The sequence below is a fragment of the Kwoniella dejecticola genome, chromosome 7 (assembly GCF_000512565.2).
Source record: "Kwoniella dejecticola CBS 10117 chromosome 7, complete sequence".
In the NCBI taxonomy this organism is placed as follows: domain Eukaryota; kingdom Fungi; phylum Basidiomycota; class Tremellomycetes; order Tremellales; family Cryptococcaceae; genus Kwoniella; species Kwoniella dejecticola.
In genome coordinates, this window is record NC_089307.1 from 1492015 (window position 1) to 1626417 (window position 134403).

The 134403-nt window shown below is 48.3% G+C and overlaps 42 protein-coding genes and 1 non-coding gene across 43 annotated transcripts; 25 read left to right on the top strand and 18 right to left on the bottom strand.

Moving 5' to 3' along the window:
* Positions 1-2808: 2808 nt before the first annotated feature.
* On the top strand, positions 2809-5740 carry I303_106182 (uncharacterized protein; the record flags this gene model as incomplete). Its single annotated transcript, XM_065969324.1, has 15 exons — positions 2809-2945; positions 3024-3129; positions 3217-3245; positions 3316-3458; positions 3521-3582; positions 3648-3763; positions 3828-3911; positions 3969-4026; positions 4102-4146; positions 4209-4621; positions 4693-4752; positions 4807-4912; positions 4987-5373; positions 5460-5525; positions 5600-5740. The coding sequence occupies 15 exons, from the start codon at positions 2809-2811 to the stop codon at positions 5738-5740; spliced, it is 1953 nt and encodes a 650-aa protein (XP_065825396.1).
* Positions 5741-6122: 382 nt separating this feature from the next.
* Positions 6123-7348, bottom strand: I303_106183 (uncharacterized protein; the record flags this gene model as incomplete). The annotated part of the gene is made up of 3 exons (XM_018409485.1): positions 6123-6760; positions 6948-7098; positions 7241-7348. The coding sequence occupies 3 exons, from the start codon at positions 7346-7348 to the stop codon at positions 6123-6125; spliced, it is 897 nt and encodes a 298-aa protein (XP_018261758.1).
* A 1342-nt stretch (positions 7349-8690) lies between these two features.
* I303_106184 (uncharacterized protein) lies at positions 8691-9773 on the bottom strand (the record flags this gene model as incomplete). The annotated part of the gene is made up of 1 exon (XM_018409486.1): positions 8691-9773. One exon carries the CDS (start codon positions 9771-9773, stop codon positions 8691-8693), a length of 1083 nt encoding a protein of 360 aa, XP_018261759.1.
* A 443-nt stretch (positions 9774-10216) lies between these two features.
* I303_106185 lies at positions 10217-10331 on the top strand. Its single transcript, XR_001936513.2, has one exon. It is a non-coding gene; the product is annotated as a 5S ribosomal RNA (ribosomal RNA).
* A 355-nt stretch (positions 10332-10686) lies between these two features.
* Positions 10687-13734, bottom strand: I303_106186 (uncharacterized protein; the record flags this gene model as incomplete). The annotated part of the gene is made up of 6 exons (XM_065969325.1): positions 10687-11102; positions 11178-11479; positions 11534-12620; positions 12682-13115; positions 13175-13450; positions 13514-13734. 6 exons carry the CDS (start codon positions 13732-13734, stop codon positions 10687-10689), a joined length of 2736 nt encoding a protein of 911 aa, XP_065825397.1.
* Positions 13735-14096: 362 nt separating this feature from the next.
* On the top strand, positions 14097-17396 carry I303_106187 (uncharacterized protein; the record flags this gene model as incomplete). The annotated part of the gene is made up of 13 exons (XM_018409488.1): positions 14097-14386; positions 14457-14893; positions 14964-15194; positions 15265-15689; positions 15747-15770; positions 15832-15891; positions 15948-15999; positions 16061-16151; positions 16202-16232; positions 16283-16346; positions 16416-16485; positions 16548-16997; positions 17069-17396. 13 exons carry the CDS (start codon positions 14097-14099, stop codon positions 17394-17396), a joined length of 2553 nt encoding a protein of 850 aa, XP_018261761.1.
* Positions 17397-18826: 1430 nt separating this feature from the next.
* I303_106188 (uncharacterized protein) lies at positions 18827-19864 on the top strand (the record flags this gene model as incomplete). Its single annotated transcript, XM_018409489.1, has 6 exons — positions 18827-18862; positions 18936-19070; positions 19232-19369; positions 19468-19563; positions 19647-19665; positions 19764-19864. 6 exons carry the CDS (start codon positions 18827-18829, stop codon positions 19862-19864), a joined length of 525 nt encoding a protein of 174 aa, XP_018261762.1.
* Positions 19865-21486: 1622 nt separating this feature from the next.
* On the top strand, positions 21487-22570 carry I303_106189 (uncharacterized protein; the record flags this gene model as incomplete). The annotated part of the gene is made up of 6 exons (XM_018409490.1): positions 21487-21648; positions 21744-21878; positions 22011-22148; positions 22229-22324; positions 22410-22428; positions 22497-22570. The coding sequence occupies 6 exons, from the start codon at positions 21487-21489 to the stop codon at positions 22568-22570; spliced, it is 624 nt and encodes a 207-aa protein (XP_018261763.1).
* A 404-nt stretch (positions 22571-22974) lies between these two features.
* On the top strand, positions 22975-25902 carry I303_106190 (uncharacterized protein; the record flags this gene model as incomplete). The annotated part of the gene is made up of 12 exons (XM_065969326.1): positions 22975-23107; positions 23197-23467; positions 23522-23650; positions 23713-24681; positions 24770-24840; positions 24908-24946; positions 25022-25082; positions 25147-25189; positions 25253-25320; positions 25432-25451; positions 25532-25624; positions 25745-25902. 12 exons carry the CDS (start codon positions 22975-22977, stop codon positions 25900-25902), a joined length of 2055 nt encoding a protein of 684 aa, XP_065825398.1.
* Positions 25903-26204: 302 nt separating this feature from the next.
* I303_106191 (aspartyl/glutamyl-tRNA(Asn/Gln) amidotransferase, B subunit) lies at positions 26205-28594 on the bottom strand (the record flags this gene model as incomplete). Its single annotated transcript, XM_018409492.1, has 11 exons — positions 26205-26667; positions 26766-26962; positions 27062-27240; positions 27329-27440; positions 27498-27582; positions 27650-27747; positions 27806-27903; positions 27977-28055; positions 28125-28187; positions 28258-28334; positions 28402-28594. The coding sequence occupies 11 exons, from the start codon at positions 28592-28594 to the stop codon at positions 26205-26207; spliced, it is 1644 nt and encodes a 547-aa protein (XP_018261765.1).
* A 1453-nt stretch (positions 28595-30047) lies between these two features.
* I303_106192 (uncharacterized protein) lies at positions 30048-31589 on the top strand (the record flags this gene model as incomplete). The annotated part of the gene is made up of 4 exons (XM_018409493.1): positions 30048-30414; positions 30640-30877; positions 30979-31392; positions 31523-31589. The coding sequence occupies 4 exons, from the start codon at positions 30048-30050 to the stop codon at positions 31587-31589; spliced, it is 1086 nt and encodes a 361-aa protein (XP_018261766.1).
* A 680-nt stretch (positions 31590-32269) lies between these two features.
* Positions 32270-35200, bottom strand: I303_106193 (uncharacterized protein; the record flags this gene model as incomplete). The annotated part of the gene is made up of 2 exons (XM_018409494.1): positions 32270-35081; positions 35136-35200. 2 exons carry the CDS (start codon positions 35198-35200, stop codon positions 32270-32272), a joined length of 2877 nt encoding a protein of 958 aa, XP_018261767.1.
* Positions 35201-37128: 1928 nt separating this feature from the next.
* On the top strand, positions 37129-37899 carry I303_106194 (uncharacterized protein; the record flags this gene model as incomplete). Its single annotated transcript, XM_018409495.1, has 2 exons — positions 37129-37515; positions 37597-37899. 2 exons carry the CDS (start codon positions 37129-37131, stop codon positions 37897-37899), a joined length of 690 nt encoding a protein of 229 aa, XP_018261768.1.
* Positions 37900-38988: 1089 nt separating this feature from the next.
* Positions 38989-40784, top strand: I303_106195 (GDP-mannose transporter 2; the record flags this gene model as incomplete). The annotated part of the gene is made up of 8 exons (XM_018409496.1): positions 38989-39232; positions 39310-39405; positions 39467-39535; positions 39599-39713; positions 39818-40100; positions 40185-40330; positions 40400-40537; positions 40613-40784. The coding sequence occupies 8 exons, from the start codon at positions 38989-38991 to the stop codon at positions 40782-40784; spliced, it is 1263 nt and encodes a 420-aa protein (XP_018261769.1).
* A 779-nt stretch (positions 40785-41563) lies between these two features.
* On the bottom strand, positions 41564-43581 carry I303_106196 (uncharacterized protein; the record flags this gene model as incomplete). Its single annotated transcript, XM_065969327.1, has 5 exons — positions 41564-42060; positions 42121-42315; positions 42374-42874; positions 42987-43304; positions 43389-43581. 5 exons carry the CDS (start codon positions 43579-43581, stop codon positions 41564-41566), a joined length of 1704 nt encoding a protein of 567 aa, XP_065825399.1.
* A 378-nt stretch (positions 43582-43959) lies between these two features.
* I303_106197 (ribosomal protein S21) lies at positions 43960-44856 on the top strand (the record flags this gene model as incomplete). The annotated part of the gene is made up of 2 exons (XM_018409498.1): positions 43960-44565; positions 44809-44856. 2 exons carry the CDS (start codon positions 43960-43962, stop codon positions 44854-44856), a joined length of 654 nt encoding a protein of 217 aa, XP_018261771.1.
* Positions 44857-45186: 330 nt separating this feature from the next.
* Positions 45187-47144, bottom strand: I303_106198 (uncharacterized protein; the record flags this gene model as incomplete). The annotated part of the gene is made up of 3 exons (XM_018409499.1): positions 45187-46440; positions 46493-46624; positions 46686-47144. The coding sequence occupies 3 exons, from the start codon at positions 47142-47144 to the stop codon at positions 45187-45189; spliced, it is 1845 nt and encodes a 614-aa protein (XP_018261772.1).
* A 385-nt stretch (positions 47145-47529) lies between these two features.
* I303_106199 (uncharacterized protein) lies at positions 47530-48446 on the top strand (the record flags this gene model as incomplete). The annotated part of the gene is made up of 4 exons (XM_018409500.1): positions 47530-47656; positions 47771-47841; positions 47909-48104; positions 48214-48446. 4 exons carry the CDS (start codon positions 47530-47532, stop codon positions 48444-48446), a joined length of 627 nt encoding a protein of 208 aa, XP_018261773.1.
* A 669-nt stretch (positions 48447-49115) lies between these two features.
* I303_106200 (uncharacterized protein) lies at positions 49116-49887 on the top strand (the record flags this gene model as incomplete). The annotated part of the gene is made up of 3 exons (XM_018409501.1): positions 49116-49343; positions 49556-49696; positions 49867-49887. The coding sequence occupies 3 exons, from the start codon at positions 49116-49118 to the stop codon at positions 49885-49887; spliced, it is 390 nt and encodes a 129-aa protein (XP_018261774.1).
* Positions 49888-51113: 1226 nt separating this feature from the next.
* I303_106201 (uncharacterized protein) lies at positions 51114-52945 on the top strand (the record flags this gene model as incomplete). Its single annotated transcript, XM_018409502.1, has 4 exons — positions 51114-51645; positions 51715-52346; positions 52426-52693; positions 52791-52945. 4 exons carry the CDS (start codon positions 51114-51116, stop codon positions 52943-52945), a joined length of 1587 nt encoding a protein of 528 aa, XP_018261775.1.
* A 497-nt stretch (positions 52946-53442) lies between these two features.
* Positions 53443-54215, bottom strand: I303_106202 (ribonucleoprotein-associated protein; the record flags this gene model as incomplete). The annotated part of the gene is made up of 4 exons (XM_018409503.1): positions 53443-53469; positions 53637-53883; positions 54034-54083; positions 54156-54215. The coding sequence occupies 4 exons, from the start codon at positions 54213-54215 to the stop codon at positions 53443-53445; spliced, it is 384 nt and encodes a 127-aa protein (XP_018261776.1).
* Positions 54216-54807: 592 nt separating this feature from the next.
* Positions 54808-57505, top strand: I303_106203 (uncharacterized protein; the record flags this gene model as incomplete). The annotated part of the gene is made up of 8 exons (XM_018409504.1): positions 54808-54972; positions 55052-55491; positions 55567-55710; positions 55764-55874; positions 55930-56171; positions 56301-56397; positions 56445-56515; positions 56727-57505. The coding sequence occupies 8 exons, from the start codon at positions 54808-54810 to the stop codon at positions 57503-57505; spliced, it is 2049 nt and encodes a 682-aa protein (XP_018261777.1).
* Positions 57506-61162: 3657 nt separating this feature from the next.
* On the bottom strand, positions 61163-62099 carry I303_106204 (uncharacterized protein; the record flags this gene model as incomplete). The annotated part of the gene is made up of 4 exons (XM_065969328.1): positions 61163-61318; positions 61377-61532; positions 61592-61677; positions 61976-62099. 4 exons carry the CDS (start codon positions 62097-62099, stop codon positions 61163-61165), a joined length of 522 nt encoding a protein of 173 aa, XP_065825400.1.
* Positions 62100-65101: 3002 nt separating this feature from the next.
* I303_106205 (uncharacterized protein) lies at positions 65102-68325 on the bottom strand (the record flags this gene model as incomplete). Its single annotated transcript, XM_018409506.1, has 8 exons — positions 65102-65837; positions 65899-66173; positions 66222-66879; positions 66930-67318; positions 67382-67467; positions 67759-67809; positions 67867-67916; positions 68012-68325. 8 exons carry the CDS (start codon positions 68323-68325, stop codon positions 65102-65104), a joined length of 2559 nt encoding a protein of 852 aa, XP_018261779.1.
* A 291-nt stretch (positions 68326-68616) lies between these two features.
* On the top strand, positions 68617-69847 carry I303_106206 (uncharacterized protein; the record flags this gene model as incomplete). Its single annotated transcript, XM_065969329.1, has 7 exons — positions 68617-68635; positions 68731-68961; positions 69024-69183; positions 69249-69373; positions 69423-69488; positions 69544-69677; positions 69740-69847. The coding sequence occupies 7 exons, from the start codon at positions 68617-68619 to the stop codon at positions 69845-69847; spliced, it is 843 nt and encodes a 280-aa protein (XP_065825401.1).
* A 382-nt stretch (positions 69848-70229) lies between these two features.
* I303_106207 (uncharacterized protein) lies at positions 70230-73846 on the top strand (the record flags this gene model as incomplete). Its single annotated transcript, XM_018409508.1, has 5 exons — positions 70230-70344; positions 70402-70590; positions 70660-73010; positions 73087-73335; positions 73403-73846. The coding sequence occupies 5 exons, from the start codon at positions 70230-70232 to the stop codon at positions 73844-73846; spliced, it is 3348 nt and encodes a 1115-aa protein (XP_018261781.1).
* Positions 73847-74121: 275 nt separating this feature from the next.
* On the bottom strand, positions 74122-76148 carry I303_106208 (uncharacterized protein; the record flags this gene model as incomplete). Its single annotated transcript, XM_018409509.1, has 6 exons — positions 74122-74184; positions 74326-74744; positions 74898-75007; positions 75159-75286; positions 75361-75418; positions 75484-76148. 6 exons carry the CDS (start codon positions 76146-76148, stop codon positions 74122-74124), a joined length of 1443 nt encoding a protein of 480 aa, XP_018261782.1.
* Positions 76149-76520: 372 nt separating this feature from the next.
* Positions 76521-80052, top strand: I303_106209 (uncharacterized protein; the record flags this gene model as incomplete). Its single annotated transcript, XM_018409510.1, has 6 exons — positions 76521-76607; positions 76674-76938; positions 77023-77687; positions 77740-77835; positions 77887-78030; positions 78097-80052. The coding sequence occupies 6 exons, from the start codon at positions 76521-76523 to the stop codon at positions 80050-80052; spliced, it is 3213 nt and encodes a 1070-aa protein (XP_018261783.1).
* Positions 80053-80488: 436 nt separating this feature from the next.
* Positions 80489-84858, bottom strand: I303_106210 (uncharacterized protein; the record flags this gene model as incomplete). The annotated part of the gene is made up of 11 exons (XM_018409511.1): positions 80489-80504; positions 80614-80785; positions 80888-80911; positions 80999-81107; positions 81225-81452; positions 81547-81700; positions 81797-83301; positions 83369-84406; positions 84469-84559; positions 84621-84773; positions 84842-84858. 11 exons carry the CDS (start codon positions 84856-84858, stop codon positions 80489-80491), a joined length of 3507 nt encoding a protein of 1168 aa, XP_018261784.1.
* Positions 84859-85447: 589 nt separating this feature from the next.
* I303_106211 (uncharacterized protein) lies at positions 85448-86157 on the bottom strand (the record flags this gene model as incomplete). The annotated part of the gene is made up of 3 exons (XM_018409512.1): positions 85448-85810; positions 85878-85929; positions 85997-86157. 3 exons carry the CDS (start codon positions 86155-86157, stop codon positions 85448-85450), a joined length of 576 nt encoding a protein of 191 aa, XP_018261785.1.
* A 366-nt stretch (positions 86158-86523) lies between these two features.
* On the top strand, positions 86524-88503 carry I303_106212 (uncharacterized protein; the record flags this gene model as incomplete). The annotated part of the gene is made up of 9 exons (XM_065969330.1): positions 86524-86537; positions 86642-86706; positions 86771-86781; positions 86867-87012; positions 87070-87087; positions 87148-87415; positions 87495-87968; positions 88163-88296; positions 88365-88503. 9 exons carry the CDS (start codon positions 86524-86526, stop codon positions 88501-88503), a joined length of 1269 nt encoding a protein of 422 aa, XP_065825402.1.
* Positions 88504-89674: 1171 nt separating this feature from the next.
* On the bottom strand, positions 89675-91946 carry I303_106213 (uncharacterized protein; the record flags this gene model as incomplete). The annotated part of the gene is made up of 8 exons (XM_018409514.2): positions 89675-89832; positions 90025-90132; positions 90263-90610; positions 90694-90803; positions 90865-90950; positions 91024-91365; positions 91483-91646; positions 91721-91946. The coding sequence occupies 8 exons, from the start codon at positions 91944-91946 to the stop codon at positions 89675-89677; spliced, it is 1542 nt and encodes a 513-aa protein (XP_018261787.2).
* Positions 91947-92447: 501 nt separating this feature from the next.
* Positions 92448-96792, top strand: I303_106214 (uncharacterized protein; the record flags this gene model as incomplete). Its single annotated transcript, XM_065969331.1, has 9 exons — positions 92448-92734; positions 92818-93126; positions 93198-93569; positions 93631-94511; positions 94569-94744; positions 94806-95045; positions 95108-95560; positions 95654-95938; positions 96064-96792. 9 exons carry the CDS (start codon positions 92448-92450, stop codon positions 96790-96792), a joined length of 3732 nt encoding a protein of 1243 aa, XP_065825403.1.
* Positions 96793-97649: 857 nt separating this feature from the next.
* Positions 97650-99054, bottom strand: I303_106215 (uncharacterized protein; the record flags this gene model as incomplete). Its single annotated transcript, XM_018409516.1, has 2 exons — positions 97650-98642; positions 98794-99054. The coding sequence occupies 2 exons, from the start codon at positions 99052-99054 to the stop codon at positions 97650-97652; spliced, it is 1254 nt and encodes a 417-aa protein (XP_018261789.1).
* A 2361-nt stretch (positions 99055-101415) lies between these two features.
* Positions 101416-103126, top strand: I303_106216 (uncharacterized protein; the record flags this gene model as incomplete). The annotated part of the gene is made up of 4 exons (XM_018409517.2): positions 101416-101713; positions 101871-101930; positions 102044-102220; positions 102294-103126. The coding sequence occupies 4 exons, from the start codon at positions 101416-101418 to the stop codon at positions 103124-103126; spliced, it is 1368 nt and encodes a 455-aa protein (XP_018261790.2).
* Positions 103127-103349: 223 nt separating this feature from the next.
* I303_106217 (DNA repair protein) lies at positions 103350-104785 on the bottom strand (the record flags this gene model as incomplete). The annotated part of the gene is made up of 6 exons (XM_018409518.1): positions 103350-103512; positions 103600-103832; positions 103943-104026; positions 104088-104158; positions 104240-104396; positions 104486-104785. 6 exons carry the CDS (start codon positions 104783-104785, stop codon positions 103350-103352), a joined length of 1008 nt encoding a protein of 335 aa, XP_018261791.1.
* A 320-nt stretch (positions 104786-105105) lies between these two features.
* Positions 105106-106505, top strand: I303_106218 (uncharacterized protein; the record flags this gene model as incomplete). Its single annotated transcript, XM_018409519.1, has 8 exons — positions 105106-105112; positions 105180-105211; positions 105271-105304; positions 105366-105428; positions 105528-105664; positions 105783-105917; positions 106037-106211; positions 106315-106505. The coding sequence occupies 8 exons, from the start codon at positions 105106-105108 to the stop codon at positions 106503-106505; spliced, it is 774 nt and encodes a 257-aa protein (XP_018261792.1).
* A 269-nt stretch (positions 106506-106774) lies between these two features.
* I303_106219 (uncharacterized protein) lies at positions 106775-107587 on the bottom strand (the record flags this gene model as incomplete). Its single annotated transcript, XM_018409520.1, has 4 exons — positions 106775-106879; positions 106943-107123; positions 107263-107320; positions 107404-107587. The coding sequence occupies 4 exons, from the start codon at positions 107585-107587 to the stop codon at positions 106775-106777; spliced, it is 528 nt and encodes a 175-aa protein (XP_018261793.1).
* Positions 107588-108061: 474 nt separating this feature from the next.
* I303_106220 (uncharacterized protein) lies at positions 108062-111024 on the top strand (the record flags this gene model as incomplete). The annotated part of the gene is made up of 6 exons (XM_018409521.1): positions 108062-108148; positions 108199-108256; positions 108318-108664; positions 108733-109121; positions 109178-110418; positions 110498-111024. The coding sequence occupies 6 exons, from the start codon at positions 108062-108064 to the stop codon at positions 111022-111024; spliced, it is 2649 nt and encodes an 882-aa protein (XP_018261794.1).
* A 7574-nt stretch (positions 111025-118598) lies between these two features.
* On the top strand, positions 118599-120081 carry I303_106221 (uncharacterized protein; the record flags this gene model as incomplete). Its single annotated transcript, XM_018409522.1, has 3 exons — positions 118599-118880; positions 118946-119744; positions 119840-120081. 3 exons carry the CDS (start codon positions 118599-118601, stop codon positions 120079-120081), a joined length of 1323 nt encoding a protein of 440 aa, XP_018261795.1.
* A 1404-nt stretch (positions 120082-121485) lies between these two features.
* On the top strand, positions 121486-127661 carry I303_106222 (uncharacterized protein; the record flags this gene model as incomplete). Its single annotated transcript, XM_065969332.1, has 15 exons — positions 121486-123303; positions 123357-124514; positions 124570-124856; positions 124913-125065; positions 125129-125292; positions 125354-125564; positions 125627-125747; positions 125804-125953; positions 126023-126124; positions 126204-126346; positions 126427-126511; positions 126695-126758; positions 126813-127030; positions 127123-127561; positions 127642-127661. 15 exons carry the CDS (start codon positions 121486-121488, stop codon positions 127659-127661), a joined length of 5133 nt encoding a protein of 1710 aa, XP_065825404.1.
* Positions 127662-128107: 446 nt separating this feature from the next.
* I303_106223 (uncharacterized protein) lies at positions 128108-129722 on the bottom strand (the record flags this gene model as incomplete). Its single annotated transcript, XM_018409524.1, has 5 exons — positions 128108-128386; positions 128575-128949; positions 129079-129155; positions 129240-129536; positions 129647-129722. The coding sequence occupies 5 exons, from the start codon at positions 129720-129722 to the stop codon at positions 128108-128110; spliced, it is 1104 nt and encodes a 367-aa protein (XP_018261797.1).
* A 1859-nt stretch (positions 129723-131581) lies between these two features.
* I303_106224 (uncharacterized protein) lies at positions 131582-133769 on the top strand (the record flags this gene model as incomplete). Its single annotated transcript, XM_065969333.1, has 10 exons — positions 131582-131629; positions 131699-131762; positions 131836-131980; positions 132050-132198; positions 132276-132420; positions 132501-132734; positions 132844-133030; positions 133106-133216; positions 133315-133410; positions 133491-133769. 10 exons carry the CDS (start codon positions 131582-131584, stop codon positions 133767-133769), a joined length of 1458 nt encoding a protein of 485 aa, XP_065825405.1.
* Between the last annotated feature and the right edge of the window lie 634 nt (positions 133770-134403).

Consider the following 134403-nt stretch of genomic DNA (forward strand, 5'->3'; position numbering starts at 1 on the left):
TGAAATATGTTATGTACTGATCCAAATCAATACTGAATTTAATGCTGTGCTGATGGAAACGCGACCGAGCTCGGTTTTCGTGGGAATCACTGTAAAATGTGCGGATTGATCGGAGAATTACACGCCCCAGATCCCTATCATTTGTGGGAATTTTCGAAAGTTGAAACGCCAGGTTCAGGTGGCTTCATCATCTGTTTATCCTTCTTCTCCATGTGCATTTGGATGGAGACTTGACCATGAAACGGAATTGTCCCGAAATCAGAAACGATTAAGAACGACTATGTGAAACCACCAAACCGACCACAGCTTCTATCAGCCAGTTTCGTGCATTCGATAGCTGCTTGCGAAGTCAACGCCCTTCGAGATCAACTGCCATACTGCGAAAGCTCGGTGTCCCGATCCCTATTTGGCTGACGTTACGCTTTGATCGTCAGGGAAAGGAACCGACCTGATCTACGAACATGGAGATAAACACTAGCATTAATGTTCCCCGAGCTAAAACTGACACGGACTTGTTTTCTGTCCTTGGGACAATATAATCTCTTGCCATCGAGATTTAGGGAATTTCCTGATTTGACGGAAAGGGAGCCGAACTTCTTCAATCATCAAACACTGCAATTACTGCAATGCTTCTTTTCTTCCACCTTCTTTGACTTACTCAAATGTGTCACAAGGCAGTAACGACCTCTTCTTGACCATCCTCCTCATCTTCATTACTCATCCAACTCTTCTACATTAGTTCCTTCCCCCTTCTCAACTCTATTCTCAACACTCAACACTCGAAGATAGATTGACCACCTCCTACATTTGTCGAAATATCGGCTGCGGCTGCGACAACTCATTAGGACTCCACATCGATACACCAAAGGATAGAGGCCTTCTATAAGTAGCATCAGGCATCAATAAGAGTATCTTACTAGCATACTAGCAGCTCAGCGATCGCAGTCAGATCTCGGACCTTGATCTGTGCGGTCTCCTCGAGAACGACGAGCAAACAACAGCGGCAAGACCTTCACAACGGCTAGTGGACGCAGTCAGACCCGCGGCGTTGGGGTCGTTTTTGGGACTCGAGACTTGTTATCGAAAGGACGTTGTCTTCTCCGCAATCCAGCAACAAGAACTGAACCACATCTGGAAAGATAACCCGCCCGTCAGTCGCGGTCGGAAGCCAGACGACACCTCTCGAAGCTAGTATACGCAGTCGTACCTGCGGACACGGATCAACGACCGAAAGGAAGGCTTCTGTCCTGCTCAGTATCTCAGCTCAGGAAGAAAGTACAGCACTGCTTGTCGGATGGATCCGGTCAGATCAACAATATCTCGAAAGCGGAAAAGTATATAAGTAAAAGGACACCTCAATAATCTATCCCATTGGCAACATCACACATCCTTTATTGATCTCGCTCCTTTCACTTTCCCACCAACCAGTCAAACGATCAACCCCAGACGGCGAATCCGTACCCGTAATTCTCTCCGCAATTTCCATTTTCTCACACTGCCATCAAGCCAAAGGAAGCTCAACCACCGAGATTTCTCACGAACCTCTATTCTACCTGTTCTACCGAGGTATCGGATTCCAGTATCCTTCGACTTCAAAAATCAAAAAGCAGGGATTGCGCAGTACATGGCGAGCAAGAGCCGTCGGTCAGCCTGCTTGGACTACTCCTCTGTGAGTGATAAAGTTCTGCTCTCATTCTTCGACATCGCGATGCCATATTCTGTTTCACGCATCTCCTGCGCGCATCTCCTTCGCTGTCTGACCTATAATACAGTCGGAAAGACGAGACTCGCTCAATTGCCATTGTGGTTTTCTTGTACCAGTCAACGACAGAGCAGCTTGGGACACTTCATTTTGATATCTCTCTCTCCTTCCCATCACCTGGCCTCAACCCACTAATTTACGACGATCTTTCAAACGACTTTCGCTTCCCGCTAAAGTGATTCCAAGCCCTTAGTGTTTTAGGTCAATCACTTGACAGACATCTAGACTCTGATTATCAACCTAAAGTAGCCGGCAGCCGCTAAATCCAATCACCAATTAGCGCTTATCGCCCAGATAGCTTAGACTGTAAATCAAGTCAAAATATCTAATCGGGAAAGCCTCGAATTCGAAGAACGCTGCTCTGTACTTCTCATCTTGTCGCTGTGAGTGAGAGTCTAATCCCGTCACTACTCCTTTGTCCCTTTCTTTTCTCACATCTCACTTCGAGCCAAGATCAAGCCTTAGCAACCTGGATTACACCTCCTGTACCCGCCTACTTTGTCTTTGTTTTCGTATGGGGATATGAGCGGCTCTCAACCGAAAATCAGCTCAAAGGAAAGGTCACCGAACTTTCCGAACTTGCGTTTGATCTTCATCATCCATTCTACCTAAATTCCGATGAAAGGATCGGGTACCCTCCCTCCTGTGATTTCGAGCCCTTTTTCGTGTTTGGTCTTGGTCGGACTTCATATATAAAACCCTTCACTGATCTTATCTTGTCATACTGTCACACATGTACCGTCATCCGCAGCAGTTCGAGGCATTTCTTTGGATTTTCGTTCCTTCGTTTTGACTTTACCTTCTTTCGAATTTACTTTACTTTACTCAACTCGACTTACTCAATCTGACCATTCTTTCTGAATATCATTCTAATCTTATCGAACTATAATTCACACATAGGTCATTTAATATACAGACATCACAGCTCTAATCCGCCAATCCTATCTACTCGCATTCCGTCGACTTTGGAAACCCACGTCAACTCACCCTATCTTCATCGACAACGACAACGGTCAATCTAAGCTCCCTTACAGCGACTGACCAGTATGCGAAATTTCATCAGTCTGCTCGGGCTATTATCCTCGATACCACATATGGTGTTAGCGCAATCCAGCGCGGACAGCGCGTTCAGCGGTGATCTTGGAGAAGCGATTACCTCTTACCTCGGTGAGAGTTATGCAGAGTAAGTTTGCAGATTGATTGGCTGTCTGGTGGTCAATCTCCGTGCATCGTGTATTTATCTGATGATATGATGTTTCAGAATATCTGGATCAGCTACGAGCGATGATCCGTTGCCTTCGCAATACGCCATTTCCAACAAAAAGACCTTCATACTGTCCAACGATTTTGTGATCACGAATGAACCTGTAAGCCTTCGTGCCGTAATCTGCTCTACTTGAATGACAACGTCAAGATATTCTGAGGGCTGATTAGGAAATTTTCCGCCTTCGCAGCAAGTCAGAGAATATGATTTTGAGATCAAGTGAGTCGCTTGACTCTGCCGCTTTTGTCGGTCATGAAAACACTGTGTCTGACAGCCTCTCTGGCTGTAGAGCTGTGACCGCGAACCCCGATGGATACGAACGACAGATCTATACCGTCAACGGAGAATTTCCTGCTCCCCTGATCGAATGCAATACGGGAGATACGATTCGTGTCCATGTGAAAAATAGTTTGGATATCCCCCAAACTATCCGTAAGCTTTTGGTCTTTATATGACTTGCCAATGTCGTGGCTGATGACAGCGGGATACGCCAGATTGGCATGGTATCTCCCAAAATGGCACGAACTTGATGGACGGTGTTCCTGGAGTCACTCAGGTGAGCATTTCAGCACCAAACCCGTTGTTCTACCTTGCTGAACGCCTTTCATCGGTGCTCAACAGTGCCCTATACCACCCGGCCAAAGTTTCACATACGAGTTCCCGATTGTGGAACAATATGGTACTTATTGGTATCATTCGCATTTCGCCAATACAATGGCCGACGGCATTGCCGGGCCGTGAGTGGTACAACTTATCATCGACTTCATGAGCCTGGGCGTGTGGGCTGACGACAACAATCAGTTTCATCATACATTCCCCGGATGACCCATTGCAGCGAGGTCGAGATTACCATAACGAAAGGGTACTTCTGATACAGGACTGGATGTCAGTGGTTCTCGCTTAGTCTTGCAGTACCATGGCTAATGTCTCAATGACCACTAGGCACGACCAATCGACCGATATCGTAGCTGCTCTCAAGTCACCAGAAGGATACAGAGGTGTAAGTCCGCTTTACCTCTACTTCCAATTCCTTCAGCATGTTGATGAAAGCTGAGGGCGCTATCCGATCTTTCAGTCTCCGGGTGCGCCTAAAGGCGATTCCATCCTGATCAATGATGTTGTAAGTGTCCACGTATTCATGCGTCCATGCGACGTATAGAGACTGACGCCTGAACAATACAGGGTCATTGCTCTCAAGATGACCCAAACTGGCCGGAACACTTAGAATGTGTTCCACCACCTCGAGCCGAAGTACCTGTGATAGCGAACGAAACCACCAGATTCCGAATAATCAACACCGGCGCTCATTCCATGTTAAGAGTGTCATTTGATCAACACGAGATGGAGGTGGTCGAGGTCGACACCGATCCCGTATACGGCCACCTGATCCATGAGATCCCTGTCGCGCCTGCCCAGAGGTATTCGGTCCTTCTAAATGCCACCCAAGGTCAAGCTGGAAACAAGTTCAAATTGAGGGTGAATGTCGCTGCTGGTTGTATGGACAAGGTTCAGCAGGATACTTGGGCCGTTCTGAGGTACACTAACAACAATGAGGAGTACGATGATCAAGGCGAAGAACCTGAAGATCATCCTTGGTGAGTTGCCGGAACCACGCGAAAGTTGTAGGAACAGTACCTGATATTCTTTAAATGATCTGACATATTAGGGATGATCTCGCCGCTTTCGATTCTCCGTGCCGCGACTTAGACGATCAATACGAATTGCAGTGAGCCACAGATGCCCGGAGATGCCATTCCAAGCTCATTTGTGTATCCCTCAGTCCCCGAGTAGCCATCGATGCCTTCACCAAGCCATTACAAACGCTCTCGCTCTCAAGTAAATTCGGTACATTTTTAGGGACCGAGGGTCAGAATATCACCGGATTCGTGAGTCGGCGTCCGCCATTCCCGCTTGCCACTTTCCGATCAAAAGCTGATTCGTTCGGAATAATGTTTTACAGGCATTTAACAATATCTCGTTCCAGAACAAACAATGGGACCCGATCTTACCCCAAATCATCGATAACGGGAATTACACCAACGAAAACGTAGCTCAAGTCACATTCGATCAAGACGGCTATGTCGACTTGATCCTCAACAACCTTGATGGGGGGATCGACCACCCTTATCATCTTCATGGAAACGAGTTCCAGCTGATCAAGAGAGGCGATGGGAATTTGACGGTTGAAGAAGCTCAAGCTATGGATCTGACCAATATCACGAACCCGCTCAGAAGAGATACGATCTTCATACCTGGTAATGCGTATGCCATCTTGAGGATACGGACAGATAATCCTGGTGTGTGGGCTTTGCATTGTCATATTGGTTGGCACTTGGCAGTCGGAAAGGTGAGATGGATGGTATAGTCCATTATCTCATCATCTGAGACATCATTGAACGTCTACTTATCATTGATATTCCCATTGTACATCAGCTCGCTACGGTCATCGTGCGACCACAAGATATGCAGAAATTCGATCAGCCCGAAGATTGGAAAGGGGTGAGTCTAGTAACACCATCATAATCATCGTCCTCACCTGTATCTAGTGTATACTGACGCGAGTGATCTTTCAGCTTTGCGCAGGGCAAAACTCGACTGAAGAAGGTCCCGCAAGACGAGCTGTCGCTCCCACTTCTGCCCCAATTAACCATCTGCACAGGTTGAGAGAGGTAAGGAATCGAATCATCACCAGGACGGGAGCAAGGGATTTCTGAAGATTTGGAAGTCGACTTGACATAGTTTTGAACGAATGATACGATACGTTCAATGGGATATGGACTGTCTGAATCCAAAGGAATAGATAGGGCAGGTATAATCAAGATATAATCGGAATGGGTTGCCATACTTTGATATTCACGGACACTATTTTGTACAATACGGTCAAACAGCATACAGGACATTGCATAGACAGTACTCATACATGGCATTCATCGTTATGGACATCCTAGCATGATTAGAAAGAGTTTCCCCCATTGGTAGCGAAAACAGCGCGAGACCAGTAAATGCATTCACATATACGATACATCTCAACGGCGTCATCATCAAGACATACGAGATTATTTTGTTTTACACGGGTTCGAAGGCGTGCTTCAGACCTTACTTCTGGAAATAAGTTCCGGTTTTGATATCATCCAATAAACCCTTCTCTTTCGGTGTCCAGCCCGTGATCTGTTTCGTGATCTCGTTCTTCGCATCGCAATCGTAATTGAGAAGCATCGACATCCATCCGAAGTGGCCCTTGACCTCCTCTCCATTCTCCTTCGAATTCAAAGCCTTAGTCTCTAAACCTAAACCGTTTCCAACGGATTTAGCGATCTCCGAGAATGGAACTCCAGGCTCGGCAACACCGTGCAACACCGTTCCTCCAGGTAGATCCTTCTCGATAGCTAATCTGTATAATACAGCGGCATCTTTGACATGGCACCCGGGCCATCTGATGGGTTTATCTTCGACATAAGCTGAGTATCCGGATTTCTTGGCGAAACCAATGACGATAGGGACGAATCCGTAATCGCCATCCCCGTGAACTGATGGGGCTAATCTGACGACGATTGGTCGGACGCCCTTCTCGGTGAATGAAAAGGCGATCTCTTCTCCTTGTTTACGAGGTCCACCAAGCGAAGATTCTTTCTCGGTTTGAGCACCGGGAAGACCTAGTGCTCCGGAGGTGCCGACGAAGGGCTTATTGGTGCCTTCCAATGCGGAGGCGAGGGCTTTGATAGCTTCGAAATCGACTAGGAACGGATAGAGGGACCTGGTCAGCCGAAAAGGTTCTGTGGCGTCGGAGCACCAAGAGATAGTATGGACATGGGAGTCATGGAGACTTGTGAGAGTAGATGTATGGGATGGCTCAGAAGGTTGAGGTGCTCAAAAGCGAAGGACTATGGGGAGAAGGTGGCATGATCTGTGCGCTGAACTCACTTTGGGCCGGTTTACCTCCGTAGTCTGAGAAATCATGGATATAAGCCAAGTGGATCACCGCATCTGCTTCTTTGGCGGAGGAGTGAAGGACATCGGTATCTTCAAGACCACCTCTAACAACTTTGACGCCTTGTCTCTCGAGAGCGGCGGCCTACGTGCATTCACAATGAAGACAAATCAGCAACAGCTCACGGGTACCTATGGGGAAGAGCGGGACAGTTCACCGTTCTAGTGTTGACGAACGTAGGATGAGGGGATACAGATTATGGGGATGTTCTCTGAAGGGAACTCACCGAGCTATCCGACCTCGCTATAGCAGTGACTTCATGCCCATGGCTCTGGAGCTCAGGTACGACGTGTCGTCCTACCCATCCTGTAGCGCCGGTGACGAAGACTTTCATTGTTGATGTTCTCAATGATGTATTCGGGTGATGTTATTATTGTCCGGGATGTTTTTGTTGACAAGACTGGTGACGGACTAAGGGATTGGGATGATTTGGTTTGAATTGGAAGAGAAACATCCTGATCATCCCTCAGATGTCACGGCCTTTATATGTCTGACAATTCGTCTGTTGGGAACCATTCTGATGGGTATCGAGAGACATCGGTGCCCGAGTGTACCTTTGTCAATACTGATAATGTGTATGAGGCGTAAATCAGGTGCCCGTCTCCCTCTCTCCCATGCACACCTACCTATTGACAACATCATCTCCATGGCTTGGCGGAGATCAAGGCGGATATCCGATCGCCGAGGTTGACGTCTTGGCGATACCAAGTCCCACCGTAGAAGAGATTCCCAAAATAGCTCGGGGGAATTTACGTGATTTTGACCGCCGGTCTCGTCATTCGCACTCGGCCGCCACGTTCTTGGCGATCGACAATTCGTCGGCGGCGGTGATAAGTTTGATGACAGATTACATTCTGGTGCAAATGACTTGATTATGCTATCATAGGCTTGGGCACATAGTCAACATCCCATGCCTTCGTGGGTTGAATTGAAGAATTTGCGTCATATCGTCGGACGATGTAATGAGGACTGCGAATTGATACAGCGACAACTTCGGCGATCACGAAATCAGCCGACAAGCCCTCCGTAGCTAATCGAACCGAGATCTCTTGAGCGATACCTCCTCGACATGGAGACATCAGACGATGACGACCAGATCATATGCATAACTGAGACTGAAACACAAGACATCCTTCTGGCGCGAAACTCACTCTGTGCGACTGTTGGAGCTAAACTCCACCTTACTACATTATGACCAGCATCCGCCGGGGTTGCTTCATTCGGAGTTCTCCTGACTACCTGAGCACTGAGATGATAGACAAAGGTGCATATCTTCCCATGCTGCAAAGATTCATGAGGTCGCATTGTCCACCCACCTTCAGAGTGCTGGTCACTCCGCTGTATGGCGCGACATTCCGACATATTCGGCACTTCAACTTCTGCCTCTAAATGCCTGCCTTATGATCGTGAATTCTCTCCGAGCGTCCAGGGGATTTGCACTTCACGTATGGGATTGAGGGTTCCCATCTGTGCATAGTTGAATAACAAGGCAAAGTCCGATCACGAGGCGGACAGAAGCCCGAGATGAATCTGGAGACAATATCCACAGACTATGTCAGTATCGAGTAGTGTCTGCATGCTAGTATCATGTGGAATGATGATCATAGATACGTGTAAAACTCCAGTGGTGCATTGTTCACGTCGTCTAATATGATCCAGGCTCCGCCACGCCCATCTCAGTATTGGCCATTGCCTGTGCTCCATTGATATCCGGTCCAAGCATTGTGGTTCTGAGACTGAGATCCATCTGGGGCGTACTCAGTGGTACTCGGGACATCGTATGGCAGCTGAGCTTGACTGGACGTATCACTGTCTGGTAAATTGATCAAGTCCATCCTAATTTCAATCGTGGCATCGTAATTCTTCTTCTGAAGGGGGCTCCAGACTGAGCCGTTGATAACGGTCGTGTACGCATTCGCCATCGATCTTAGTTTTAGGGGCTTCTCGTTGGGATTGACGGTGTGTTGCTCTTTGAAAAGAGTAAAGCAGTCAGTTTCCCTTTTCTTAGCAAGCTTGCTGTCCTCACTCGGGTTCTCGGGCTGATCTGTGACCGTCCAATTCTGGAAACAAGGATTTCGAGCATTTTCGAAATCTGACCCGGTGTGAACTGTGATTTGGGCAGACCAACGGGCTTCGTGTGTATCGTTCGGATACGCTGCTGGAACTCCCTTGACATGTTCGTACTGGCCCCAGGTCAGACCGTCGGAGACCACTCGCCATCCCAAGCCGCTCGAGGTACCATGTATCTTGTAGGCTTGTTTGAGCCTACTTGCTCCCTTCTCACAGAAGCTAGGGATTACCTTGGCAGCTCTGAACGAATTCAAATTGAGACCTCTGATTTGGCGATCATCCCGAGCCGTAGCGGCACTTGATGTCCCGTGGTGATGGTAATGTCCGAGGGTCGTGCCTCGGTATGCCTGGTCATATGTCCGTTGATGTTGTCTTGACACAGATGCCACATTATCCTCCACATTAGCGGCGAGTCTCCACAAGTCCGAGTCCGGTAGGTGTCCGAGCGAATGAGCTGCTGTTCCGTCAGAGACATTCGACGAAGGGTCGAAAACCTGCGATGAATGGGCGTGTTGGAACTGTTCCTCTTGATGCCATCCATAGGGTTGCTGACTGTAGCCCCCCGAAGAAGCCGGAGCCATATCATACCAATGCTCTTGGTTGTGACCTTCCGCATGACCTTCCTCCCGCGGGGGTTCATGGTAGTAAGAGTATGGACTGTGATGAGAAGGGTGGTTGGGGTCAGCCATGTTGTGAGTGTGTGGACGGTGAAGCTGGGGTATGTGTGGTGTTCTGCTATTCTTGCGATATCATCTCCATGTCGGGCGCTTTTGTAGTATCGATCATGAACCGGAGTGTGTGGGTGCCACCTTTTACGACTTAGGGTGAAAGGAGAAATCCTTTCGGAGAACGCTTATCGGTTGCTTCTGCGTTTCAGCTAGTCTAAATTCGTCATAAGCAGGTTTACGCTGCTTTGTGTATTTTCGGTAGCCAGGCCATGGTTGCACTGCACACCTCAACATGACTCCAGCGCATTTGTCCTTGTGTTAGCTACCATGTAAGCTATGACGATGGGAGTCTCCAGCTAGATCGTCATCCCAAGTTGCCACCAGAAAAGCACTTGTCGTTTGCCTGAGAAGTAAGATCTCATTCGACACTCAACCAATATCCCGCATTGCGAGGACCGACTATCTACGATCATAGAATCTATAAAACACCACATCCCGTCCGTTCTGTGAAGTTAAGCTGGATATCGCTCGATCAGTACCAAGGCTGGGGACAACTTGGGAATCTCGGGTGTCGTAGTTTATTCTTATGCTTCTGCCATCCCTCAGACAATATAGTGAGATAGACCAAACAAACAGCACAGCAGATGAGAGTGCACAAGGCGTTCGTTCCATGTTGTTTTGTCATTGAGGACGGAAATCAATCTGGTATCGATTGAACGACTGTGAGGATATCCTGGTATATCACGGCTTCGATAATGACGTCCTGAAATCGTGAGAAAGAGATGAGATGATGATGGACAGCATCAGACGGCATCAAAACATCGCCTTGCCCATTCAGGCTGCACTGAGATTACAGTTGGGTTTCGCATTTCAAGCAGGTCGCTCAAGTATGTTGCAGATATTTCCTGATGCCCACTTGAGATTCCTGGATCCGCTAGATCGACCGTCCTCCACCTTCGCTCGCTTCAGATAGCCTGATCATCTCCAATACCCTATTCAGCTCATCTTCTTCTTGCCTTTGATACGCCTCGACCTGTCTAATCGCTTCTCTCGTCTCCGCATCCATTTCCATCTCTTCGACATTATAGCTGTCGGTGACGGGCGTGGATGAGTTCCTGCTCGAAGCATCCCAGCTGATTTCAGCAGTTTCTTCTTCTTCATGCTGTGATGGATCGACTCGATCTTGATCTTCCATAGAAAGCAGCAACGCATACTGCAAAGCATCTTCCCCGTCCAGTCCCATATCTTCCATAGCTTGCACTTCTCGGGCTTCATGCCTCGAAGTCACCTTTGTAGGTGTTTCAAGATCCGAGTTGTCGTCAACCGCAGCTCGATGTATAGCTTTCATATCTACCATTGACATCAAACGTTAGCCATGTGCCCATGCAAGGCTCCTCGAAGAATGGATAAAATGCGCGGATTTACCTAGACCTCTCGAAGAGCCCTTGCCGTCACCTCTCGGACCACTCGTCCGCCTCCATCCACTCTCTTTCCCGCCCGTCCGTCCTTTTCCAGATCCAGCACGCCAAGCAAACACTTTTCTCCCTATCGAAGCTACTACCAAGTCATTCTCCAAGATCACCTTGTTAACGGTGTAATACCTTGCGTCAGGTTCTTCGGAAGCAGCGACGAGCAATTCGCCGGGCGATAAGCGAGATGCATGGAATGTGCGCAGCAGGCTTGGAGATGTTGGAAGGGGATCATAGATCTTGATGTATCCATCGTAGCTGTATTGTTGGTCAGCTTGTTGACGTCCGATGCATCGCAGATGGCAGACTTACCTTCCGACTGCAACTATGCCGCAAGAATAATCCAAAGCAGTCACTTTGCCATTCATCGCTTCCCATGACCTGATCGGGAAGGGCTCAGATTCTCCACCATCTGAGTCCCACGGCCATATATGTATATAGCCCGTCTCGTCACCCGCCATGACAAATTTACCGTACCCCATCTCGGCGCCAGATTGGGGAGACAAGAAGGGGTTGGTCTCCTCGTTCATGGGAGAGATCGGTTCAGGCGTTTCTCCCGGAGCGATCATACGCGCTGAAAGCGTTCCTTTGGGTGATGGCGATGAAATGGGATTTGTAGGTTGAAATGAAGTATGAATGGTTGATATCGAGCTTCCAGTCGGTGTGCTGTACGTTGTGGTACTCACATTGCCGTCCGGGGTGACGTCGTATCGAGCTAAAGAAGGTGATCTTCGATGATGTATCAGAATACTCGCTGTCACTTGATCCGCTATCACTTTGGCATCAAGATGTAGGCTTTTCACACCGCCCTCCAATTCTTGCGAGCCGACATCCAAACGGATTTCCACCGGTTGCGAGGAAGCGCTGAACCAGACCCGCAAGTCTCCGTCGTGTGTCACTCCACAGGCAATATCGTGATGAGGGCGAAATCGAGCGAAGATGATCGGATCAGCCCTGCCGTTCTGCCGTCTCTTCGAAGCGTCTGATCGATTTTCTAAGGGCGCACCGATTACCTGGGACGAAAAAACGCACTCGATCTTGGCTGGAACGGCATCATTCGGTGTTCGCTTCCCCGATCGCGCAGCCGAACCAGGATAGAATTTCCATAATTTCACTTTTCCATCGTCGCCTGCTGTGATCCATTGGGTGTTCTCTACCTCTTCACTTTGCGGCGCCCAAATATCTGTTACTTCTCCGGAATGAGAATCGACTACCTCAGAGCTGACGTTGACGGAAGATGCCCTGCCCCCGTGTGTGGAGTGATGTCTAGATTGCATGGTTGTATGTACGCATGATCCGGTTTTGAGGCCCCATAGAATGTAAGATTGGGTCCGCTTGGGCATGTAAAGGCAGGATGGTTCCGCAAATGGATCAAGATGAGGTCGAAGATGAAAGTTGGCTAAGAAAAACAGCGTATTGGCATTCAGTCCACGTAACGCTGAGGATGCGGTACAGCTTACCATCTCTGCCTGGACCCCAGAATCCTTTTGACACTTTCCCGCTTATAGGATCACTCCTCACAACACCACCAAATACTAACGACGCACTAAGCACGTGGGGCGGGGGTCGAGTAGTCGCAGCCAGCAAAGCTTCGTATTTCTGGCGATGCGTCATCTTCGCCGGTGTTGGTGTCGACGACGAGGCTTCGACCGTGGTACTCGAGCTGGAGGCCTCCGGGTTACCCATGCACGGGTCGAGGCCTTGCGGAGTTGACGGTGTCGTTGGCTTAAGTATCGGGGATTTGCCTTTGATATTTGGGGTTTGATGATTTTTGCCGACAACCAAGCTCTTGGTTGGAGCAGGTACGAAAGCTGGATATGACAAGGACAGAGAGTGGATAAGGCCCGCTGGAGGTGTATGAACGACCATGCTGGCTTTTGAGTCGGTCCAGCGGCTACATAGAGCATCATCATCAGCAAATTGACATTGATGGTGAAAGCGGTTCTGGCTCACGATAGCATGGATTCCCTGCTGAGAGCTTCCTTCTTCCATCCTCTTCCACCAGTATTCAGACATCCTTGTACAAGTACTTTGACATGCTGTTTAGCCTGAATACTTCTAGATGCCCCATCGTAAAGGAATCGGTTGATGTAGCTTTGTCGCCATATCGACTCATCCTCCAGCTCTTCGTACAAGTCCCTACAGGTCTGGGCGAGCTTGGTGAGATCTTTGGGAGGTAAACGAGTCAAAAGTGTATGTATCACATCCTCGGGAAGGTTGAGTAAAGGACTGTAACAGGTTGCAAATGTTGTTATGACGAGACACACGTTCATTATTGATGAATTGGCTTACCATTCCCCCTCTCCGATTAAAGTGAGATCTCTAGCCCTTTTGCCCTTCCATCTTGTCAATTTCCTACCCTTTGACTGAGGCGTCTTCCTTGGCGGGAGCCGCAAAGGTGTCGTAGGCAATAAGTCGAGCTCATCGTGTATGTGGACACCCTCTGGATTTACTTGATCGATAGGTCGCGAGCTGGATGTGAATATCTGGTCTTGTACGGGAGTAGAGGGCATATAGGTATATGAAAGAGGAGATTGAGGGGCGAGGAGACTCTGAGATGAGTCTGATATGGGTATTTGGGTATATCACAGATGTTATTTGTCACACTATTGTTTCTTGAAGAACATGGGATCATCATCTTTACCTCCTTCTATGAAACCGCCGGTGAATGTTGTAAGGCGGTGATCGGGGGTCTTTTTGTATTACGTAACTGGGTTAACTTTCGGGTTAACGCGTCGGACGACTGTCAATAATGTCGATCTCCTGCTTGTATGACAGATATTGCTGTCTAATTTCAGCTCGTCATATCACACTTCTCTCCGCACCTCATCTCGTCCCACCACCAGCAGCGACAGCGGGTCAATAATCTTCTACGATGCTTGTTACGAATAACGCAGACAACCTATCCAACGATCCTGAGGTGGAAGTCTGTCCTCTTTGTCCCTCCACCGGTCCCCCTCAACCCCCCTCGACTCAAGTGACTGGCGAGGTAGATCTAGTCTGGATAGCCTGCACAAAATGCTCGACATGGTATCATTCGGTCTGTCTCTTCCTGGCAGATGAAAAGATCAGATCGACTATACCGCCGTCCATTGTTGAAGAGGCGGAGACTAATCGTAAAGATGAGGGCGCTTGGTTCAACTGGACACAGTGGATCGATAAATGGTAAAGCATCCGCTTGGAATTCTTATTGGTGAGACCAAGAGCTGATGTTGTGGACTCATGCTCCTCTCAGGTATTGCTTGACCTGCATTTCAAGAGCATCTTCCCCCTCGAACCCCAGACCACCTCGCCGTCCTCTCGCCGCTACGCTCAAAAAGGGTATATCGTTGTCCGATTCCCAGCTTAAGCGATCGGCTAGCTCAGCATCTCTTGCTGGCCCAACAAAACAGAACAAAAGAGCTCGCATGAGTGCGCCCAGTGCGACGGATGATGCGACTTTTGGTGTCCGACAGTCGACCCAATCGCTGGACGAGGGTGAAATCCAGTCCAATGGGGATGACATCAAGCAGGAGCGGAATGGCTCAGTGGAAGCAGGACCCGAAGGAAGACCAAAGAGAAATCTGAAGCAGCTAGACTACAACAATCTCAACAACTCGATAGCCACACCAACGAATCAATGGTTAGACCTGATTGCAAATCCTGCTAAATATGGAAGAGTTATACGGGACGGTGAGTGGGACTCATAAGCATGACCTCATGCAATCTCGCTTGCTTACCGACAAATTCCCTGCCCTCGTAGCGAATTATCAGTCTGTACCTAGCGATCTGTTGTCTCGATCATGGCTAGATGGAACGGCACCGGACCCGCATTATCCGCCGACCCTATTCTATGGTGAACATAGAGAACCGATAATTGTGAAACCTGAGAACGGAGGATTCAGCGGGCTAGGCGGACAAGTGCCGGGTAAAGACCTGACTGTGCAGGACGTAGCTAGGCTTGTGGGACCAAAGCGGATGGTAGATGTCATAGGTCAGTACAACAGTTCCCCACTATGTCCGGCCAAATTTGGTCTGCTGAGCTGACCGACAAAGCGAATTAGACGTTTCTTCTCAGCAATCCTCGCAATGGACATTGCAGAAATGGGCAAATTACCTTTTACCGCCATCAAATCCCGTCAGCACACCTTCGTTGTCCCGAAGGAAGGTGTACAATATCATTTCCTTGGAAATATCCGACACGGAACTGGCGAAAAAGGTCAAGCCTCCCAAAATAGTACGCGAGATAGATTGGGTAGACAATTTCTGGAACTTCAGTCTCAATGGTGGGAAGGGTGGGAAGGGCAAGGTTAAAGATAAAGACAGAGTTACTCCAGTCAACACGCCGACGCCAGCTGAGAATTCTATTGCCGAAGACGAGGGGTCAGCGAATGGGGATGTCAAGGAGCATGGCGAGGCTACCGAGACCTCACTGGATCCGAAGGGAGAAGCGAAGATGCCATACCCCAAAGTACAATTATACTGCTTGGTGAGCTCAGTGCGGGCCAAAACTCCATGATGGAGGGGGCTAATTTTGCTTGTCCAGATGGGAATGAAAGGCGCGTGGACGGTAAGTCGACAAGACTATTCACACAAATTTCGGGCTGACGATCATCAAACGTGCGAAACAGGATTGGCATGTCGACTTCGCAGCTAGTTCAGTATATTATACCATACATACCGGTTCCAAGGTGAGACCTACCTTCTTAGTCCATTGAACGGATTCAGCTCATCTCTTTCTCGACAGGTCTTCTACTTCATACGGCCTACTACGGAAAATCTTAAAGCATATGCAGAATGTAAGCTAATATATCCTCATTAAATCCGGAATGCGGAGCTGATATAAGGTTGATGGAGCAGGGTCCGGATCTTATGAGAAGCAGCAAGATACGTGGCTGCCCGATATGTGTGATGAGGTCAGGAAAGTGGTTCTGAAAGCTGGTGATACTATGTGAGTACTTGGATTTGATGCGCAGGCATTGTACTGATTAAAAAGAAAAGGATAATACCGGCTGGATATATACATGCTGTAGTAGGTCATTCATCGAGGTTGTACAAGTCTCTCTGCTGACCTGCGCACAGTATACACCGATGGACTCCATCGTGTTCGGAGGCAATTTCTTGCATTCGTATGACGTAGAAACGCGTGAGCTGTTCGCGTCCAATGGGACAAGGGTCATTGTGATGATAGTAACTAATTGACCTTACTCCGCAGAATTGCGACTGCGGCAAATCGAAATTGACACCAAAGTACCGCAACGATTCAGGTTCCCAATGTTTGAGAGGTGAGATTGGAGTCCGCTTACTCGGAGGATTATAGACCTGCACTGATCGAATTTGCTGGTAGATTATGCTGGTTCGTCGCAGATCGCTATATAACCCAGTTGCGCCAGTATCAAGCGTACAGACCTCGAGCAATAACGAATCCCACCAAACCGCTTCATGACAGAGTCCTATCCCAGCTAGTTCACTTGACAAATTTTCTGTTGAACCAGATCGCTATCTTGCATAATCCTGAGAAAGAGGAACGTTCGAAAAAATTGGTGTGGGATAGAATACCGCACGAAGTCATCAAAGATCCAGAAGCACTAGCTAGAGAATTGCAATGGCGTATAAGAAAAGAGAAGGGGTCAGAGGAGGATGTTGATCTACATCTACAGACGAACGGAAGATCTGATGGACTGAAGAGTGACGACGGCCAGAAAGAGTTGGAACGGGAATTGAAGCGCAAGAAGGCGAAGTTAGGTAGAGTCTTCGATAAGAAAGGAGGTAGTAGGACATGGATGTTTGATCCGCCGTGAGTGAATCCCAGCTTGATGTGTCGATAGTAGAAGACGATTCGCAGCTGACGTATCTGTGAGTATGTAGGGAATGGGAAGAGTCGATCACTTCCCCTCGGATCGAGACGAGCAAGATCAAGATACATCGGCCGAGTTCGGGTACAAGTGGAAGTCTACTTGCCGGCAACACCGAAGGGCAGGGCGAGGGAGATGACGAAGCTGAACAGACCGTATCTACGATCAAGCAATTGCGCACTAGGATCAGGGAGGTCGAAGGTGGTGCGTTGGTGAAAGAGGAACAAGAGATGGTGTTCGTAGAGAAGAAAATTGTATGGGGGATGCAGTCTGCCAACGGGGATGGGCAAGGGAATGGGGATGCAGGCGAAGCGAAGATGGCTGTGGAAATCAAGATATAATCTCATCCAGTGGGGCAAGAATGATCATTAATAGGTATGGGGTATTTTTTATTGTTGTGATCAGTCCGAGGATCATCAGTGTATGTATGTACGCATTGCACCACACACAGTATCATCAAGGTAAGATTCCAAAATTGCAATTAGCTGACAAAGCGAACGAGCGATGATCTGATCTTTCTCCTGATTTGATCAGCTGACATACTACGGTAAAGTACTAAAACGACGACTTGTCACTGGGTAGAAGACTACAGTGACTCAAGACAACTTCGCATCGGTAGCGATAAGACCTCAACGACTTGAGTAGGTCGATCAGGTACGATCGATCTCATTACGCAAGGCACGATGTAAGATCCTTGGAACACAGGGACCATAGATCGAAAGCTCTCGGCAGGATGGTCTTGTGGATATCTTTGACGTATGCCTTCCATCTTATCTCGGACGTTTTGAGAGAATGGCTGATCATCCACTATCAGGTAGCGAGGAATATTCAAATATGATCACCCCATAGTTTAGCGCTGACCAATCGATCGACTCTGCTGCGACGCATCGCATCATCAGCACGAGCAAGATCACGATCATCTGTCTCTTTCCCCGAATAGGCCAGCGCAGGTGACTGACTCGTCATGGTCAACACTGATCGTCAACGATGATCATCAATCACCGTATACTAGCCAATCACCCTCCATATCATTCACTATCCATCATATGGTCAGTGCTGCTCAGTGACTTGTCGTAAGACGGTTCTCTGATGATCTCGCAGCCGCTTCAACACCTGGATGTGAGTGATGTTGATCGACGATCGTCCGTGCGAGGTTATTGATGCACGTATCTTATTTTTACCGTATTGACCGCGAACAACGCTAAAATTGTCTGTCTGACTATAGTAAAACTTCTCAAGGTGCGTACTCAGCGCACAGATTTTGAGAAGTAGACTAACCATTTCAAGAACAACGCTCGGACTCAAAGAAACTGCTAGAACATCGGGAATCGATAAGATTTGTGGGAGGAATGTTGATATATAACTTCAACCCTCTTCAAGGATACATCCTCTCCTCCTTTTGACATTCATTATACTCCGACCGCTGTCAGACTGGATTTCTATTGATTTATATTATATCATCATCATATAAGATAGATTATTCAATCAACTCTCAATTTATACTATCGATCAATCGCGATTTCTTCCTTGTCGCTCGGTCATCAGCATATCGAATAGACATTCTTCGCATCATAATCAGCAACATCCGAATAATAATCTCAAACCTATTGAAATCAAAGCTCACAGTCTTCTCCATCACCAATCAGATACGATGCTACCAACCATCAATCTACTACCTTTCATCATCGCTCTCTTCACTCTCCTGAATCTAAATCATGTTCGAGGCGATGATCTATTCATAGGGTGTGGCGATGAGCTCACTTTTATCGAGATGACATTTACGACTCCGTACAAAAGTGTATGCTATGTGAGTCGTCCTGAATGTGTATGGTGGATTCAAATCGGTCAGATCATTCAGGCTGATGCAAGGACTGTCACAGAAAATGTGTAAAGACCATTCATACACTTATTACACCCACAAGCAAGACCAGGGGATATGCGATTGTTACATCTATCCGCCACCCGCTGCAGAGTATATGCCTGGTGGTCCTGATGAATGTGAAGGTTTGCTACAGGTGAGTATGGCTCTTCTGCACGTACATCCACATCTACTGTATATCATACGTCCACCATCCTGATTTACTGGATGCATTCTCTCGCCACATACACTCTCACGAGCATTGTGACTTGAGTTATCAGTTTTGTAGCTGACTCAGGATTTATGTCTGGGCCACAGTACAACATCGTGAAAACCAATTGGCAATTCGAAAAATGTCTTTCACCGCCTGAAACAGAAATGATCGAGACCCCTTCAGACTCTTTCAAAGCATGTATGGACGGGTGTGGCGCTCACGAAGTCGCAATTGCACGACCTGTAAGGTAAATCCCGTCCGACCAATCAAACAGCTCTGGATGAGTCACGATGACGATGAATGATTGATGAATTCTATAATCGGTCATATAATACTGCAGACCAATATCTACCCTGGCCAGACCAACTGTATCTGCACTTCCAAGGATCAGCTAGATAACTTGATCGAATCAGAGTGTGGGTACGATCAGTATTACGTGAGTTTCTCACCGCAACGATCTGGTTGCCTTGGAGAGCTGACTTACGATTTGTGTCCGTGTATTCGTGTGAAATTGCGCAGGCATACACCCACACACCAAGTGAGTGAGATCTTTAAGGTCCTTATCAACGTGCTGCTGCGAACGTATCATCAAGAGGTTGACCATGAGCCTGACTTCGTATGGTACCCGTACTGCAGCGCCCGTACCATCTAGTAAAAGAGCAAGAAGGGCGTCGACGATAGCTCAAAGACAAGCTTTCCATCCTTCTACGCCATATCGAGCAAGAGCCAAACTGTAGCTCTGATATCACCTCTTCAAGCCAAAATCGAAATGTCGAGGGTCAGTCGACCCCCCGAATCTCCATTGTATCCTGCTACTCTCTTATCTGTTTTTTGCCACCAAACGTCATTTGCACATTTCAGTATGTTCAGCCTCCCATACCCAAAACAATGCTGACCCTGATCAGTTGACACTGCCCATTTCTCACCGGTTTATGGATACTTTTTGTCTTGAATCGGTACCAGCGGCGTATCAGGTTCATCTGTACTCGTAAAGATCAGGTAGATCAAAACCATGTAACCAACGAATAAAGCAACTTCATTATCATCAATTCAATCTATAAATGCACTATTCAGGGCCCATCCATCAGTGCAGTGAAGAAACATCATGAAGTAAGATACAAATCGTTTTCTGCAATTCGCCGATGTGATGTTGATGGTCGGGAGTCGGTGGTTGGTATCCGATCGGTCTTTTGACTGGAGACCGGAATAAACGGAAACTCGCAATACTCACACATCAGTGCAACGTGTTGATCAATGGATGGCTCAAATAAGCTCTTGACTTCGACGAGGGCATGAAGGGTGCAGATAGGGCGTGCGAAGAAGAAGCAGCAGAAGAAGAAGAAGAAGCTTCCTGCTGATCCCGGTTCATTCTTCTCTTCTGTTGCTTCTTAAGGGCGTTTTGCAGATCAAAATGCACAGTTTATGCATCGAGCTTCTCTTTTCTTTCCGAGGAATGACTGTCTGATGACGTAATGGTGGAATATCGCATGCATCGCCCTCTGGTTTTTCGCTAGAGCTGTGTTAGTAAAGCATGTTGTGATAGTGATTGACATGCAAATGGCATGTCCTGTACTATGTCAATTTTTTTCTCATGCCGATGAGACGACGCATCGTGCTGATAAGTAGCATAGCCCATCATCGGAATGGGGAGATAGGCGTGATGAAAGCGTAACGATGATGTTGATGGTGGTAGAGATAACGCAGATCTTTCCATTCCAAATGGTTTGAACACGCCTTCGCCTTCCGCCGAATCGCTCATTCTGAGAGGGAAGATCGACATCAAAGGATCGTCATTCCTCATTCCTCGTTACTTCCTTACAACGCCACATCGTTATTTCGGTTATGTTCGCTGGGTTTCAACACGACACCGCCTTCTTCGCTTCAGTACAGAATAATGAGTAATAATCAACGATCAGAAGACAGCTCGCCGATGATGATGATGATGATGATGATGATGATGAACGATCGGAAAGAAGCTTGACCTATCCAGCGCCTTGATTCTCACGACTTCACGACTTCTTCGTGTTGGATGCGCTTCCATGCGTCGTGGGGATGAAGGTGAGGCGGGAGTATCGCATCGCCTTCGGAGCGCTGTATCGATCTTCTTCGTTATCGCTTCTAGGTTCTTCGTTCCCTTCAACACGAAGATGGGAAGATCAGAAAAAGATATAAAAAGGTGATATATGTTGTTCCCTTCAACGTTATCATCCTGACCCACCAGACTTGGCCATTTATCCCTGATAGCCATCATTCAAACTCACTCAATTGACTCACCAAATCACCATACCTCGTACCGTCAATCACCTGTCTGAACTCCGACTTCTAGTCCACACCTGATTACAAAGTAGACTCATCCATCATGCTGGCCTCCTTCAGGTATAGCACCCTATTCCTCCTCGCTATCATGATCGTCTTGACCTGTGTCCGATCACATAATTTGTTCATCGGTTGCGGAGACGGATTGGGAGATATAGAATACACGGGTGAAACTGTTTCGTCCCCGAATAAAGATAATTGTTATGTGAGTATGAGTCCACCTGGGATCAAAGTCGATGGACCGTACGGTATACAGGAAGATCACTGATGCTGCGTTACGTTCTTGGGCGATCCCGGTAGAACGTCTGCACGGTCAAAAACTACAATTATTACACTTACAAAGCGCCCTCGAAACAATGTGTATGTTATCTCTATCCGCCCCCTGCTGCCGAATATATGCCTGGAGGACCTGGGTCTTGCGGTGGTAATATGCAGGTGAGTAAACAACCAAGTCATTCTTACACAAATGGCACTGCGTCGGTACTTCTCTCCTAGTGCTTTAGACATCGTCGTCCTTGCTATGACCAAGGAATCCGCTGACATGTTGTTGAATATTCCATATCTCAGTACAACTTGATCAAGTCCAGCTGGAGATTCTCGAAATGTTACGCTTCTCCACCCGATGGGCTGCTCGAAACTCCCACCGACTCCTTCAAGGCATGCATGGATAGTTGTAAGCCTAATGAAACTGCTCTGGCCAAACCTGTAAGCTAGTCTATTTCCATCCAACAACAGAAGGCAAAGTCAGATACTGAAGGGCGTTGTGTTCCACCGCATTCTGCTAGACCGAAATCTACCCAGGTCAGACTAACTGCATTTGTACCTCTAAAGCGAAATTGAATGGGCTGGGCGTAGTGCAGTGCGGATATCAAAGGTATTATGTGAGTTTGCCGAGCACTCATTCATCCATTCGAGGGTTAAAGCGAGATGAACGGAGTGCTGATTATCCGGACCGCATCCATGTAGGCTTATCAGCATCAACCCAGTCAGTATACGCACTGTTTCGATTCATAAGGTATCTATCCGAGCCGCGCTGATATGACGTGGCTGAAGATACTCGACGAGACTCAAGAGCCATCGCTATAGCTGGGAGACATGCTGAAGAGTCGGAATCAAACTCGAAATAAGCAGGAGCGTTGGAGAACAATGAATGAAATGGGTACCAATTATTGGATCAGGAACTACTTCAGTATAATCCGTCTGCGCTTCGTTCAATAGGTGGACAATGGTTTGATCATTATAATCTGGTAGCAGGATATGGATAATGGATGAGAATGATTGTTTAATTTACTCTGCGAAGAGATAGATGCAAACATGGACCCCTCCTTCCCCTCGTGTTTGGTTTGAGTGAGGGCGGAATCAAATTGGTGCTCAAGTGGTCGAGGACGCGACTGGTTTTACCATCCCGGAGGTCAGAGTAAACAATTAAATCAGCTGAAGTTCACATCCACTTGCGTCTTTGGCCTATGCTTATGCTTAGATGCCGCTATAGTGCTTGTTCTACATCCAGAGAGAAAAGAGGGCACACAAGATGATCAAGACTCCTTATAGCAGCAGGAGAAGAATTATTATCGATTCTCCAGATTCCGATGAAGGACTTGAAGAAGTCAACAGGGCATACCTCATGAGAACGACGACAGATAGTGTCTCTCCTCCTGTACCAGGTGAGTGATCACGCTAACCTCGATCCGATACGTCCTCCAGAGAATGAGAGAGAAAAGCGCTGATGCTATAGGTTTGTTTGCGATTGCAGGACCATCCGTACCACGAAAGCATTTTCCAAAGACGCCTTTGACGCCAAGTAGAAGAACCAACTTTGCGCCGACTCCTCTGAAGAAGCTCGATTTCTCAAGTAGTATAGTCAAGACGCCGGGGCGAAAGCTGCAAGGTCTGCGGCTGCTCAAGAGCAGTACAGAAGATCGACGTGACCAGTCTAGTCCGCCCGCAGATTTGTTTGAACACTGCGAGACCGGTGGACACCAGGACGAAAGGGGAGCTATATCGGATGGACTCCTTATGGAGTTGTGAGTGGTTCGACCAACGCCGATGCCGCCGCCTCGCTGATCGATCATTCCTAGAGGTGGTCTGCGTCTCGAAGACGAGCACAACGCCGATTTCATCGGGGACAGCAAGGAGGCAAATATCGTGAATGACATCGATGATGATATAGACGAAGACGAAGAGGACGTAGATGGTATATTGCAGTTGTGAGCTCGATTCCTTGCCTTCCTCTCTAAGTAAGACTGTGTCCAACAATGATGTATGAAAGCTCTCCAGCCTCAGCACACTCATTGGACCAGCATAATTCCACTTGTATTAGGACAAGCCACTCCCCCATCATCGCCGTTGACATGCCGACGCCCATCGAGGTGTTATCCGATTCTGACGGATCAGTAATTTGGAATCCCACCCCAAGGCGTACTCCGGGGAAACGGATCGTCCTCTCAGACTCGGAGCCAGACTCAGAACCAGAGGCACATCCGCCTACGAGTCCATCATCTCCTTCTATCACACGAAAACATGTAGCTCGAGAACCATCTGCATCGCCATCGGACCAACATGTCAGACCGCAAGGCAAGCCCAAGCGTAAACCTGCTGTCCTTCGCTTCATAGAGGATCAAGCACTGGACCTTGAGGAGGATGAAATGTACGACGAAGAAGACGATACGCTGGGCTCACTGAGGGATTTTATCGTGGATGATGAATATGACTCGGAAGAGGAAGAGGAAGAAGATGACGAAGATGAAGATGAAGATGGATCTCTCTGTTCTAGCGAGGAAGATGATGATGACTCAGGAAGAGGCGAGAGAAGCGGGGGAGAAGAGAGCGACGGTATAGAGATATTGAGTACGCCTCCATTGAACATCAAGACCAAGAAGCCTAATAGGACGGAATCATATAAGGATGAAGGAATACTGCATTACTCGCCTCCAAAGAGGATACATATATTGGACTTACAGCTACCTGATCTCGACCAACTCGTGATCGCCTCATCCGATTCAGATTCCGACTCGGGGCCTGTGCACCCAATGAACACTGGCACAGGAAGAGACAAGTCGCAGAAGAAGGCATTTACGAATAAAGGATGGGCGGAAGAAAGGGAACGTATAGCCAATGCTATCTTCATGGATCTAGATCACAAGGTATTCGAGAAGAAGCTTGGGGCAGAAGGCGTGGGAGCAAAGGTTATCTGGAATAAGAGGCTATTGACTACCGCCGGTGTAGCAAGGTCTAAACGGTATGTCGTCCCTCTTGCAGAAGACAAATAATTGTACGCACCTTTCTGATGTAGAGAGTTGCTAATGCGCTGGGTGTGTAAAATGAAGAGTGACGAAGAATGGGGAGAGTACAAAAGAGCATTGGATCGAATTGAGTGAGAAGGTGTTGACCGGCGAGAGTGAGTCCGAACACATGATCTATACATGGTTTGCTGCTGATTGAGGTCTTCTTTTGCGGTGGATCAGAACAAATCATAAATACAGTCGCTCATGAAATGTGTCATTGTAAGTCCACTCCCCCCTCACGTGAATGTGCATTAGCGAGCAGGTAGAAGGCACAAACTGACAACCAAAATTCAGTGGCCACCTGGATAATCAGTAACGAGTATCGTAATCCGCACGGAAGGGTATTCAAGTCTTGGTGAGCTTTGCTATGTATCGCTACTCGTCAAGACCGCTATCAGCTAATTATAGGCCTTCTGTAGGGGGAGAAAAGTGATGCGAGTCAGAAAAGACATCGAAGTTACCGTAAGTCGTTACTTACAGACTGTTACGCAGCATCGCTCGAGCTGATTGATGGGCGCAACACAGACCACTCACGCATACACGATTGAATACAAATACCAATGGAGATGTTCGACCGACTATTGCGGCAAAGTGTGAGTCTGCTTCACCATTCCTGGTATCTGGCTGTGTGTCGGAGGAAAGATCTTGGAAGTGAAAATTATTCCATACTCGTGCTAATTGCCTCCTCCTTGCGTGTTATAAAGGTACAAACGGCATTCGAAGTGTGAGTTGAGCTGACTGAGTTAAAATCCCTCCTAAAAAGTTGCCTTGCGCTTTATTGATATCATCTCGCATTTTCAATAGCTATCGATACCACCAAACATGCCTGTGGATCATGTAAAGGCAAACTTGTACCTCTTTTTGAAACCAAGCAGAAGGCTTCCTCTGCTTTTCAACGTACGTAACGAGTCTCATTTCGATTATCTACATCTGGACGACTACCTCCTCTACTCTCATTCCGTTTCATTCGATCTTAGCTGATCCCATTGTAAACACGCCTCGAACTGATGATATCAGTATACTTGAAAAGCAACATGAAACACGCCAAAAACGCTATGCCAGGAACGTCTCATGGGGAGGTCATGCGAGCACTGTCGAAGCGGTGGAATGAATCCGGTGAACGTGGGGATCATGAGGTATTCTGGAAAAGTGCTGCTTTAGCAGCGAGAGCATAAGAGAGTGTCCCGCGACCTGGTACTAAGCGGATCCTGCTTTGTCAATTGGGTATATCGGAATGGACACTGGAAACACTGTGGATGATGTAAACATAAGTCTTATTGTACAGTCGCATTCGCATCAACCTGTATTCGTTTTATTCTGTACATCGCCTACATGCATGTGGTGACGCAGACGTCCAATTTTGACCACAATGAGCCTCAAGAATGTCAAAATTCACATCACTCACACCCTTGTATACAGTATACGACTTGCCAGTACGCCACTCCTGCATGCGCATGATCGATGACCCGATTTCCATTTATTGTTTCAGTAGATCCACCAACTCCTCTTTGACCCTCTGCGCATTCGCTCGACCTTTACTAAGCTTCATCGCTTCGCCCACTAAGCGCATTAATACTTTCTCGTTCCCCTTCTTATAGTCATTGACAGATTTCGGTTGATTCTGTATTGCCTGTTGACATAGATCTTCCAAGTCGCCCGCCGTGGAAGACGAAGAGGAACTATCACTGACTTCGATGTCGAGATCTCGCAAAATCTGATCAAGTGGGATAGATTGTGCTTGATTATCCGGCTTAACGTCAGGGTTGGAGCCAGAATGGTTGATTAGGTATTTTACGATTTGTTTCCCATTAGTTCCAGTGATCTTCCCCTCTTCGATCATGATTATCATCTCGCGCAGTGTTCCGGCAGAGATCAAAGTCGATGACCATTTCGCAATCGACTTGCCCTTGCCTATCTGACCAAGGACTTCATGCACGATCCTGCAAAAATCCAGGTTGGACGATCAGTGCACTGCTACTGATCTCCATTGTTCAAGCAAGTAGTCTGATATAGTGGAAGGAAAGAAAGGGTCGCTCACCAATTCATAGCTTTCTTAGCTATCTTACTATCATTCCCCACGACTTCTTCGTAATACCTAATTCCCTCGAAGTGGTACTCGTCCAACCCAATCAACGTCTCCACATCCCGCTTCTGTAGGTTATATGCGGCTGTCAAGCGCTCGACGACTTGCCATGGCATCTCGGGTAATTCAGCTTTCAGCTTCTCCAGGTATGCCTGATAAGGTTCTTTGATCAGTACTTATGTATGTCTCCGTCAATTGAACCTGGGCGCGACAGCAGATTGTAACGGAAAGAAGAGAATATTGTCGCTTACGGGATCAATGGCGATGGCGGGTAAATTCGAATCGGGCATATACCTATAATCCATCGCTTCCTCTTTCGACCGCAACGAAAAAGTCTCCAGGGTCAATTCGTTCAGACCCCTTGTCTCTTGTTGGAGTGGGATAGAGGGTGTCGTGAGGTAATGAGAGATATGTCGACGCCGTTCGGATTCTGCGTGGCCAGGCCGGGAGACCAACAAATTGACGTCAACTGAGATATCGTATGCAGGTGGATAGGCGATGGTACTGATCGGACTCACCAATCGCAGCTTGCAAGAATCGTACGGAATTGATGTTTTTGATTTCGCATCGTGTGCCGAATGGCATGCCATGGCGATGAACAGAGACGTTGACGTCGACTCGTAAATTGCCCTGTCGTCATGCGAGGCTGATCAATCTGCATCAAAGGAATTAAAGATTTGGACTCACTTTCTCCATATCTCCATCACCTGATCCCAGTCGCCGTAATAGGCCTTGCAATTTCCGGACAAACGCTCCAGCTTCTTCCGCCGAACTACGTATTGAGGATCTATTAGTAACTAACCACATCCCACTTGGACGTAGACTCCATGCAACCTCACCGCATATCGGGCTTGGTGACTATCTCCATCAGGCCAGTCCCAGCCCTATTCAGATCAACAAGCACATTGTCCCCGACAGTCTGGCTTTTCGCCGTGTCCTGTCGACCACGTGCTTAGCTAGATAAGCATGCTTTTGGAAGGAGAAACCCTACTCACCTGTTCTATTTGAAGTTGATGAATGCCTACGTCGAACGTCCTTTGGGCCTTGTTCTCTCCTTGGGTGATGCGCAATTTCCCATCCCTTGCCAAAGGATCTAATCGAATGATCATACACATCAGCTTCATCCGAGCAGGCTGCGTCGGAGATGGAAAAAGTGGATAACTAACTATAGTGCTGAGTGATTTGATATGAAGCAGGAATGTCGTGATAGAAGTAATGTTTCCTATCGAAGGTCGAGCGTGTGTTCTACGGAGAATGTCAGCTATAAGGCAGCCCAGTCTTGGTCCTGAAAAGCCACGAAGAAAGCTTGCTCACAATCTTGCAGCCCAATGCTAGGGCTGTGATCAATGACAATCTGACGGCCTGCAGATCGAGAAACTAGTGTCACAAGACCTACATGAGCTTGCATATTGCACCGCCAATGACACCAAAGTCCAGGATAGCTTACGGGCAAGGTTCCAGGGAATGCAGCATCATGCAGATCGACGTTTGTGTTTGGTGTCTCGCCATATGAAGTGGAAGCAGCTGGTGTCGAAGCGACAAATAGCGTTAGCTTGAGCGGTGACGGATACGTTTGGAGGTAGTGACCCACGAGAGAAAAGCTTTCTGCCTGTTTTCAGTTGAGCATGAATCTCCAATCCGATGACTGTCTCCCATTCTTCTTCGCATTTGGCTGCTTTCACCTTAGTCGCATATCGCCTCGAACTCTGCCGGCAAGGGTGACGAGTAGAGGCGATTGACCCGATGATAGGTCTACCGAGACCCCATCGAGATAGTATGATCATCTATACGCATGTGAGGTGGGCCATCTGGTCTTCTATCGTACAATTATGCACTATATCCGTTATGATTTTCTGATGTTCTTGCGGTAGCATCCAGCCGAAGTAAGCCCAAGAAAACAACTCGTAGCACGTGGTAACTCGATAGAAAAGCAATAGCACACGTCACGACTTTTCAGCTGCTGGTGGAGGCGACGTGTCCGGTTGTTTCAGGTGAGAGTTTTACCGACAACTAACAAACATCACAACCGGTTGTCCGAGCACAACCGACACACTAAAAATCGGCAACCTCTTTTACCTACACACCTGTTATCTCGACGGTTATACCTCGACCATATCCCATCTTTACATAATTTCATTGACAAGGTCAGCTGGACATGATTGCCATGGCAGGCATATGGGGTTGCATGTCACCCACAAATGCGTGACAGCTATATGATAACCGATAATTGATCGAGGGAGTTCATGTTAATACAAATCGGATAGCCAAGGAAAGTGCCGCATTTTGAACGGAGAAGATCAGATGCCGTAATTGTGCTTGGACTTTTAGCCTTCTTTCCTGCTTTGATCCAATTTGATCCGAGGGAAAAGATCGGACTAAGTTTCAAACTCCCTGAATCACCAATCCCAAAATCAGATTGTCAGCCCTGCATAAATTCCTTCTGCTGCTTTGAGCGGCTGCATGCAACAGCGACTGGCTTGAGCATGAAGTCCTTCGGCGAGCTGCGATGCGATGCGACCCGTTTAACGGATTTGGCTTTTATCCCTATCCGCTGTGCGCTAGCTCGACGCATCAGGCGGAGCAACTCTAAAGGCCATACCGACAGGATCGAAAGGGTATAGCTTGGGGAAGAAGAGGGTCAAGCCATGGTGCTTGCTTCGACCTTTCCGGAAACCCATAAGCGGTTCCACTATCATCGCATCCTGGCGTTTTTCCTGGTCGTCCAGATCGGAAGACCGGGATGTGTTATCCACAAGTCAACAGGTCAGATGATATAAGCAAGCACAAGTAAGAAACCGATTTCAATTTCGAATTTCTTCTTCGTTGATCTTCTTCATAGCCGTTCAGCACAGTCAGAACAACGTAAACGATCGTGACTCTGCCTAATTTTGTCGCCCTTGTAAATCCGTTACCAAGGAACAGAGTAGTAATCTAGTATCTTCTACGATAACCGAGTATTACCAAATAGATAATCTTACGGTTATAATTAACCATATACGTATATCCACCACTAGACATTTTGCCCCACCGTGAATTCACACCACCATGTCTTTACCAAGATCAACCGGTTCAATCATCCGTTCACTTCCGAAACGATCGTCTATATATACTACCACCACCACTACTTCTCATCGTCTCTTACCTCCAACTTCTACAACAACATCTACGAGAACAAAACAAGCTATCACTACCTCATTACTACTCAATCGACGAAATCTCAGTACAACATCCAGAACCATGTCGACATTACAAGGCTTCCAAATCCCCCAGACCCAGACCGCAGCTATTGTCCCGGCTGTAGGTGCCGACCTTGAGATCCGATCTCAACATCCGGTCAAACAAGCCAAGGACCTCGCACCTGGAGAATGCCTCGTACATATCTCTCACACCGGTGTATGCCATACCGACTTGCACGCCAAGTCGGGTGACTGGCCTGTCCCACCGATGAACCCCTTGATTGGTGGTCATGAAGGTGTAGGACACATCGTCGCGATCGGAGAGAATACTCAAAACTCCCCCGTCAAGCTGGGCGACCGAGTGGGTATCAAGTGGATGGCGGATTCTTGTCTTAACTGTGAATTCTGCAGAAGGGGTTTCGAGATGAGTAAGTTGTGCTTCCCTTCCTTCCATCCACCCATCAATCTTTCCGTTCTAGCATCACATACCTCGGGTGATGTCTCATCATCTCTACACCCAATTAAGCATACGTCTTAATGTCTCACTCCATCGTCTTTTCTTTCTCACGCTTCCCACGCTATGTACACCTTCACTTCGGAGTATTTTCCTATCCATGTTCTTCAGCTGACGTAATATCCCCTGAAATTCGCAGACTGCCCTAACGTCAAATTATCCGGATACACCGTCGACGGAACTTTCTCGGAATACGTCGTTTCATACACCAACCACGTCACTCGTATCCCCGACGTCCTTGACTCTGCCGGTGCCGCCTCGATCCTCTGTGCAGGTGTGACCACCTACAAGGGTCTCAAGGTCTCCAACACCAAGGTCGGAGACTGGGTTGCCCTTCCCGGTGCTGGTGGTGGTCTAGGTCACTTGGCCGTTCAATAGTGAGTTGAGTCGCAAGTCACTTGATTACATGACCCCTTTTCATCCTAACTAACCTCATCATCACTGCCCTGTATGATGCTGATCCCCTGTTGTCACACAGTGCCAAAGCCGCCGGTCTCAAAGTCGTAGCTATCGACACGGGCGCAGCCAAGGAAAAGATGGTCCGTGCGCTCGGAGCGGACGCATGGGTAGATTTCAAAGAGACCAAGGACCTCGTAGCGGATGTCAAGAAGGCCACTGACGGTCTCGGACCCCACGCCGCCCTGGTGACTGCCTCGCACAAGTCGGGATACACCCAGGCGATCCAGTACTTGAGAGAAGGAGGAACATTGGTCTGTGTCGGTATGCCAGATGCCGAGATGGGAGCCAACCCCTTCTGGACCGTCTTCAAGTCTATCCGAATCCAAGGGTCGTACGTCGGAACGAGACAGGATGCTGTTGAGGCGCTCGATATTGCCGCGGCTGGTAAAGTCAAGGTTATCTTTGAGCAGAAAGAACTTAAGGATCTCAAAGAGTGAGTCGGGTTAACCAACCCCAGCCCACCTTTATTCCTCTCGAATTCATCCTTGAAGCATGGTTCACTCAATGCATATGCTTCATCCTGTATCCAAGTGCTAATGCTATTGACTTCCTCCACCTCACAGCGTGTACGAAGACCTCGAAGCTGGAAAGATCGCCGGTCGAATCGTGTTGGAAGTATCCAAGCAATAGAGTCAGAAAAAGCAAGTAGCAAGAAGCAAAACAAAAAGGGTGTAGCAGTAGTCGTTGACGATGTTGTAGATAGTACAGTACAAGTAGTCCAGGATCCGGTTGTTTGGGCGTTGGGTTTGAATCCAGCAGAAAATCGAAAATCATTATGAGAAAAAGACTTGAATAGCTAAAAGAAGTCATGGTCATATGCATATTTGATGATGTTGAATGACGTCCGTCTCCTTGAGTGTCTATCGGGCCAATCGGGCTAATTGCAAGGGCTTCAACACGTTCAATCCGGCAATGAGTTGTCGCCTTGCAAAGCGATTGAGGTTGGTCTTCGTAGTCGTGCACCCGTTCCCCGATCAATGTGCAGCACGAAGAGCATCGCTGATGGACCCCAAGTGCAACGGTAATCGGTTCGTATTCGTATAAGCCGTTGAGGCTGTTGCATCCCCTTATTCCTTACTTGACTATATGGTATCTACTGTATATGTAATAATGACTATGCTAGAGAGAGTAGATGGTACAAAGAGCGAGAAAGACAGAAAGATGCAATGAAATGATGATTGTTGAAATTCCCAAAGAAAATGAAATTGACTTGTCAGACATGAAGAAAATGGGGTATGTTGTTGAACGTACGATGTGTGAAGGTCGTAATCACAGCCAGACAGAGGGGATGATCAGTCTATTCAGTCAATCTAGAACAATCCCTCGATATCACCAGTTTCCGGGTTAAGGTCGATATCGTAGAATCCAGGTCGGGTAGTCAGACCAGGCATGGTCGACATGTCTCCTACTAACGGGTAAACGAACGATGCTCCAGCAGATAAGCGCACATTCCTTATCGGCAGAGTGAAACCTGTGGGTACACCTTTCTTGGATGGGTCGTCCGAGAGCGAAAGCGCAGTCTTGGCCATACAAATGGGTAATCCACCGTAACCCTGTTTCTCATATCTTGCGACTTCTTCCTCTGCCTCAGCAGAAAGCTGGATACCGTCCGCACCGTACATCTCCTTGGCGATGATCTCGATCTTGTTCTTCAGGGGTTGATTCAGGTCGTACAAGAATTGGAATTTAGAGGGTTCAGCACAAGCGTCAATGACGGCTTTAGCTAATTCCACAGCACCTTCTCCACCCTTAGCCCAGTGGTTAGCGGGCACAGCGTAGTCCGCTCCGACACCAAGAGCGAATTTCTGGACGAGCTCCATCTCGGCGGGAGTATCGTTGGTGAATTGGTTGATGGCTACAACGACCTTCAAGCCGAACTTCTTGGCGTTCTCAATGTGTTTACCCAAGTTAGCACAACCCTTTTCTAACAATTCGAGGTTTTCTTGAGTGTACACAGCGTCAAGGGGTTTACCGGGTGTCACTGCGGGACCACCTCCGTGCATCTTCAACGCTCTGATGGTAGCGACGAGGACGACGGCGTTGGGCTTCAAGCCGGAAACTCGGGTCTTGATGTTACAGAATTTCTCCATACCGATATCGGCACCGAAACCGGCTTCAGTGATCACATAACCGTTTCGGCTCTCGTCATCACCTTGTTCGATACCAGCAAGCTTGAGGGCGATTCGATCGGCGATGATAGACGAGTTACCGTGAGCGATGTTGGCGAACGGACCGGCGTGAACAAAGACAGGGGTACCTTCGAGCGTTTGCATGATGGTGGGTTTGATGGCATCCTTCATGAGCACAGCCATGGCTCCGGCACAACCGATATCTTCGGCGGTGATGGGTTCTCCGGATTTGCTTGAAGCGACGACCATTCGACCAAGTCGAGCTCGCATATCGGCAAGATCCTTGGACAAGGCCAAAACGGCCATACATTCGGATGCTACTGCGATATCAAAGGCAGTCTTCCTCTCGTGACCTTTCTCAGTAGGTGCTTGGCCGACAGTGATTTGTCGGAGGTATCGATCGTTGGTGTCGAGAACTCGGTTCCAAGTGAGCGTGGAAGGGTCAATGTCGAGTCGAGCGAATCGAGCAGCTTCCTCCTCGGTCAACTCGTTGGGATCGGTCTTGTTGACACCTTGTTTGTGGAGTCGAGCAAGCATAGGTTTCGAGAAGGTTCTCACACCCTTCTTGGGTGGGCACAATCGGTTGAACAGGCCTTTGTCGGTTTGAGTGGCTTCGTGGAACATCCTGGCATCGATGGCAGCAGCGAGCAAGTTGTTGGCGGCTGTGACGGCGTGGATATCACCGGTCAAGTGCAAGTTGAACTCGGTCATAGGGATGACTTGGGAGTAACCACCACCGGCAGCACCACCTTTGACACCGAAAGTAGGACCTTGCGAAGGCTGTCTAACACAGGCGATGGCGGTCTTTTGCAAGTGGGCACCGAGAGCTTGAGCGAGACCGATGGTGGTAGTGGATTTACCTTCACCGAGGGGAGTAGGGGTAATACCAGCGACAACGATGTATTTACCGTCCAATCTATCCTTCAATCGGTCAAGAACACTGAGTTCGATCTTGGCTTTGTACCGACCGTAAGATTCGACTTCATCGGGGTGGACACCGATCTCTTCGGCGATAGTAGCGACGGGCTTAGGGGTTTGAGCAACAGCAATTTCGATGTCCGATGGGACTTTCTCCTTGATCTCGAGGTGCAGAGGAGTGAGCTTCTTAGCTCTTCGGGATTCCCAGGCCTTCTTGGCGGCTTCGAAGGTGTTGTTCATGAGCATGGCTACGGTCATGGGTCCGACACCTCCTGGCACGGGAGTGATGTAAGAAGCGACTTTCGAGGCGGACTCGAAGTGCACATCACCGACCAATCGTTGACCGGACTTCTTTGTAGAATCAGGGATGTAGTTGGTACCGACGTCAATCACGATAGCACCGGGTTTGAGCCAGTCACCCTTGACGAACTCAGCTTGGCCAATGGCAGCGACTACGACATCGGCGGTTTTGACGATCTGTTCGAGGTTCTTGGTTCGCGAGTGGCATTGGGTGACAGTAGCGTCCTTCTTTCGCAGTAACGCGCAGACAGGGGTACCGACGATGTCTGATCGACCGAGGACGACAACGTTGGATCCTTTCAAGTCGAAGCCGGTGGACTCAATCAATTTGATCGATCCGGCGGGAGTGCAGGGGACGAAATGAGGGTGACCGATTCGTGAAGACAAGAGACCGATGTTCTCAGGGTGGAATCCGTCAACGTCCTTGCTAACATCCACCGAGTCTACGACGGCCTTCTCCTCGGCTTTACCAGCGCCTTCCAACGGGAGTTGAACGAGTATACCAGATACCTTTTCGTCGGAGTTGGCCTTTGTGACGGCTTCTAAGACTTTCTTGACACCAGTTCCAGCAATAGCACCTGATTCGGCATCGGACGGAATTTGGATGTGCTCGACGGTCATACCGCTCTCCTCGGCGGCCTTGAGCTTCATTCGAATGTAAGTGGAGGAAGCGGGGCTCGATCCGAGCTGGAAGATGACGAGATGTGGAGCATGGAAGGTAGGGTTGGTAGATTGGAGTTGGGTGATTTTGTCGGAGATGTCTTGTCGAACTTGCCTGCGAAAGCGATATTAGCTGTGTTGTAAAGGCATGAAGAGATTTTGTGCTCACTTGGCAATAGCATTTCCGTCAATGATCTTGGCCTTTCCGGCTTCACCCATTTCTACGTCAGACATCTTTGATCTTTCTAATCTAGCTGATAAAGAGAGACTTCGGGTGGGAGTGTAAATGGAAGAGGGCAGACGCGAAGGAGAGACTTTTTGACTTTGTGTCAATAAAGAAAGTCTACCAATTGATGATGGTCTTGTGGTGAAGGAAGAAGGTCTTGATCTGAGTTGACCGAATGACCGTGCGATTCTCATCAGGTTAACGTGTAAAGTCAAGCACGAGGCTTTTTTTGGGAGAGATGGACAAAAAAAGGAAGAAGGGGAAGTTGAAAAATAAAATTGCTATCTATCTATGTACACACGTACACACAGACAGGGCTAGGGTAGTGAGGACCGGTATCCAGAGGTCAGAGGTCAGAGCAGGGCTATTGGCTAGCTGTTCGGCGCTATCAAGTGTCCGTGGTAATTAAGCTAAGGTGGTTATCGTGATATCGTGATTGTGTACAGTGGAAAAGGAGGCTATTCATTTTCCAATTTTTATCAATGAGGATGTCTTGATTTTCCAATTTTGTGTAGAGGGATTGAGGGAAAAGTTTCGTCGGTGAAGCGGGGATCGCCGCTATCAATGGTTTCGGGTTGATTGATATGCCTTTTCTGCCTTTTCAGGCAATTTTAGCCGCTTGTGCGTTTAGGTATGTATTCAGGTACGATCAATCGTTGGAAAAAGTTGTTGGAAAACATATTTGTTGGAAAAGAACCACTCAAGCCACATTTTGACGAGACTACTCTGTGTTGAGCATCTTGGCCCATCTTCCGTGGTGGTCGTGGCGCAAAGGAGATCGCATACTCAAAACCCTTGCTTGCATGGCAGCGACCCATTCGAATATGCACGCCATCAAGACCCTTTCAGCCACTGCCGTTCAGTGCTGTCTCCCGCTAGATCGGATCAAGCATGTCTCACGGAGTGTCACATTGCTACGCGATCGGTAAGGAAGAGCCTCCTCGGAGGGAAGACAAGATGAATTGCTGCGAGCTTGCACGCGCCCTCATCCAGCCTCTTGACTCCGTCGTCAGCCCCAATGAGCCGGCTCAAACATCTGCCATACTCTATCCTGTTCGATCAGGACGCGATCTCTGGGAACCAAATAAGCCTTCTCAATCACCTGAGAGTGGCAGGCATAAGTATGCTTGACTGCCAGCTGTCGTGTGAACGCAGCGACTTTCTCCTTTGCCATTAGCCGTTCTGCGAATGAGTCGTCATATCACTAGGACATGTATCGTTACGAGATTTGAAGAGGAATTCCTGCAAAACGAGGTACAACTTGGGCTCGAGCACCTGCTTTCGTAAATTTCGCAGATCGCGATGCGGAGCGGTGCACTGGTCCAACTCCAATAAGGTTGGATCTTTTGCTGATATTACGCTGCAGCGGAGCTTCTGCCAGCTTGGCCGACCCCACAAAGGAGATCGGGGATGTTTATTGCCGGAACGATCCCTCGCTATGTGGCGATGACACAGAATTCTGAGAAAATGTTTTGCTTCTCACTACGTGATGGTGCGATCGACTTCCGATTTTGACATCAGCTCGGTCGTGATGATATATGGTGTATCGCCACCTTTCGTGTGGTGCATCCTTCATCGGCCCAAATCTCCCCGGAAGGATTTATCGCATTCCGAGCTGCCTTCGTGTGAGCGTTTGTTGTGCGGCATCTAAATCAGTTGCAACTCAGATCGCCGACACTTTACGATGACCTGACCGCTGAAAGATAGAGAGGGCGTCATCGCGATAAGAGCTGAATGACGAGCGATTATCAAGATAAGGAACATCTGTTTGTGCAGATAACGCAATTACCAGGGGACGTATATAAGATACACCGTTCGCCATGACAGAATCCAGGTCACCTTCTAAGAAAATTCTCCGTAAAGCCTTCCCCTACACATCGTCTGAACAATATCCTGACAAGCCATTCTTCTTGTCATCACAACCGCCAACTACAGTATGTCTGCGCCCTTTAAGACCGCGTCGAGGTTACACCCGTCCATCGCCGCCTCCCTCCGATCCCTTGCGGCTGGCCGCAGTGAATCCTTGGGCACGCAAGGAAATGTCAAGCGAGTTCAAGGATGGTTCAATCCACTCACCAACCGAGAGAATACGATTATCGTCACTACGCCTCAAATCTCTTCTTTTGCCTTCGTCAAGCCTGATCCTGCCGAATGGGATCATATCCAAAACAGAGCGAGACCGCTGAACAGGCGAGCTGCTGCAGCGGAAGTTTCTGGAGCTGGGAAGATCTCCCATTCCGCTACCTTCGCAAATTTAGTCTCGTGCGACACTGCTTCAAGCTTGACTGGTGCCGGTGCGAAGACCATGTTCAGCTTCAGTACTGTACCTATCTGAACTGAAGAGGGGACGATCTACTACGCCAAACCCCTCCCATATCCCCCAAGTAGACTGTCTTCCATTCAGGGCGAAGGTGATACTTCTCAAGCGGAAGCTATTCTAGTTGAATGGCAAGGACTGAATATCTTCTGTCCCGCAAATCCAGATGACCAAGTCGAGCTTCGAGCACTGTATGATGTACCTACTGCCGACCTGGAGGGACAGAGTGGTCGGAAAGAGGAAGTGCACAATGGGGAATGGTTTACTCCTCGTGACGTTGACTCGTCGCGTGATTTTGAGATGTTCGATAGTCGAGTGACCTCGCTCGAGCAGGTCTTGTCCAAATTTTCACGGGGGGAGCAAGGATCTAAAGATCAGAATGCTCTGTAATTATAGCAGTATAGGTCAGTACAGCGTAAAGCGGACGTGAGTGAGGTCAGATTTTCAGTACTGTAGTACTCTGCGAAAGCTTGAGAAAAGTATATAAAGCATAGCGTCCTGAGTGTCCGAAGTATGCATCAATATCCCAAGGGTGCCTGATCAGGTAGAGCTGACCTCATGTCATGCCATATCAGCTAAGTCGATGCGGCGAGGTCGTAACAAAGCCCTTTAGGTATCAAGGTGAACTCGGTGATGCAGATGGCAGACGCGGTGTGTCGGCGTAAGTCAACAGGCTGTGCGGCTTCGAGCATCGGCAGATTTCCAGTTGACCGACTTCGCGCATGTCCCTCCGTTCCTCCGTCCGTCCAGCTGATAGAGTAAACAACTATTTCGTCGCTTGATCTCGTAAAACACGTCCACCTGTGTTTACGAGTTCGCCCACCTTCTCGGTTTCATCCATGTGTTGCGGAATCAGGGGTAAGGTATGAGATAGGTACAGAAAAGCTTAAGCCTGTAAGCCGGATGGTTTAATCGGTTCTGGTGGGATCTAGACCGGATTAGGAGAAATAACATACCACCAAGACGCGTGTTAATCACGTAAGTGGTGTATTTTCAGGGTTGAATTGGGTTGTTAGCGCGTCCTATTCCTATATTCCTATATTCGAAAAAAGTCGTCTTTCGCCTTTGTTGTTGCTTGCTCTATAATGGTGTTGTTTGTTGTTGTTTTCGTCTCGTCAAACATCCCGACTTCGCATATCAGCAAGACAAGACGAGCTCAAAGAGATTTGCAGAGCCATTTCATCTCTTCTTCCCTTCCTTTTCGTGTCGTGTCCCTTTCAATTTTTTTTCTGCCATCCTTCGATCTCGGTTCCTTTCACCTTGAATAAACCACATACAATTCAGTAGTCTGGTTGTTGCTCCACATTCTTTTCATCTTGTCACCAAAATAAATTCCACAGCTCGGACCCATCGTATTTTTCACATCTCCGACATCCCGAACGTACCTCCTGCGCATTCATTCATTAATCATTGATCCATTTAACCCATCCAACCTAACATAACTTCTAATTCGATTCACCTTAAACAGTGAAATCCAAGATGTCCGGCGCACGATCACCTGCTATCTCGCGGCCTCACACGCCTAATGGTCTTTCGCCCCGAGGATCATACACCAACCTCGCTGCAGCCTTAGAAGCTTCAACGCCAGGCTCATCGACTCCCGCTCTCATGGAGAAAGAGCGAATGCGCGCCGAAGCTGAAGTCAGAGAGGCGTTGTTGAGAGCTGCTGATGGTGCTGAGAAGGCTAAAAAGGAAGAGTCTGTTATGCCAGCCGGTTCTCCAGGTAGGTCCTACGATGATTTTGGCAAAATCACAACGAAAGGGATGAAAAGTTAAGCTGACGGGATAATCTGGTTGTAGTATGGCCCATCCTCAGTTATTGTGTAGCATCGATCATGATGACTGTCGTAAACAAATTTGTCGTATCTGGCCATCAATTCACCATGACCTTCTTGCGTGAGTCACGTCCTCCGCGCTATCTCACATGATCGCTTTGACTGACATCATATCTTCTCAGTCCTTACAATTCAATCAGCCGTATGTGTAGCCTGTGTATGGACGGTCAAGAGAACCGGGTTGATCAGTTGTAAGCCAAACCTGTTCCTACGCTTATCTTCAGGTAACGCTGACGCCGCATCTCCATATGCAGTCCGAGATTTTGATATGGCCGATGCCAAGACTTGGTTCCCCGTTTCCTTCTTATTGGTAGCCGTCATCTACACCGGTTCAAAATCATTACAATTCTTGTCCATCCCTGTTTACACGTGAGTCAGCTGCGCCTCAAGGGCATTGATTTGTCCTTTTCAAAGGCTTACAGATTCAAACATTGATGGGACAAGGGAACTGACGTTATGCCTGACCACCGCAGGATCTTCAAGAATCTCACTATCATTCTCATCGCCTACGGAGAAGTCCTCTGGTTTGGCGGAAATGTTACTGGTTTGACTTTGGTCGCTTTCTTCCTCATGGTCGGATCCTCAATCATCGCAGCCTGGTCAGACATCTCCTCGACGCTTGCTAGACTATCCGCGGGAGTCGCCGTTGTTGACCCCATCAGTGGAGCGGATGTACCTCTTCCTTCAAGTGTGATCGGAAGTCTGAATGCCGGATACGTATGGATGTTTATCAACTGTATCGCTTCTGCGGCTTATGTGAGTGTACACACACTGTTTGCCTCATCGAGAATCCCTCACATTGCTTCATGATGCGTTCGCTGACGCATCTCTCATGCACAGGTCCTGTTCATGAGAAAGCGAATCAAGGTCACCGGATTCAAAGATTGGGATTCTATGTTCTACAACAACTTGCTCTCCATCCCCGTTCTCCTCATTTTCTCTCTTATTGTCGAAGATTGGGGAGCTGCCTCTTTCGCTCGAAACTTGTGAGCACTCCTTGCATGCGCCTTCGTAGTGAGAAGAAATACAGCATCTGACGCCTCGTTGTGACTCAGCCCTGAAGTCGGCCGAACCTTCCTGCTCTCGGCTATCGCTTTCTCCGGTGCTGTAGCTGTATTCATCTCCTATTCCACCGCCTGGTGCGTTAGGACTTGCGGCTCGACAACCTACTCTATGGTCGGTGCTTTGAACAAGTGAGCCGATCTACATATTCTTCATGTTTCCCATGCCTCCCACTGCTTTGCTGACGATGAGCTATCTCCTCGCAGACTTCCAGTAGCCGCTTCTGGTATCCTCTTCTTCGGTGATCCCGCCAACCTCGGAAACGTATCTGCCATTGCCGTTGGAGGTGTAGCTGGTGTGGTATATGCTGTCGCAAAGACAAACCAAGCTAAAATTGAAAAGGCTAAACAAGCTAGACCAGGGGATTCCAAAGCTTAAAGCTCTCATTTCCACCCATGATATTCAAGTCGACCAGATCCGCGATCAGGGTCACAAGGCCCAGTGAAACTTCGATATTTAGGGATACTGAATTAGGCAGCGGATGCGGTTGTGAAGGATATCTGCAGACATGGGTTTTCTTTCCTTTTTTCGCTCTGCCATGACCAACCGCATTTCCAACACTTTCCTCAGACGGAACTCTTTATCATACAATGCATACATTATAGATTTCTTCCCTCGTTGACTGCTTGTTAGTAACGTTGGCACGCCATTACCTACCTCTCAGTGGCGAGTCTGAGAAGGGACGTGCTGTATCGATCAGTGAAGAGGATGCCTCACCGTTTCGCTGAGTCAAGAAGCGTCCAACATCGTATTCACCGCCTTCCACCTGCCTTGCACTTGGGACTCGCCGATGTACTTGCCCTCTCACCCAACTTCTTCCCACTCACCCACCTGATTCACATCCTCTCATCCCATCATCTGCCTCTGCCCCTCACCCCGTCCCCGTCCCCGGTCTCTTTCTCTTCCCTTCTTCGCCCTTGCGCTCGGTCCATAGCATCCTCGTTCCCGTTTCGCCTCCGCCCGCCCCCGCACCCTTTCGCCTCTTTCCGCCTCCCATTCGGCCCGTATCATCCTCCACCCGTCCGTCCTTGTGTTCCCATCCGGACTTGAAACGTAAGGTCTGTAAGATCACGAGTACATTGGCGCAGAGGTTCTGTTCCAATTCAAGCAATGCATGGCGGACACTCTTGCAAAAAGCAGAGCGAAGGTTGGTATGTTCACTCGCTCTTTATATGGTCGACGTCTATCTGGTTCTTTGCCTTCTTGCCCGCAGGTGCGATCTCCACCCAGCCCCATTTCCTCGTGAGCGCACCCTGCATTAGCCCAAAAAAGACAGCCATGACCGTACTACTCATGATGATGACGTTGTACGGCATCGAGAAGTCCGGCGTGGGCACATCCAATAGCAATCGATTGGTATATATCCTCTTTCTACCTGTTCTTCGAGAGTTCACAGTCTCACTGTCACCGCCATTTTTGGCTGTGGGTGTGCGCGATTCAGGTAAAGTATCTAACAACGTCAAGACGCCTGAAGGGATCTCTATGCCCCGTTCAGCATCCGGCCGATGTTCCGTGTATTTCAAGGTCAACTTGCTGAACGGTATTCTGAGGACCAGCTTCGAACTGGCAGGTATAGTCAAGTGGAAATGTAAGGTTGTAGTTGATATTTTCGGTGGAGTTGAGGGGTTGTAAGAGAGCTGTTCTAGTAATCCAGCTGAGGCTGGAGAGGTCAGCTGTAACATTCCTCCCATACAGAGAAAACAGCCAATCTCACGTCGTTTCTCCTCTGCGACTAGTACATACACCTCGCTCATCCAGCCTTTGACCCACCATGGCCAAATCTCGGAATATATCGCCCTGCGTTCATAACCATCGTTGTTCAAGATGATGATTTTGAAAGTACCATCCGAGGCTGATTTGTCAACGACAGTGCGGGTCACGGTAATCGGAGGAGGATCGATAGTCCGAGCTAATAGTATAGGCTCAGCTGGAGGACTCTTGGGCCGGTATTTTCCAGCTGCGCTCACGATATTGGAAAGAATTTTCCCCCTCCCAGAAGAACTCGATATCACCCCCTATCACCTTTTGATCCTGCAGATCCCACTCAACGATTGTCCTCACTTTTCCATCTATCCAGTCTTCTCTTTCCGTTCCGTGGGGCTCAGCTCGCATATCGTCATCCTCTACTATCAGCCTCAAAACCGACGTTTGTGCCTCCGCGAAAGGTTTCGGAATATGCTTGTTGAAAATCTTCCAAATTGAGGTTCGCCGACTACCGCCTTTCTCGGGAACGAGATCGATGACACCTTCCCACCATCCTTTCCATCTGCCAATGCCATTGCTGGATGGAGAAGGCATAAGGACCTCTATGCCCTCAGATTGCGATGCCCAGCTGAATATTATACCGGGCTGAGCCAACAACGCTGAGATGCCTGAAAGACCTTTTGAGGGGAGTAATGAAAGAAAGGGGGTAAGATTCTCTGTACAAAGGTGTGACTCCGGATGAGATAGTAGAAAGTGAGTCGCATCTGGTCAAGTTTCAAAATCAGCCCCAGCCTTTGTAAATTCAATTCGAGCGATCACGTTTATGAGATGTCAGGTCCGACCAGAGGGATAGCACAAATCATCGAGCTTACTCACTCTCGAAGTCCGCCTTGGGCGGATATATACCTCCGAAGTCCCTCACATTGTCCCCTACATCCTTTGGCCCCAGTCCAGCGCAGAACAGCCCACCCAACGCATTCGTGACTGCGCTCCAGCGTTGTTCTACATCGTTACCATCTTTCAGCCATCCTCGTATCTCACCGCCTCCGCCAGACGACTCAAAGTTGAGTAATCCGGCGGCAGACGATCGTCCTTGGTCCCATCCGGAAGTGAAGGAGATCGTCAATTCCGATACGTTGTTAGCTGCTAGCGGGAGAAGCAGGGCGGGAGGTGTGAGCGAATGATGTGATTGAGCTGAGTTGCAGTGATATCAGCTTGTCAGCCTCATTCATCTGAGGAGGCTCTGGTGGAGCGGTCTTTTGAATTGATCAGACTCACGTATTGAGCCTGACGCTCCTGGGGACGAGAATATCGTCTCGAACTCGAAGAGCACGGACATGCGCCCGTCCGGTAATGGATGGAGAGTTAGCGATTCGTAAAAAGCGTCATCGTGTGAAATTTGCGGAGTCTTCTTTGAGACGGTGCTGTATATCGGCGCGAAGATCAGTATGCTCAGTGAGCTGAGGAGCATCGTCTGAAGCCTGTGTCGTGGATTTGCTGGTGAATTTCGCTGGCGAAGACAAAGAGAATTGGGAATTGGGAAAAGCAGACACGTTGAACAGAAGTGGTTGTCCTCCACCGAGCGATACAACGGCGAGTGAATATTCCGACATGCGAATTTATGTCATTTTATCCCGTCCTTCCTTTCGTCTGCTTCAGCGTTATTTCGCTATTTCGCTATTTCGCTATTTCAACTTTCCGCTGAACTTGCATTTACTTGTCTCGCATTATCCTACAAGCTCGACAACAATTTCAAGGATCCAAGATCAGGCCTGAACCATTCGAGCCGCACGATAGCACGAGCGAGAACACGCTGAAATACCATCAAGATACAGACTGCAAGGGCATCATGTCATCTCTCATCCGCTCAAGTCTTCTTCGAAGCGTTGCTTCCTCCTCATCGTCAGCTTCCAGACTTCTCCCGATATTACCGGCTTCCCAATTGATCCGATTCAACTCTACCATCTCATCCGATCAACCCACACCCAGTGCCAATCCGAACCCTCCGAAATCAGGCGAATTATTCGCTAACCCCCCTTCCTCCTCCGCCTCTTCCAGCCTTACCCAATCGACAGGAAACCCATCTCCAAAACCTTCGGACCCATTCAGTAAACTTCGATTCGACAACCTGACCTCAGACGATAGAAATACAGACCCCGAAACATGGTGGAAAACCTTATCAGCCATCAGTAGACCGCCAGCCTTATCACCATCCCCACCTCCAGGGCAATACAAGTATAACAGTTCGTGGGGATTCCCAACGACCGTCGCAACAGGCAGATCTATAACTGTACCCCGAGGAGGCGAGTTCACGAGTAGTTATAAGAGATTACAGGGCCTGTTGAGGCAGAGTAATTTGAAGAAGGAGTTGAGGTTGCAGGAATTCCATGAGAAGCCGAGTGTGAGAAGGAGGAGGTTGATCTCGGAACGACATCGAAGGAGGTTCAAGGAGATGGTGAGTCTGAGCCTTTTGAGTCTGAGTCTAAGTCAAGTCAAAGGCTATTGATCCTCATCTGTCTCTCGAGCTGCTCTTCGTGCATTTGCACGATTGCAACGAGTGCCATAATGCACGGAAATTGGGTCCCTCGGATGCGCCTCACCTTTCTGAGAGGAAGGAGGACGGGAATCCTTACATTACCCAACTCATCTGGCTGTCATACAGACATTCGGTAGCTGACATGCTATAACCATGCTTTAGGTCCGAACAAAGGTACAACAAGTAGTGTCCATGCGAAATCGAGCATAGTCAGATGGTCACACGAAATCAGTCGGCAGAAATACTGAGGCATCTGAATAATCGTGATCCGTACCCTGGTCAACCTCGCAATATGTCACCATGCATACACATCCATTCTCCTAAATGCTATACAACATGCAACTGAATAGTAATGTTCCGAGTATGATGATATTTATCGAATATACGAATATACAACGTCCTCAACTCGGCAGAAAGCAAGAAACCAATCTAATTAATAATTTCACCTTGACTTCCAAATCTCGATTTCATCTGTCTCGATTCTTGATGTTTTTTCTTCTCCAATACCATTCTCGATTCTCCGTTGTCTGATCTGTCGACTTACTCATCTCTAAGCTTGATCCTGTCTCCAACCACACCAACATTCCTCTGATCGCCCCGCTTCTCCGTCCTTCTTCGCTTATCCACCTCATACGCCCTGAAAGTCTCTTCTGCATCTTCACTGATCCTCCACGTATCCGTCGGCAGACCGACCTTCTTTAGCTCATCCTTCCACAGAGGTAAAGTAGGTTCCCAGAGAGGATGTACATTTGTCGGATCAACAGGACACGCCCACACACCCCTATCCACTTCTCCATGTATCGAAGGTGCTTCCGATCCCAATTTCATTTGATCCGTTATATCTATGAATTCTAGAATATCTGGGTATCTCTCGCAGAAAGCCCTCATGAGATCGTTATATCTGTTCGTCATACTCACCCTTACGGGCAGGGTACATAACGGTGGATCATGTTTCAGTAAATCTTCCACTGACGTCTTGTCTGAGGAAGCCGACGCATCTTTTGGCAAAGGCGAAGTTATAGTTGAGAGCAAAGCTGATTCAAAAGAGGAGACAGTAGTAGCTGTTGAAGGGTCTGTTCGTTGCGAGTCGAATAATGTGGAGTTGGTGGAATTGCTTGATGATGAGGTTGATTTTGGTGAACTTGGACTTTTGGGTGGTGCATCGTCCGATACGGATAACGTAGATAATCCAACTTCTAACGCATCATCTCCAATTCTCGTTTGTCGAGAGGCAGGCGTAGGCGAGCCAGAACCCCTTATTGGTGATACACTGCCGTGTCCGTTTCCATTTGACCGCTCGAAAGCTTTCTGAGCCTTCGAATGATCCTCTTCTAACCTTTCAACATATTTTTCGGGGATCCTAGGTAACAGCTCATCCTCTACCAAAGGGGGTAAAGCCGCAGCGATCAACACCTTTGAAGGAGGCGCCTTGCGTCTGAATACACCAGGCGAGGCGGTTGTATTCTTCGGATCGTTCTGCTTCAAATTTTCGGTTAGGCGCTCTCCGATGGGTCCATTGATGATTTCCCTTTCCAGCCATGCTGTATAAGCTTTGACCACACCTTCGACGAATAATTCGGGTCCTAAGGCTGGACCACGAGCTGAAGTTTCCGTGGCTGTTGCAAGGACGTTGGACGATCTGCGCGATCGCGATTGACTAGAGGGAAAATCGTCTGGGTCTTCGTCTTCCTCGTCACTCGATTTGATCGGTGGGCTATTACGGTCAAGGGGGAACGATAAGTGAGATATCGGTTTATTGGCAAGTTGCCATAGATAATTTATTTGCAGATCCACCTATATTGTATCGTCAGCTCCGTTGACTCTCCGCGGGATGGTTATTACTGACATTCCCGAAAATCAGCATGACCCATCTGCCTGCCGATGGCATGTAAGCATACGGCGGAGGAGCCAACAGGCCATTCATGAGGGGCAAAAGATCTCTCGAGACCTGCTTGATGGACTTGGGATTATTGAGACCCTAGTGGAATTTCAACCGTATGGCGTCAGCAGATGGGAAATCATCAACGCATTCAGCTCACCTTCGCGGAAGATCCCTTGAAGGTCTGTACCCTAACGCTATCCTCCCTTAAAAGCTTGAACGGTCCCACAAAACTATCCCCATAAACATACAATGATGGACTGGAAGAGTAGCCACTTGACGAAGCTGACGGACCATTTCTATTCCTATTGTCGGCATTTCTTCCGGGACTGGATATACTCGGACTATCGTTTCTACCACTGGGCGAAGGATTCAGGTTATTGTTGTTGGCGCCCATGAAGAAACTTCGGCCTGGGTGGCTCGATGAGCTCGAGGAAGAAGGTGCCCATGGTGATCTATGATTTCTGTCTGGTGCGGAAGCGTAAGATCTTTGACCGGAAGGGGGTGTTGCCGGAGGTTGACTTCTTCGTGAGGATGAAGGAGATGGAGACGAGGAGGGTCGATTACGGAGATGTGGAGGGATATATACACCTTTGGTTGATGGTGTTGAGCTTGACATAGTTTTTGTCGTGGACTTAATGCTATATCATGAGTGAGCGATCTTGGGAAGTCCGAGATGAGGAGATGATCGTTGTCTGCTACCACAACAATGTCAGGTCACAATAATATGTTGTCATAAAATCCAAGCTTGCCTTGCAGGAGCCCAGCTGCAAGTGAGCCCGGATTCCATTAATTCGCCACTATATTACATAATCAACCAAGATCTTAGAAAGGCAGGGGGAATAGATAAAATCTATGACCAGCCGATGCCACAAACGGAATTTTCCATCAATCAAGCATCACTCTTGTCCACCTTCGTCACTGCTATTGTCGTTCAAGACAGACATCGATAAACGTCTTTTTTAATCGTTTGGAAATAGCATCAAGATCAACGAATCAGCAAGATGTCCGCCTCTACGCCTATCCGAATCGCTGGAGCCACAGCAGCAGTAGCCGTCACTGGATTTCTTGGGTATGCAGTGTACTTCGATTATATGAGAAGGCATTCTGCCGAGTTCCGAAAAGGGCTCAGTGAGTACGCCCTCCCCTTGGAACGATTGAATGATTGAACGAGATGGAAGACTGCAGTTTAGCATGGAGTGTCCTTCCAGTGCTGATTCCTCGTGCTTGGAATTATTCTGACAGAGAAACAACATAAGAAATTGGCTGTAGCTGCTGAAGCCCAATCGAAAGCTGAGAAAGAGAGGAATTCCAAGGTGCGCGCTTGTCCTTCCGAGACGTATCGAGATTACGATATTCTAATAGCGTATCCATGAACCGTAGCTCCTCCGTGAAGCACTCATCACTATCCAGAATGAAGCCCCTCCTACGACGCCCGAACAACAAGAAGCTTATTTCCAAGAACAAGTTGCCGAGGGTGAAAAATTGGCTACCATGGGTCCCGACTACCAAGTTCAATCCGCTTCGCACTTCTACCGAGCTTTGAGAGTGTATCCTCAACCATTAGAATTATTAGGCAGTGAGTTACTGCCCTTTTATCTCTCCGTATGACCAGCTCAATCATTCCCTTTCGCATTCCATTGACAAGAATTCCAGAGCAGAATGCTAATCTACCTTTATTGTCACAGTCTACCAAAGAGTCGTTCCCCCACCCGTCTGGGCCCTCCTCATCGAACTCACTTCCCTATCTGGCGCTTCCGCCGCTTCAGGACCAGGCGCAGGCGCTATTCCGCCTCCCGCTCAAGCCTCTGTAGCTGACATCGACGATGCTTCGCCTGTCAGCGGGGATGCGCCTAGTCCAAATAGTGCGAGCCAAGGGAGTGGGACCGAATGGGAGAAGCTCAGCGAGCCTGCCGAGTAAGCGGGACTCGTATTGGTGAGCGGAATGTGAATTGCGCAGTAACATTCGAGTGAGGGAAGGGGTTTAGTACGCGGATGTCGCGAAAGGCAGGAGGTGCCGATTCAGATGAAGAGGGCATTGTGGTCGAGGGCAACCTCATATCATACGAGTTCATACTCGAGGTTAGTTCCTGGATGACTCTTCGAGCCATCTTGATAGGATATTCAGTAGTCCATAATACATAATACATTTCAGTCTACCACTTCACATCTCATGTATCGACTTATGATCACAAGTATATCACGCATCGAGAAAATCAGGAATGCGCCATTATTACGTAATCGTCAGAAACTCATGTCCGGCTTCATGTCTTGGCAGTACGGTGGCCGGCACTGTTATAAGGACAAGGCGAAGCATTGTTGACGTTTCTCGATGCATTGCACTTGCGCAGTCTCTCAGTCCAGACTGTACCCCATAGCCTCAATCTGACCCTCTCATCGGCGAACACATCATTCAACTCAAATAGTCCACCTGGCGCCGCACATTAATCACTCAAACGCCCGAAGCCTTGCTCGAGCAAAACGCAACTCAATTTCCTTCAGAGTAGACCGATTTCCCTCGTACATTGTCCTTTATCTCTGCCCTCGTCTCCCGAATCCCACCCGACCCTAGTACCGCATCCACTGCGCAATGGGGAATTGTTTCTCCGACCCATCGTCGTCCCATAAACCCTCTCAAGGCCAAAAACTAGGTTCCGGTCCACCGAAAACACCTGCTCAACAGACTCAGACTGGGACTACAAGGCGGAATAACAACAACGAACCACCTCGGACTGTCGGTGGGGGTCTAGTAGCCGTTGATAATGACGGAGATCCGAGGGAGAGGGCTTTGAAAGCTGCCGAGGAAAGAGCGAAGGCTGTGAGTGCGGTGTGGTCTCTCTTGCGATAGCCATAGGCATGGCAACGTGTCCTTCGGGTCATCAAGTATTCAGAGCCAGAAAGAGACTGATTCTGAAGCCGAGACGAGAGGGAACGGAGACTCTCGGTCGTAAAGGGGGATACTCAGAATAAGACTGTGTGATTATACAAATGATAAATAAGCACGCTAATGTCCTGGGTGGACCAATGTAGTCCCAGAAGAAAGGTGTAAACACGTCGAATCCGAAAGCAGGACAATTATCAGCGAAATTAGCAGCTGAGAATAGGAACAAAGCTGGTGGGGGGGCAGGGGCGGGGGCAGGTTCGCCGAATGCGAATGAGAGTCGGATGATGGTGAGTCAGCACATCTCATATATCATCAATGTGTGTGTACGATAGAATCCTTTATGACGAGACGAGACGAAACGCCTTCGGGCGGTATTGCGTGGGAAGTGGCTTTAGTGAAGCAGGAAAGAGTTGAGTGGGCGCGGGAGTCACGCTGATGCATGGATGTATATTCACAGGATCGAGGAGAATGGAATTGATAGAGTCGTAAAGAAAGTATAAAGTACACAGGGCTCATACTCATGCACGGGCTAGAGCTTGTGGGGGATGGGAGAGAGCTTATAGTACGGAGCGGAGAGGTTGACATTGTTGTATGTTTAGTCTGCCATGTTATATCATGTCATAGTATGTATCCTGTTACACAAAGAAGTGTTGAAGACACCTTTGGAACTCGCTCGTGTCTCGAGTCCAGCCACGTGGAAGGTACTTCCTCTGTTCTGAAAGGATGCAAAGAAGGCAGTGACATGACATGTCTTCTGCTTCTACTCGAGTCGGTGCTGGATGAGGTATATGTCATATTCCCTCAAAGGACCGATCGGATCAAGTCGTTCAAAGGACGATCCGTATCAGTATCATCTCAGAAAGTCAGCTGTGTGGAGTCACCATGATTGCATGTATATAAAGAGGACGGTGAGCACCCAAGGTTGCGATCACATTTATCATACTTGACAGATAGTAAGCAAGCGGTTCCAGGTGAGTAACGTATACGTTATACTCCTGTATTGGAAATTATACCGGGACTCGGCATCATTGGTCCGGCCGTAGCCGATAATATCCTGCAGCTAGCTAGCTGTATCAGACTGAGACACCTCGGAGTGTAGAGCGTGTCTCGTGACTCATTGTTCACCATTATCTTTCACATTCCTTCTCCATATTCAACGACTTGCTGAAGGACTTGTACTTTTCTGCTTTCAACATCACTTGCGCATCTCCCAAGTCCTCTTCAATCTCCTACTTCCCTTATCGAGTCAGCTTCTTATCGCACTCGATTCTCTCTCGCTTATCATCCTTTCCTCTAATAATCATTAGGAAACGGTTTTAGCCGATCAACAAATAAATCCTAATCAATTAGCGGAGCACCGTGCCGATTGGTAGTAACACAAAACAAGATCTCGCCAAATTAGCGTTGGAATAATTGTAAGTTGACTTCGAGTCGGTTGTAGTCTTCTTGTGTCGATAACCCCTTTCTGCATCCTTTTTATCCGTTCCCATCGATCCTTGATCTGGACAGCCTGATCGCATACCCATACATACCGTACCATCGAAAGTTGAGCTGATCTCCCTGCTTTCGTCCATTGCTCCTCTTGCATCTGCTGTCGCATCAACGTAACGGATCGGGCAACTTTTTTTCGCTCAACATCCCCCGCCGACTCGTCAACATCCATCGCTATCTATATCGAATCTTCTGGATCCTGCCGTTGATAAAATGCCGACCACCCTTCTGCGGACTCTCAGAACTTCTAGCTTCTCAACCTCAATCACCAAACGATCATTGCATTCAACGATGTCTCCCCGTGCTCCTGCCCTCAACCTGAAAACCATCAACCCATCTGTCTTGGGCGTGCACTACGCAGTACGAGGAGAATTGGCTTTGAAGGCAGACAAATACACTCAACAATTAGCGAATCCTCATTCTGGCTCAGGAAGCAATACGAACAATGTGGAAACGTTGAGCGAGGAATTACCTTTCAAACATGTAGTCACAGCCAATATCGGTAATCCGCAACAAAAGGGGTTGAACCAACAGCCATTGACGTATTGGAGACAGATCATTTCGCTCTTGGAATACCCTCAGCTGTTCCAAGATGCCGATAAGAAGGAATTGATATCGAAGATATACCCTTCGGACGTCGTCGAGCGAGCGAAGAAGCTGTATGAGGAGATAGGTAGTGTAGGGGCTTATACGCATTCGAAGGGTGTCTTGGCCATCAGAAAGAGGGTTGCCAAGTTCATCGAGGGTGAGTCTTTCCAACCTGATTCGATCCTTTTACAAATTACGGAATCACTGATCCGTATGATTAACTTAGAACGAGATGGATATCCCGCCGATCCCGAATCGATCTACCTCACTGCCGGAGCTTCCGCCGGTGTCTCCTCCATCCTCTCTATCGCTTTACAGGAAGGAGATGGATGCCTGATCCCCATCCCCCAATACCCTCTTTACACTGCTACATTGGCATACCTAAACGCCAAGCCACTACCTTATTACCTCAGTGAATCCCAAGATTGGTCGATGGATCACGATACTCTTCTCAAGGCTGTATCCGAGGCGAAGAAGAACGGTACCCCAGTCAAAGCACTTGTGATCATAAATCCGGGGAATCCCACCGGAGCATGCCTGTCGAAAGAAGCGATGGAACAAGTCATTCATTTATGTTACGAAGAAGGAATCGTCCTCATGGCAGATGAAGTGTATCAGACCAACATCTATGATCCGTCGCACCGACCTTTCCATTCGTTCAAGAAGATCCTGAGATCCATGCCTGAGGAAATCGCCAACTCGGTCGAACTGGTCTCGTTCCACTCGATCTCGAAGGGTGTCTCGGGAGAATGCGGTCGACGAGGAGGGTACTTTGAATGTGTGAACATCTCGGATGAAGTGATGGAGCAGGTATACAAGATGGCCAGTGTCACCCTTTGTCCGCCGGTCTCTGGGCAAGTAAGTCATCGAACAGCTTTCATTTGTCCAGTCACTTTGTTCGATTGCATGGCTTATTTTCGGCTCCTCCAACGAATAGGTCGGTGTGGACTTGATGGTTTCTCCTCCAGCTGAAGGATCGGAATCGTATGATCTGTGGAAGAAAGAAACCTCGTTGATCCACAACAACCTGAAAGAACGATCCTACCTCATGGCTGAGCATTTCAACAACATGAAGGGCGTCTCGTGCAATCCTGCTGAGGGAGCTATGTACCTCTTCCCAAGGATTGACATGCCGAAGAAAGCGATTGAAGAGGCTAAGAAGAAGGGCAAAGAGGCTGATGTGATGTATGCCTTGGATCTCTTGGGTGAGTCACGAAATCACGAACTCACGAATCCCGTACCCTTCGCATGTCATGAATGATCGAGAAGCTGATCGTAAAGGTGAACGATCATGGTGTGCAGATGCGACGGGTATTTGCGCTGTAGCGGGATCGGGATTCGGTCAAGAACCTGGAACATACCATCTCAGAGTGACTGCTTTGTGTCCTGAGACCAAGGAGTTTATCGGAAGGTTTGAGCAGTTCCATAATGACTTCATGGACAAGTACAAGCATTAATTGGCTTCGCACGGATCGAAAGCCGCGAAGTTGAAGGATCAACTCAGTTACGAGGACTTGAATACCATTGAGTAAAAAGGCTACATAATCAATATGGGATTGGGATTGATAACATTGTATATATGGTTAATACATTCGGTCAACATAATATGATGTCATGCACACAGTTACTACGGGATCATCAGCAGTGATGCAGTCGGTTAAATAGAATGTGCTGCAGTGCCAGTGACACTCATCGTGGCTCCGATGTTGTCAGGTCAGTCTAGATCGAGTCTGCCGATGGCTGCTACTCGTGTAGACGGATCTCCTGGTCATGTGTGATATGACATACTTTCAACGATGACTTGTTCTTCTCAATTTTATGCATCAGTACTAATTAAAGTCTAACACAGTTCCCTAATCCTCCCAGCTTTTGGTCAATCTACCGCAAGTCCCTCGCGTCGCGTAAACACCAACATGCTCATTCTACAAGATGTCCACGAACATATGCGCTGCGACTAGATGAGGAGTTTCTCGATTTCGTTCTATTGAGTAAAGTAGAATAGAGTAAAACACAAGGAATCAGCTTCGTCCCGTCAACGTCACCCCGTCACTTGTAGCGATGGGACGGATACATGTCAAGCTGAAGAATTACGCTTACGCGCGAAGGGAAAGGAAAAAAAAAAAAGAAAAAACGAAAAACCCGACCCACCTTGACAGCTTGGATCTGGGCGTTCAACTCCCTAGCTTCGTTGGTCGTGACACTAGCGGCGATGACGGGTCTAGATACACCGCAAGCTCGTCCAAGGGCAGTCTTGGAAGGTAAGAAGACATAAGGGACGTTCTTGTCTTCGCACAGCAGGGGCAAGTGAAGGACGATCTCGATAGGCTCGACATCGGCAGTCATGACTATGAATTCACAGATACCTCTGTTGAGGGTTTTGGTAGCTTCGTTTGCACTGTTGAACAAGGTCTGCTTGTCAGCTGTTGTCCCCTCTTGGTGCGGGATGGGTTTGATTTCCACCGTAGGAGGATCACGAAGAGACAAATGAGGAGTAAAAGTGATTTTGCAAATCGTGAGGTGGAGTAGAATCGGTTTGGACACTCACCCCTTCTTCAATTGTTTGTAGTGTTGAGCTTGTTGAATCAAATCGAGAATCTATGGGCGCACAGAATCAGCTTATTGCTTCACCAATACACAGTCTATTCGCAGCTGATATGGTACACTCACCTGGTTGGTAAGTTGGGCATTGGCCAAAGGGAAAGCCTTGGGATTAGGTTGAGAAGCCATTTTTGCGGTATGTTTTTTTTTGCGTTTGTTCGCTTATTTAAGAATTAGGGAAGGGGATTAGGTGTTGACCTCACGTATAAGATCCCTGGTCGGTTGGTATGTCGAATGTGTGAATATAACTTGTATGAGAAGGTAGAAGACAGTTAATGTTTCTGTATTGCCGGTGAAAAACGACAAACGAAAAGGTTTGTTGGAGGAGAAGAGTGAGTCAAGGTTTTCCGGGATAAAGTATGATAAATTCAAAAGGATAAAAACCCATCTTGGTACAATGTTGATGTACGGTGGTACGGTGAATAGCCGGAATCAATCTGGTAATTATGGGGCACCGTACCTCCCACTGCGAGGAATGGAATGGAGAAACGCGTAGGAATGGATTTGCTGCGATGCTTGCTGGCGACCTATGCTGCTCCTTTCATCAGGCTACTGCGAGAGACTTCATCGTTGCAAGATCCAGAATCATTCGTTTTGACACACATCTGTCAGTGAATATACTCATACCCTGTCCTGCTTACCAGGACAGCCTCAACGAGAGGGCACGCTCTTAACATCGCCACAAGTACCTCCCTTCTAACCCTCAATCCTCTGCTCACACATGACGGGAGGAGCCTTCTTTGCACCTTCTGGAGGAGACGAGGAGTACGACCTCGATGAGCAAGGCAACGAGAGACACGCAGTCCAGTGGATCGGTACAGCCAATGTGAAAGGGCCAAAATGGGCTAGATTACCGTTGTTGACAATCGGCATGCTGGGTATACAGGTGAGCAAGGTATTATCGACCGGGCTGGGCTGGAATTGGCTGCTATGAAAACGTCTTGCTGACATGTTTTATCGATCAGTGCGTATGGTCCATAGAGATGGGATACGCTTCGCCCTATCTCCTTGAACTGGGCCTGTCAAAATCATTCATGTCACTGGTATTCATGGCCGGGCCGTTATCCGGATTGATCGTCCAACCACTCATCGGTATATTCGCCGATCGATCAAAATCGCCATTGGGAAGAAGAAGGCCCTTCATGTTGGCTGGATGTGTGATCTGCGTATTCGCAATGATGATGTTAGGTTGGACCAGGGAATTGGCAGGTATAGTTGGCGGAGGGAAATGGTTATCAATCGCATTGGCTGTTTGGTCGATCTACCTCATCGATTTCAGTATAAACGCTGTGATGTCGACAGATAGAGCGTTGGTAGTTGACACCCTCCCGCCGAGGGAACAGGAGGAAGGGAGTGCGTGGGCAGGGAGGATGTTTGGGTTTGGAAGTGTATTTGGGTTTTTCGTGTGAGCCATTCTCTGATTCGGCATCTACAAGCACCTAATCAAACATGGCTAACTCTGACAATGACCATCGTGTAGTGGGAATCTAGACTTGCCACCGGTGTTGCCGTTTCTAGGCAAGACTCAATTGCAGATTCTGTCGTTCATGACCAGTGCTATCTTGATGATCACGCATACCTTCACTTCATGGGCTGTCACGGAGCGAATACTACTACGAGATGAGTGAGTCGAATGTGTATTGAGACTTCTGCAGTATCCGGCTGATGAATTCTCAGCCGCCCTCAATCGCAGAGTAGTCTCAAGGCGAACCTGAAATCGATATGGGATAATATGTTCTCCCTTCCGCCGGGCATACGGACAATCTGCTTCATCCAGTTTTTCGCATCGTAAGTTGCCGCCCGAATTATCGATGATCTATCTTACGTACTTATTCGCTCGCAGACTTGGCTGGTTTCCTATCCTCTTCTTCACTACTGTCTGGGTATCGGAGATCTACAAAGCTTCCGTCCCATTTACCGAAGGAATGGACGAGACCACCTTCGCCAACGACGCCGTGCGATCAGGAGCAAGAGCCCTACTACTGCAAGCCTTAGTCAATATAGTAACCTCGATCGGATTCCCGTTTCTGGTTTCCGAGTCTGGAGTACAGCCCGAAGCATCCCACCAATACTCCTCGTTGAATGGTCAAGGCGGCATGCCTGAAAACCCGCCCAACTCGGCGATCTGGAAGAGAGCGAGAGAAGAGATCCGGGCCGGAGGCATCGTCAAGAAAGCCATTGGCGGGCTTGGTGGGCTTGTGGAATGGGTCAAAGACGGGTCGGCTTGGCAGATACCATATAAAGGATTGACTTTGGTCAAGGTCTGGTGGATCAGTCAATTTGTGTTTGCCGGTGCCATGGCTGCTAGCTGGTGAGTGGGATGGTCTTCGGGAAGCATCGTCATTGACGGTATTGCAGGTTCGTCACCACGGTAAGCGGTGCTTACTTTGTCATCGCTACGACCGGGTTTTGCTGGGCTTTGTCGCAATGTGAGTCGTGATCTAATCTATTGTCAAATTGCCCTGAGCTCATCGCACACCGGTTCCCTAGGGGCACCTTATTCACTGGTCAGTCTCCTTGTCCGAAGACTCGCAATACTGTATCAGCTAACAATTCTGCAGCTCGGTGAACTCATCCTCATTGACGGGACGATCGACCGTTCCCAGCCACTCAGTATCATACAAACTCGTCCTTCCACAGATATACGTCACTCGACCTCTTCCAATCCACGGTACTCGTACGACCCACATGTAGAATCCTCGGACTTACCTCCCGTCCACTCCAATGAAGCGTCATTTGTGATAGATGACGAGGATCACGAGCCGAAGGAGAAGCTAGAGACCAGCGAAGAAAAACCCGATAAATCCCTGGAAGGCGGATTATCACCTTTGATCGTACAAGGCGAACAAGCGGATCCCGAACCTGGATTAGGATCCACCGTCATCCTGAGGCATTCCGATGAATACTCTCGATCGGAAATCTCCGACGACGAGGAAGTGTCGCCTAGACGGTCAACACAGAGTAATCACCGAACGATATCTCCCAGACCACCTTCACCTCATCCAGGCGGCTCGGCGGAGAAAGGTCCTAGTACAGCCGATAAAGCTGGGGTGATATTAGGTATACATAATGTTTTTTTGGTGTTACCTCAATTCGTTGTCACTTTCCTCTCTTCGATCATCTTTTACTTGATGGAACCTGAAAAGGGTCTACCAGCACATCATCCGCACACGACGATACCCTTACCTGGTAATGTTACTGACCCTTCGTCTGCGGGTGAGGGTATGGAAGGTGTAGTTGCTGAGATGGGGGATGAAGTGATCAAGCGATTGATGAGTAGGGCAGAAGGGTTAGCGTCGGAAGGGAGTTCCCCAGATGCAGTTGGTCTGATATTCAGGATCGGAGGGGTGAGTGCGGCAATTGGAGGGTATCTATGCTGGAGATTGAGTAGGGATTGGGCGAAGGGAAAGGGTATATAAGATGACACAAAACCTATAGAAACATCTTGGTTGTAATATATTGCTTATGCATACACATACATCGATTTTATGCGTATGTGCACGACTTCAGGTAAAACGCTCCTGAAGATCATGCAATGAACATTTTCTCACGTAGATGCCTGTTCTCATAGGTGTCTGTCTTTAAGCATATACCCATGACAGGCAACCTGTGCCGCGAATATCGGCACGCTATGATCGCAATAGCGTGGACGAATCAGTCAGACTAGCTTGTAGGAAGCATGAATATGACTGAGATGGCCAGGAGTTCTTCTGGACAAAGGTGATCGGATCTAGCTCTACAATAATGGCATCGAACATTCTGAAATACTTATGGCAATCATCGACACAATTAAAGAAGCGGAAAACGATCGTCCAGTATAAGCGAGACACACTCAAGTAAGTTATACAGTTGAGGCTGAGAGACACAGATAATATTCTGATCGATTGGATCACACCGGCCGATCGCTAACGATTAAAAATCTTGGGCGCATCGATATCCCACCCCTCCTCCCTTTCTTCTCTATACACTTTTCATCATGCCTCGCACCAACAGCCCTGTTTCCATGGTGATTAAAAAAGTTCGACCGATGAAAGCCTACAAGCAGAATTGACTTACCCCCAGCTCCTTCTCTTTGTTTGTGATGTCTTCTCGCATCGCCTTCATCGTTCTCTGATATTTCGGCCAATGCGTTACTCGATACCATTTAGATTTTTTTTTGAAGATCTCGTGGAATTCGATCGCATCCGAGGTCATACTGACGAAACGCCAAGTATGGCATCAGAAAGAATGCCAACACTGTACAAGGGAGGATGATGACTGACTGCTTGACTTCTTTATATCTATCAACCACTTCTTTCGTAGGATAGTCCGTTTCTTTCCAGAAGGCTTCGTGACGAGCTTGTGCTTCTTTCAGATCGTCTACTCTCTGCCGACAGAATCTTGGCGTCAGCCGTGCATACCCTTCACGATTCAGACACTCACTCCTTTGGCCTTGATGGTCTTCAGCGACTTCCAAGCATCACTGAAGGAGGGGAAGATGATTGGAACTCCGAAGACGGCGAGGAATCAGGGATAGCCTACTGACCACCCGTAGATCCTCCTCTACGAGTTCCGTCTTGCTGATCTTCGCGAATTTGAGATTCCCGTTGACGAGGAAGACTCTCGAAGGTATAGGATTACCCAGGAGCAGCGCTTCCTACCTTAGGAGGCAGTACCTTGTGTGAAGTAGATCGTACGCGACCATGAAAAAGAGCGAGAGGAAGGGTAAGGCCGGGAACACCATCGATCGATTGATCAGAAATATCAAGGACTCGGTGAGGAAGAAGAACATGAAGGGCGACCATTAAAGACCGGTGTTGATGATCCCCTGATCGAGTAGGAAGATCCTCAATGTTGCCGACTCGATCTTCCTCGTCATGTTCGCTACCGAATATAACATGTTAGTCTGATATAGTCATGCAGGTGAGCACGATATATGAACTCATTGATAGCGTGAATGAGAAACAGCAAAGACACGGTATGTATGAAGAAGCAAAAAATATACGAAGAAGAGAGGAGATTGTAGAAAGAAGAATAGAAGAGGAGTCTTAAATATCCATTTGGATTTGACAGAAGCGGTGCGTTCTATTGACGTCAATTGCAAGGGCCAGTGCACGGACTCAGGATCGGTCCAGTCAACTTCTGGTACGAGATCAAGGATCACGCGCGGGGATGCGCTGACGTGAGGTATGCTGTGTTAGAAGTAACCTTTCTTTGATCATGCACACAAGTAACAAATAAAGACGTATACAGGTGATTGTGAAGGCGAACGAATGATATTAATAGCTGAAGTCACTTCGCGCAAACCAAAGGAAGAAGGAAGATCATCGGGGAAAATCAGTCACGAGTGACCGCGGATCACACCAGCACTAGGCTTGGCCCTGTCAACTCACTTTCGGATCACTACATCAAAGGAGAGCAGCTAGTAAAACGCGAAAGGAACACATTTCTTGTACATCACACATATAAATACTTTCTTCAATCAACGTGTCAGCTCCATTCACTTTCTATCTTCAATCATCACCTCAGCTCCATAACATTCTTTGTTTGAGTATCACCCCGCACCATCCCATTCGGGGACTTCAAAGACCACCAGCACCTCTCATAAGAACTGGAGGAGAACGAGCTTGTCGCAGTTCTGAGCTTCAGAAGATAACTTGACCACAATCATCTCTAGCATGTACGGTTCCAGCATTCCTCTCACCGAGGTCAATGACAACGGCAAACTCGGCCACACAACTCATCCGTGGATCTGCATTCACTGCAACCACCACGCCGACACTTTGGCTTCTACGAAGCATCACCATCGACAAGCAACACCGAATTACTACCCCCTGATTCCGTTCTTCGCTCGTCCAGATGTAAATTGCCCTTTCACCTCCCACACCGAAAATGTTCTACAAGAACACATTCAATCAAGCCATCAAATCGCCCGCCCTTGGGTCTGTTCATACCCCACCTGCGTGATGACCTACACAGCCCTTCGAGGCCTCAAGAGTCACTTCCAGCTCGACGTTTGCCAATAGCCTCGCGCTGCGATCAGAAAAACTTTGCACTTGGTGTCGCAAGAGATACCGCACCTCTATACTTCGCTCAGAGCATCAATCCAGAGCTCTAGCCGGAAAGATCAAGTGCCGTGGTCCAGTCAATTAAAGCCATTAAGGTACGCTATTGAGCAGTCACTTCCATTGAACAGCACGACTGACCATGGCGATCGTTGCAGCTTTTCAAGAAAGGACGGCGAGGTGTACTATCAATAAGTCTACAAATGTACCTCTCAACCCAATATAGCAATTGTATGTGTTATGAACATCCCGACCAATATGTTGAGCACTCCATTATGACTTTATACATCGAATGTATTGTAAATTGAAATATATGAATTAATCTGAGTACAGAGAGTGTATCACCCAGCTCGGGTCTATCATGACCTGCTCGTGAGCATCCATACTGCGTCAAAGAAGTTGACAAAGCCAATAGAAAAGATATAGCAGAGTCAATATTGACATTCGATCTTTCTTCTTCGCATGTACCTTGAGCACATGCTTTCGCATAGAGGCATCAAGGGCGAATACCCTTCCACAGCCTTCGAGGCAAGCCCTGTGTTGTTGGCATTGACTAGCGATCTGTCCGGAGATCTGGTTGATGATGTCTAGCGATATGTTTGGAGATCTGATTTTTGGTGACGAATCTCTGATTGCAGATATCACAGCGATAATCTTGAGGTCGGTACAGACAGTGATTGATATCCTCTTTGACGTGGTTCCTGACCGCAGTGACTCTAGGATACATTTTATCGCATGGCTGCTGATCATTACGAAGAGCAGGGCATGCAAAGCAGTTCTTCAAGTTGTGTTCTGCGTTTGAGTGATCTTCGAATTTCTTTGCCGTGTTGGTCGCAAATTGGCATTTCGTGCAATGAAATATAGTCAAACCTTGTTCGGAATGCTTTTCGGTGATGTGCTTCTGGAGATCACCTATGACATGATACAAACCATTGCACGTCTTCAAAGGGCATGGCCAGAACGGCAGAAGATTGTCCCTGATGTCCGGTGCCGTCGAGTTTCCGGCCGGATGTCCTTCATTGTCGGTCATAGTCATAAGGGGAGACACGGGATTATCGTCGGATATGTGAGTTGTTGAGATGGATCCTGAATTATATGCTTGATCGATAGGGAAGAATTGCTCAGTGTCGGTGGGGTCGAAATCGGACTCGGCGTGGGTTGATCTTGGCTGAACTTCTCCTGAGCAAGCTATGGAACAGTCAGCTTCGCCAATAAGCGCATGTGTAAATAAAGCTCTGAGTCTCACTTTATTCACCGAAAAGGGTTGTTCAGCCAAAGCAACGTAATGACCGCTCCCTGTGGCATGCTCCGACGAGTAAAATTCTAAGACCATGAGTGGTGCACCTGTCGGCTCTGTATCGTTCTGAGGGCCATACAACATCGTGTACGGTCTCCTCCCCGTCTGTTTGTGGATCGTCAGCTCAATTGGCTTAACACACACCTCAACTTTCATCCACGTACTTGGTTGACTGCCACTATCAGGATGAAGTAGCCACCGACTTGTGCCATTACTTTGATCCAGGGTTCCTGTACCACTACGTGATCTCCTGCGGTCGGAATCAGCAACAAGCGATCTGCGCTTCCCCATATAAGAATGCTTACCGAGCTTGTCGCCGAGGGAAGCGGGTTATGAGCATGACATCGTATCACTTTGCCAAGAACTCGCTTACCTGTCTTCGAAGGGCTTCACTGCCTATCGGCGTGTCTTGTTCCCATATGCTGTAGGCCAAAGTATTATGACGAGCGGTCAGATGGTGAAATCGACAACGCTGTTACGGAGCATACTGGTAAAAGCAGCTGCCTGGAGATGACATCAGCTCATTGGTCACAGGGATGCTTACTCACCGTCGCCTGCCACATCCTGACCCGGATAAGGCCATAAATCGCTCTCACCCTGAGCGCGCGCGGCGGTCAGTCCAGTTATCCCACTGTTCGATTGGACAGTTGAAAGTATATTTCCCGGATCCATGGATTTCACTATTCAGCTTGGCTCGATGGCTTGGAGACGCTCCCAGCATCTCTACACTCTCAGAGACAAGGACTACATGGGATGTATAATTACCAGGCTGAAAGGTAAGGTTTTAAGAATAATCAAGTTGGAGGACTTGAGTGTGGCGGTCTCGCTAAGCGCCACACTGCGCGATAAAAGGGCGTCACGGACTGTAGCCAGCTATAAACATGATACTTCGAGTGTCAATGCTGATACCCAACGTCAGGTCCTCAGCTACGGATGGTCATTTTCTCAGGGTTGAAGCACATGCTGTATACGCTTCAGGGACTTTGGCGGTGTCTCTGGTGGGAAAAGAGGAAGAACTGAGGGATGTTTTACTATTTTTCACCAGCTTGTCGAAGAATTATATTCTTTGTTAGCCTGACACCCGAACGCAAGATTGGCTGAATCGGATAGTGGTTATTCCGTTGCTTTGCTAGTGCCAGAATCGGACAGGCAATGCCTTCGTGGCTCGAGAGTTCGAATCTCTCTTCAGTCGTTGTGATTTTTGGAAATTTTTCGCTTTCAAACCTTCGATTCGCTTCGATTTTTAGATCGTGATTCTGTTTGTCCTATGCACTCAGACTACTCAACGACGTGGTCATAGCATATGCATAGGGTCCCCAAACAGGCAGGTAGATCATACGGATGCCTTAATCACCGGGAAGAATCAGATTAAATCCATTATTTGGACCGGAAAGATGCCTCAATCAGCAGCCTAAGAATTACGTTACCTGGCATCGGAATTGCGATTTCACCTTGCCCGCGAATATTTGCACAGCTTCGAGCAGTTGGCAGCTTGTTTCAAGTGGGACGCCCGAGCAATTCGAGTCCTGTTTGCCTTTCAGACTCGAAGACGGAGCTATGACTCCTGTGGCATTGGGTTTGTAGGCACCTCGTCCACACTCTGACGGGCTAAATAGCTGAACCATTGTGCAAACAAGTCTTCATCGCTGACCTGAGATCTTTTACGGTAAGGAAGCCATCAATGCCGAGCGCATTCAGCCCGGAATCTGTGCTTGTGGACCAGGTCAGTAGAAGAGAGCAATGTGCTAAATTTTCATGTATTCAAGCATTCATCACAGAGATTGCTCGACCTCGATGCACCTAGCATAATACAAAGTTCATGCAGCCTCTCTGGAAATGCTTACTTTCCTTGACGGGCAGAACGGAATATTTCCCACCAATTTCGGTACTATAGTCCCAGTACCGCTCTATTCCGCCTTGCTTGATCGTCAATGTCGGTTGACAGTGAGATAGAGCGAGCTCTTGGGATCCAGGCGATTGTTGGTCTGCAGATTTGTTGGTCCGCAGATAGACGCAAAACATGAAATTTTCTGACGCCTGTGTCTTGGTCATCTTCACCAACGATTATGCTGTTCTCTCTGACACTGAACATGTGACGAAGTGTGACAATCTCCCTTTCCGATCGTTCGTCTTGTACAGTGAGGCATGCAAGCCATTGCTCATCTTTGTTTTTTTTTTTTTTTTTTTTTTTTTTCCAGTGGCGCGTACCGTGGTCGATCGGCATGGTACTGGGTAGAATGAAGGAGGGAGAATCGGGATAGTCATCTGGCTCGTCGAGCATGGTCACCGGGATATCGACACAGGTCATCTAGAGAATCGACTGATCTCCATTCGTGGATATATATCTCTAGGGTGTGTGTGACAGTTCACCTGCTTCTATTTGGATTGCCTCTGAGCAGACGGGTTCTGCTTGTACGACTATTCGGAAACGAGGGTCCGGAGGAGCGGACTGCATGGTTTAAATAGGCTGCATCGTTCTTCAGATGATAGAAGTATTTCCTTAAGATATGTATATCGTATGACCTCGCATCTTTGTTCGCGATCTCCCAACAGTCGTACATACGCAATAAGTCATATTGAGAGGCTCATCGCTCGACCCGTCACAATACAGGAGGTGGTATCTGTCCGAGCTGGTGATCGGCACTTGCAATCGTCGAGAAACCGTAGATCGTCGTCCTCGAGGGGAAGGCAGATCCACTCGAGTATTTCCTCAGAACGATCTTGCATGAGCGGCGAATGGCGGGTAGCATCTTTCGAGGTGAGGCTCTCAGCATACAGAGACATTGTGAACATCGGGTTCAGGGTGGGAAGGAAAACCAGAAGTAAAGAAGACGAAGAGATGAAATATGGGATGTTCGTACATATATACAGTTGCCGTGTGAAAGGAAGGAAAATTGTTGCCCAGACTTGTTCTTTGGCTTGACACGGATGACACGATGACGAGGTGCGTATGGAGTGATCGACTGAGAGCCATTCTTTAGTCAAGGCTCAAGGCCTCCAGGACGTATAGGCGTCCATGACTGGTAACAGATGGTCTCGATGTTCGGAAAGTGCCAGTTCGTCCTTGTTGGCAATCACACTAGCATCACATTGTCAAGGCCAACCAGAACTTTTGTTTATAGGGCTTCTCAATGCACGATCCAAGATCAGAACCCGTCAGTGCTGTGAATGGCTCACTTCGATTCTTGCTTTCACAGCTGAGCCCTGGACCGTTCGAGACTCAGAGAATGAAAGGATCGGCGGTGTTGTGCATGGTTCCCTTCTTACTGATGGCCGTATCCGGCACACAGATATCACGCTGAGGGAGGTGAAATCGTATGTATTATCTGTTATGGGGGATAGTAATCATGGGGAAACAGGACAGTATTGCTTCACCAGGGTCGATACATAACTTAGCGCAAAGGAGATCAGTAGAGTGTACATAGTGTGCAGTGTTTGTACCTGTCTGCTGGCAATCTTCTTACATGTCTCTCGCTTCCCCCTTAGACGACGATCAAAAATGATGAGTAGGGGAAATGCCACATTACCCCGAAGACGGTGTCAGCGCAATCGTCCTTTTGATTGGGAAAATATGATTGTCATTGCGTTAGGTTACCCTTACAATATTTCACATGGTCACACAGGTGGACAGTAATTTAGCTTGCGACGCCACAAATGCAGGTACAGTTATCCCATCAATACCTCCCATGACTACCCCCACCTCCGCCCCTACCCCTCCCGCCGCCTCGGTTGCCCCATCCATTATCGCTCTCCCTCCTTTCCACCCAGTCCCCCCGATCCCGCCTTCTCGGATCTCTTCCGCCTAGATCCCTCCGCTCATCTCGCCTCATTTCACCCCTCCATCCATCTTGATATCCACCACCGCTGCCGCCACCGCCGCCATACGGCTGTGGTTGAGGTGTGTACCCTCCTGAGTTATCATAAGGCGTATATACCTGTTGAGCTGGAGTGTACGAAGGGTATGTCGGTTGAGGTGTTGGGGTGATACCTCCGATGGGCGGGGTGGATCCTCCGAGTGGAACAGGTGTGATCCCACCGACTAAACCTTGTATAGCGGTCGGGTTGAGACTAGCCATCAATGCTTGTAATTGATCATTCTGGATTACCGGTTGCGAAATTGCAGGTATTTGCGCGAGAGGGGGTATAGCAGCAGGCTGAGGTGGGTGAGGAGGTTCAGAGGTTGACGGACGAGGAGCAGGGGCGGGGATTGGAGTTGATGACTTGTTGAAAACGAAGACACCCAAAAAGACCGAAGTCGATCTTCCCTTTATGGGAAGGGCGAAACCATCTATCAATTCTGTAAATTCTGGAGCCGGGTCAGACGGTCGAAGAGGGATCATGTATAATTCTTTGGCTGATCCAGGCGGCGGGTGAGGATGCTTTTCGTATGGCAAATAAAGTGCATGTCGACTGCGTACCGACACTCTGGTCAGAATAGTTGAAGAAGGCCCGTATGAGAAGCTAGACTTACTCTTTGCCAATATGGTATTCTACCATCTCTTCCCACGCCAGTATCTCCTCATCAGTCGCTTTCTCATCCAAGCTGAAAGCGACCGTGATCAATTCTTTGGAAGGATTCAGCCGACTATCACTCAAGTATTGCAGTGAGCCTTTCGTTGGTACTCTTCCGGTGATCTCGATCTTTTCACGCGGGAGCAAGATCTTCCAGTCAGGAGGTGTGGCTTTGCAGATCAGACGTAAGGATATTGGTGGAATGTATGCGGAGGGATTAGCAGGATTGACAATCTGTTCATTTGTATCAGTATCTGCTGAACAAAATTGAAGTCGACTTACACCACCCGACCAAAACACTTCTTTAGCTTCGAACAGCTGCATGTCGCTTTTCGGGACCTCTTCTCTGTCATCCAGATCATCGAGCTCCATCTCGTCCCCCACCTGTACGATATCGCTCAGGTCCAAATTGGTCTGATCGAAATTATTCACTTCTTGCTCAGACTCGTCAGTCGACGCCGGTGCTGTCCAAGCTGAGCTGACAAGAGGTTGTTTGAGAGGCGAAGACACGTCGATAGATTCTGATCGTTTCGGACCTTCCGTAAATTTATTGACAATTGGCGATTTCTGAACATCTTTCTCCTCTATCGGCGTAGGCGGTGGATTTTCTCTAAGACGCCTTTCTTCTTCAGCACGTAATCTAGCCGATTCCTCTTGCTGAGCTAGAAGCTTCATCTCTTTCTCATGGACATTCTCGACTTTCTCGAATCCGTCTCTGCCCAATCGGATAGTCGACGAAGTGTCTTCTTTCGACTTGACAGTTTGCTCAAGGACGGACTGTCTTGCTTGCTCGATGGCTTTCAGCTGTTCCTCTGATGCTAGATCGGCTGAAGTCAAAGTAGCTATTTGCGTCGGGCCAAGTTTTCGAGAAGTGATCGACGCGATGAGGTCTGGACGAAGGCCCTTAGCGATCGACGAGGACAACAAGTTGAATTGGGTCCTTACATCTGCTGTCAGCATTGTAGCTTGAAGCGAAAGACGCAGACTCACTTGTATCGAGTTCCAGTACTTTCTTTACCGCCTATGATTTCCTTGAAATTACTATATATGCCCTCTTCCACTGCTTGGCTAAAGTTCACCGCCTCCCCTTCGCTCATGGTCCCGAACAGACCTTGGAATAGGGGTGCGAGTCTCTCCCGAACATATTTCCGCATCGGCGGTAAGGCGCCGCTAGCCACAGATGACTTTCTGTCGATCGACGCTTTTCTTTCTACAATGATGGATGACTTCCGTTTGATGTCAGTCGACAAGCGAGATCTCTTGTTTGGCGGAGGAGTCGGATGGACGGACGATTGTCGTGAAGAAGAAGAGGAGGCGATTTGAGCTTCTGAGCCAGAGTCATCATCGCTTCCAGATGCCGAAGGTCGAGAGGGGGCAGCCTACAAAGAGAGACGTTAGCAAATTCAAATCGTGCTTGTGTACATGCGGAAAGCTAGACATACCTTTCGGGGTTTGGCCTTGGTCTTGGGAGCGTCAACCACCCCCGGAGGAGGAGATGGGGAAGGGAAAGTCGAGAGATCATACTTGTCTAAGTTCACTTGGACATATGAGCTGAAGTCCAAGACCGTGACACATATGTATGTTGTGACTCGGGGCGATGCGATGGGGTACACCGATGCACATCATGTGAAAAGGAGTGTACAGGTACACACATGCACCATGACCAAGACCGCACACATGCGATGTGATGGCTTGATATGCACTGCACCGATACTATCCATATGATCCATGGTATAATCGATAATCGAATCATAACAAGGATAAATGGATATACTATCTACATAGCTACCTACTGCCTTTCCGAGCAAGATGGACTTACGAGTCGTTTTCTTATCTGTACTCTCGGTACATTCGGGACACACATAGACGTCTATCAAATATGTCAGGCGTGTTTTCAGTCTCGCTTTCGTGAAGAACCTCGACATACGAATTTTTTCCGCTTCGTCCTCGGTCAATCCGATACAGGTAAAATGGAACCTGATTGAGAAGTATATCAGTATATATAGCACGAGCTTCTTGTTATTGCGGGCAGGCGCTGGGTTTGGGCCTGACAGAGGGTTGATGTGACTTACCAGTCATTACATTCCCCACATTCGATCATACTTCCCTCGTTATTGGTTTTACAAATACAGTAAACTTCATCGTCCGACTTCTTCTTCCCCTTGCCTTTACTCTTCTTACCATATGTCTTGGCCTTTGCAGGTACCTTGACATCAGCCTCGGCGGCAGCTTTCGACTGATTGGACAAGAAACGCTTGGTATCTTCCGCTTCCAGGACCCGTTGGGATTTGACCCTCGTTCGGCCTGTTGTTCGAGTTCCCAGCGGACTGTCACTCGGAATCGTACTCGTGCTCGCTTCTGGGTGAGATGCTGTTTCCTCTGACATGTTCCGCTGCGCTCAATATGGACAATGATGTGTTTATACAAGTGTTGACACAAACGTAAGGAATGTATGTTGACCAATAGTCGCATTTGATCTGATCATGAGACTTCTGTTGACGAGAGAAATAGCTGATACACGTGGCATTGTCTGGCCTGACCTGATATTACGTAAGTCTGTGACGCGAAGTGATAAAGCTGTGTTCGGTGTTCTCATCGTCATCAGCAACCCACCCATCTTTGATTGATCCTTTATCAACATCAACAATATCACCTATCGAGCATCACCACAAACAAGATGTCGTACAAGCCAACAAGTGAGTCGAAACTGGCCAAAGACGCGGCTGACAAGCAGACGACCCATTTGCGGATTCTTCGCAGCACGCCACGCTAGATACGGACCCATTCTCAGATCCAGTCAAAGATCCGTTCTCACAGCCTAACGAGTCTTCCGCATCGTTTGGCGGACAAGCAAACACCACAAATGCTTATGGAGATTATGGTGGATATGGCGGTGGAGCTGGTGCTAGTGATCCGAGAGCAGCTGAGTTGAGCAGGCGAGAAGCGGAATTGGCGCGACGAGAGCAAGATTTAGCTAGACGTGAGCAGGAGTCTGGAAGTTATAGGAATAACTGGCCGCCTTGTAGGTCCCTTCAAGGGGTTTGACTCCAACCGTTGGGTTTGTACTGATGAGAGACGCCATAGTCTATCCTTTCGTCCATTATGATCCTGAGATCATCGAAGATCCGACGAAGAGACAGACAATCAAGTTGATAGGATATCAATGGTATGCCCTCGCTGCGACCTTGATCATCAACATGCTGGGATGTATATTCCTCTTATTGGCAGGAGCATCAGAGGGCGGGTAAGCTACCATTGTACCTTGCGTCTTGCACCGAAGGCAACTTAGCTTATGTCAATCCCTCGCAGTGCCGATCTGGCGAGTTCGATAAGTTACGTCGTAGTCATTGGATTGGCTTCTTTCATACTCTGGTTCAGACCTATCTATCTTGGATACTGCAGGACGGAAGGCAAAACCATGGCTATCTTCTTCTGTGAGCTCGCGTTTCAACATCCTTGCAGCCAAGCTGACGTGTGACGAAGACATATACTTCCTCTTTGGCGGCTTCCATCTGCTATATTCGATTTACATGCTAGTTGGGATACCCTGTAAGTCAGCTTTACATGTCGGGTAAGGACAATGAGCTGATAACGACCAAAATAGCGACTGGATCTGCGGGACTGATCAATACGATTGGGATGTTCACTCAAGGCCATATACTGGCTGCTGTCTTCGGTACGATCTCGACTGTGGGCTGGGCATTCCAGGTTCTAGGTGGTGGCTTCCTTTACAAACGTGTAAGTTTGCCGCGTTCCTTTGTCAGTCAATGAGTTTAACTGCTGAGCAATTCTTCGAGTAGGTATGGGATTTCAAAAATGGCAATGGCGATATCAGTATGGAGAACGCTACCAGTCAACTCAAGGCTAGTTCTATCAAGACGATCGTGTTGCACCAAAGCAGGATGTGAATGGCGGCGGTATGCGTACATTGTACGGCGAGAGGAAGAGACGCGATATACGATATTATCTATTTGCTTGCAAATGAACATACACCATGCATATACCTACTAATATAGCTGGATCATGTATGAACTGGTCCACTGTATCCATCTGCTCGTCATGCATTCGTGCGAAATATGTGGGAAGAAAAGAAATAAGAGGTGCTGCCAAAAGTACAGTGAAGAATACGAAAGTAAACAAGTCACACGTGGCTGATTTTACTTTTATCACCCAACCCAAGTTCCTGATGTCAACAAACCATTATTACGTGCAATGACATTCCTCCCTATATCATATACAGCTCAGTGATATAGCATCTCAGAGCAGCTTCATACTGCATAGACGAACAATATGTCCGCAGTAGCTGGACCGGGCCCATCAACGATGGCTTCATCGACATTGATGGTGCCCACGTCTGCCAGAACAAAAGTGAAGAAGAGGGTCATCAATCTGGTCAATCCAGCAGGTACGTCTTCCAAATTATAGCAATGCCTTACCACGTAGACTTATGATTCTTCATTAGACCCCCTGGACTTCTCTGCGCAGAGTATCTCTCCTCTGGCTTCCCCTAACAACTCTGCCGAATCGATAGAGGAAGAGAAACCCGATACTCCGCCGTTGAGTCAAGCCCAAACATCACATACATTCCACTATACGCCGGGAGTAAAAGGCATACTCCGCTCAACAGGTACCCCAGGATCAGGGAATGGTGGTGAGTTGACAGACATCGACATGACGATTCAAGCGACGACGTTCAGCTAATTCAATAGTTCGTTGGCAGTCCGCTTCTTTCCCAAGAATAAGTTCAGGATCATCACTCCGAACGCCTCAATCCACCAACCGAAACCCCCACCTTCACCTACCAACTCGTTCTTCTCACAGCTTTTAGCAGTAACCATACCTTCCATCTCGTCTCCCCGGAGATCATCGGTCGTAGACAAGGCAGACGAGAGCTGGGAAGTGCCAGGTCAAGAGGGTGAAATCTCCCTGATCGCGTCTTCGACCATGTCCGATGGCGACCGGTCGGGCACCGTGCATAACTGGGACGAGCAAGTCGACGAGAGGGAGATTGAGGATTCCATCGATGCTTCCTTTGAAGGACACGAGCGAAGGGATGATTCGTGGAATGGTGAACCCAATATACATTGTTCCCCCCTTGCTCTTCCCGAAGATGAGAATGTCTCAAAGGAGATCAGTATGATCAGCTTCAACCAGCAAGATGAAAATATAGACACGGAAGAGCGGGAGATGCCTTCGGCAGATTTGGACTGTCCGGAAGATATGTCGAATCTCCTTTCGACTCGATTTCAGCCCGAAGAAAGTAGCTTCTCCATTACCGATCCTCCTTCAACTTCAACTATAGCTACAGCTCCTGCGAGAGACATGCAAATCCTCTCTCCTGTGAGGGAAGACGTGTCGACGATGTCTTCGAACGCAGATCACACAGAAGATCAATTCTGGAATGCTCCCACCCAGGTCCAAGGCCAAGTACCCGTGGAAGAACAAGAAATGTCGATCTCGTCAGAGCGCTCACAAGGTCTGGACGAGTTGTCCAATCCTACGATTCGACGATCCGAGATGATTAATCAGGGTGAAGGGACAGTCGATAGTCCCACGCCGATCGGAAGGCCATACAATACATCCTCAATCTTCGCCGACATGTCAGCTGAGCAAGCCGACTTGACTTGGCCCCTGACGCGAAGAGCGGAGGAAGAGGGACTATCGTCCAATTTCACTTCTCCTGCGAGAACGACAGTCGGAGGAGACGCAGTACAAACTCCGAGAGCTTTGGGCGGGGACGTCACCCAATTCTTCGATACTACCATGACAATGTCTTTCAGTTCGCCTTCCCCTTGTCAAGCTGTCGGATCACCAGGCACGTCCGCGTCAAATCCAACTCCAACCTCGACTGCAACAATGATCCTTCGGCACTCGCCCACGAACGAAGGTTTAATCATACCTACGCAAAAGATGCTAGAAGCTCAACTCTCTCATACCTCAGCGCTCAAAGCGGAATTGGAGCTATACAAGGACCTCGCAAAGAAACTGCAAAGTGAGGTTTCTGAGAGGGATGGGTGCCTGGCTAGAGTAAATCTGAGAGCTCTCGATGCGGAAGTCCTGCATAATCAAGTGAAGGATCTTGAACGAGAACTCAGGATGGCTCGAAAGAGTCGATCTCCGTCTCCGCTCCCTTCACCTTCGCCCACCCTTCGAGCTGGATTACGAGCTGGTGCCGGTGGTGGAGAAATGTCGGATAGGACGATGGTAGCTCAGAACGAAGCTAAGGAGCTGGAGATAAGGCTGGCTAAGACGACTGCGGACTCCCAAGATATGGTCAGGCGATTAGCCGAAACTCAAGCTACCAAGGATGATCTGGAGAAAGAGCTGCATCATGTACGCGATCAGATGATGGGGTTGGAGGAGCGGGAGAGAGATAGGTCAGTGAAAGATCAAGCGACTCTAGAGGAAATGGACACGCTACGAAGGGATCTGCAAGATGCTCAGTCTCAAATTGAGCATCTCGAAAACAACAAAAACGCCCAGGACGAAATCGATCGTCTTCAGGAAGAACTTGATGAAGCACGTCAGAAGATACAGGAGATAGAATCAGCCGAGGATGAAGTGCATGCTCTAAAAGCAGAGCTGGAGTCCGCTCATGCCCAATTAGACGAGTATGAGGGTAGACCTGATCTCACGGCTGAGCTGGAAGAAGCTCGAAGCCAGCTTGAGGAAGCTCAACACGAGATCGAGCATCTGCGCGAACAGGGAGAAGAGATCGATGCTCTGCATGCGGAGTTGAGGTCGGCTCAGGATAAGATGGAACAGCTTTCCGAGGTGGACAACACGGAGATTCAGAAAGAGCTGGATAGGGCGAATGAGAAGATTGCGGATCTTAAGTTTCATGTGAAAGAGCTCACGGAGGCGAGGCTTGTAGATGAGGATGAGATCGAAAAGCTGCTCAGTCAAGTAGATAAGTACCAGGGGTACCGAAAGTCGGAGGAAGGTGCTAGGAAGAGGTTGGAGGAGGTCGAAAGGCGCTTCGAGATTGAGCAGAAACGAAGGATTGACGCTGAGAAGAAGTTGGAGGAAGAAGAGAGGTTTGTGCACGAGCTAGAAAAAGAGAACGATGAGGTAAGTCTACATTGCCATCCCCATTGGTCAGGCAAGGGGGAATCTACGACGTTGATCTGATTCATGATTGTCATAGCTGAGAGGACAACTTGAGGATTCCGATGAGAGAGTATCTCGATCGAACGCCGGCTCATCTAGCAATACTTCGAGTTCGCCATCTTCGACTTCGACGGCGGCACTCAGAGACGAGATCAACAAATTGCGATCCGAGTCTGCGTCTAAGGATTTGGAAATTATGAATCTCCAGAGACGTAAAGCGGAGTTGAAAGAAGACAGGGAGATGCTGAATATTGCGCTCGACTCGAAACAGCAGGAAGTCGAATTGGTAAGTTTCCTTCTTCTTAGTTCTGAATGCTGAGGGACTTACTCATTTTCCCGTTTTATGAAAATAGATGAAACGAAAGTTCTCTGTCAAGGGAATAGCAGGATCCACACCACTCGCTACCTCGAGAAAGATCAACACCAACACGAACGCCAACGCCGGTACCAAAACGAATGCACAAATGATCCCTGATACCCCCTCAACGATGATCAACTCGACGCCTTTACCTGCCAAAGGCGGTGTACAAACTCGGAATAGACGGAGATCTTCTTTAGCTTTAGCTCAAACTCCTTTACCGAGCGTTCCTACACATACACCTTCGTACCAAAGTCAGGCCCATGCTCAGGCGCAAACTCCGATGAACAAGAATGGCAGATACGGTATACAGCTTCATCCCTCGACTAGGGTGACTAATAGGGTGATGAGGAAAGTGGAGGAAGAGGAGAATATCCCGCCTCGGTCGTACGCGAGCTTGAACACGAATACGAGAGCGAGGGAGAGGATGTTAGCTTAATATGATGATGCGGATCGTGATTTAGTGATGTGGTAATGTTTTTCAGGCTTTGGAGACCCTTGTAAATACATTGATGTCTGATTTAAGCTATCGCATCTGGGATTCGATTGTAGGACTGGAAAGATACCCTTGAGATGATTGATACCCCTCTCATAATACCTGCTGCATTGCAATGATGCATAATGTATAATGCGTAACAGTAATAGTAATCGCTATATTACATGACCAGCACCAGAGTATAGGCAGATATGACCTCCCACTGCAAATTATGCATATTAGACCACGCTGCTCGCTTTGCCCAGAACTGTCGGTACGGAGCTCGGAGGGATAAAGCCGATCTACAGATGTTTCGAATTCAGAAACACATCAGCATATTCCGTTACGATGAGCACTCCGCACGCAACATCGTACCACACAAGGTAAGCCGGCATGGAACGCAATACAATGGAGTGCATCGTGGTAGGAGCAGAGATGCTCACCTCCGTACAGACAGCAGTGATCAAGCTGGGCGGCGTAACGTCATACACCAGATGCAGTGGAGTCAAATTTCTGTTGTCCCTCGTCGTGCTTGGAGTCGAAGCGTCACCGAAAGATAATCCATTAGGCAGGTTCAGTAGATTCTCGACAGAACCCAACTCGTTGGAAGAAACACCGTCCAACACGACTTTCTCGCCGAATTTGTAAGTTTCTACGCACGCTACGACGGGGACCCGATGTTCTTTGGCGAGCATCGAAACTATAGCTGTCCCGCTGCGGGAGTAGAGGGCGCCATCGGAATGTAATGCGGACCCGCCGAGAAGGACTAAGTCCGCCTGAGAGAGTATGGAGGAGAGGAGCGGTAGGAGGATGTAAGTGCAGGATATGCCGGCGCCGCTGAGGGCTTCGAGGGATTGACGGCCTGCAAGATCGTAGAATAGTATTGTCAGTTCGAAAATTTGATAAGTTACTGAACATGGGAGTCGAGAGGAACGAGGATTTATATGTTGACGTTGAAAATTCGCTGGCACTGTTCGATGGGACCCCTCAGGGTGTAAAGAGAGACTTTACTCACCCTCCAATAAAGGCCTTGAATCCACGACGACGACTTTGAAACCTGCTTCAGGGTCGGAGGCTTTCATATCTCGATGGGCTTCAAGTAAGACTCGCTCTACGACTGACGATCTGTGAACAAGAGTAGAATTAGTATCCTGCCTCAATACCAGCTACAGCTTCATGAGCAATCGTATCATATTGCAATAACTAATCGGCCTCGCGCGGCCCATGCTCTGTTGATGTGAGGTGCACCGAAAGCGTTGTCGATCGAGATACTCACCGAGCATACGTGACAACGGTGTCACCATTCCTGATCTTCTCTTTGGCATTATCCGCAATCACCTTGTCGGCGAATTCTATCCTATCTCGCAGGTATAGTCCAATCGCCTCAACCAAATAATCTTTTTGCTGCGTCACAAAATCACCAAGATTAGCAGTAATCCAGCTTGTCGGAGCCAAATTCGAAAGGATCCATAGCTCACCTCTGCCTCTGATCTATCGCCTTGCTCGCCCAATCGATTGATTTCAGACTTCAACCATCTGCATTCAGGTTCCTGGATCAGCTCCTCTACAAAGATCAACATGTATCCATACACCAAGCTGACCTGATAGCGTTACCACCTCCCACACCCTTCGGTCGACATCCCTCGAGCCAAGCAATCATTGGACTCAGGTAAATCGGCAGATCTTTCCAAAGGACCGCTTGATCCGGACACTCGTAATCCCGAATAACCTCTCGGAAGGCAGACATCATCCCCATCGTTCTTGCATTCGCCCCTCTTAGTTGGCCGGAAGACATCAACACCCCTAATCTGACTATAATCGGGTGGAGTTTCCCCGTAGTAAGCGCTGCCGAAGTATCGGGAGGTGTTTGTTTCGGTAGATGCGAGAAGAAGAGATTCTGTTGTATCGTCGAGAGAGACAGGGCGGAGGGTTCGGAATAATGGGTTGGTCGTTTGGGTATACTGGGTCCACCACCACCCCCAGCTTGATGAGCATGTTGTTGGTGTTGTTGGAAATTCGACCTGGAATCGGTGGACTGTGAAGTCGGTAAAGTTGGTCGGGACGATTCTGTAGATGCTTCAGATGCACCTCGAGCAGCTACTGCAGCTGCCCGTTTCTCTTTCTTGAGATCTTTCGCTGATTTGCCTTTCTCTTTCTCCCCTCCCTTTTCGGGTTTCGCGCCTTGCGGAGGAGGTTGTTTGGTTTGCTTGGTCTGCTTGGCTTGCGCCGGTGCTGAAGATGATTCCGCCGTGGTCTCTGCTGCCATTTTGACGCTGTTCTAGTTCGTGTGCTAGCTGTTCTGAGATCAAGAGATGAATGATATCAGAAATGATGTTGTAAGGACGTAAGGACAAAAGACATCAAGGTTGGGCGACTCGAATTTTGTGGCCACGTGGCTATGGCATTTTGGATGTTTTCGATGATCATGCGTCACTCGTTAAAACCTTGAACAACCTCAAATTCACCTTCACTAAACTCGTCATTTCTTCGCCTTGTATAGATATCGCGATCGACAAAGTCGCAGCCCAGTGGCTTCCGTTGCCAGAAAAGAGCAGTCAGATCTACCGACTCGGATCTCGCAATATGTGGTGAACGGGAAAACTTCCCTCAGAATATCCAAGGCAACTTTGACTTCGCCATGTCATCTTCAGCTGCCCAACATGCCTTGGAACAAGCGAGAAAGTTGATGAGTCAAGCCTTAGGCCCGAAGTCTCTCACTTCAGATGTAAGATTGTCTACTTTCGCTGCATCCGCCCACAAGCTCAAGCTAATCTCGACGCGGAACATATAGAAACGCAAATTCCAAGAACACCTGATCACTTTACCTTCTTACCCGGAATACGAGAACAAGGCCTTCTTCGGTACACTTGTGCCCAAGTTATTTGGCGAATTCGAAGATTTACAAGATGCAGCAATCGATGCTCTGTTAGATCTATGTGAAGACGAGGATGAAAAAGTCAGGATCATTGGGATAAAAGGCTTAGGACCGACGGGAAGAGCTGATCCTCGATGGGTCCGAGGAAATGCTGGAGTACTTCTCCAGCTCTTAGCTTGTCGTAGGTCAATACCTCACATACTCCTTCTTTTAGTACTGGAGATAGTCTGGTTGTGCATTGGCTGATCTTCCGTTGGGAGGGTAGAACCGCGCGAACTAAAATATGTGAAAGATTCCCTCCACATGCTTCTATCCGTTTCTCCTGCGGAGGTCTTCTCGGTCATGATCGATGATTGCAGAAATCCTGAGGAAGACACAGGAGCATCGAGGAAGAACATACTGAAGTACCTGGAAATCAACGCGGCGGAACAACGCAAGGAGTTACTCGAGAATGGGCGCCATCCGGAAGTCGAGGAAACACTGAGGAACGGCTTGTTTGATATCCTTACAAACGCAAATGAAGAAGAGAGCAAGCTTATCATAGGTCTGCTAGAGCCTATGTCCAGTATATCAGGCAAGAACTCAACCGAAGAAAGTCGAGCAAGATATCTCAAAGCTTTGATCAATTCAATACCCTCGAAATCGTCTGCCAGTCGGGTGCAAGATCTGATTATCGCATTCAAGAGGTATACGGAGAAGGCTGCACCTGTGGATCCAAGATTGGCGGTCCTGCTCTTAGCGAGATATGGTGAAATGGTAATCAAGCAGGGTATGGGCGAGAATGATTTCTCTTTAAGGTGGATTTTCCATAAGATGAAGGAGTGGACTGGCCAAGCGATAGATAAGTGGAGCGAAAAGGGAAATGATAGGGATCTCGAAGAAGAATCTCTGGCCCCCGCTTTTGTGAGGACGATTCTTCCGCCGTTGCTTGTGAGTCGAGAATTATCTTGTTAAAGCGCGTAGAGTCTAATCCAAATGATAGGGAGAGTGTAAAACCCTTATTCGACGTGGGAACCTTTCATCAATGGCAAATATCGTCGAGCCGGTTTTATATGCCCTATACCGCTTTTCCACCATAGTGAGTTGTTCACAATGATGCTGAATATATCATACACTGACGTCTACACAGTGCGACCGCCGGTTTCAGCTTGTTCATCGTGTAGATAGGGAAGATCTACTGGATTTGGCTAAGGAGAGCAGGAACATGGAGAAGCGTGCACAGAAAGGATCAATAGATGCGGAGAAGTGGGGTAATATAGTGGATATGGCTGAGGTGTGTCCTGTTCGCTTCGCTCTACACCTCGTCTTGACACGGCTAGTACTGATGTACTTGAAGCAGGTCTTAGCGGATGATCGGTCGAAGGTAATCAAGATTAAACCATCATGGGAGTCGATACCCAGTTCTAGTAGATCACAACCGCCTCCGCCTTCGGGTCCTTCCAACCGAAACCGTCCCGTTCCTCCGTCACGCCCGGCCAACGATCTACCGCCGGGCCCGAGAATTGCTGATCCTCCGAAAGCCCCTCGTGGTCCGCGGTCGGTCGACCTCCCTGCTGGTCCGAGAGGTACCCAGGCAGGATCAGGACCTCCGTCTTACAATGCCCGAAATCCTCCTTCTGGTCCATCAGGGAGTGCACGGCCCATACCGTCTGAGCCATCTAGCTCGAGACTTCAGACAGAAAGGCGACGATCACCGGAGCGAAGAGCAAGATCCCCCGACAGGCAGGCAGGGACACTAGAAAGGAGACCAAGGTCTCCAGAACGGATTCCAAGATCGCCGGCGAGAAGACCAAGATCACCTGAAAGAAGAGCACGATCGCCAGAGAGAAGACCAAAATCACCTGAGAGAAGACAACGAACGCCAGAGATAAGACCGAGATTACCCGGTAGTAGAGCAAAGTCTCCCGATAGACGGCCAAAATCACCCGGGATACGGCCTCGTTCCCCCCAGCCTGTTAGGCGGACAGGGGTATCTAGCACTCGTTCACCAAGGTCGAATAAGCCGGATAATCCTCGAGACGCGCCTCCTCATCAGCAACGACCTCCTACATCCCCTGTTCTCAATGGGAAATCTGTCATTCCGCCATTGTCAGACAAGAGTCGCCCAATATCAATATCCTCCTCCAACGATCTCAGCGCATCGACTTCAGAAAAGGTCATCAAGGTTTTGCCCACAAACGAAGGTCCCGCTAGTCTGTCTATACGAAATTCTGCGAATGTGACAGCCCAGCCACCCTCAAGTCACACACCCACATCAAATCCGCTTGCGACGTCTGCATCAACAGCACCATCGCTCTCGATACGTTCGTCGAAGCCATCTGAGGATAACAGTAATCCTACACCATCAACAAGCCGTGTATCGCTCGCTGATCGACTCGGTACACCCGCCCTGACATCGTCCGCAAAACGACCACGAGAAGCGGACGACAGCAAGCTGACCCAAACCAATGACAGATTGACCGAGGTGAAGCAAAACGAGCGTCCGTCCCTCTTATCTAGACTCGGGTCGAAAGACAGAGATGGCGAGATGCCCCAGGCCAAGCGACCGAAAGAAGCCACACCTGACAGATTTGCGGATAAGAACCAAGAGAAACCGATACCGCAGTCGAGCGAGTCTGGTAGAGTCTCTTTGCTGGATCGGATCAACGGCAAGCCGAATCTCTCATCGCCTAGAGTACAACCACAACGAAATAATGATTTCAAGCCATCCTTCCCTTCTTCTGTCCCTACTAAACCTACGGCACACGTCAATGGGTCGGATCCAAGTCAATCATCAAGTAAAGGAATAAGTATACTGAATCGATCGACAGTATCAACTTCATCTTCCCCTCAACCACCTACGATGTCAATGCCAACGCAAGATAAGGGGATGTCTATCCTTTCTCACTCATCTTCATTTTCGTCTACGAAACCTCCTGTAGCTCCAAAAGGATTCTCGATCCTTAACAGAGCTTCTTCTGCTTCTGGCTCATCGGAGCTTCTACCGAATTTGAGTTCGGAGACGGATAAATCGACAGAAGAGGTAGTTCGAAAGGGACGAGGATTCAGAGAGAAGACGCCGGATATGGATATAGTCATGCATGATGCCGTCCCAGCATCAAGACCGGGTGATCTAGTAGATAGGCTGAGTAACGGGAATGGGAATGGGAATGGGAATGGAAGTGCAGAGGGAAATACGAGTGGAGGTGGATTTGGAATTAGGGGAATAAGAGGTAGAGGAGGAAGCAATGTGGGGTTTGGAGGTAATCGTTCTTTAAATGGACAAGGTGGACCGGGCGGACCGGGGAGAAGGTAATATTAGAGATTTTTTTCTTGAGCAGGTACGCTCAATACTGTTCTGTAGAGATACCCTTTTAGGTCACGTTTTAGGATGTACGACATACTCATAGTCCTCATAATACTATGTATTGAATAATCGTTACTTATTTCATTCACTCTTCAATGGCCATCCGCCATTGATCGACAAGCATTCACCCTCAACCAAAGTTCCATGTTACATCTTTGCTTCATTAATAGTGCGGCTATTGTGACTGTCTCCCTTGGTCGATGGTCATGATAAATGCATATGAGAGCTGATAATGCCCACGATTATGCTCATGAATATCCTAAAGATGCTGCAGTCTTTGCTCATTGCATCGTACTGTACAGTACTGTATAGTATAGTATAGTATAGTATAGTATAGTATAATGCAGGTTATACCAATGCCAGGATCCAAGCCAATAAGAATCGATCATAATACACCTTGGCTATTTGTCGAATCAATCAAGGCGAGCATAATCAGCATTGGCAGCAGCAACAGGATCATATTCAGCCTCGCAACGTAGAAACATGTATGATGGAAAACATCGGACCCACCTGTAATATTGGAAAGTATCGTACAACCTCGTATAATTACTTCCTGTCGAGCTTACTATGAGTCGTTCCAGGTACGTATCAACAGCCTGCGTCGTCAGGCCAAGTTGGAATCGTTCTTTCAGATGATTCGAGGTTTGTTCCCCAAACAAGATGAAGCAATCGAGTTTGGAGTCTGGTCCACAGATTAATTCAGCAAAAATCGTGCGTTTGCATGAAAAGTCAGAAACTCTGTATTCTGAACTTCTAGATTCATTCCGGACAGTGGATCACTCACTCTTTTGCATCAGCTCGACGATCGCTACGAGGTCACACAATACCAACAAGCCATCAGCCCCATGACCTTTCAATAGGACATGGAAGTCTTGTTCAATCGCACGATACTCACTAATCAAACTATCGGAATGTTTACGCGCAGCTTCGAAACCCTCTTTGAAGAGTTTCTTGAAATACGCGTATCCCGGCGAATCCAATCCGCCCATGATATCGACGTATTCCTATATAACCCAAAATCGCAAATCGCGTCAGTGTCCTCATCCAAGCTATCTCTAATCTGCTCGTAATGGCACTCGTACTTATACTCGGGCGTCGGTGGGCAAGCGAGGTAGACTCACAAGTGGCATTTTGAACGGAGCAGCTTCGAAACCCATGTTCCCGGGAGAATTGGAAAGCATGAATCCGAAATCAATATGTATCAGATGTCCATCGTGATCCACCAGGATATTCCCGTTATGTCGATCTTTGATCTGGAGTAGGTACGTGACGATAGAGTATCCAGCGAGGGAGCGGATGAAGTTCCGTTGCGCGCGAAGATACCTCCCCGAATCTGGTTTGCCGTATGTCTAGTTGATGACGGCGTGATGTCAGCACGAAAGGAGGACTTTTTCCTGATAGGGAAATTCATGAGACAAGCGTGAGACTTTGACTCCGACTCACATTGACATAATGGTCTTTCAGCGAGACATGACCTATCGGACCACCTTCCGCCAGTCTCTTGGCATATTCTCCTTTCTTGATAGAATGCACCGACACTGCATCTGTTATCGTCTCTACCAGACCAGACGTTTCTCCAGTGATGAGAATTCGGAAGCTGCAGATTCCATCGTATTCATCAACATCAGCTTGTCTGTTCAAACTCCGACTTGACTTTGGGAAATCAACAATAAGAGCTAGAATAATCACTTACAACCGCACCCAACATTCACATTTCTCATCTTTCCAGATCCGGCTGAAACGCTCTATCAACTGCGTCGCCAATTGTTCCTGTCTCAAATCCGCTCCAGTCTTGACAATCACGGATATGACATCCCAATTGGCCAGATGACCCCACGGTGAACTAGCTCTTATCCGGCTCTTTTTCGCCGTCCACGATTCCTTAAAGACCGCTGCTGACGGATCAGCTTTGTTCAACTCTCTCCTTACAATCCCTTCATCTTCTGCCGTTTGTCCTTGTCCTTGACCGTTTTCATGAGAACCATTGCCGTTACCGTTACCGTTAGAATCCGTAGCTGGTTGTTCAATCTCTACCCCTTCAGGACGATCCGTCATACGTGCTACTCTCTCTTCTTCTAACGCCATCATCTCTTCCATGATCCTCTCTCGAATCGCAGCTGCTTGAGCAGCAGCAAGCTTCAATTTCCCTCCCGCCGCGGTGGCCACCTCGACTTTCGGTGGTTCCGCAGAGCCTGAACCAGAGCCGGAGGGGGTCTTCGTACCGGTTATCCAACCTGTTCCAGGGATCCAGGAGCTAGTGGTCGCGCTTTGTGGATTGGACGCTTCTTGCGTCGGAGGAACGAGCGAAGCATTGAGCTGAGCAAGCATTACAGCAGCAGTTCTCATCCTTTCGGAGTAGTCTTCCAGCGTTATTGTAGGTCTTTTGAGGGGTTCAGCATGGATACCCGGATGCGATGGAGGGAATAGTGGTGAAGGAGGCGCCGATCCACCGTTCGGCGATATGTCAATTTCGGCAGCGGGACCAGGAGGTGCAGAGAGTAGATCTGGTGTTTTGGGCAATAACGATGGATTCGGGGAATTGAGGGCGAGGGTATTGCCGAAACTTGATCTTCGAGATGGTAATTCGGACGGAGATCCTTTTTCCCAAGCTACCATATCCAGTTGCTTGTTCTTTGGAGCAGAGGGCAGAGGGACACTCTCGGATAGATCGGGTAAAGCATCGTGGACCGAAATTTTAGCTCCGTACAGCTGCTCCACCAGATCCATTTCTTCCATATCATCCGGTACGACGTCTTTCCTGTCGTCTTGTCGGAGTGGGGCGGGTTGATCCGGGTGCACTTGTTCAGGAGGTATGACATTGGGCATCGGAGAGCCAAAACCCCCGTCGTGTGCACCAAACGACATATCGGGTGTTCCAGGTAAATTACTCGGGGTGTGATTCAACTTCCTCCGCTTCAAGTCCTCTTGTACAACGATCTTCCTCAACAGATCCCGGTTATCTCGTCTGGAAGGGTCGAAATCCAGGTCTCCCTCCAGAATCTCTACATGTATCAAGTAAGGCGCACGTTCCGCTGAATTCAACACGACTGAGTCTCCAGGCGATATACGAACGACTCTTGCGTGAGCTCGCGAGCGGACCCTGTCCCCGCCTGGACGCGATTTCAGAGGATGTCCAGCTGAAGTCTCGCCTCCTGACTCGTGGCCGTGATCAGCTGCGCACCATAAGGGCATGCAGACCTACAGGGGAATATCAGCTACAACATCTGGCGGCTGGTCCAGAGACCACAAACGGGAGCTGACTTACTTCGGCAGGGAGATTATGGTTCAAACTCGTTAATTCTGCTCTCAGCGCACTGACTCTGGCCGGTTTAGGAATCACCAGAAGCCTATTACTGATATCCTCCAACAGCAGCAAGAAACGGACTTCGCTCCTGCAATAATGGCTTCGAAGCAATTGCCGTTGCGCGTCTATACTATATGTCGACAGGATAGCTTCGGGAGGCGGAGGTCGATCGTGAGGGAATAACCTATTTGAGCTGGCTGACCTGGACACAGGTAATTCCGGTACAGAATAGAAGGGTTGATGTGTCGATCTCGGCGGAGTGTGCGTTCGACTCGGTCCAGGTCGAGGTCCTGGTTGCGCCATTTGACCGAAAGGATCGGACCCTTTTCGAGGTCGACCAGTTGGAGGTGTTGAGGGATTTGGTGAGGGGGTCCTACTGGGAGGTGAGATGAGGTTGGGTGCGGTTGAAGCTGGATTCTGCAGATGAGCTACATTTTGGGGCAGGGGTGATGCACTTCGCTTGATGATCGGAGTTTGAGCCTGTGAAGGTACCGCTTCTTCGTCTGAGCCATCGTCTTCCGCTTCATGGTTTGACTTCTTCCACCTTGAAGGCGAAGAAAGATCTGCTCCGCCAGTTTGGTCAACTTCAGCCATTGTCCGTCCGGATCTAGCCCCAGGGAGATCGTCTCGAGGTCTTCGGCCCTGCGTGACCGCCCAATCTCCCGCAAGATCCACTAATCCGGTTATACCGGGCGCGCTGGCTAACATCACACCCATACCGACTAGTGCGGGAGGTATATGGTTGTTGACTCGCGAAGGGGCGTTGAGCGTCTTCGTGTTAGCTTTGTCGATGAGGGACAAGCCTCGTGAGCTGGAGGAAGGGGACATAGAAGGTGATTGGGGAAGAGACCGATAAGGGGATCTCGAGGGTTCGGGCGGATCACCAAAGATTATTTCGTGGCATTTGTGCAGAATCCGCTGACAGATCATAAACGGGGTAGGATTGATTATCCTAGATGGAGTCAGGTCACGCAGAGCAGCTTGCATGAACCAAAATGTCTGATTCCCGAGAACAGTCAGCGTCGGTCGCTTGGCATGAATGCGATGCGGAGGAGACGCACCAGCATGGCAGAGTGAGTGCTCTCTTCAGCCCGCGATAGAATGAATGACTCCAAGGCATTCGATTGCGTCGGGTAGGTCAGAAGCAGGTGACTATTCGGGAGATGATCTTTAGCGGATTCCATTGTGTTTGAAGCGAAGAGTAGCGACGTACCATATCTGAGGCCAGTAGAATTCAACTTCCTCCGGAGGCATCTTCTTCATCCGCCAACATAAATAGTGTGATATGCCTATGTTATCGGGATAGGTCTTGAGGTATTGCATTGCTAGAGAGACGGAGAAGTAGGGAGAGAGGAATAGTCGAAGCCTGCACAAGTTTCGCTTGTCAGTCCGTCGTGTCATCAGAGAGAAGAGGATGATGATCATCATGCTCACAGTAAAGCGTGGGACATGGCGGCGGAAGGGGGTGCCAGGCTGCATCAAGCTTATCGAGAAAGGGTCGAGTAGCTAGAGAGTGTCGTCGGTCCTCGACCTTCGGATGGAGGACCAGAAGTTGCGATGCGAGTGCTTTCCTATCAAGAGCGTGCTGATCGTCTTCGCAGGATTCCAACCTGGACTGAGCCTTCTACTCTTCTGTGTGGATCCTGCTGGCTTCGGATACAGGTGCGCTTGTCTTATGTATAGCTTTGTTCTGTGGTATATTATTGACGATTGGAGGAGTTACGAGTAAATGACGAGTAAATGATCTGATCTTGTTTGACGCGTGGAATCAGACTCAGGGCGAGGTCTCACTCAAAGTCACGAAAGAGCGGAGGAGTCCGAATATATGGATGCGCGTCGGCAATCAAAAGATAGTAGAGGAAAACATGCATATGACTGCTGCATACGACCACAGCTGGAATCGATCACATTCGTCAAATATACATATACATATATGATCAACTGAGGTCCCGCATACGCGGATCCTTGGCGGACGAAGAGGATGAAGGATATGGTCTGCATGCGAGATGAGATCAAGCAAACGTGATTCACATGATCTCATCACTTATTTCTGAGAGGATCAAGCTCATTCCCAATCTCACCGCCGCTCTCATCTTCCAAATCACCAATATCGAATCTGTCTGTACGAGTATTCGTACTCGCAGCTTGATCTTCATCCGATTGATCACCTTCGATCGGACTTTTGACTCTCCCTTGATTGGATCTCCTGCTTTTCCCTATACCTAACACCCTAGCCGCTTTACTGGGCATGGCGCGCGGTAGACTGGACAAGGGTAATGATGAGGGGTTGGTGTCCGAGTATGCGATTGGTGAGGGTTGTTGTAGTTCCGGTATCTCTTGTAAGGCATGAGCAGGTAAAGAGTCTGTCGAAGCGTTATCATGGGTGAACACTGTTGCAGGGGGCTATCAGAATCATCTGATCAGCTGTCCAACCCAGGTGGGAGTGGGACTGAGAGATGAATGGATTTACGCCATCTTCAGAAAGTCGAATTCCTGTTGACGTGCTTGTAGAAATCGGGAAGCTGAATGTCATCAATATTGCCTTGTTAACACGATTCTTGTATAGTAGCCTCTCTACCTTGTGCTCACTTCATGCGTAATAACCTTGACGACCTTCCTGCCTGCTGGACTCTGCGCCAGTAGATATAGCCTCCACAAGCAATCATGATCAAGAGCAATGGGAAGAAATATGAGAACGGCGAAGGGGGAAGATCGTCCTCATCGCGGCGTAGCAAGACGGTCACGGTCATGACGCATTCTCTAGACCCAGACCCGTCGCGAGGAAAAGCAGCTGTTGATTGGATTTTAGCTTGACGCCGTCTTTCCAGATGTTGCATGAACACGCTCTGGAGTCTCCTTGATATATGATGCGGGGTCAATGCATGTATTTAGGGGTGATTTGTGCCACGTGCTTCAGTACGCGTAACAGATATCCGGATAATTACCTGGTCACCCTCAAATCGAATCCACTTACACTCGTAAAACTCCTTTATCTACTTCTCTCCTCCTCAATACCTTGTTACCACTTCATCCCCCGCTATTTGCGTATACTCGCCCTCACTACCTCGTCCGACTGGACACATTTAGTCAAGACGTACAGAATATCCATATAGGGCATGGCGGCTGATAGGTTCGTACCTCCGCATGTTGTTGTCGTTATCTCCGGCATTTCCGGTAAGATCGAGCGAGCGAGCGAGCGAGTATGCTGAAGTCGAAATGTGCCCTCTGACATAGCCGTCAGGCTCCTTATAATGGGCCATGGACTAAACGGGCTCGCGAGACCGACGAATGGCTGAAGCGTGAGTCGTCCTCTGTCCATATGGAGATCCTGCAATAGCACTGACAACAAACTCCTTCATGCAGAACACAAAGTCGTAAGTCAAGCCTTCCTAATGGATTGTAGAGAACAAAGGAACTTTCAATTGAGCTAAAACGGACTGGCTCAATGTACGGTCATAGGTCGTGTCTGCTACTACGGCGTCTCTGTTATCGACTTTCGCCGGATTCCCGCTAGACTCGCTCAAGTCTAGATTACAATCCAGCAGGGAGAATTTGTCGATACCTAGATTAGCTGCTGAGGTAGTCAAGGAAGAGGGTATAGGAGGGTGAGCTATTCCGCTGGCGCCAGAATTGTAGAATCGGCTGATGAAACTCATGTGCAGTCTATGGAGAGGATTTCCGTAAGCTCGCCTTGCACCTGAACCTCAAATCGCCGAGCTTATTGTCGTTACTGAGTATAGATTACCTCTGATAACGATATCCATCGTCCGGACCATATCTTTCACGATCTACACCTCGACCAAACGTATCCTGAACTCGATTCCCTCGACGTCGTCCTCACCCTCACCCAATAAGCCCCCGAATGGGGCGAGCGCGCCATGGCTCGATCTGAAATTAGGCCTTTTCACCAGAGATAATGCCGCCGATATAGCCATCACCAGTTGGTTAGCAGGCGGTGCGAGTGGAGCGGTAGTCTGTATAGGTAGTGCACCATTTGAGCTGGTCAAGGTGGGTCTCAAAACATCTTCTTTACCACGTCATCTGTTGATTGTGAGATATGCAAAGAGCTGAAGGGTGATTACTGCAGGTCCGACGTCAACTGGAATACCAGATCTTCCGCGATTCTCATCCAGAGATATTCCGACCCAACGCTCCTCCAACAGCCGGCGCATCTCTACCTACAAATCCCACACCGGCACCTAAGGTCCCCGGATTCGTGCCTCCGACTACCATCCAAGCTGTCAAGCTCATCGTCAACTCCTCGGGGTATAGAGGACTATACATAGGATGGAGACTGCACTTCATACGGGATACCCTGGGTACGGCGCTCTATTTTGCAGAATACGATGTAATGCGTTATTATCTCGGACGATCCAAATCATCGATCTCGAATCATCGTCAAGATCTTCAAGGTCATGGTGAAATAGGCAGCGGTGCGACTAGCGAGATCCAAGGTGAAGTCCCTGCTTGGGCGAGGAATATACTGCCCAAGGGTCTGATACCTTTCTTCTGCGGAAGTGTGGCGGGAGTGACCAGCTGGGCATTGATATATCCTGTTGATGTGAGTTGTCTTGTCTTTTCATCATGCCAATCGGTAACTGACTAAAGGCAAACCTCGCTGACATGGACGTCACCTTTCATACTATACAGGCCATCAAAGTGAGTTAGGTTTCAGCTTGACACAATCAATCCGGCTTGGAGCGTTATCAATGTGTTTTTGGAAGACTGGCTGATGAGATTCTTCTCTGATGATAGACAAAAGCGCAACAAAGAGGCTTATCAGGACTTGAACCTCGTACACCGCTATATCAACTCAAGAGATTAGTAAGAGGTACAGATAAAACGAATCCTAAACCTTGGTTGACGGGTATAGCTAGATTATATAGAGGGTACGTCGCCCCTCTCGTATGAGCGGGATAATCAAATAAGCTGATGGCGAGCGCATTACGACTGCTAGGCTGGGCGTATCGATGATTCGGTCGATGCTCACTCACGGGTTATTATGGACGATAGTAGATGCGGCGGGCAGCTGGATCGAGACGAAACCGTTCGAAAGGCTAGCTCGCGGTGGTGGTCCCTCGAGCGAGCTGAAATAAATCCCATGCCATGTTGATCATCACATGGAGCATTACTCGTCTCCTCAAGTGGATTGTTCGCTGAGTTAGCATCTGGAGGACTTGTAGAAAACTTGGCGTCATGATCACGGAGAAAAGCTTGTGCACTTGACTTCCAGGCGGTCCAGGTGAGAAGAAACGCCAAAATCCTCTGATGGCCGCTTAGCAAGATATCTAACCGACCCTCATTCGAAAGCCGCAAAAATGGTGGAATAGAAGACCGATCGACACGCTCCACTCGACGCTATGAATGTTGCCCCAGTCGAAGTGTTCGGGCAGGATGATGTAGAAATGAAGATGAGGAGTCAGAGGTGCGGAACTGTGAGGGGACGGCAAGGAGGGAGCAGGGTTAATAGTGGGTAGTGGGTAGTGAGGCGAAAGGGGTAAGGAGGAGACGGGAGAAACGGAAGTCGGGCGGGCGGAAAGCGTTTCAAAGAAGTTCAAAGCGTGGACGGCAAGAAGGGTCAACAGGGCGTGACAAGGCGGAGCACGTTGCGCAAAGCGCAAAAAAAGAAGAATGCAAAGAAACCTCAAACGAATATCAAGATCAGATAGAAACGGAGAGCGCGCAGTAGATATGAGTCGGTCAAGGTCATGCGAGAAGATAAACTGAGAATGGCCAAAGCAAAGCAAAGCAAACGAGATGTACAGCACAAATTACGGATAGCATAGCGCGCTATCATACACTTCAACATACCACATACATAATATTATACAGGAAATTTGGCATTTTCACATTTTGTAGCTCATGTAGCATATTAACGATGATCTTTCACCATAGCATACAATGCACTTCGATACAATACAAATACAATGCATCAAATATACTTGATTTATATTGAGAGGATTACGAGCAATACAGTGCATCCTCGCAACTACATGTGCCCCATGCGAAAGCCTTGAGGTATGGTATCAAGGCTCCTGCATCCGACCGTACTCTGAATTGCGTTTTAGGCATATGATATGTCTACGTATAGGTATATGTATAGGCATGTATGCTTGCTGATTGATCCATCTAGATATGTATCTATGATTCCAGATGGAGATCAATAAACCTGTCCATCTCGAGACCGATACTTATGATATGATCATGATGTCGAGACCAACCCCGTCACGCCAGCAATAGAAGACAGATTACAAATCAAATTACAAATTACAGTTGTTGTTCTTGCCAAGTAGTATCGCTCCACTCTTTAGTACCCATCTGGTTGAGTCTACTTACACATCGGGCAAACGCGAATAGTTCTTCGTCCCCTGAAAACAACGAGGAAGCTCCTATTTCGTTCGAAGATAGGCCTAGTTCTTCCATCACTGAGGAACGGAACAAAATTACAGAAATCCTCAAGTCAGCTTCGTCCATTGTCACGATGTTAATCCCTGCCGTTTCCCTCCTCCCTCCCTCCTCCCTCCTCCCTCCCTCCCTCGCCGGCACTCAATCCAAACATACAGACCAGAGACTCGTCACAGCAGATACCACACCAGTACCAAGAGTGAAAAACTCACCACTCTTCATGTGCTCATCCTCCGCTGCCGAGCCGTGTTTATCCGAGAACACTTGGAAAATAGGCACTTCGGACGAAATGAAGATCTTCGTTCGGTTCTCGTAGCATGCTAGAAGTCAATCAACTCATCAAGTCAGCTTCGCAAGGCTATATTACCACCTCGTCTCCCCAGTGACCGTAGAACGATTGATTCCTCTCTTTACTCTACGCTGCGTGAGGATGTACAGTATCAGACCCACCATCTATAAAAGTGATAAATCTCCTCGCTTGATCCCTCTCTCCCAGTCCCAATTTAGGTACATCCTCCACAAAGACCGTCCCGAACCTTCCGGTAATTTCCAAATAATCAGCCGAGCTCAGCGGCTTGTTACACAGATCGGCAAATCTGAACTTGGCTATTGATCCACTTGATTCAGGGACCGTCAGATTCCTCCCCCAGAGAGGTATCGTTTTACCATGCACGACGTGGGTGGAGATCGGGTCGGTAGATGAGAGGGATTCGAACAGCTTGGTCATTTCTTGCTTGATCTCTGGGGTGAGAGGGGAATAGTATACTTTCGATAAAGCTCGTGGGATTTTCCGGTAATCTACAAAGTAATTCAGTATGAGTCAGCTCCAATAAATGTTGTACCTTGATGATGGACTGTAGGTAAGATCATTGGTCACTCACCGGTACCCGAGTCCAAATCGACGACTTCGAATTTGTCCTTGATCAGCTCGATAGCGGGTATGAAAGATTCCCTTTGAATCCCATTTAGATACAGTTCATCCGGATGTCGGCTGATGCAGACAACGCTTCTCAGCTCCTCGGGGTCAGACGACCGATATAGAGAGGACCCACTTCGAGGTCATCACGCATACAACACCGTGAGACATCAGCCTTTCTAGCAGTTGCCGAAGCAGCATCGCCGTTACTATATCAGTCACCTAGACATAAATCCAGTCAGCGTTGGAATTCTTTCTGCGTCACAACATCCGCGCAGTCGACCACCTGACGGACCTGAAATTCATCAAAACAAAGAACCCTTCCTTTCTCAGCCAGCTGCCGAGCGACTTCCGGTATAGCATCCTTATTCAGACCTTGCTTCAAATATTTGAGCGTTACTTCGTGCTGTTTTTGCAGGACATCCAGCATGAACGAGTGGAAATGTATTCTCGTGGATCCGTATCCACCTTGAGTGGTAGATTTAAATTGAGGAGGTAATGTCGAATGAAATAGATCCATCAACATGGTTTTACCCGTTCCCACACTTCCATATAGATATAGACCCTTGGGTACGTTTTCTATAGATATTTTCGACGATGATGCGGATGAGGACGAACGACCGAAGAGTTTGGACAGCTACGTTCATGTCGACGTCGTCAGCGAGGGTCAATACAGCCTCAGATTATATGACACAGTTGATCCACAAAAGAATGACATGACAGCCCGAATGGGGTATTATACTCAGACACTCACAAAACCACCTCCTGAGCTAGATTCCGGTTGATCACGAATAGGTCCAGGATCATAATGCTCTAGATCCTCCCACAACCTCTGTAGCCTGCCTATTATCACTTTCTGGCTTTCGTCCGCGCGCAGTACTTTATCCTGAACCAAGTGGGAATACCTCGTCATGGGGTCTGATTGCGTGGTACATTAGCCACTCTTTCATTCATTCGCCTTGCTTAGTACTTTCTTGAATAATTCGACATACCGGTGAAGGAAGCCTTTGCCTCGGCGGCATGTATTGACAGTGTAGGAGGCGGAGAGACATGCTGATTGTTCCGGCCCGTCGTGGTATGTATTCTCTTTTCGAAATTGCGATATTCTGGGCGTCTCGAAGGTAGACTACGTCGAGCGTAATTACGCGATAAGGTCGCTACCAGTCTTGCTGGTCGAGGTAGCGCTGCTCGAGCGACAGCGATAGGGCGGGTTATCATTGTCGGTCGGCTACCAGAGAGCACTGGATATCCAATCCTTCACTGCGAATGCTTCAGTAAGGTGCTGTCCTGAGATTTTGTAAATGTCAAATAGTCTTTTGATTGTTGGCCGAAAATACTCTACAAGATACAAGCATGTTAAGATATGGTGTTATCTTTAGTTGGCCGAATAAATCATCCATCACTCGCTCGGTAACCTAATGCCGATTCTGCCGGAATATCAAATGAGCGGACTAGTCCGCTTCTTCAGTTTGCAAAGTGCCACGTCTTGAATTGATTGCGTAATTCCGATCGAGAGCCACGTTAAATTGATTCCGATTTGATATATCGATGTAAACAAACCAAGAAGCGCGACTGGCTTTACTATATTGTACCAAAATCAACATTACAGCTACTGACCGCACTTAAATCTCAGACAACTTAGTCTATCCATACATGCTTCGATCATAAGAAGCATTCATCCGACAAGAACAGTGACTACGAGGAATAAGATCGGTCAGGATGTCTCGCAAACCCAGTATGACTGCCCCAACAAGAGGCGGAATCTCTCGAACGGCCTCGTCCGCATCAATAGCCATGCCTCCACCGTCAAGAATACCTAATCGACCACCATCAGTCATATCTCAATCCACAGCCTCCCAGAGTCAGAAGGACCACGATGGATCTGAAAGTAGGAGTAGTAGTCCGTCTCGGAGGAGGAAAGCAAGTGCGCAAAGCATCAAGGGGAAAGAACCGCTAAGGACAAATGAAGATGGGGAAATCAACATACAGGTTGTTGTCAGGTGTCGGTGCGTATCATCTAAGGCTACCCCTTCTGTATCCGATCTTGCCATCGTGAAGTGTGGTGCTGATTCTCTCTGGACATGAGCAGAGGTCGATCTTCGCAAGAGGTGCAGGCCGCATCGCCCATCATCACCTCGACATCCGGAGCAATCTCAAAGTCGATAACAGTCGAGACGACCCCTGTAATCTCTTCGTCCTTGGCTTCATTCACTACCGCTTCGTCCTATGGCGGATCACACCAGCCAATGACCAAGACATACCCATTCGACAAAGTCTTCGGGCCGGAAGCAGACCAAACGATGATCTTCAACGAAGTTGCCGATGGTATGTTGGATGAGGTCTTGGCGGGTTACAACTGTACGATTTTCGCTTATGGGCAGACTGGAACCGGAAAAACGTGAGTGTCTCAATCAGTCACAACGACCATCTTGTGACGGTCAAAATGCTGACGCATTGCTGCCTTCATAGGTACACGATGCAGGGTGATCTCGAATTGACACCTTTGGCTGCACCCAAATCAACAGCTGGTATCGTACCCAGAGTGCTGCATCGTCTCTTCTCGCTGCTCGACGCATCGTCAAGCACAGAATTCTCGGTCAAATGCTCGTATGTCGAGTTGTACAATGAAGAACTGCGCGATCTATTGGCTGCCGACTACAAAGGGGAAGCGACCACGGCCTCGAATGGTGGATTGAAGCTATACGAAGATGGCAAAAAGGGTGTCAATATACAAGGTTTAGAAGAAACTGGCGTCAGGAGTCTGAAAGAAGCTTTGAACTTGCTCGACAAAGGTGTTAAGAGGAGGCAGACTGCAGAGACGAAGATGAACACTGAATCATCGTGAGTGAGATCAGTTTCCCTCCTTCTTGTCAATACATCATGCTGATCGACATTCCATTAGCCGTTCACACACAATTTTCTCAATCACGGTGCATGTCAAAGAGAACAACGTGTCTCGAGGCGGAGAAGACATGCTCCGAATAGGAAAGTTCAACTTGGTGGATTTGGCAGGATCCGAAGCAATTGGTCGATCCGGAGCAACAGACAAAAGAGCAAGAGAAGCAGGAATGATCAATCAATCCCTCCTTACACTTGGTCGAGTGATTTCCGCTTTAGTCGAAAAGGGATCACATATCCCTTACAGAGAGTCCAAATTGACTAGGCTATTACAAGATTCACTTGGAGGACGAACGAAGACCTGCATAGTAGCGACCGTCTCGCCTACCCGGTCAAACATGGAAGAAACTTTGAGTACGCTGGACTATGCTATCCGCGCCAAGTCTATAAGAAATCGACCCGAAGTCAACGCTCATCTTACCAAAGCTGGTCTGCTTAAGGAATATACTGGCGATATAGAAAGGCTGAAGAATGAGTTGATGGCTGCTAGAGAGAAGAACGGTATCTACATACCGGAAGAACAGTGGCAGGAGATGCAGGATTCTCAGATCAGGATGAAATCGGATTACGAAGAAGCCAAGCTCAAAGCCGGCATCATCGAAGTGGAACTGGTGACGATCAAAAAGGAGTTCGACGAGGTCACATCGAGGTTCATCACTACATCAGAGGAATTAGTTCAGGCCAAAGAAGCTGAGCGACAATTGACTGAACTGTTAGAAGAGACGAAGGTGGATCTGGAGAAGGTCAGAGTTGAATTAGAGGAGGAAAGTGTTATCTCAAAGGCTTACCAAACAGGTGAAGAGCGGATCAACGGAGTTGCAAGTGGATTGAAGAGGACTGCAGAAGAAAGTGTGGGAGATGTGGGTGGATTGTTCGATAAGCTCGGTAGGTCCTCTATTCCCTCTTAATGTCTTGATGAACATGCTGATAGATCTGGTATAGCTCGAAAGGCGAAAGTGCTTGGATCGAATGCGGATACGGCCACAAAATTCGGAGGAAACCTGCAAGGCTTATCTCAGGATTTACGTGGCGGATTAGCCCATCTGGAAGATGTCCATGAGGGCTTAGGTAAAGATATCAAAGCGAAGATGGAGACATTCGCCCAGAGGGGACAAGAGGTGAGATTACCTTGGTCCTCAGAGAATCTGCACGGAGAGCTGATTGGCGGTGTTATGGTAGATGTCGGAAGTCGACCTACAAAGCCTGGATAAATCTTTCTCAATCTTCAATGACCTCGCGAAAAAGCTAGCAGCATCGACTGAAAAAGGTCAGAAGGAGACTGCTGAGGCCAGCAAAGCCATCTTAGCTGTGCAAGCTGAGGTCCAGAGCAACGTGCGAGACTGGGCGCAACAGATCAGCGAGAGGAGCAAGAATATGATAGATGAGGTTCTGGAGTATCAGGAAGAACATCTAACCACGGTAAGTCAAGTACCCTCTCTATTGCACTGAATCAGTCACTGAAAATCGTATGCTTGCGATAGGTGGCTTCCGTATTGGGATCGACCGCGGATCTGGTTGATTCGGTGATCTCGACCACTTTATCGCATCTGCAGGAAACGTCTGCGGCAGCTCTAAAATCGAAGGATATCGCTGTACAAGCTTCCTCGAAAGAAATATCGAGGTTAACAGCTCAGAATACTTTACTCGTAAATCTGCTCGCTGAGGAAAAAGCCAAATCTGCGGCGTTGAGGACGGAGTTGATAGGTAATTTGACGAGGATGATAGAGGGTTTCACGCAGCAGCAAGACGATAGTTGGTCAAACGCTATCGCACGGGTCACTACGGAGAATGACGTTGCTGTCGATGAGATGAAGCTGTTCTCGGATACCGTGGAGGATGAACATCTCGCGGAAGCGGCCCGAAGTCAAGCACTGGAAAAGAAGATGGGACTGAGCAAGCAAGGCGGATTGGATCAAAGGGAGTTGGGCCAACAGGTAAGGCCTCGACTTTCATATGCCTCATTACCTGATTGCTCGATTGGAAGCAGAGGAAGCTGATGACATGAGCTGTAATGGTATTGTATATAGTCATTGAACAACGTCAGACATAATCTTCGATCGAAACTTTCAGAATATGGTGTCGAAACTTCTACTCGAGCTGAAACGCATGTTCAACTTGTCGATGGACAATTCGAGAAACTGGGTAAATCCGCTATGGGCGTATCTTCGAAGGCCAATGCAAGAGGAACGAAGAATACCGATATCTTAATGGCCATCTCGAATGGCGTGGAACAGACTCATGAGTCATCGAAATTGAGATTGAGTCGGTTGAGCGAGGAGATTGGGGATTTGTCAAGCACTTTACTAGCTTCTGTGAGTCGTTTCTCTTCCTGTTTCGTAATGCATGGGATTGGCTTACATGCATCATTTACCATCTGCCATCTGCTACTGAGATTTCCGAGGAAGATGCTAATTCTCTCCCTTCATTTCATACGCAGTCTTCAACAGCATCTGCGTCTTTCGCTCAGTCCTCGCAGTCAGCCAGCAACACCTTACAGCGAATCATGGATACCACAGGAACGTTCCTTGAAAATGGGATCCAAGAGGATTTGCCGACTGGTATTACTCCCAAGAAGAAGAGCTGGAATATCCCTTCGAAATGGGAACGAACCGGGACTCGAGAAGCTGTTTTGGCCAATTGGAGAAAGAGGCAAAGCTCTCCTTCAGCCTCAGTGGTTACAGGGGATATTGATCAACTTCAACCGGTCGGATCTTCTGATCCTTCACTGGGTTCCGACGTCCAGCCTGGTTCTGAGCAATTCCAAGATTCGGACCAGTATCGGTATCAGGACCAGAACGGTGTAGCCGAATCGACTGCTGTTTCCGGTCCTGGACAAGATCCGACTTCTCCCAGAGAATCAATACATTCGACAACGACGTCAATGGTCGTATCAGCTTCAGCAGGATCAACAGCTGCATCAGCATCAGTACCAGTACCACTCCAAACGAGATCTATACCCACTGCGACGATCGGGACGGGTCTTAAGTTCCCCTCGGGTGGAGCATTAGGTGGGAAAGGTAAATCCCTCACGGCTACGGCCGGGGGTAAGAAGTTGAATGGGAATGGGAATGCGAATGGATTGATGGAGGAAAAAGAAAGACCGAACGTGGTAGTGCTCGGAGAAGGAGTCGGGGTGAATGTTCCTAGACGGACGAGACGTAATTAGGTGTCTGTGGATGGATGAAGAAAGTAGCGAAAGAGCTGTTCAAGGGAGAATGGCGGGTAGTTCTGGTGGGGCATAAAGGGTTTTTTTGAGCATGAGTAGTGTTGATAATTTGATATTTGGACTATTTATCTCCTTTCATGTCGTCGGCCGTCTGAATCTGATCAAGAGATTCGAACTCGTTAACTTGGTTTCGTGATTGTCGCGCGGTCATCATCGACAATCTTTCTGGTATTTCTGACTTTTGACTTTTCTGGCTTTTCTCATAGATTGGTGACAAAGTAGAATAATATTTTGCGTTTATCCTTTTTTTCACGGACAATTCCAATTCGTGCGTATGTAGGGCGTCCGATCTGATATGGATTAATACGTTGGTTGAAAACAAGACAAGGCCGCCTCGACCGAACGCACGAGAGCGAGAAGGCAGGATGGTATTTTGACGACTGTACGACTATACGACTAATCAATGACCAGGTGACAGTCTGAGTGTGAAGGTGAGTCAGAACGTTTCCAATTTGTTGACCTAGAGCATATTGCATGTTGCATGTACTTTACTTGACTTTACTTCTATCTGTATGATTATATCTATCATGGCGATCAAATCGCTTCGGTCTGAATGAAGTAGAAAGAGAATGAGTGTTATAGATTATAAACTATAAGTATAACGTTAAAAGAGAGTCCGTGTAGACCTATTCGTGTTCATTATAATGGTTGTTATCTTACAGTGCTGTACAAGTTAAAAGGTTGCAGTCGAAATCAAAAACCCAAAATCTGTATTATAAATTATTGTCTGAAGCGATGACGGTAAGATTGTCCTTTTTTTTCTATTCGATAATAGTGACCATTGCTTTCCATATATGTTACTTCCTCAGACAAGCCGTACCGTCCCCGTTCAGTTTCCAGCCCTTCTTACAAGAATAGACCTGGCATTTCCCGGTGTTGCATCCCATCCACTTGGCTCCAGGTATAGCCGAGCAATCTTGTCCCGCGCCCATCGAGGCGCATCCTCCGCACGATTGTAAATCTTCAAGCGGGTTGATACATTCGTATGAGGGTCCAGATCCAAGGTTCGATCCCGATCCGCCTTCGATTGGACAAGCAGCGAACTTGTATGGACAAAGTTGGTTTTTGTTGTTCTCTTCCATTCCATACGGTATCTCCTCTTTCAAGGTCAACTGGATCGGTGTTCCATTCCCGTTAGTTTTGAGATCCCTTTTGTAATGTCCTGGTTTGGGTTTGGCGGTCGGCTCGATACATTTCCCATTGGTGACCTTTGCGCCCACTCCAGCGGTACAGCATACACCGGTCTTATCGACTTCTTCTTTGCCCGCAGAACAACAGACCGAGGTATAAGCAGTCTGTCCTCTGGGACAACATATCGAGGGCCCCGAATTCTTGCATCGCTGATACGTGAATCCGTTATTCTCATCGCAGATAGTCACGCATTTCCCACTTCGGGAATCTACCTTCTCGTTATCCTTGCATTTCGGTTGGCATTTCGAGCCGGTATCGGTGTATCCGGAGGGACAAGCGCATTTCCCGTTGATCTCGGAAAGATAGGTCTTGCAGCACTGAGTAGACTTGTATTCTTGGCCCTGGGGACAGGTGTATATGGGGGTACAGGATTGGCCGGATGATCGACAACCGGTAGTTCCGCAGCATCGTCCGTTGGAGTAAGTTTGTCCTCGGGGACAACAGGATCCGTTGGTAGACCAGTGATTTGAGGAACAGGCGGAAGAAGAGCATGATCCATCGGACTTCTTGTATAACGACCCGCAGGTGTAGCCGCCTCGGTTGTCGCATGTGGGCTGGGCGTTGTGCGGGTACCAAGATGTTTTACCGTTTTTCGAGATCTGGATGGATGCGCATGTGCAACAAAGAGACGGAAAAGAAAGCATTATCAGCTCTGCTCTAGCTGACAGCGATCGCTCGAATTGTCGTTGCACAACAGCATAACAGCATAACAGCATAACAGCGTAACAGCATGACAGCGGAGCCACTCACATAAGCGTCCATGGCACTCTTGATATAAGAGTTGATACCGTTATCCCTACAGTACTCGTCGAGGTCGTCCCGACACAGACAACCAAAGTCGTATGTGAACCACCCGTAGGATCCTGCTACTCTGGCGCATTGCTGGTTTGAGCCGCCGGAAGAAGGGGATCCGTTACCGCCCCAAGTCCGGGATGAGAGGGTCGAGTTGTCCGAGAAGGCCATTGCTGACGCAAGGACGGGCAGAGTGAGGAGGATCTTGGAGAAGAACATCTTGGAAGAGAGATGATCAGGTAAGGAGGAAGTGAGATTGAAGGATTGTCGACGAGGTGGACGTCTATACGAGGACGAACGTTTGTCTGAGCGAGGGAATGGTTGATAGGCAGAAGAAGATGAATGAGGGGAAGTGAAGACAGATAGAGAAGGGAGACTCACTTCTATATACGAGTCGAACCGTCCTATCTCTCTGTCTTCATCCCCAAGAATTTGCGCCTAACCGTCATCATCAGGCCAGGAAGCTAGCGATGTCCCCCTTTCACCCAAGAAGACAGTCACCGACAGTCTATTATTATCCTAGCTTGATCTAAACCTTGTCTCATATCTAATCCCGTTCATCTCAGCTCAAGTTCGGCTCGACGGAATGAAAGATTATGCTTGTCCTTAGCCTTGGCTTGGACGCCGCCCAAAGCTAGAAGCTAGAGGAGGAGCCGTGAGCGAAGGCAGGGAAGAGACAGGCATACGACCACCCCGATCTTGCCCGTCATCGTGCTGGCCAATAACGAAATGGCAGCCCATTGTTGGCGAAACCAGGGGTCAGAAGCAACGAAACGGGATCATGGTTTGGCCCTGGGGTCTGGTCAAAGCAGATCCCGACTGAATAAACATAAACCTGCGGGAGCGTTAGCTTGTCAATACAATACAGTGTGACGTGGCCCAGCATGGTACGGAGAACAACGATGAAACTCATACTTACAGTTGACACTTGTCGTTGGCATTACGCTCGGACCGTTCTCCTGAACCTGAACCTGGGCGACCATTCTCTGAAGTGAATACCTGTCAGTCACCAGACGGCTATAGGTCCGCAAACATCCGCATGGGCAGAGCTAGCATTCGAAAATCTGTTGCTTATCACGGACCAACGGGTTCCTCGGGAACTGGACACATCCTGACTTGTAGAGAGATTTCGGGTTCCTTGAGCTAAAAGAGATGAGGTAGTCTTTCTGTCCGGCTCGGCTCGGAAGGGTTCCTTGATGCCTAGTAAGTACTTCAAGAGGAACGTGTGTTCTGGTGCCGTAGTCTCCTCAAGAACCACAAAAAAATGACTGCATGATGTATTCTCGTTTCAAGAACAAAACGCAAGATTGGGCGAGCCGAGTGAGGTAGGACATCTGATATCTGATTTTTTCGAAATTCTCGCCCGTTATGACTTCGGGTCTCGTGATACCCTTCAACCTGAATACGAACGTCCCGTCCCCAGTCCTGGCCGAAGGTACACATCTCATTTTGACTTCCTGAGTGCGAAAGCTGAACCCCTCGCTCTTGGTTGATCAGTACACTTATCAGTAAATGTTAGAAATTTAGCGCGGTCCGGAGGGGATCACCCTGTCTCGGATTAACATAATTGTAGCCCACGTACTAATTTGCAGGGCGATCCTATGCCATAAGAAACAGCATGTGATAAAAAACCTCCGAGGTTACCAGTCTGTTTGGTTCGAGTATGGGATAACAAAAGACAAAAGATCAAGCGAGGATGTATGGTAAGGGTAAAAATAGACTGGCGGGAAGGTGCAGGGGGAACGGGATCCACGATATAATAGACGAACAGACTGCAATCATGCTCGGTGTATGAGTGAGATTAAACAAACCCCTCATTTTACCGAGACGTTCTCGTGGTTATCTTCACGGAATGAACCCTGAAAACGGGATGTTCCCGCATTTTCAGACAAAAATCAATACATTCATTTCTTTGTCCCTTCCGTTCCTTCGTTCCTCTTGTCAGTCACCAACATGCAAGAAGACGAAGGTGAAGGTGCAGGTGCAGCATGAGATCTGATGTTTCCAAAAATATAGTGAGGCGCGGAGGCATTTGATCACAAGCTTGTAATCAAGCTGTGGCTTGATGTTTATTTTGGGGAGGTTGATGAAAACGTGAAAACGTGAACAATAGGGATATGGCGTTTTCGGCCGTTTCGTCTTGAGACCTGCCAAGCTTCAAGGTATCTGGCATCTTTGTGCGAGTACGCTCGGTTCCATTAGATGAAAACGCTTTATGATTGGGTGGCATGATCGAAAGCTCACATCTCGGTGTCTGTCTCAATTTAATCGTAACAATTCGATGGCCTAGTGTCCTGTTCATCATCCGCACCTCGTTCACTCTACCTGAATTCTCATCTGTGCTCGAGGATCAAATGAGACATCGCTTAGCGTCATATTGTATGGTATGTATACTACCCACTGTGACGGAGAAACACCGAATACGTCTCGTTGAGGGAAGTCAATGACGAATGAGCATTAATTGAAAAAGTTGACCAAGTGGAGGTTCATCAAGTCGCGATGAAACCGCTTCAAGTGTCGCTTAACTTCCTGATAACTAGCTCGAACCGCAAATGTTTTTCAGCATAAAGAGATGACGGAATGAGACTGCCCAATGTCGTCTCTAGGAGATCCACCTGCGCATCATGTAGGCTCTTGCATTCCTCCACAAAGAGATCGCTCCCGAGTCACCAGACGATCAATGAAGGGTCGGAAGTCGAATCCGCCCATTCCAGCGGATCAATCATTCTCTCTTCGTCACTATACTCGACCGATACAACGCAGGACGATGCGAAATGGCGTCCACTGAAGTATCGCAGAAGAGATACGATACGACAAGAAGCTTCAGAGGGTGGTCAGACACGCCGTGTCGGCAGGAGAGATAGTGCGGATCCGTTTGGTGAGTTTCCTCACTTTGTTACGTCCGACTTTTGCCTTCCTGCCGACTCCCCTTCCCTCCCTCTTTCCTCTTCCTCCCTTCTCTCTCCTCTCGGCTCTCTCAACCTTTCAGATGGATAACTTCTGAGCTGATGGATCGTCTGACATCTGGAATATAGAGGTCATGGCCACTTCACCTAAGAGGATGTGCATAGTGACGCGTCAGGTCCTACCTTCATGTAAGCGACGAGCCTGACGCCTCATACTCCAGTATCTGCATGCGCTGCGCTTCCCACTATATACACAAACCCACATCACTGCGAGGCATAATTTTGACGATGTGTGATAACAGCATTCCTCATCAACCTTCGCCCAACGTACTTTCCTCCTGATGCAACCAATTCCACAGCGGCTGGTTTGTTACAATTACTTCCAGATCGCATCTTGACGCGCGGGAGATCAAAGAAAGGGAAAGGGATGTGGGTATCTTGTCACAATGAGGTGATCGATCAAATGATCAATGGCAAAGGTGAGTTTGGCTCTCTACCATACCCCTCACTCAGCTTCACTGAATGGCTAATCGTAAAAGCTTGAATTTTCAGGACCACATTTCGGAACTCTACGACAATTTCCTTCATTGACCATTCCGCCCAACTTGAAAGCCATCGTCCATGCTCAATTATCAGAACGAGTCTTACTAGAAATGGAATGTCTTGCCAGACGGTCGGAGTCGCTCCTACCTCCAAGAGGGAACGGACAAGGATCCGATGGCTTTTCTGCGACGCCGTATACACCTACTTTGAGGAGATTGACGAACATGGAAGCGGCCAGTATTTCCATCTCATCTCCGCCGTCCTCCGGCTCTACTTTGGCGTCGGCCCCATCATCGAAAACCATACTTGCACTACTGGATATATCAGCATTATCTTCACCCTCACCTTCGAACATACACGATGGCACTGGATCTCAACAAATACAACAGAAAAGTCAGAAGGATCTTGAGGTCGACGTACCGCTTGTCCACCTGACAACCGGTGAACGTACTCCCATGACTGACTCGATACCGCTGTACGACCTGTCTGCTCTGTTCCCGCATTCTGACCAACACATTAGGCTATTGAGGAGCTTGAGGAGGGTCTTATCGATGGAGAGGAGAAATAAACGACGTCTCGTTGTCGGTCGAAACCACCAATCACCTTCTTCTTTTTCTACTAGTCAAACGGAACATCCGGGAATACCTTATTCACATCCAGAACCACCTGCTGGCGCCGATGCAAGTGCAGATTCGGCACACTCAGATATACTTGCTCTCTGTTCCGGGAGTGCTGGTCAAGGTGAACATACGGAAGATGACAGGTGTATACTGGGATATCCCCTTTTCATAGCTCTTTGGAGATTGCGATGTTTTCTGGGACATGGTTGGCAAGCCTCATGAGATCGTTCTGTGCTGAGAAGGTTTCATCGGCTTTTAAGTGAAGGATGGAGTACTACTGTACTCGTGTTAAATTGTTGTACCCGCATGTAATATACATACATCTGTTCAAAGGCTACAACCTAAATACTTGCAATGAAGGGAAAACTCCCCTTCAAATGCGCACGGGAATAAGCCTGGACTGTGAGATGATTATATGACTAAGATATTTTTCCAACCTAACAACCTATAAAACCTCTATCTCTTGCTCCGACCCACACCCGAAACACCTCTGCAAAACTCTCCGATCACCCTGATCGTCAATCATCTCGTCGACGTCCTCAAACGCGTGTATATGCTCTGCTTCTTGTTTACGCTGATACAAGTTATTTCGGGTACGTTTACGCAGACTGTTGTTGGATTGGTATAGGGTATACACCATCAGCATGAGTAAGAATCGTCTAACTAAAAACTAAGAACATGGCGGTTCTACTCACTCTCTCAAACCGTGCTCGAATTTCTCCTCCCTCTTCCTCTTTTTGAACTCTTCTCTCCTAGCCCACTCTTTATCCAATCCCTCTTCGCCGCCCCATTTGTCCCAGGCAACCTTCTCCACTTGTATGCGCAGGAAGAGCATCATATTGCTATATGTTGAGGCGTGGGGGTTCGGACGCAGTAAGTGCGGTAAGAGGTCTTCGTCTTTCAGCTCGGGATCAGTCAACAGGTAATCCTGCGTAATTCCGCAATTAGCGAATGACCCTCTGGTATGCAATAGGAGCCAATTGAAGAGACTCTCGGGAGAAGATAATGGCAGGAGAAGGGATGCTGAGAGACGCGCACCTCTTTACATTCCGTCTTGGTCAATAACGAGTACTTCTCGGGGAACTTCTTTTCGCAAGTCTTGCATACTTTGACGTCGAATACCTGTAAGCCCACGCGCAAACATTCAGCACTGCGCGTATGCTGCTCACACGGCCGCACATACCTTCAAGAACTGGTTATTGATTTCTAGCGTATTACATTCCGCACATCTGGGGGACTGATCGATACGTATTGCTGCCGGACATCAGGCGAGATGCCAAACAGTCAGCCACAGTATTGGAGGTGATGAAATGATTGGACAAAAGACAGACTTACATGGCTCTTCACCCTCTCGGATCATTTGCTTCTCCCTCGCCTTCTCCCTAGCAAGCTCAATCACACTCTTGATCCGATCCCCTTCTTTATCTTCTTCCGTCAAGAACCCTCCTCGGGAATTATGCAATTTACTCAGATCGTATTCGAAGTATTTACCCTATCGCACCGGCACATGCTCAAACATCAGCTTATTTCTCTCTCCCGCGAGTACCGGACCACTGAAGCCAAGATAGATTGATAACATACCAAGCCTGGATCCCGCCTTAGAGGCGCTTGATTCTCCTCTTTACTCTGTTGTTGCGCTTGTACCATATTACGACTGGTCGACGGTACAGCGCCTGCTTTATGCACGTATGGATGTCCATTCTGTGTTCCATTCCCCTTTCCATTCCCATTCCGTGAGGCGGATGAAGATGATGAAGCTTGTGCGTTGGTATTGGTAGATTGAGCAAGCTTGTTTTTGGCTTTCAGACGATTCAAGGCTGCTAGTCGCGCTTGGGAGGGCGTAAGGGACGGAGCCGCAGTCGGCGGGGCTGGAGCGGACATCTTGGGTGATCCTGCGGGTAAAAATCAGGCCGATTGTTTGATAGAGCGAGGAGCCTTTTGTCAATATTATGATATGGTTGCGATTGTACGGTTGTCTTTCGAAAACGCTGTAACCAAAGGCATCTGACGTCGACGTCAACTTTGGGTGGCAAAAATCGGAAAGGAGCACGTGGTACCCACGAGGGCATATTGATCCGTTTTACCGTTCGTTTGCTCAAGAATCGCTTTGACGTTTTGCTTTGGCTATTGGTTAGAGATGAGTCGTAACAGTCAGGCGGAGCAAGTATAGCCAAAGTAGAAACTCAGGAGCGAAGTTTAAGATGTCAGGTAAGCCAAAGCGGTCCGAATGGTAGCGCTTCGTATCATAACACTGAATTTGACTGGACTTCGCTAGACTACAAAGCCATATTAGAAGAAGAATTCGAGGTAAGCCTGGACTCGTGCTTGCTCTCACCTGTTCGTCTTATTGATATACGTTGCTGTAGGTACTCGAATCGATATTCCCAGACGAACTAGAAAGTGAGCAGAGCTATGAGGCTGCTCCAGCTTCAGCTCATTGACGTCTCTCGATGTTCTGCAGAATTATCGGACACTTCGGTCTCGATACGGATTGAACCTGAAGAACAATCATTCTCGGATCCCAGTAAGTCTTCTTCCTAAATCCTGAAATGCCATCCGACGAATGCTTTCTGGCAAGGCAATAACCATCGATACTGACTTCTTCGCTTTCTGATATGTTTAGTCGCGTTATCTTTGATCATAAATTACCCAGACACATATCCGGATGTCATACCCGATATATCATTAGAGGAGATAGACGGGGAAGGAGAATTGCAGGAGGGCGAAGAAGATGTTGTGCTGGAGAACCTGAGGAGCATCGTCAGTCTCTCTGATTGTCTTCATTCGTCCATGCATCTCTCCATTCGTTTCTTCTCCCGGCTATTTGCTGCCTTTCACGGGTTCTCGACTGTTGACAACAATTGATGGGCGTACATAGGCCGAAGAATCACTAGGAATGGCCATGACATTCACCATTGCATCAGCGGCGAAAGAGGCTCTGGCACTATTGATTGTGGAACGAGCTAGGAAGGAGAAGGAGGCGGACGATAAGCGAGCAAGGGAATATGAGGAGGTGCGTATATCCTCACCGGATGACCTTCATCTCGTCAGACTTATCAGATGATTGCGTAATTCGTACGCGGTTGGAAGAAAATGCTCTGCTGATAATTTTGGGTTTTTGCTCGGTACTAGGCCGAAGCAGCACGTACGCGCGGGACACCATTGACGAAAGAGCTGTTTGACAAATGGAGGAAGTCATTCACTGCTGAGATCAAGGCGAAGCGGGATAAGGAGGAAGAAGATCGGGTCAAAGCTCTGATATCGAAAGAAAGGGAAGAATATAGGAAACGAAAAGAACGGCCGACTGGTGGGTCTCCAGTAGCTTCGTCTCTCCCTTCTAACCAAGATCACCTCAGACTCACACGCACGCAAGATGTACGTGCATCGGAGCTGATTGTTCGAAAACACAGGACGACAGCTGTTCGAGAATTCGACGGCACTTGCGACGTCCGACGAAGGGCTGTACGAAGAAGGCGTACAAGAAGTGGATATGAGAAAGTATACAAGGGAAGAGCGTGAGGCGGAACGAAGACGTGAAGAGGAGGAAGAAGAGAGGCGGAGAAGTGGGTTGGTGCGGGATGGGGATAGTGATAATGAGTGATCCTCTCCTATACTCGGATGCTTACTGCCGCTGGATCAATACCCATAGCGATGGATTCGGTAAATCCAGCAATCGGTCGCCCTGGGTATTGTGGCTTTTTGCCGAAAGGGAAATATCCCTTACAATGCACTGTTTGACACAATCATTCCCGTGTCCACTGTGCTTTAGGGCCAACTACAATCTGTCACCTTACAACGTCTAAGCATGCTGATCGTCTGACTTTCACGGTCGCGACTATCGCTTCGTGTCACTTTGATTCAAGGTCGGACTCAAAGTTTCGCCTCGACTCCCTTTCTCTTGTCGTCTGGTGGACCTTTCCAAATTTTCAGATGCGTACCCGTCGCGTACGGTTTTCCAGTCTCGAGGTTTTTAATCTGATCAGACCAATCAGACCATGTGTCGTATCGATTGTGCGATGAGGGTTGAAATTGACTTACGTCACATCGCAGATTAGCTAATCTCACCGAACATTTCACAATTTCAACTTCTATCAATAGCTTGGTACCCATCGAAGCGGGGTTCAGGCATTGCAGTTCCATCGTAAGTGTCACTCCTGCAAAATCAGGCAATCCCCAGAAAGTCGGTGTGTGGATCGCTATCAATGTTGCTGAAGAACACCTAACGACCATGCCCAAAGTTCAGAGGTAGATTTACGAAGACTTAGGACTTGGTTGTTGTGATGATGATGATGATGATGATGATGATGATGATGATGATGATGATGATGATGATGATGATGATCATAGTGCAGACTCACGTGTCTAGAATCCAGGAATACGCTGCCCCATGCATATTCCCACTCAAATTGGACATCTCTATACATAGGTTCCCGTTCCGGTCCCAGTCAGTCAATCAATCAATCTATTTGTTCCTTGATTGGAAAGGTATATAGACTTACCCTCAGTGACCACACCTCGGAAGCTCATCTTAAACCCGTCGACCTTCCTCCATCCTCTCGCATCAGTCGGAGGCACATCGTCGATCTCAAGGATGCTGAAATGTTTAGTCAGGTGGGCACCGTACCCCGCTGAACCTGTTATGCGCTGGAAGAACTCTTGATCTTCTTGTGTCGGTTTGGGCATCCTAGGAGCTGCTTTTGACTGTTGAAGGAGTCGCTGGCTGTGTGTGACTATGGATTGGGAAGGTCAGTGCTGTTGTGCTGTCATTGTATATATGCAGAGGAATGCGTCTTCTCCCATTCCAAGCTGATCAACATTTCCATTTCTTTCGGTTGAATCCTTCCCGGGTTAACCGGGAACCTTTGTGCTTACGTAAGGCCTTCTCCGACGCGTGTGTTCAAAGTGTGCCTGATTGAATGATCCGATCATCCAGTAATAACAAAAAGGTTGAACATGATGTGAAGCCTAGTGCTAACCCACAGCAAGATTGGGAACAGAGCATCCATAACCCAGACTTGTCGACCCGTCTCCTGGCCAATGCCTTCCCACAAAACCGGATCGATCAGCTGAGCGTATCACGATCAATTGGGACCCCTCCTAATCGATAAAAAACGAAGAGAGCCCGCTTGGTCTGTGTCTGACAATAAACTGATCATCATGGCGCCGACCGGCTTGGTGATCTCCAAGCTTGGGATACAAGCTACTGCTTCTGATGATGTGGTCAGAGGGCTGATGTGTCTCAAGGTCAGCTACTTGACGGATACTTGCAGCAGAACTAGCTGACGCTTTGTTAGATTTCGTTGCCGAAAGATTCGGATGGCAGACCTGGTGCCAGATGGACCTTATTCGGCTGTAAGTCTACCTTTGTCCGTGACCCGGTAGGAGCAGCCATTGATGAGTAGCGTTCCTACAGCCTCACCTCCTAGAATCACAACGACCCCGACGATATATCCTCTTCCATTGCCTCTTCCAGCGTCTCGCAATCCGCAATTACGTACGGCCTCGAAGCTCCTTGCTCTGCCTCAACCTTCGACTTATCCGCCTTCGCCGCCCTCAGGACTTGGAGGAAAGCCGTATATTGACATATCAAGTACCACGGGCAAGGTGTATCTTGTGGTTGATCCGGTTTCTTCCAGACGAAACAGTCAGAGTAGTAGAGTGGGGGGTCCAAGCTCTCAGTCGACGTCACGAAAAGAGTGGTTGATCTGTATGGAGTTTGAAGTACCGCTCGAGTCAGGTATGGAAGAAGGGATATCCAAGGTACGATGCTGTCTCGTACCTTCTTTGTATGATCTCCGTGAGAAAGCAACAACTGAAACCCCCGATAGGTTCTTCTGCCTGTTCCCAAATGCCTAGACAACACGATTCGGTTCCAGATCTTATCGCCTAACATACCTTCTTCTTCATCATCGTCGGTGTCATGCCTGAACCAAGAAGTGAATATATTGACGGACCCCAAAATGCTACCTCTGCCTTCCAATGCTTTTGGGTCTGATCCATCGCCCAGGAATGGCAAAGGTACCAGTCGCGGTCATGGCAAATCACGCAAAGGCCAAAGCAAGATGAAGAGCACGGTTGGGGAGGACGGATGGGAGGACGGCGAGGTGTTGGGAGCGGACGATGTGCCTTCCGGAAGTAGCGACGATGGTACTGAGATGAGCGACGAGGGGTCCGTCGACAGCGAAGAGGGAAGCTGGCTGGAAGGACGATTTCCAAGGTAAGTGACAATCTCGGTTCACAGGTTCAAGCCGCTCATCCAGTGGAGTCCTGTAGTACCGAGATATTACGTCTCGAATGGTCTTTCCACGCTTCACCATCATCCGATATCCCATCTTTACAGATCACTCCATTATACGCCAAACAATCCTCCTCAATCTCGATAGCATACATCTCGCAAGTCCCAGTAACCGATAATCCCGTCTCCATCGATATTGACGTTCCGGACGGATGGGGATGGTCAGATTTCACAATCCAAGGAGAAAGTCTGCTCAATTGGCGATGCTCGGACGGCGATTGGGGATCTTCCATACCTAATCCAGACGACACACTGCAGGAAGGGGAATATGAAGACTCCTTTGCGACTATCCGAGCGAAGCCCGCTTCTTCAAGACGACTCACTCCCGCTTCATCAACTGAATCCGGACAAAGCGACTTCCTTCCTACTATCAGAAGCACAAGTAATGCGTCTTCGTCTGCAAGTCTGATGCGTCAAACGTTTCCCTCGCTCAACGAAAGAATGGAGGATTTCTCGTTTGAGATGTCATCTGTGGAACATAAACCTCCAACTCCCAAATCTTTACGAAAATCACCAATGCCAAATCTGCTTACTTCTACCTCCTCAAAGGGTGTCTCTACATGGGAACAACCCAAATTTGGCAAGACTTTCAGCCTATACTTCGATGAAGGCCACGATAGGACGATCACCCTTCAAGGTACTTTGGTAGTCAGTGACAAGGGGCTGTTGGTCTCACCGAATCTGCCCATCAAGATGCCATTTATACAAATTGACGGTCAAAGTACCCAGTGTCAAATTGAGTGTCCTTGCGCCACCTACGGGGCGGCCACTACCGAGTCATCAGTCCCAGAATTGGTAGATGCTGCTCTTGTAGGGTCATTTCGTTGGACGACCGCAGACGGCGTCAAGTTTAGCCCGGACGGGACACCTTTGAAGAGCGATGTTAGAATCAGATTACGCCGATCGCCCTGGGGTGCTATTCGTGCTTCTATGATCGTTGCTGTTCCGTCCAAATCACAGGAAGTAGGGTTCTCAATATCCCATGAGCAGAAAATAAACTTATTGAAAACGACGATAGGCGGAGTAGATGCCCCAAGGGCGATCTACAGCGGCGGCGGTATCCAACAGATTCTAGTAGGCAGCAATGATCAGAAGCCTGGAGGGGTCTTAGAGGTGGAATGGGAGTGTCTGCCTGGCATCAAAGGGGAGATTGCACTACCTGTTTTTGAAGATGCAGAGGGCGTCCTGAAGGTGGATCTGGTAGGTGACGAATGGACGTGTGAGTACAGCCCCCGAGGAGCATCAGCTTCTACATGACACGGTGAACGCCGAGCTGAAATGACTATTCCGCTTGATAGCAAATGTGCAATCGGTCAAGAGTAATATGAGATCCATCTCACCACTTCAATATACACACTCCCTTTCGTCGTCTGTCAAACCTACCTTATCCTTGAGCCTTCCCGGTGCGGCTCAATCGCGCAGGAAGACTCTTCTGTCTGTATCAACACTACTGAATCTTATCTTACTCTGGCTTTTCCTGTCGATGGGCCAACAGCTACACAGACTCAAGAGCGAGATCGATTTTGTGAGGGACGAATACAAAGATCTAAGGATGTACGGGGTACAGTCGCCTTTGAATCAACAGTCAGAAGCGCAACCCCTGACCCCAACCACCACCATCACCACCACAGCCACAGCCACGACTATTCTGACGGAAGTGGTGACTATCACCTCGACAACGGGAACTCTTCAACCTGGACGCCGCCCATCGGATGCGAAGAGTGTCCAGGGAGATTTGGTAGAAGTACATAGGACGAAATACGATCTCGGAAGGGTAGTTAGGAGGAATATGAATTGGGAAAATTGGTTAGCCCATCCCACGTAAGTGCCCATTCTTATTTGAAGAGATGAGAGACAAAAGGACTGGTGATGATTCTTCGACAGCGTGCGGAACATATCCAGGGCGGCCGGATGGCTATTCAACACAATATGGGATCTGATCATCCCGTGATCTCCGACGTTACACGTTGTATGACAAGGCCAATGAGGGTGTTACCCTTGTACCGTCCATGACGCGGTGATGATCATACCGTTGTGGGGGAAATTGACATTTGAGGCGTTGTATTCACAATCCATCGATATAGGCATATCAGTGTAGAGGCTGTATATGGCATGTATTGTTGTATACGTCCATTCACATACAAATATCGCTGCTGCCGCGTGTTGAGGCCATATGTTCGCACTGATCGAGCGCGAGCCCTTGCAACTGAGTGATGATATCATCATTCGAGTATCAGAGTAGGTACGTAGGAGCGTGGTCACGTAAATACCGGTTACGTAGATCTGCAAGGTCCAGATCGTTTTTCGTTTCCTTTGCAGACTGACAAAAAGTAAGAGTGAATAGGATGTGATTTACGTGATTCTACCAAGCTGCAGCTGAAACGAGGCAGATCATCCAGACGGGATCACCTGCCTGCCTTTCTGTGTCTTGTGCTTTGGGACCGATAATCATATGATCTGATCACGAACATAACTACCGAAAGGATCTGCATGGGATATTCTACTGTAAGTACCACCTACGTCATTCTCTGTACTGTTGAAAAAGTAATGTCAACGTTAAAAGCGGATCTACGTCGGAGGTCGAGAACAGCAGATAGCAGTGGAGCTGCGAGGAGTATATTATTATCTGGTCGGGGCGTCCCAAATTATATTCGCCTAATGATACGTCTATCCGCCTATTGGCCAGCCGAGCAGTAAGTAGAAGACATCCGACTCCACCGTTTGACCCAGAACTGAAAGACGGGAGAAGAAACACAAAATATAGACTCAACTGAGACAAGTCGAAACGCATCGTTTTTGCCGGATTGAGCAATTGAGCAATTGAGCAAATGAGCGATTTTCTTTTAACTGGACCTTTTGGTATTTGGTAGTTGTAGTTTGACAGTCACCAGGAACCGATTTACCACTTGTACCTTACGGATCGAACTAGCGGTTATCAACGGTTGCTTCTATTGTCTCCACTGTTTTATCCCCCGAGAATGATAAGTGATGTTGGAGGACGAGTTTTGCCGGTATTCCGCCGAAGGGTGTACCTACGCAGATTCATATCCAGACAGTCGAGTCTGCTGAATATTGGGTCTGGAGATTTCCGGTGGCAGCTGAATGTCTGTCTGACTCTCCTCGCATTTTTCTTCTTTTCTCCTTATCATCAACCTGCAGCTACCAGTCTCAGAAGTAGGGACAAAGTCGGGTACGACCTGAAATGCTGCAGGTGCAGAAAGCACATGACACCTCGTGAGAAACGTGTCGGTCGTTCCTAGCCTTTTTAGCCTAATTGCCTCTCGACTATAACGGCAGCTTACGTCAAGCTAATTGACATCTTCCTCTTCACAGCTTGGTGCGATACAAAATACGATACGAGATCAGATGTGATTGGTGCAAACTCTATACCCCTTAGATCTGTCTCAGTCTCATACCATCCTTACCTCAGTCTGCCGGAGGTATTTCGCTCTCATCTCATGTGGGTGTTCAGTGCATATGAGGAAGGACACGGCGCTGTCTCGGGTTTACTTGTCACCTTGCTCTTCGGAACGTAGCGTGAAACCGAGAGACTCTCCAATCTGGACAACCGCACACAGCTCAGTCTTCAATTCCATCGCGTCCCATGGGTTCCTTCACGTCACTTCATGTAACGTAGGCGTTGGTAAATTGCTCATTTAGGCCTAAACAAGTCAAGCAAAACAAGCGCTTGCCCCTTTGCCATCAGTTCTGCTTCTCTTGCCGATGGATCTAAGCTTCTTGTATCGGAGTAATCTCACGATTGCTCAAAAAGACTAGATCTGGTCTCGTCTTCCCATCAACAAATGTGATTCCCACACGAAGGAAGGGAGATCTTGCGCGCACCCATGTGTCCGGGACCAATTATCCTGTCGAGCGAGACAACAGGATGACATGAGTAGTAGACCACAAGCCAAGGCGAACCTGATGCGCTAGTACCCTGCGGAGAGATCACTTTACGCGACGGGAATCAGTCATGCTTCATGCTTCATGCATTCTAACGCGACGAGTCTGGATTCAACAGAAACCTGGTCAAGCAAACCGAAGAAGGCAGGAGCTGCGGCATGTTTCTTGCTTCTTGCCCGACTCTACAACGAAACAGTGAATTTGGGAGTTCGTTCATAAATGCGTCATCTGATCTGACCGCACCACCTGTCAACTTGCCCTTGTGCTTGAGCTTGTGCTTGTGATCGTTCTTGTTCTTGGCTTTTCGCTTCTCGGTACGGTACGGCACGGCGCCATTCTCCTGATGTGTCTGGAATCACCCTGACATCTGTCATACCCATTTATCTGTCTACATGAGGAAAAAGGCACATACATCAGCATCAGCTGGGTTGGTGGGCGATGGGCACGAGATCCCTTTTTTATTTTTCGGTCGTTTGAAAGTGGATCAATTTCTAACTGACTTACGTTACGTTTTTTTCCATTACTTCTGATCCAGAACTCCCGCTGCCATTCCCCCTTTGCCATCGGCTAAAGTACGTTATGGGAACTATGGAAACAAATATGTATCTGAGAAGCCAATCTTTCATTGGACGGTCTGGATGGTTTTCGGCCTAAAAGGAGTAAGTTAGGTAAAACAGGAGGCAAGGGAGCGTTTCATTATGTAATGGCTCATCAGTTTTTTTTATGGTACCGAGTAAACGCCCCTGGACATGGCAACACGAGGATGGGATGAGGGGTGAATCTAAGCTATTTCCAAGGAGAGGCACAAACCACTATGACATAACGGTATGACATAACTTGATGCACCCCTCACCCCCATCTGTCGGGCCCTCAGCTCACCCAGCGATTCAACGGCTCGGAGGAAATGGGATGAGAACAGATGGGAGAACTTCTTTTCTGGTACCTTAATCGAGATTTAGTTGTACTAGTTTACCAGTCCAGCAGTAGTAGGTGTAGTGGGTGTGCTCAGCCGATTTCGTGACGTTATGTTATGCTAATGTATGTCGGTACCTGGCTGGGCCTTTGCCTCATCAGCACGCTAGCGCATCATACACTGTGAGATTCACCTAACCAACGGAAGGAGCATCGCGTCCAAGAACACAAATATATATATCAAGACTGGATCGACAAAGGGATCGCCCCGTTCGAACGAATCAACAGTTGTCGCACCTCTGATTAATCATAAGTTGAGTCAAACTAGTTTAAAACATCATTTGGATATACATACCTCTTTATTTGTTCAGTCATTCATCATCTTTCTCCGTCAGCATACATACATACCTCACTTCAGCCCGCCAGAACAACAACAAAGCTAAGAAGCTATCAAGTCAACTGTCATCGTCATCGCCCTCGCCATCGTTTGTATGACTACCATCTGAACCGCCTCCCGAGACCTCCGCGGCGACGTTCCGATATTCGACTGGAACTTCCCCGAAGTTCAATCCTCAAGTAGACTTGAACTTACTCCGCTCGAGCCAGAAGATCGACGACGCTGCTCGCGAGACCGCATCAAACAGTCAAACCGCAACTCAAGAACACGTACTCTGACAAGGTGAGTCCGCCTGCGTGTCTGCGTGTCTATCTGTTTGTCTTTCTGCCTATGATTTTGTTCCAACTGCCTATCGTCGTATCTGGAGCCTCCGACAAGCATCTATTAAGCTTCTGTTACGCTATCATCCCATTCTTATTGGACTACGTACTTGTCTTCTTGTTGTTCTTTCGTTCTATCGGTATCGGAATGGCCTTGGGAAGTGCGGAAACATCTCGCTCGAGTGTGGTTGGAGTTCATCTCATTTGTGGCGGTGAGACCGGCTATCGACGGATCACGTTCTCTTCCTTTCCCGGATATTTCGGAGCTTTTTTTCTCTTTATTCTGATTTCAAATTACCCAATCCAACGGCCCGACTTGCTCCTGTTTGCCACGCTTCCCTGCCCATGGCTCCTGCTGCCCTTACCCAACATTTGCTTAATCGCGCAAAGGGCTTGGCAAGCTAGGTTCTCACAGGTCTTGCCAAGGTTATTCCTTTATCTGATTCGATTGATCTGATCGGCAGAGACGGAGTAAACGCACAGACATATTGCCCATGTGTCGTGGTTATTATCCTCAATTCCTTTCTCATGATCGACGGAAAGGGAAGAGACCGATGAATGCCATGTACTTCCTTCATCTTTTCTCGGCTAATTCCTTGCCCACCGCAATAACCAATCGAGCCGAACATTCCTTCCTCTTTCTTGCCTTCTTTCTTCTTCTTTTTCGCTAGTGTATGGTTTAAGAATATCTGTCAGAGCAGATTTTCTTCCCACGGGGACCTAGGCGAAATTCAGGTCAGGTCTGATGAGTTGATCAAGTGACGGGGTTACTGTTAATTGTTACAACACGGACTTTTGTTCGGTCGTGGTGGAGGTTAGTCTGGGGAATTTCAGCCGAAAGGGCGGGTATCCTGATTGGACGAAGGGTGTCGGAGCCAAAATCATCAATCTCGTGTCAAGTCACCTTCCACCCTCATCTAGGGTATGGGGTACGAGACCTGTACACATTCCTCACCCACCTGATTCATTTAGCAAAAGCTTAATCCATTTTAATTCCCTTTTCCACTTTTATTCTTACTTCCGTTCCTTCTGGCTTTTTTACGTGTCTTGATATTCTGGCCTTCTGCTTCTGTGAAATGGTCCGGTGTCGATTTGCGGTGGTTCCTTCTCACTCGGCGGGAGTAATTGAGCCAATCATTCACCCTATCGCGCTATCAACGTGATGGCCTCGCGATACCATGAAATCTAGCGGGATTGGCTTCTCCCAGCTATCAACCCGATAGGCTGCGCAGATCAATCACTTGTTCTTTCGTCATTCGGTCACACCGCTCACTCCGTGTTATGTCGTCCTCCTATGTTGGCTCGTCCATTTTACCTTACACTTTGTTGACAGGATTCTATTCCATTGCCCATCGCCCATCACGTCATCAGCCTGCCGTCATTCGATCGTCCTTTCAACGTACCTGATCGTTTGATCGACATCATCGTCTTTCGATATTGACCCATTCACAATTTATCGCTCTCTTCAGAGTTCCACATTTTGTATGCGCTCCGCCTCGTTCACCACGACAAATCAGACATACGGTACGAGTACGATATATCTGACCTGACTGTGGCATACTTCTTCTGTAGCAAACGACTCAACCCATTTCGACCTCGTATCACGATCATACGCCTGCGGCCGGAAGCAACCAATCCATACAGCAAGAATTCCAACTCCAAGTCTCGCACTTCTAACCCTGGAGATCGCTTGTCCTTACCGGAATACTGGCGTGTAGAATTGAAATTCGACACGGATTTTATCGTTTCAGCCGGTTTTGCAAACAGGTAAGTCGAGATACGCGAAGGCGGTGCAGACCACTTAATGATTCTAACACCCACGAGTATGAGAATGATTATGATCGAGATCGCTTATGCTTATGTTTTTGCTTGATGTATCAGTCATCGAATCAGAGTTTCCAAGAGAAGTACAAAGAGAAAAACAACAAGAAAAACATTTATACGAAGTATAGGCTTTTTGTTAAGTTACCGGACCTTTTACCTGCAAGCAAGTGACCAGCGCAAGAGATCTGATCATTCCGAAATTTGGTGAATTGGCGAAATCAACAAGTGACACGTACGTATCGTTATTATTGATCTCGCCAGATTTTGTGCCCGAATCCGAAGAGCTTGGATTGGATGGCTTTTGCCCGAAACAATTGTTTCACTACTGTTCTCGCAGGGCGGTTCCTTTGATTCGTTTCAATCAAAATCTCGCCCCTGCCCTATCGAATCCTGTCATGCTGATTAGATCGTTTCATCCCTTTCTAGGCTCGGCCTTTCGGACACAAGAGCGTCTACTTGTACCAAGCATCGGATTTCGGGCTCTTGGCTGGTAATTGGAAACAGGCATTTCTGTTGGCTCTTCAATTCTTCAATTCTGAGTGAGTGAACATTCATTGTTGATTGCGTCTCCATTTCACCGCTTGTCGAGAGTACCTTTCTTTCCCTTCTTGATCGGCTTTTGACCCCTTGTGCTACGTGTTTGCTTGATGGTACCTTTTCCGATTACCCTGTGTGTGCGTCGATTTTAGTGAGATTTAACCTCTTCACGTGTAAAGGGATATCCAAAGGCCCCGACCACGACTACTCTTGCTTCTGTGCCCCTCCGAAATCTTTTAATTTAGTTTTGATGGTCTTTCTGCGTCGTCTGATGGATTTAGCCATCCCTTTTTACCACCTCGCATTCTCTTCACCTGCTTCGATGGGGGTGTACCAAACATCCACCGTCATTCATTCCTTATCACGAGGTCTTCATACAAACCAAACATCTCTGTGATAGGTATCTTGACTGCTCTGGATTGCCTTGTACCTTCAATTGAATTGCTTCGACATTGACATTGAAAACCTTGTCTCTGTTCAACCTTATCTAGAACATTCCCTACTTTTACGCTCAAATCACATATCATCAGCATATTCCCTTGTGGTGAGTCTCATAATCGTACTCTTGTCGAGTACCTCGGATCTTATGCTCCCCGCTTTTTATGTCTCTCGATCGCTCTCCCCTGCCCTTCTGCCATTGTTTTTGGCTTGTTCTTGTTGGACGGGTGAGACATTCCTCCTTCTCCCCTTGACCTTGTATCAGGCATGATCAGGCGAATATCTGCGAAACATTCTAGTACCCCTGTTTGGCTTGTCATCACCTCGATTGCCCATCGCTACACACATCTCTGGTGGACTGTTGACTGGACATTCGCTGGCTCACCGTCGACGCACGGACCCCCTTTGACCCTGCGGTTAGAACAGGTTATAGTCAAAAGGCGACTTGCGCGTCAGTGACTGTGGTACACTCAACCTTCTCTATCGTTCCATCATCACATCTTCTCCCTTCTTTCGGATGTCTTCTGCTTCCCATATCAAAATCGTCCGTAATCTGGCACTCATAACCCATTTGACCGATCTATTCCCCCTATATCCGCCAAAGTCGAACGCACATTGTCTCTCGTTTTTTAACCTTTTTTCCGGAAACAAGCTTGACTTTCTCCTGATCGATGAGAATTCCCTTCCCAGTGTCTTGGATTTAACCTTGATTTTTTCTCTTTTTCGTCGTACTTCCCTCGACTCGACGCACTTTCTCTGCCCATAACCTAGCTCAGTGTGAGGTACGACGAGAAAATTCCGCTGACGACTACTGGAACCTATTTTCATCGCTCACCAAATGCTGACCCGTCATATCCGTTTGGGAATATTACATATTTCGACATTTCCCTTCTACCAACTCTTCTACTTCATCATCTTCTTACCCACTTCATCATCTTGTTACCTACTTCGATCCACTCGTAACCTGCCTTACATCTCTCTTTGACGACTTCTTGCCAACTACATCAACCCCTCAATCGCATGCAAACCCTCTCAACCCACGCATACCCACTCATACCCACTTTCCCAATGTTGCAGAACGGCGACAACCCGCAAGAAATCGCTCAATTGGGCTTGGCTTCGACTCTCGCTGAGAACATTGTCCCATCGCCAATCGACTACCTACAAGCGTCTACCTCAGAGACATCCGAACCCGGCTCAGATCCTTCATCCGGAGACGACAAGCTCGACGCAGTCTCTGCCGAATCACTTGAACTTGACGGCACCGGTGTATTACCCACCGAGACACCATTGCCCAACCTGACGTCCCTACAGAATCCCGTCGCACCTTTCCAGATGGATTCCGGATGGGTGAGTCACTCGTGCTTCTATCTATTGTTGGTGTCGTCTGATTGATAAACCCTTCATGCACGTAGACCCAGCCGGGAACCTTCACTTACTATACCCCCGAGCATATGAAATCGGGTGAAAGACAATCGATATCACCTCAGAATTCAATGCACTCATACGATGACATGTCCCATCGAAGGGCTACCACTCTCCCTCACGGCTCGTCCTACTTGCCCCCGCCCTCTGCGTCGGCGCCCCATACCATTCACAGCGGTGGTAACTTGAATCTACCACCCCTTGGACAGACCGGATACTTTTACGGCCATAGTCAATCATCCACCGGCAATATACATCCTATGAATCCCAACCTTGGTTATTCACCCCATCTGTCTGTGTCCAACTCGACTTCAGGTGGATTCCTCAACCCAATGACCTCGCCAATGGGCATGCCCGATGGAATCTCCCCTAATTCTGGTCATCGAGTACCCCCTCCTCACGCGTACCAAGAGTCACCCCGAATTCCCGGCTACTCGTCTTCGCCTGGTGGGCACCATTTATCGCCTACCTCGCCCGCCAACCATATCTTGCACGGGATGAATCAATCTTCGGCTTCAGCCTCATCTTCCTCGTTCCCATCGGTACAGAGGACTCCGGCCAACTTACCCAGAGGAGCGAAAAGAAGAAGTACTAGTGCGAGTCACTCATCGAATAGCTGGGACGAGATGGACAAGTATATGCCCTCAAGCACTGAGGTAGGAACAAGAGAGCTTGGTGATGATCAGCCTTGGGGCATGCCTCAATCAGAATACAAAGCGTTGACTCCTAGGGATAAGAAACAAGTTAGGAATAGGATCGGAGCTAGGCGATTCAGAGCCAAACGAAAAGGTGAGTGACGATGCACCATCTCCGCTTGTGGCATATGGGGGTGTCCTAAATTAGACGCTGACTTTTTTGGGACACTCTCCTCGATGCCACTCTAGATTACGTCAGTAATCTCGAGGTTCAACTCCGAACCAGGGATGATGAGCTCGCCACGATGAAAGCCCGAGTTGATGCTCAACAAGTGGAGATCAATCAGCTCAGAGCTCGATTGAACCTCCCTCCCATCGAGATGGTCCACAATCAGATGGACTCGTCAAGTTTGGGATTGGTAATGAATCACACCAATGGCGATTCTTCCGCTTCTAACACCATCAACGGCGGATCTTCCACAACCGCCTAAGCCTAGGTACAGCGTGGATGGCGGTCACAACGTCGATCGACCATCCAATATGCCGTCGCTGCATATCAGTGACGGTATCAACATCTATAAGGATATGTCACTTTCGATCATCATATAAAGAGCTACAGGAAGAAGATAGCGGCAGAAGCTATTGCCGAGAACCTCAAAATGTAATTATATTTATCTATCATTCATATTCTTCTTCCTTTTTAACCTCTCACCTCTCCCCCTGCATCGCATATATACAGCAGCTATTCTATCAACCCGGAATCGTACCTTGACCGTTACCTATGCCTCTCTTATGCCTTATCAAAAGGGAAATCACCAATAAAGCGATTTTAATCATGTTTGTATGTGTATAATTGTAAGCTCACATCTATTGTATATCTACTCATCGAATCTTGATGAAATATTGTTCATGTTTGTACTTTGTTACTTGTTATATATATATAATCATGGAATTGAAGAAAATTGATCAATGCATTCTCTGTGTATATTGGACTATACGAGTGCTGTACGCTGTCGCTGGAGCAGCATTCATTTGATCTTGATCGTCGATGCGATTGTACGATTGTACGTTATGGACGGCGATCTTGGCGCGTCTTTTTGTCTTTTTCTTGATTTGGACGCGTTTGCCAGTGAGGGTATATGGTGATAACCGCCACAAGCTAGGAATAGTATGTGATGTATGGTGTGTCGTCATGCAAGCCGAGTACCCTGGTGCATTGTCGCCTTGACCACCTCAGCTAATTCAGTTCCATTCATCCTCATTCCACTCCATCTCATCATCCTCATCATCCTCATCATTATATCTCATTGCATACATCATCCTGTACTCTTAACCCTTTCGTCACCTTTGTCAGACTGTCTTTAGCATACCTCGCATTCCTGTCAATCTAGACAGAACACTACCTGCATTACTCACTACCTGCACGAGGACAACTGCATTACCCATATTTCAGGTGAGTGACTGAGCGAGTGAAGTGCAGTGGGATGGGGTTTGGAGGCTTGTGCGGCAGTGGAGCGTATCGGAGTCATCTTCACCAAGGAAGCGAATGATGATGAGGGCATGAAGGATAGCGAATCATTACTTGGAAATGCAGTATCATGAGCGGATAGCTGGGGATGCGACGATGGGCGAGGTGCCGTTCTCATATCTCATCCAATCGGGAAGACGAGCTTCCTTTGATCATTTCCACTCGGCTTTTATACAACTCAGTGGTTTTACTTCCCATCCGCCGCCCGCACTCCAACTAGCATATGCTTCATGTTTCCTACGACTACACGCTGACCTTTTCCTATCGATCGCAGTCACCTATACCCGTACACAATCGATAAAAGTCATCTAACGCCCTACAAGTCACTCCTCATTCTTCAGCCATTGACAACGCTCTCACTTCCACCATGGCCGACTCGATAGTCGCGCCCATACCTCAATCCGGCTCGGTGTCGCCATCCCCTAACACCCTAGCACCGCCTTCGAATCCCTCACGACCCTCTTCCGCCAACTCACAGCGAAGCAACTCGTCTCGAGGTGGTAGATCTTCCAACATCTCTAGAAGCAATTCAAATGCTTCGTCTCGCGGTGGATCGGAAAGTGGAAGGGGCAATCCAGATAGGAAGAAACAGAGCGGACCTACAACTACCATCAGCGGTGGAGTAAGTCTTGGCGCTGCGGGCAATCAACCTAAGAAGGGTAACAACACCAACGGAAAGAAAGGTAGATCGCCGATACCTAAAGAAGCGAAGCTCGAGGGAAGCGAGAAGTCGGACGCTCAGCAACCACAACAGCAGCAGAGAAACGGCAACAAAGGTAAAAAACCGAATTCTAATCGTAAACCGAATCCAATCAACACCAATGTACAAAACCCTAATCGACCTTCATCTCAGAACTCGAGCAGAAAAGGAGGAAACGACTCAACCACGTCGCAGAGCGCTCCTAAATCTATCCACACGGCTGTGTCTGCGCCTCGAACAGCCATGGAGGCTGCGGTTGATGCTGCGACCAAAAAGCACCATGACCAGTCGGGTGGCGATGCCCTTGCATCTTTACAAAAGATGATCTCTGACCTGAAGACCCTCCCAACGTCAGCTCCGTCTACTGGTAGCTCGAACGGCTCAAGATCAGTCAGTGCTGGTGCGACTAAAGAATCACCCGTCTCAGCTTCAGCTGCGATCGCCAAGACCCCCACTGAACCGGTGACAATCCCCAACTCTTCCACGTCGAACAGCTCCAACGCTTCCAAGAAGCTGAAAGCTGACGCTCCCAGCTTCACTCCTTCTTTCAACGCCACCACTTCGCCCGGGCTGTCGGTCTCCCCTATAGCACCTATACCATCGGCAAGCGTACTCCATCCCCGTTCAGTATCACAAGGCAGCGCTGTCAATCAAACCAACAGACGAACTTCGACAGGATCGGCAGGCGGTTCAAGTCTCAACCAGAATTCAGCGACGTCGCCTGTCCAGATGTACGCCAATTCGCTCCCTCCGATCTACCAGAACTTATCTGCTCATCCCGAGGTGGACGAGGAACACTCGCCTATGTCTTTCGCACAACAAGCAGAGATGCAGTATCAACAACAGCAGCTGCTTGCGGCGCAACAACAACAGTACCAGTACATCCAGCTACTGCAAGCTCAGATCGCCGCGAGTCAACAACTGGCTCAGCAACAAGCTCATCATCAGCAGCAACACCAGCAACAACAACAACAGCCGATGGGAAGCTTCATCGCCCCTCGATTTCAGGCTCTCGCTCAACAACGTGCTGCTCAACAGCAACAGCAGACCGCTCTTCAGCTGGCTCAAGCGCAACAACTGTACGAGCTTCAACAGGCCCAACTGTTACAGCAACAGCGAGAACAGGAGGCCGCGAGAGCCAAAGCTATCGCTGAGACAATGAAGAACCAACCTGTCTTTGCGGAGGACGACGAAGAGCCTGAGGTTCGCAACTCTATTTCTTCTGTAGGTCCCACCGGTCGACCACAACTCGCGCCGTCTTTCACCTTTGGTGCTAAGCCAAAACATGTCAAGAGTGAGAGTATTTCGGACCGGGGCTCAGCACGAGACTCGATGTCACCCCCTTCGACCCATCATACATCGCCTCCCGTTGTCGTGAACAGGTCCGAAGGTATCGGAGGAGCCGCTGCTACTGGATTGGCGGGGCTTGCGGCTAGAGCTCACAAGAGAACGGGAAGCGAGATGTCTGCGGCCATGCAACAACAGGTGAGTCGCTTGATCCACCCATGCTGACCGCTTTTGCTGACAATCTACTCCAGCTCGCTATTCAGCAAGAAATCGAAGCACTGCAAGCCAAGCAGAAGGCGTTGATGCAGGAAGACATGACTAGTCAAGGCTCTACCCCTCTGAGTCAACTCAACACTGCTTTGCAGAGCAAGCAGACCCCGTCCCAAACACTCTCTCGACACCGACGAGTCCAATCTAGTCTACCTTCTGCCACCATCCCCACCGAGTTGCCCGATAGATCGGAAGAAGCCGATCAACCTCGTGCTCTCCGAACAATTGGTGAGATGCCACCACCGCCAGTGCCCTCTAACGGCGGTCACTCTCGTCGACACAGTGTCAATGTCTTCAACAAGGCCGCTGGTCATGGCGCTGGGTTCGGCAGTATCAGCGGTGAGGTCTCCATTCCGGAGGATTATGTGTCAAACGGGGAAAGAGGTCTAGGTCATCATCGATCAGGAAGTCGATCTGGGTTCGAATCCGGTAATTGGAGAGTGTCCGGTGGTGGATCCGCCAACAACAACAATAATTTGGGCACTGTACAAGTCGCCGATTTAGCAGCTGCTCAAGCCCACTTGCAATCGCTCGCTCAGTTTAGAGCGGCAGCCGGAGGTGGTCACAGTAAAATGGCATCATTCAGTTTCCCTAACATGCTCCCGAACTTGTTAGCCGCTACAACATTGCAGACACCCATAGGTCAATCGCTTTGGCAACAGCAACAATCGTTCCAGATGCAACTTCAACAGACCTCACAAGGACCCCAACGAAAATCTCTATTTGCACCTTACTTGCCTCAGGCCTCTTTGCCCCCCCTACTTCAAGCCGGTAAATTAGTTGTCGGTGTATTGAGGGTTAACAAGAAGAACCGATCGGATGCTTATGTCGCTACTGATGTGCTCGAAGCTGATATCTACATTTGTGGATCGAAGGACCGAAACAGAGCGCTAGAGGGGGATATCGTTGCGGTGGAACTGCTTGATGTCGACGAGGTCTGGGGTACCAAGAAGGACAAGGAAGAGAAGAAGCGCAAAAAGGAAGAGAACGCTGCGTACGATCTCAAACCTGCTCAAGCCAAGAAAATTGAAAAGAAGAAGGATGACGTGGAAGTTGAGGGACAAGGATTGACGCTATTCGAGGACGAAGAGGTCAATGATGATACGAAGCCGACTTACGCTGGGCATGTTGTTGCTGTTGTGAGTGCGACCATGTCGACTTGTAAGACCTGAGCTGACTTGGCCTATGCAACAGGTCGAGCGTATGCCCGGACAGCTCTTCTCGGGTCAACTCGGTGTTCTGCGACCTTCCTCCGCTGCGACCAAGGAAAAGCAAGAATTGGAACGACGAGAAAGGGATGGCGATAGGGCTGGACGAAGAGACGAACCTGAACAAAGACCAAAAATCGTCTGGTTCAAACCTACCGATAAACGAGTACCACTCATTGCTATTCCCACTGAACAAGCGCCCTCGGACTTTATCGATAATCCCGAAGCATATGGAGATAAGTTGTTCGTAGCGACGATCAAGCGATGGCCAATGTGAGTGTAAGATGTCGTGGTCCACGATCTCTCGCTAATGTCTGATAATCCGGCAGCACTTCACTCCACCCATTCGGTACTTTGGTAGAAGAGCTGGGTCCAATCGGGGATGTAGAGGTGGAGACTAGTGCTTTGCTGAAGGACTGCAATTTCCCCACGGAGGAGTTTACCGATCTGACCATGAAATGTCTTCCACCTTTACCATGGAGGTAAGTCAGCTGTCTGAATTTGACTTTGGAAGAAAAGCTGCTTACTTGTATCCGGTCATATAGTATTCCCGATCGGGAGTACGAGGTCCGAACCGATTTGCGAGATCAGAGAACATTCACTATTGATCCTTCGACTGCCAAAGACCTCGACGATGCGTTGTCGGTGAAGCAGAACGAAGATGGCACAATCACAGTCGGCGTCCACATTGCGGATGTCTCTTACTTCGGTGAGCTTGTTGTGTGGGGACTCATGACGTGCAAGCTGCTAAACGGTCCACTTATGTGTAGTCAAAGCCAATACTGCAATCGATCGGGAAGCTCGTAAGAGAGCTACGAGTGTATACTTGGTACAGCGGGCCGTCCCGATGTTACCGCCTCAGCTCTCAGAGGAGCTGTGCTCCCTCGTACCCGATGTGGAAAGGTTGACTTTCTCTGCAATTTTCACTTTCGATCAAGAGGGTAATGTAAAGGAGAAGAAATTTGCAAAGACCATTATCAAGTGAGCCGGGTGTGACCAATTATCGCAATGGCATTCAGCTGACAATGAGTGATGTATGATAGATCGAATGCCAAATTGTCCTATGGTGATGCGCAGACTATCATTAACGGGGGATCTCTAGATCCCAGCAAGGCTGCTGCAGCGGAGATCAAGGAGATCGAGGCTGATATTAGAACTCTTCATGTGAGCTGAATCGCCACCTCGTTCTCAACAGATAAGCTCATCGATACGTGTAACAGGATTTGTCATCGAAGATCAAACGCAAGAGGCTGGATGAGGGAGCTATACTCAGTAATAAGCTCAAGGTGTCGTTCGCACTGGACGATAATGGAAAGCCTGTGGATGTGGACGCGGTCAAGAAGATCGAGGCGAATTCTTTGGTGGAGGAAGTGAGTTGCTTTGATACCAGTTTGAATGGTACACCGTTCCATCAAAGACTAATGTGTCTACAATTCCAGTTCATGCTGCTTGCCAATACGTCGGTAGCTTACCTCATAGCCAATGGTCTGCCGGAACAAGCCTTGTTGAGAAGACACGAAGCACCAATAGAAAGGAGATTGGTGAGTACAATCGATGACTGAGCCCATATACAACATGGTCGTAGCTGATCATATTGGGATCACGCTTTTGCTGAAATAGGAGGGCTTCGTCACGCGTGCTCATAAGCTCGGATTCGAGATGGATGCTACATCGGCTGGAACTTTGCAAAGATCCTTTGAGGGCATCAAAGATAGCGATACGGTGTTATGCTTAGAACTGCTCAAGAAGAAAGCTATGCAAAGGTCAGTGTTTTTCTCTTCCTCTCTTCATCCCTTTGATAGATCGCAGTAAGCGCAGATGAGCTGATCATTCCATGGCACAGAGCTCGATACTTCTGTACGGGTATGTTGGATATTGCCAAGTATTCGCACTGGGCTCTGAATACTCCGTTATACACCCATTTCACGGTGAGTCTGCCTTCCTCGATGTTTGATGTGTTCCCTGTCCCATTTTATCCCCTGTCCCCCTCTCCGCTAAACTCCCGCTATACCTACCTTTCGGTTTTCGATCTCTATGTTCTCCTCCCACCCATCCGTTATAGTACATCACTTGAACTGGAGCCGTGGCAATCACGCTGACATTGTGCGTAGTCACCAATTCGAAGGTATGCGGACGTCCTGGTTCATCGAATGCTTGATGCGTGCCTCACAAGTCGTGAGTGACCCATTCCTAATACCTAGTCACCACCTGACATCGATTGTCTTTTAGCAAACCCCAATGATGTCAAATTCCTCATGGATCGGGATCAAGTCGCGAAATGCGCCCAACAGTGTAACATGAAGAAGGCATCTGCCAAATTGGCTGAGGAGCAATCTATCCACTTGTACCTCTGTTTGCTCATACACGACCTCACCGAAAGATACGGCCCGGTGATCAGGCAAGCTAAAGTCACTGGTGTTTTGGACGCTGCGTTCGATGTCATCATTGTGAGTGTACCACTACTTGGCATTCTTCCGCAAAATGCTCATGCAACCGGTTTCGCAATGACCCCACTAACATCATTGATGTTATGTTCTAGCCCGAATTCGGTATTGAGAAACGCGTCCACGTCGACAAGATGCCAGTCGAGAACGTAGTATACGACGAACATAAAGACATCTTATCCTTATACTGGACCCGACAGAACGTCTTGAGTTATTTAGCGGAGACTACCGAAGATCCACACCTATTGAAGATCAAAGAATTAGGCGAGAAATTGATCAGTGGATCGTCTACGACTCAAGCTTTAGAAGAGAACTCCTTATTCGATAACACCGGTTCCGGTTCTGGATCTAACTCAAACGAAAAGTCGAAACAATACCTCAAGTCGTCTTTGAGATCCGAAATACCGTTTGAAGGTCTTCGAAGTGATTCGAGCGGAAAGCATAAGATTCAAGATATCAAGGAACTGTCGAATTTGCCGGTGATCATTACGAGCGATATTACGAAGTCGCCCCCTGTGTTGGTGGTTTATGCCTGTGAGTGGCTTTTGGCGCAATCTTCTTTCGGTATTTTGATCGCAAGAGCGCAGCGGCTGATATATCGATGTTGTTGATAGGCAATCCTTACGCCTCGTAAAGTGGAGTAGAGAGGGACGACAGCATCAGGGCGTGTTTCATTGGTGTATAAGTGAGAGACAGAGAGAGAGGGCAAAGGGGAAGATGAATTGTTAGTTTCGTGACAAAGCATGCCATTCGATGTAGTTCAGCAAAGTCAGAATCACGAAGGAAGTAGCATAAATTCAAGAATGTTCACGCTGGCTTGCTTCTCCTCCCTTTCGCCTTACTGCGTTGAGTCAAATGACGAGCGGGTTCGGCCTCATTTGATTGAATTGAATTTAATTGAATGCGATCGGCTGCTTTGGCACGAGTATACATGCATGCCCAAGCTGTCTGTTCTGCACTAATTCTGAGGAGACGCGTACGGAGATGTCAGAGTACTACGACTGAAGTCAGGATTCGTCCTGATAAAGTTAACGTCTCTCATAATCTTCATAATCCCTGGTCCTAATCCTAGTCCCAGTCCTAATCATGGTATTTACCCTTGAAACCAGGAGCTATAAGTTCATCTTCCCTCTCTCTGTAGTTTGCCCGCTTCTTCTGCTGCCAAGTCTGTTTGAGAGTGACGAATTCACCCATCGTCGGGACTTTGTGACCGCCCTTCTCGAATTCGTTCTGCGTGAACCCCTCCCTCTCCAACAGGGGCGATTTGATCGTGGTTAATGGAAGGTCGTTGGAGGGTCGGGCGAAGTATAGGAGACCTAGACGGTCGTATTGGTTCTGATCTTTGGGAGGGACTGAGACCTGACAACGTGAATGGAGGAGTCAGTATGGGTTGTGAAAAGGCAATGTTATTATGTGATGTGATTTCAAGGTAAGGTGACACAAGAGGAACATAGCACGCAAGCTGAGTTGAGTTGAAAGAGGGATCGATCGACTGCACGCGACTCGACACGGCTCGACTGGAGTCCATTGACGGTGACTGGACTCACTCGGTGAACCGTCGATTTGATATATCCCCCAGTGAGGAAACTCAACGCATCGCACGTATTGACAGTGAGCGACCCGTCTAGGGGTTTAGCCCATTTCCACGCGCCCGTCTTATGATCTTTGATCTGTAAGGCCGCCACGGGCTGACGGAATAGTAAAGTCAATGTACCCAGATCAGTATGGCCCAGAGAGTAGAGCCCATCCCCTTGGGAAAGGGTCTCGAGTTGGGCGGGGTCGAAATGACGGTACATCATATAACGCAGATGATCCTCTGAAGGATTCTTGTATTGGTGTAAATCGACGAAGAACTCTTCCGGCAGTTCGAGGGCGATGGCGATGAGACGATGTAAGGGGTCCAGAACGTTGGTGTGTAATGACTATCTCACATCACAGTCAAATCAGTCAATTTAATGATTTTCTGGCATTCACTGAGTAGTCCGCCGTCGCGAGTCAAAGACAAGAGAGACGATCGCAGAGCTAAGATCAGAAGATCAAGGTTCACTCACCCGGGCGAACTCCTCGATCTCACCGATGTTGTCTTTGATGACCTCCGGATGATCTCGATCGTGAAACCCGTCGAACTCTGTGCCGTAGGAATCAACGAGACTATTCAGCGATTTCTGGTGATGGAATTGAGTTGGTCGGAATTGGTGCACTGTGGACTCACTTGGAATATTGTACACCTCAGTTTGATCTCTCACTCCACCATGTAATACAGCCCTCCCAGCGGGTCTATAACCGTTGTATTCACCATTCTCTAGATCGGGGATATACTTGGACTTCTCCTCGAGGGGCAGCTCGTAGAACTTGGCTCCAAGAGCGAATTGCCGATCGACTTTCTCTTGCGGGATACCGAAGTTGATCACGTAGAAGAAACCTTTAGTCCGGATGGCCTCGATCAAGATTTGAGCTTGTTCAGCTTTGCCTTCGGGTGTGCTGAGTTTCGACAGGTCGATGGCGGGTACTGAGTGAATTGAAGATGAAGCATTAGCGCTCATTCCACATCCGTATCGATTCATTCTCCTGAAATAAAAGGTCGTATGACTTGAGGATAAGGCAATACGAAAAACTCACAGTCTGCCCAGTCCAGGTTCTCCTTGGTCTCGGGCACGTAGTCGTATTTGAAGATCTGCGGTACAGCGATGGGCATTTTGATGGATTATTGAGACTTTGATAGAGTCTGTCAGTCGTTCGTTGGGCGTGTGTTGTTCCGTAAGTATGCGTGATTGAGAGAAAAAGTAATGTGTCTGAAGCAGATCAAGTTGTTGTGTATTTGTATATATGATGCTTTATGTTTACACAACACCTCAAGCAGTTGCTGAGAAGCCGCCTAGCATATGCAGGTAAGATACCGCATCTTAGAATGTAGGCTTAGTCCGACCCCAGCCGAGTCCGCATACTCGTATAGCGCGATCGCTGAGAACCGCTCAGAACCCCATCGAGTCAGGAGCTGCTCCCATGCTTGAGACGTATTCGCAGCATTTGCAAACGCATCAATGGTTTGATGACGAGCGATGAGAAATGAGAACGAATGAAGTCGTGATTGATTAGTCAACCTCGGTCAACTCCGAACGATCTTAAAATAAACATGCTTGATTTTTCCCAAAAGACTCTGACGAGATGTGCTCTTCTTACCTGGGGAACTTGAACATTGCTCAGTGGATGGTCGAGCTAGGACTGGATACAGGTCTGAAAGACCAAAGATGATGGCGTGATCAAGAAAGAACCTTTGGCTGTTCGGAGTAAATCGTTAGCCATCCTTCTCCTGGCAGTCAGCTGATAAGATTTCGTTCGCCAATGCTTCGGTCCAGGAGGTTCAGACGCGACTGGCCTTCTTCTCAAATGGACTGCCTGTAAATGGTAAACTCTCAAAAACGGAACAGCTACAAAGGTTCATTCGAAAGAAGCGCGCATGGTCATATTCTACCACCCCCTCTTCTCTGTTATAGCTTGGATACTCATCCTTCTGTCAAAGCTTCGACACGTCTCTGGAAATTGCAAATCCCCCTCTAGATCTCGACGTCGGCGGGACCCACCGAAGCACATCAGTGCACATCATCGATCATAAACGCACTAAGCCTCAGGAGGTGACTTAGCATAGGCGTTACTGATCTATTTTGAGACATCCGCCTAGACACTTGATCGCCGACTCTGTGAGAATGATGCGAGATGCGGCAGTCGACTAACTTGATCTAGCGGTTTTGCTGTCTGAATGTCTAAACGAGATTACTCGCTGACTCATGGGGCGAGAAGGATTCCTGTCTGTGTGCTGTACGAGTAATGTCATATCGTCTATCTCATCGCTTGCCGAAAGAGCAATTGATGGCGTGCTATTGGCACGGTGATTTGTAGGATCCGAATGAATACCGATCTCGATGCTTTTGCTCCTAATTTGCGCCGGACGACTAATTGCGAAACCAAAAAAGCTGACTCTTTGATGCATAAATATGACTGATAGCACATCCACGAACCCAGTCTCGCCAGATCTTCGCTAGTTGCTGAAAGCTGAAAGCCTGCAAAGCCATCCGGTATTCTCTTGGAAGACTGTCTCACGACGATCCGAATAAATTTTTCGATCACCCCAGGTGCTGTACTGTAGGATCGGGTGAACATGGGCAGAATCGAGCGGCTGCGACGGATCAGGATCGCAGATGCGTTCATGGACGTCTTCGATTGGTATCGTGAGTCATAAAGATCTAGACTCTCTGAGCCTGCTGTATGCTGAAGGCGTTGTGTCTGGGTACTGCGATTTAGCTTCTCATTATCCGAAAGAAGAGCGCAAGTTGCTCCGAAAACTCGACATAACGATTCTGATCTTTGCTTGTCTGAGTTGTGAGCTCCTTACTGCCATATTGAGGTGTTGAAATCGCCGACGGGACGAACTGGGAGATATGCACGGACTGATGTACCGTATGTCGTTCTGTCTATAGTCTTTTGCAAGGTGAATCTCAAAGTCTTTCCCACCCCTGCTGCGATTCTTACGGTCGTCATCAGACGAAATTACTGATAATGCCATTTGACCAGTACCTCGACCAGACCAATATCACCAATGCCTATGTCAGTACACTCGTCCTGTCAGCTGCTTGAAAGAGCATATCACAATTGCTGATCACGTGATTGTTGTAGGTGTCCGGTATGAAGGAAGACTTGAATGCTGGAGGAAATGATCTGAATTATTTCAATGTGGCTTGTGAGTATGCATGTGTCCCAGTCTCCTCGGTCATTCCCCCGAAGCTGATTTGTAACTTTCGGATCTTATTCAGATTATACCGCCTGTACGTGCGATTCACTTGCCCGTTGGGATCGAGCGAAATGGCGCGCAGGGGCTCTCGAGATTGATGGTGGATCGTTATTTGCAGATGTAGTCGGTCAATGGCCCTTGATTGCCCTTCAATCGAAGCCGCGCTTGTAAGCATTTTCAAACGCTGTGTAAATGGAAAGCGGGAGCGCTTTCTAACGATGATACTCTGGTCACAGAGCACCCTACCTCTTACCTACAATGGAGATTATCTGGGCGGTGTTGACGTTCTGTCAAGCAAGAGTAACTAAAGTGTGGCATCTGTACATCATCCGAGCGTTATTGGGATTCTTCTCCGCGCCAAGTTTCGGGGGCACTCATCTTGTCCGTGAGTCAAGCGTTTCTCAATAAAGTTGAGTTGAATCGCGCACTGATGCTTGATTTGATGCTATTCGACTGAGGTAGTCGGATCGTGGTATAAGCAAGAAGAGCTGTTCAAGCGAGCCGGGGTATGGTTCATGGGTAATTCGGTCGGACAGATGTTCTCGGGATACCTTCAAGCGGCGGCTTACAACAATTTGAGTGGAGTGAATGGGTACAGTGGCTGGAAGTGAGTCCTCAACCATTTCTCCCTTTGGTTTATCGACATGAATACGATCTGGGAATTTATTGATGAAGCTTCGGGTACAGATGGCTATTCATTATCAACGGGATCATCACTCTGCCAATATCGTTCCTTGGTTTTGCTGTCTTTCCAGGATTGATCAACAGTCCGAAGAAATGGTATTTCACCGAAACGGAATTCAGTTTGGCCAAATCCAGATTGAGCTATAATCAGGGATCAGGCGATAGTGGGGTGACTATCAAGACTGTCAAGAACGTGGTGAGGAAACCGATGTTCTGGATCTGTGTAGCAACATACATGTGAGTATCTTCTAGCTCTTTCTGCAGATTCTCCGTGACAGTCAGAGTTACCACACGATACCCGCGATCTTGAATGACGCTACGCTGACAATTAATCTGCACATTGTAGCTGCATGATTCAAGCGCACTATTGGGAAGGATATATGGTCTTGTGGTTAAAAGCCGACACAAATTTATCGATCAGTCTGATCAACATTTTACCCACTTTCAGCTACTTGATCTCTGCGCTGTCTTCTTGGCTGGGCACGACGTTAGCTGGTAAAGTCAGTAGACCAGGTCTGTGGACCTTCCAAGCGGTGAGCTACAGTATCACGTTCAATCGATCTTGTATGTGTGAGTGAAGGTCATAAGCTGACGTGGTCTGCACGCAGAGCTGTTCGGTCTTCTCATTGATCTTGATGAATATCTGGAATATCCCCAATGGGCTGAAATTCTTCGCATTTTATTTTACCGGGATTTCCGCAATGGCCTCTCCGATCTTTGTAAGTATGACTCACACAAGTACTCTTGCACGACCTCACTTCAGTAGTGAACAAGGTGCTGGAGTTGAGTACTAACAGTGCTTTTTCGATGCGGGCAGTATTCCTGGATAAATAGTACTATGCGGGATAATCCTGCTGAAAGAGCGTTAATCATTAGCACATGTATGACGATGGGATACTGCACATATATCTGGGTAAGTCGCCTCTATACTGAGTTGGCTATCTGCCTGCTGGTGCAAAGCTAATCGAGCGATCTTTCTCGTTGAACTTGTAGGTGCCACTCTTCACTTTCCCTACGGTCGAAGCGCCGCGGTTTCGTCATGGGTATCCACCTTCACTGGTATTTTCGGTAGCAGAGTGGGGATTGACCTTCTTTGGGATGTGGTATATGGGTGGAAAGGCTTTGCAGGGTCCCGATAAGGGCGAGCCTGCTTCTGAGCAGAGCTCGGAGGGAGTTAGGACTCCCGAAGTAGAGCAGAAGGATCGGGAATTGGACGAACTCGCGAGCACTCAGGTCATTGCGAAGGCACATAGTACTGCCGTGCTATCCTAAGTCAGGTGGCGGACGGGACTTGGTAGTTTCACACCATCAGCTGGATGCGAGGTCATATAGTATAAGGTAGATAAGGAATCAGTGAACACACGTTGGATTAAGCATACTTGATCGGATGTATCCGCTATTCCCTGTCTGTGCGCGTCTGTGCGTGTGGTGAGGGTGAAATTTGGCACGTCATATCTCACGATCTCAGTATCTTCAACCATAAAAAGTACCCGTTATCGTATCCTACTTTTGTCCCCTTCCATCTTCATCGACTCGATACTAGTAGATATCATCTCTGTCCTGGCCGTGCTTCCCTTTAGCGGAAGGGTTTTGTGTGTATATAAAGCTTCTCCTTCTCCTTGGCGTGACAAAGGGAATATACCCTTCTTATCTCTGGACCTCGAAACCGGCAGCAGTCACCCCCTTACCCCCTTTCCAACCTTCTGAATTAGCCAACAAAGTGAAAACAATCTGAAGGGGTATAGACACCTTCCGGGTCAGGAGGACCGCATTACTCGACTTAATAATTTTTAAGCTGGGGTCCCGTTCATCGCCTTGGCTACCAGTTTTTTTCAGCCGGGATTTAGCATATATAGCTTCCCCACTTCCAGGGTCATCACGAGTCGGTCGCCATCAGAATACACCA